The 144,179-nt window shown below is 34.1% G+C and overlaps 10 protein-coding genes, 4 long non-coding RNA genes and 2 pseudogenes across 16 annotated transcripts; 12 read left to right on the top strand and 4 right to left on the bottom strand.

The window, feature by feature from the left end:
• The first annotated feature begins 1,700 nt into the window (after window positions 1-1,700).
• LOC146908643 (uncharacterized) lies at window positions 1,701-3,049 on the top strand. The gene is made up of 3 exons (XR_015019039.1): window positions 1,701-1,810; window positions 1,909-1,988; window positions 2,640-3,049. It is a non-coding gene; the product is annotated as an uncharacterized LOC146908643 (long non-coding RNA).
• A 1,971-nt stretch (window positions 3,050-5,020) lies between these two features.
• LOC146908642 (phosphopantothenoylcysteine decarboxylase HAL3a-like) lies at window positions 5,021-6,099 on the top strand (annotated as a pseudogene). The gene is made up of 2 exons (XR_015019017.1): window positions 5,021-5,445; window positions 5,651-6,099. The product of XR_015019017.1 is annotated as a phosphopantothenoylcysteine decarboxylase HAL3a-like (transcript).
• A 769-nt stretch (window positions 6,100-6,868) lies between these two features.
• On the bottom strand, window positions 6,869-8,189 carry LOC146908641 (uncharacterized). The gene is made up of 3 exons (XM_085725629.1): window positions 7,610-8,189; window positions 7,369-7,535; window positions 6,869-7,193 (listed from the first exon to the last, which is right to left on the bottom strand). The coding sequence occupies exons 1-3, from the start codon at window positions 8,052-8,054 to the stop codon at window positions 7,026-7,028; spliced, it is 780 nt and encodes a 259-aa protein (XP_085581755.1). The 5' UTR covers window positions 8,055-8,189; the 3' UTR covers window positions 6,869-7,025.
• Window positions 8,190-9,454: 1,265 nt separating this feature from the next.
• On the bottom strand, window positions 9,455-11,626 carry LOC146908640 (uncharacterized). The gene is made up of 3 exons (XR_015018807.1): window positions 11,458-11,626; window positions 11,226-11,297; window positions 9,455-9,756 (listed from the first exon to the last, which is right to left on the bottom strand). It is a non-coding gene; the product is annotated as an uncharacterized LOC146908640 (long non-coding RNA).
• Window positions 11,627-20,709: 9,083 nt separating this feature from the next.
• Window positions 20,710-51,244, top strand: LOC146908638 (DEAD-box ATP-dependent RNA helicase 8-like). Of its 2 annotated transcripts, none has more exons than XM_085724025.1 (10): window positions 20,710-21,569; window positions 23,081-23,141; window positions 24,622-24,856; window positions 25,807-26,045; window positions 26,527-26,778; window positions 26,862-27,042; window positions 27,320-27,408; window positions 27,490-27,563; window positions 27,649-27,776; window positions 50,734-51,244. In XM_085724025.1, exons 1-9 carry the CDS (start codon window positions 21,208-21,210, stop codon window positions 27,725-27,727), a joined length of 1,572 nt encoding a protein of 523 aa, XP_085580151.1. In that variant the 5' UTR covers window positions 20,710-21,207; the 3' UTR covers window positions 27,728-27,776; window positions 50,734-51,244. The 2 variants fall into 2 exon arrangements, with proteins under 2 accessions (XP_085580151.1, XP_085580150.1); XM_085724024.1 differs by lacking the exon at window positions 50,734-51,244 and adding an exon at window positions 28,255-28,752.
• Window positions 31,142-39,926, top strand: LOC146908639 (DEAD-box ATP-dependent RNA helicase 8-like). The gene is made up of 10 exons (XM_085724022.1): window positions 31,142-31,946; window positions 32,652-32,712; window positions 34,520-34,754; window positions 36,959-37,197; window positions 37,539-37,790; window positions 37,874-38,054; window positions 38,364-38,452; window positions 38,534-38,607; window positions 38,875-39,005; window positions 39,509-39,926. Exons 1-9 carry the CDS (start codon window positions 31,582-31,584, stop codon window positions 38,951-38,953), a joined length of 1,575 nt encoding a protein of 524 aa, XP_085580148.1. The 5' UTR covers window positions 31,142-31,581; the 3' UTR covers window positions 38,954-39,005; window positions 39,509-39,926.
• LOC146908637 (DEAD-box ATP-dependent RNA helicase 8-like) lies at window positions 43,894-51,244 on the top strand. The gene is made up of 10 exons (XM_085724023.1): window positions 43,894-44,720; window positions 46,349-46,409; window positions 47,413-47,647; window positions 48,498-48,736; window positions 48,896-49,147; window positions 49,231-49,411; window positions 49,730-49,818; window positions 49,900-49,973; window positions 50,053-50,180; window positions 50,734-51,244. The coding sequence occupies exons 1-9, from the start codon at window positions 44,359-44,361 to the stop codon at window positions 50,129-50,131; spliced, it is 1,572 nt and encodes a 523-aa protein (XP_085580149.1). The 5' UTR covers window positions 43,894-44,358; the 3' UTR covers window positions 50,132-50,180; window positions 50,734-51,244.
• Window positions 51,245-52,361: 1,117 nt separating this feature from the next.
• Window positions 52,362-52,931, bottom strand: LOC146908636 (putative ripening-related protein 1; annotated as a pseudogene).
• Window positions 52,932-56,437: 3,506 nt separating this feature from the next.
• LOC146908635 (putative FBD-associated F-box protein At1g61330) lies at window positions 56,438-58,856 on the bottom strand. Its single transcript, XM_085729287.1, has 2 exons — window positions 57,355-58,856; window positions 56,438-56,635 (listed from the first exon to the last, which is right to left on the bottom strand). The coding sequence occupies exons 1-2, from the start codon at window positions 58,252-58,254 to the stop codon at window positions 56,438-56,440; spliced, it is 1,098 nt and encodes a 365-aa protein (XP_085585413.1). The 5' UTR covers window positions 58,255-58,856.
• A 5,851-nt stretch (window positions 58,857-64,707) lies between these two features.
• Window positions 64,708-69,223, top strand: LOC146908634 (transcription factor MYB17-like). The gene is made up of 3 exons (XM_085724243.1): window positions 64,708-65,551; window positions 67,398-67,527; window positions 68,329-69,223. The coding sequence occupies exons 1-3, from the start codon at window positions 65,416-65,418 to the stop codon at window positions 68,975-68,977; spliced, it is 915 nt and encodes a 304-aa protein (XP_085580369.1). The 5' UTR covers window positions 64,708-65,415; the 3' UTR covers window positions 68,978-69,223.
• Window positions 69,224-72,817: 3,594 nt separating this feature from the next.
• LOC146908633 (LIM domain-containing protein PLIM2b-like) lies at window positions 72,818-75,068 on the top strand. Its single transcript, XM_085724245.1, has 5 exons — window positions 72,818-72,994; window positions 73,483-73,579; window positions 73,738-73,769; window positions 74,026-74,115; window positions 74,533-75,068. The coding sequence occupies exons 1-5, from the start codon at window positions 72,860-72,862 to the stop codon at window positions 74,815-74,817; spliced, it is 639 nt and encodes a 212-aa protein (XP_085580371.1). The 5' UTR covers window positions 72,818-72,859; the 3' UTR covers window positions 74,818-75,068.
• Window positions 75,069-78,335: 3,267 nt separating this feature from the next.
• Window positions 78,336-82,000, top strand: LOC146908632 (uncharacterized). Its single transcript, XM_085729286.1, has 8 exons — window positions 78,336-78,424; window positions 78,569-78,648; window positions 78,766-78,879; window positions 79,634-79,707; window positions 80,010-80,086; window positions 81,474-81,557; window positions 81,641-81,733; window positions 81,845-82,000. Exons 1-8 carry the CDS (start codon window positions 78,359-78,361, stop codon window positions 81,998-82,000), a joined length of 744 nt encoding a protein of 247 aa, XP_085585412.1. The 5' UTR covers window positions 78,336-78,358.
• Window positions 82,001-88,338: 6,338 nt separating this feature from the next.
• On the top strand, window positions 88,339-90,727 carry LOC146908631 (uncharacterized). Its single transcript, XR_015017742.1, has 2 exons — window positions 88,339-88,442; window positions 90,516-90,727. It is a non-coding gene; the product is annotated as an uncharacterized LOC146908631 (long non-coding RNA).
• A 5,159-nt stretch (window positions 90,728-95,886) lies between these two features.
• Window positions 95,887-110,397, top strand: LOC146908630 (uncharacterized). The gene is made up of 2 exons (XR_015017741.1): window positions 95,887-96,025; window positions 110,186-110,397. It is a non-coding gene; the product is annotated as an uncharacterized LOC146908630 (long non-coding RNA).
• Window positions 110,398-131,818: 21,421 nt separating this feature from the next.
• On the top strand, window positions 131,819-132,151 carry LOC146908629 (uncharacterized). Its single transcript, XM_085729284.1, has one exon. The coding sequence runs from the start codon at window positions 131,819-131,821 to the stop codon at window positions 132,149-132,151; it is 333 nt and encodes a 110-aa protein (XP_085585410.1).
• Window positions 132,152-138,069: 5,918 nt separating this feature from the next.
• On the top strand, window positions 138,070-143,116 carry LOC146908628 (uncharacterized). Its single transcript, XM_085723524.1, has 11 exons — window positions 138,070-138,379; window positions 139,153-139,374; window positions 139,529-139,608; window positions 139,733-139,846; window positions 140,164-140,237; window positions 140,533-140,609; window positions 141,133-141,216; window positions 141,300-141,392; window positions 141,502-141,609; window positions 141,691-141,750; window positions 142,461-143,116. Exons 1-11 carry the CDS (start codon window positions 138,188-138,190, stop codon window positions 142,860-142,862), a joined length of 1,506 nt encoding a protein of 501 aa, XP_085579650.1. The 5' UTR covers window positions 138,070-138,187; the 3' UTR covers window positions 142,863-143,116.
• Window positions 143,117-144,179: the final 1,063 nt, after the last annotated feature.

The following is a 144,179-nucleotide window of genomic DNA, read 5'->3' as shown; positions in this document are numbered from 1 at the left end:
GGGGTGTGTGCTCGAGCTTTCCAATAGAATATCCATGTTTACATGACTATCATCATTTACCTTCCTTCACATATATGAATCTTGATATGAATCTTGATGGAAATTCAATATATGTTATGTCTCAACCCTCTTCATATTGACGATTTACACAAAATCAAGCAAGAAACCTAGTATACACTTCTTCATTATACCTCAAACCTAAATTGATGTCAGTATTATCTCCAAATAAAACATTTTTTTCATTATGCAAATGATATATCAACTTAAGGACATGAGGCCATTTATGGTGCATATCAAAAGCAAATATTCTCCAAATAGCCTCTTAAGGGAAAAGATATCGACAATCATAATACTACTTTATTATTTCATCTACGTGATTAAATATGTCATGATTTTCGCCATCCTTTGACACATGCATTGTCTCCCTAGTAGGACCTTTCTTCACATACTTAAAAAGGTACATGATGGAGTTAGACTTGTTACAATATTTCACGTTAACATGACCTCCGTGCCAAATCATAAGATGTTTACTATATGAGCCGAAAAAACAATTATCGAATTTTATACTTTGTGTTCTCAATATGTATCCCAAAATCACAACGTTTATATTTGGGTTAACCCTCTTAGTCAGTCATGTTAGTTTCTTTAAAATTCTTATGATAGTATTTTGATCACTTACCATCTTTCATGCAAGGAGATTTATGCCTATAAAAACCACACGACCCATGCATCTTGTACGAAGAAACAACACCACAAAATCGAAGGTTGTCCTGATAAGCACCATAGGCTATTTTAACTTCCTTGTAGATCTACTGGTATGCCTATTTTGCTTACTTTCGAAATAATTCGAAAGCAATACTTTGTTTGTATTAGTTAGCTGACTTGATTGTTTGAATGCTATGTTGGGCTTACGGTGCGGCACCTCACCCAAGGTCCCTCCCTCGGCCTAAAATCTACACTCTGCGCGCCTTACCTTCTGGCATCTACTTGATTTTTAAACCTGTTAGGTTCCGTATAAGTTATAAGCATTACATTTCAGATATACCGGAAAGAATCTCAAATACATTCATGTAAATGTTTATATATTAGCACAAACAAAGATCACATACTTACCTTTCTGAAAAGTAATTATAACGACCAATGTTCTGATTTTTGAGGCGCTATTAAGATATCTTTCCTTTTCAGACATTTCTATACTCAATAATAGTTGATTTTATATGTCTTTAGTTGGAAGGGAATCTTGAATTTCACAAGAAATTTCTGCACTGCTAAGTGGTTGAGCTTAGACACCCTGTTGAGAATGAGGTCTAGGCTCCCCTACAAACATAACTTACTAACATTTGCCTATAATATAAAAAATTATCCTCTGTCTCATCTTAAGTGTGGTTTAAGGTTATGCGCACTGCTTAAGAAAACATTTAATGCACTAATTTCTATGATAAAATAAGCTTCATTCACTCTAGTCTAGTACCCTTACAAAATGATAATTAATGCATTATTGGTATTTTAAAATGACCGATAACATGAGACAAACAGATATTTCAAACGTGAGAGTTTTAAACATCAGTGCATCTTAGTTAATCATAGGAATTACCTATTTTTTATTTCCTTTTACATTTCTTTGTTTAGCCTATATATGTCTTGTTTGAACAGTTGAATAAAAGTAGAGAAAAAAATAATTTCTCCATGCTCTGATCATAGTTTTGTCTCACTGTTTAGTATCCTGATCCGAAGACTCGATCCATCATTATACCAGCAGCAGTTTCCTTTACATTGAGCCTCCTGGCATCTGTTTTTGCATTTTTCCTTGGTATAAACTATAAAACAGAACTGATTTTTTTTCTTCTCTTGTTATAGTATTGTTCCTTCTTTGAATGTTAAATGAATGCTTACTCATATTGTTTGCAGCTATCAGAGAGTATATGGCGCTGTATGCTCTTCTTGAGTTTGGACTTGTGTATGTAACTTTGCGACTGTTCTATACTTTGGTGAGTTAGCATGCTGAGATTTCTTGTTATAAATCACATGCCTACTAACGGTAACAACTCCTGCCTTAGTCAATCTCCTAAATTGGTGCTAATTGCTTCTTGCAACGTTGCTTGTATCTACTATATGCATTAATCTTCCTATGCCTTTCCTTGGAGTGGAAGCATTGTGTCATTGTTTTAGACGAGAAAACATATATGGTTTGACTATGGAGATGCTAACATGTTGTCTACAATCTAATACTCACATTTACCAATTTTATTTAAGGTTAAATATGTTTTTAGTCCCTATAAAAAATTGAACAAATTTTAGTCACTCAATAAAAACAGGGTGCTTGTAGTTCCTACAGCAAGTCTAACAATGAACAGATTTATATAGGAACTAAACTTGAAATATCTATAATTTTAAATTGAGTAAAAACATATCCAACCATTTTATTTAACTCACACATATAGTGATTAGTCCCTTACTCCTTTGTATATTATGGCTCGACAACAATGATAGATTTAGTAAATCATAACCACAATAACATTATTGGCATCCTATTTGAAACAAATGCAATTAGTTCTAAATACTTCATCTTTTGAGTATTAATTTGACTGTCTTCTTTAAGTGTACCCTTGATGTGCTAATGCTTTGTGACTTTGTTGCAGTTGCATTTGGCGCCAATTTACTCCGTACCACTTTCATCAGTCTTAGGTTTTGGAATTGCTATGGGAATCAACTATATGTATATCAGGCATGCAAATCGGAGACTTCAGGTCTCTACTGATGATATCCCAGTATGAATCTCCTCTGAAAGAAAACCCAATTTCTATGTATATTTCATTTTAGTGCTTAGTTGTTAACCATGTTCAAATTGATTGAGCTTGGATTTTTTTTTTGTAGAATAGACTACTTTCATTGATGTTGTAGAAACTAGAAACAATGACCATTAGTTTATAATTTCATAGGCTAAGAAGAACCATATATTTGGGATAGTTTTACCGGAGAAGAAAGGCTCTAATGTCGGTTAATTCATCCGTTGTTAACTAAATATAGTCTACGCATGTGTTTGGTTTCATTTCTTTTTGCGGCCACCACACATCTAGTGTCCCATTTGCTGCGAAAACAAGAAGCTAATAGTAGCTTTTAAAAAAACGTCTGTCTAGCCTCATCTGCACCGCGGTTCCAAACAAGAACAGTAGCTACTAGCTAAGAATAGTTTTTTCCCCCTCATTTTTTTTTTTTTTGAAAGAAAAGAAGAGATGGGTTTCCCATTCTTGCGAACGCTTTTCATGCTATATTTTATGTTACGATATATTTTATTTGAACAACAAAGACAACACATCCATATAAATTAAACGCATTGTCTCCACTTCAAATTCTCTAAGATCAAAACATATCTCAAATAAAGGGAAGAGAAATTTTTTCTATTGCCTTAGCTATCAACCACAGATCTCTTTTCTTTCATACATACACCAAATGATAGGTGTCACAATCAACTACACACCAAAACAAATTGATTTCATCACAAATCATAAAACATCAAGTCCCTATTAAAAGGAAACTAGTTATATGTTCATAATCATAATCATGCAACATGTTTTGCGAGCCAAAGGGATAAAGGATAATAAAATTGTTTGCTTGTAGATAACGCAAAAATGAACCTTCTGGAATTTATTGCCAGCTAAACAGAAAGAAAAAAAACACAGAAATAAATTATTTGCCATAATTCCTCATCACTTGCAACCACATTGGCTTGTGTTATCTCATGTAAAGTAGCTTACACTCCAAACTACATGAAGCACAGTGACTAGTGACTGAATCTTTGAGAAATAAGAGCATTAGAAAAAATGTGTGATGTTGCCTTCAGACCATTTAAGCATCCAAGACAAGTCACCTTGATGCATTCGTACACACTTTATTTTCAAATATTCATTCAACACTTTTATGTTTTTTTATAATGCATTCAACACTTATTTTTTTCTCTATCTTTCTTCGTATCACATCATCAATTTAATACATCTATGGTATCACTCTCTTTATCTCTCTCAAGACTTATATACATCTAGGTGTGTCTGCAAAACATTTTCCATAAATAAGACATGCATGGTTATTACATCAATACTTGATACAATCAATTTATTAAAATTAACATCATTTACTATATTTATTAAATATATGTGAAATGAACAAATGTGTCATTCATTATGGTCTTGTCATGTGAAGAAAAAAAGAGAATAGAGTATGGGTAGTGTATTAGAAAAAGTAGGAGTGCTAATATGAATTGCTTGGAATTAATGAAAGGTCCAACATAAGGCTATAAAAAGCCGCTGTTTCATGGGTTCTTCTAAGAAAATTCTAAAAGCTTGCTTGAGTCTCAACTTGGTGTGTCTATGTTCTTCTGATTCTGAAGGTTAAGAGAAAGAGCTAAAAATCACAATCACAAGGTTATGATATTTTCATTCTTTTTGGTTTTTTGTTGACGAGTTTTCCAATCATGGTTAAAATCTCAAAACCGTTTCTTTTATAGAAATTTATAATATTTTCCAATCATGGTTCTTGTGGCTCAAGATTCAACTCTACTGTGTTAGTATTTATTTCTGTTTGATTCAGCTATCTTCTATAATATGAATTGATTTTCTTTTAGTCCAAACATATCACAAACAGAATTTCTTGATCATCAGAAATGACTCAATATTTGTTTGATATGTAAGAAATGATTTATGCATTGATAAATTTATGAGATGAGATTTTGATTGTGAATCCTTGAAAAGAATGAATCTTGTTCTTGATATATTTTTTTTATGTACTCCCTTTTGTATAATAAATATGTTTCCTTTGATCTTGATGCTCTAAGGTCATAGTTTATTCCATTTTATTCTCAGGACAATTATTTAATGTTCAATACTCAATAAGATAATTACAGTTTTTTATCTGAACCGTATGTATATTAAAGAACTTGTGACAGTTGATTTTGTCATATATGTTGCATTGCATTCATGTGGATACTAACAGATTTCGGGCATGATGCTACAGGCATAAGGTCTTTTGAGCTACGTATGATATAAGAACTAGGATAAAAGACATTGTTAAAATATCTTGGTGATGATGGCGAACTCAGACTCAAAAAGTGCAATTGGAAAGTCTATGACAAAATTTGGACATGTTAATGCTCAGAGGAAGCCTCGTATTCTACTTGGTTGTTGTGGAAGTGTAGCTGCTATGAAATTTGGACTTGTTTTTAATGCTTTTTCAGAATGGGCAGAAGTAAGAGCAGTTGTTACAGAAACATCTTTGCAATTTCTTGTTCATGAGAAAGCAGAATCATTGTTCACACACAGGCATGACATATATAAAGACGATTCTGAGTGGAAAAGTTGGAAAAAGATAGGTGATTCTGTGCTTCACATTGAGCTTGCTAATTGGGCTGATATCATGGTCATTGCTCCCTTATCAGCACATACTGCTGCCAAGGTAACTAACTATATACTATTTCGCAAACTTGTATGGTGCATTGATGAATTAAAGGGTTTCAGTACTATTTTAATACGCTATTGACAAATGAAAATTTGGTAGAATTCAAAATCCATTTTTGTCAATTTCATTAGACTGAAAATATTTCAAATACATTAACAATGGCCATATCTTAACTATTAAAGACATCTTGTTTGTGTTGTAGATTGCTGGAGGGTTGTGTGACAATCTGTTGACAAGTATTGTTAGAGCATGGGACTACGAGAAGCCGATGTTTGTTGCACCATCAATGGATGCTTGTATATATGTGGAGAAACCCTTTCACAGAACAGAACTTCATGAGCATTGAAGAGCTTGGTGTTACTCTTATCCCACCTGTGGAACACAGGCCAACTAATATGAGAGAAATGGCTGATCCTTCGACCATTTCTTCGACCGTCAAAAACTTTTATGTTTCAAAGCTTCTGAAAGAAAATAAAGTTGGTGAGGCTTAGGAAGAATGTTTCAAACGACTGTGAAAAACAGAAGAATATCATTGTCTTCTAGAGTGTTGCTTTGGACAGATGCATGTTCTTGATCTCATGCACACATTGGAATATGTTCATGCAGAGTTATTTGATGTGAAATTAAAAATGAGTGTTGTACTTTGTAACATGCACTTGACCTCTTTTACTAGTTCTCTCTTTTGGTTTGCTTAGGATTTTTTTTTATAACATAGGTAAAACATTGATCTAAATATATACATATAAAAATAACTTCAGTTTAATTTTAGAAATATCATTGAAACCTCCACTCCTCTCCATTCTTAGCTTTTGAAGTTTGTACTATCAAGCTTGTTCATGATAAGGTGTAGTACACTACACCCTTTCTTGTTCTTCAGTTGTTTTCGTGGTTTTATCCTTTTTTAAAGATGTCTCTAATAGTTTTGTATGATGTGACTTGAGGCTTTAGAAGCTTTTTTATGGCTTTTGAACTGATCTTTTTTAGCTAAATACGCTTCTAAAAATGCAAATTTTCTCTTTAAAAAAAAAAACCAGCCTGGCCTAATGGCGAGGTCGACCTGACCTATTCCTATGCCTAACGATATGTTCTTTTTTTAGTTATAAGTGTTTTGATTTATGCCTGCCTGCCACTTAACATCACCCTTTTTTTTCTTTCTAAACACACCACCTTTTTTCTTTGTTTTGAAAATTTGGAGTTATTTAATGTTCCAAAATTATAGTTCCTGAGGAATGGAGTGGTCTTAATAGCAACACATAAGAAATTTGTTTTAGCTTGAATACAACTTATTTTTTTCACCAAGCGTGCTCCAACAAGCATTCGACCAGTTCTCTGCATTTGAATATCTCTAAGCAAATAATATTCAGAGATTCGTCTATAATTCAGATTAGACAGTACAAACAAGTAATAATAAACCAAAATATCTCAAAATTCAGCATTTTGTCCATGCCATTAGAAAATCACAAGAGAAATGAGTCAAACATCAGCCCAAGACATTCTATCAAAATTGAATAAGAACTTAGTATAGTTGTAATCAAAATTGAATAGCAAACATTCTATCATAAAAGAATTATCTTGATTCACTTCTCAACGTGGCCCTTCGTCGTGATCGTCATTGTTGCATGGTCTTTATCTGTTTCTATATGAGCATGGGCTATTGTCTCATCGACTTCTGCTTGCTTCTTGAAATCAGTTTCCTTCATCCCGCTTATTTTAAGCTGGCCAAGTCTCTCAACTTCCACGTCAGCCTTCATAGAAAGAACAAAATAATGAGTTGGTTAAAACATTAACCTGCTAGCATGTTAAAAGAAACCTAAGAAAAGATCAGTGTATGGTTACATGAAACCAAGCAATGCATGTCCAGAACATGCCTGCCTAGAACATGAACCCATATGCAATTAAAGGATCTGACATGGATTATACCTTCAGCTTGCGAGCAAAATAATCATCCAATCTAGAACTAATCTTCTTGAGAGAATCACGTTCGAATCCAAAACGACTCAATCCAGAAAAAATCTTCTCGCGAGAAGAATAACGATCATCCGATCTAGAAATAATCTTCTTCAACTTCTCTGTCATCAAAGAAGGATCTACACCAACAAAGAAGTTAAAAAAAAAATTAAAAAATAAAAAATAAAAAAATAAAAAAAACTAGATTATCTACCTTGAACACAGGGGTAATAAGGGTGTTGTTGACGGAATTCAATCGCAGCTTCCTCAAGCACCTTCTCCACAAAGGTGGAATCTTCAAGTCGAGAAACCAATTTAAGGATCAGGCCGATATCCTTCGCAGATAGAAACCAATTACCAAAGATTTCAGCAGCGGAATCCTCATCCTCGGATTCAGATTCGGAATTATCGGATTCAGATTCGGAATTCTCATATAAGTCGAGATCTTGGGTTAGGGTTGGGTAAAGAAGTTGACAAAGCTTGACCAATTCATCAAGGCGAGCGTTAACCAAAGGTTTTGAATGGAGAAGTTTTTGTTCTTTTTTGCTGATTTTATCTCCCATAAGTTGCGATGCTTCTATGGATTTGATTAGGTCATATTTCATACGGAGTTTTTTGATGCGATTGAAGATACTGACGATAGATTGTGAAACATCCATTATCAAAGGAACACCGAATGGGTTTGGGTGGAAAATTGTACTGTCGCCGGTGAGGAATGTTCGTCGGGAGCGAGTGTGTGTGAGAGAATCCGTGATATGGAATATTTTGTTTGTGATTTTATATTTGAGACTGGCAGGTTTCGGAAAGGAGTATGGTATATATATGAACGATATCCAATTAGATATATATTTTTTTTTTTTTCCGAGTGATACACTCCTTCCGTCCCTATATTTAACCACTCATTTGATTTTATATTTGTCCCTAAATGTAAACTCTTTATCAAATTACTAAATTCATTTATTTTTCCTTCAAAAAAAAATGCATTTATTTTTTTTTCCTTAAACATTCCTCTAATTAATACTACTAACTTGTCTTGAAATATGTAAAGTCAAATTTAATACACATACAAACAAAGGACAGTTTGGTAATATTAACACACAAAATAGATACATTAATTACACTAACAACTTTTCTTAAGAAATGTGAAAAAGGAAAAAGGGGTTTAGACGGAGGGAGTATTTTTATTTTTATTTTCAACTTCTTCTTTTTGCGTGTGATGACGATGTAAGTATAACAATTTGACACGTACTACTCACACCCCAAATAATCCAAGTTTCACCCCAAAATTACCAATAAATCCTTTAATTAAAATAAAAATTTCGCATTAACCTCTTATATACATATGTAAACTGAATTTACATTAACCTAGATTGAACATAAGTAAATTGAATTTACATTAACCTAAATTGAACATACGTAAACTGAATTTACATTAACCTAGATTGAACGTAACACACTAACCTCATATATACATACGTAAACTGAATTTACATTAACCTAAACTGAACATACGTAAATTGAATTTACATTAACTTAGATTGAACATTCGTAAACTTAATTCACACCAACCTCTTATATACATACGTAAACTGAATTTACATTCACCTAAATTGAACATACGTAAATTGAATTTACATTAACCTAGATTGAACATACGTAAACTGAATTTACATTAACTTATATTGAAAATAGGTAAATTGAATTCACACTAACCTCTTATATACCTTTACATTAACCTAAATTGAACATACATAAACTGAATTTACATTAACCTAGACTGAACATACGTAAACTGAATTTACATTAACCTCTTATATACATAAACCCTAAATTGATCATACGTACACTTAATTTACACTAACCTCTCATATACATACTTAAACTGAATTAACATAACATCTCAAATTGTACATACGTAAACTGAATTTACACCAACCTCTCACTAAGTAAAATCAAATTGTGGTTAACACATGTCACGACCCAAAATTCAATATCGTGACCGGCTCACGAACTAGAGCATCCTAGTCCGGCAAGCCTATTGACGACACTTGACAAAGTATAATTTAAACAATTTTCAAATTGAATTTCACTTAAAATGATATCCACTGAAATTTCGACAGAGTATCCTTTATATTTTGAATACTTTCCAAGATATGAATCCTGTTTATATACTTGTATTATCAGCAGAATCTCAAAATGACATAACTAGATGTTTATACAACTCAAAACAAAACATTTGTCGACTACCAATAGCTGCAGATACATCGACCATTCAGTTTATACATAGAGGAGACCTACCAAAGAATGACATTGACATATCTTTAACTCTGCTACAAGCTTTCTACGCACTTGACTTAGAATCTGAAGAAAAAAAAAACAAGAAGAAGGGGTAAGTCATAAAGACTTAGTGAGGAGACAACAATCACCACCAACTAGAAGGGAAACACACATGGGCACGAGTAATTAAGTTTCTCAAAATCTAATGTTCATTTACAAACTAGTAACCGAATAAAATTCTATTAATCCAAAATCAAATAAGAATATTTCTGAGTCCAATGTCGCCGACATAAAAATATGTTGCTCTTAGCTTGTTAAACCAAAATGCAATAAAATGAGCCAAATTATTAGAGACATTTTTATAACACCTTTTAAACCGTGAGTTTATCCTTCTGGTACAACCTTACTACAAGCCATCACATATCTAACATTTAGAAGCAACATGAATATTTCTGCTTGCATTTACTTTGTATCATTGTACGTGAAAAACAATATCATGAATAAGAGTATTTCTAATCTCAATGTTGTAAAGAGGTGAAAATAAGATTACAAGCCTTTAGAAAATATATCGCCGAAAATCATAACAAAAACCTTTAAAAATATATTGTCGAAAATCTTGATAATAGTCTTTAAAGAAAATATAGAAAACTCCATTTAGTAAAAATAATCAAAATGGGTGAATCGAGAACTAGCTTCATCTCGTTGATAGCCCTCTCCTCCTAATGGTGGTCTTTTCCATAGGGGCGGCTCCATCTAATGGATAGCTCTTTTCTCTCGACTCAAAACAAAGTATAAAACATTTTCAATTAGGGAGTTAACCTCTCATTGATAGCCCTCTCCTCCTAATGGCGGCCTTTCCATTGGGGCGGCTCCATCTAACGGAGTAACTACCTAATTGAAATCACATGCTAGGTGCACCTAGGTCGTCGTCATTATAATCGTAATTTTCAAAACACCATTCTTAAAGCACAATGTTAAAACCATATTTCACAATATAACGAAACTTATTTCAAAATACGTATCATCAAAACTCAGTCGAAAATCTACTACTTATAATCATAAGTAAATCCAAATTCAAATCCAAATCAAAATCCAAATCGCGTACAAATTAATATCAAACCTTTCAAAAATGCATATTTCAAAACCACACTTCACAACATATCAAACAACTACGAAAATACATACAATCAAATTCTCCGTTTCAATTTCTCTACTTTATAAATCCCAAGTAAAATCCAAACCCAGATGTATCGCATATTAATATCGAAAATTTCCAAGAACATATATCTCAACCGTATTTCTCCATATCTCAAAACTCATGTCATAGTATATGCAATCAAACCTCTATTTTCAAATCTTTTGCTCAATAAGTCATAGATAAATCCAAATAGAGACCATAATAATATCGATGACTTTAAACATAAGTATCAATGAGAAGAAAAATGTTCAAAGGGTGTGTTTCCCTTTTTTATAAACACATTAACATAGAAAATTATCAAAATATCAATAATATTAATAGTGAAAATATGTGATAATGATCGTTATCAACTCACAGCTATGCCCAATCGACCAAATTTTCTCTTCAACTGCTCCCGTTGTAGCAAGCAAGGTATCAACTATCCAATCTGTGCATCAGTAATAATTTTAAGATTAAAATGAGTATTCTAAAACTTTTCTAACCATATGCAATCCTAAATTCCTTTAATATCTACTCTAAAATAAGTTTCTAAATCAAACTACACATGACTAGAGATGCCTTAATTGAGTTTTGGGTTGTGTATTTACCTCAAAGAGTCTTATTATTTCAAATAATGGGTACTCTTCTCCTTCCATGAAGCAATAACCTTAATCCCAAAATTCTATCCAAATCTCACTTGTACTTTGAAATAGCTTAGCTTAGATGTATAATTTTCTTTATGGGTGCTTGATTTGTGGAATAGATTTCATGATTTGATGAAAGAAGAAGTGAAGGATATAAGGAACAGGAGGATGACGAGGGAAGTATATGGAAGAGAGATGAATAAATAGAGTGTGTTTGTAGAAAGCTCCACCGTGTTCTATTTTTACTATTATTATTATTTAACTAATTTTTTATTTTATTTTATTATAATATATGTGGTTTAATGAAACGGTGTGTTTCAACCCAGGCATATCTCATACCAAAACTGTAACGCCCTGCTTTTAATATTTATTATTTAATTGATTTATTGCATTTTAGTAGAATATTTTATGATTTATTATACATATTTTGACGGAAAGTATATATATTAATAATTGATATTATGTGTTAATATTATTGCATGTATGGGAGAATTATAATTATTAGAAATAAATAAGTAAGAGGGGAGGAAGTAAATTGTGGTGAGAAGAGTAATTATAAAATAGGTTAAGAGTCAGTGGGAGTTAGAAAATCAGAACACGTACGTTTTGGAGAAAAGAGGAGAAAGAGGAGAACTCTTAAGTATGTTCTTCTAAAATTGGGTTTGACAGAAGTTGTAGGTTGTGAGTTTTAGGGATTAGGGTTAATCTTATGTTGTTGTTCATAGTTTTGTTGTTTGAGAAATTAAGTCTTTGAATTATGAATTTAATTGTTGAAAGTGCATGAATTTCCCATGAATTGCTATGTTGAATTGATGTTCAGGTCTTAGAATGGTTATAGGCAATGTTCCCTATCAAATTTGGGATTTGGGTAATTGAATTAGCTTTCGGTGTAAACATGAAAGTTATAGATAATTGAGTTAGCTTTCTAATGGCTTTGGAGTGACTAGAAAATTATTTGTAGATTTTGAGTTATGATGAAAATTGTCCAAGTGGGTCTTCAGAAAACTTTAAGAAAACTTAGCATAACTAATCCCAAGGTAGTCCAAAAACTTATGGTTGGTTTCCCAACTTCAATTTAAGTATTAGGGATTTAGTTGAGGTGTTTTTATGAGTATTTGGCTTATGTCTTATTGATCAAACTTGATTTGCTTTTGAAGAATGTTTTGGACTTTGATATGAATGTAATTGATTAATGTATATGTTGTCATTGTTGTTGATATGTTGGAATATATTATGTGAATATTGTATGATGTATAATATTATGATGTTATGCCATTCAAGTTGTTGTACGAAAGTTGTGTTGATGCATAAGTTGCTAAGGTCGTCTTTGTTGTTAACGTTGATGTTGCTGTCATCCAAGTTGCTAAGTTGTTGATCATCTAAATTGTTGGTTGTCTAGGTTGTTGGTCGTCTAAGTCGTTGGTTGTCTAAGTTGTTGCTTTAGAGTCGTGTCGTTGCATAGCATAGTCAGAGATGGGGGCTTAATGCTCGACATGTCCTTTTATGACCTTAGAGATGGGGGCTTAATGCCCGACAAGTCCTTTTATGACCTTAAAGATAGGGGCTTAATGTCCGACAGGTCCATTTATGACCTTAGAGATGGGGGCTTAATGCCCTGGTGGTACCACATGCATATTGAAGTTGTCTAAGATGTTGTTGTTTAAGATGAGGAGTTGTTGTTGAATTGTAGAGTCGTCATAACATGAAATAAAGGATGATTGCTTAAGATGTTGTTGCTGCCCTTGATGATGATGTTGCTGTTTTGACCTTAATGGATGATATTAGTTGATGTTATATATGATGAATATATATATATATATATATATATATATATATATATTGTTGATGTTTAAGATGTTGTTGGTTGCTTTATCCTTATTAAATGATGTTAAGTTGATGATGTTACATAGTCGAGTTGGTGTCGTCGATGTCTAAGTTGTTATTTTTGCTGTTGTTGTTAAATTGATTGCTATCAATGAGTTGTTAAGGAAGAGTTATGTGAAGTAATAAGTTGCTAAATGTTGTAGTTACGTTGTTAAATTCCATTGATGAATTACATGCTTATTATTTTCGATTATGTATCTCACCCATTCTGCTTGAAAATGTTGCTCTTCGTATGAGTAACTTGCAGGTAACGAAGAATAGTGCAGTTGTGAGTGATCTCCGTCGTGTCGTCTAGGATGCTCTGATACGTAACGGGATGTGGATTTGTTTGATGCATTGTTTTCCTTGTTACGTATTTCTTTTTATTATTGTTGGACTAATTTCATGAAGACTATTTTAAGATGTTAAGTTGTGGCCTTTTAGTGCCAAGGATTTTATAAGATGATGTAAAACTATTCAACTGCATATGATTATTGGATTTTTATAAAGGCTGGTTATTTTAATAAATAGTATTTTCTATTACTATAATTGTGAATAATGTTGTAAGATGAATGTGATGCTCCGTTTCTGATGAGAAACTCTGATATTCTTTATATTTATTTATATTGGAAAAACGGGGTGTTACAATTGGTATCAGAACAGGTCGGTCCGTCCGGCCAAGTAGTTGAGTCGCGTTGTGTCAGGTGACAGTTTTTGTACTGTCATTATGTTGTCCTAATTGTTGTTTGTTGTTTGTTGTGCAATCCCTAGTATGAACTGGTTGGAGTACAACCATGTTGACATTAATTGTTTTAGTAAGTCGGTGTATTTTTCTTCTGCCGAAGAAGAAAGTGGAGCGGAGATTTTGTCTACTAAGCAGCGGAAGCACTTAGAACGTGATGGAATTTTGATGTTTTCGTTGATGGCATCTTTATCTATGGAGAATCAAGCAGTGATTGATAAGCTACAAGTGGTATGCGATTTTCCAGAAGTTTTCCTGATGAGATTCCTGATGTGCCACCGGAGAGAGAAGTAGAATTTGCTAATGATCTTATTCCAGGTACGAAGTCGGTGTCTATGGCACCTTACCGTATGTCAGCTTCCGAGTTAGCTGAATTGAAGAAGCAGTTAGAAGATTTACTCGATAAGAAGTTTATACGACCGAGTGTTTCACCATGGGGAGCGCCGATGTTGCTAGTTAAGAAGAAAGATGGAAGCATGAGATTGTGCATTGACTATCATCAGTTGAATAAGGTAACGATAAAGAATAGGTATCCCCTTCCAAGAATTGATGATTTGATGGATCAGTTGGTGGGTGCACGTGTGTTTAGCAAGATTGATTTAAGGTCAGGTTACCATTAGATTAAGGTGAAAGATGAAGATATGCAGAAGATGGCTTTTAGAACACGTGATGGACATTATGAATTTACAGTGATGCCTTTCGGTGTTACCAATGCACCAGGTGTATTTATGGGGTACATGAACCGCATTTTTTTCATGCTTACTTAGATCGTTTCGTGGTTGTGTTCATCGATGATATTTTGATATACTCTAAGTCCGAAGAAGAACATGCTGAACATTTGAAGATTGTTTTACAAGTGCTAAAGGAGAAGAAGCTGTATGCTAAGTTATCAAAGTGTGAATTCTGGCTGAATGAAGTAAGTTTTCTTGGCCACATTATTTATGGTAAAGGTATTGCGGTGGATCCGTCTAAAGTTGATGCAGTGTCACAATGGGAGACTCCTAAATCGGTTACTGGGATTAGAAGCTTTTTGGGATTAGCAGGTTATTACCGCAGGTTCATAGAAGGATTTTCTAAGTTAGCACTTCCGTTAACTCAATTGACCTGTAAAGGGAAAGCTTTTGTGTGGGATGTTCAATGTGAGAATAGTTTTAATGAATTGAAGCAACGGTTGACGATGGCTCTGGTTTTGATTCTACCCAAGCCAGATGAACCTTTGTTGTGTATTGTGATGCGTCCAAGTTGGGTTTAGGCGGTGTGCTTATGCAAGATAATAAGGTGGTGGCTTATGCATCGAGACAGTTGAGGATTCATGGAAGAATTATCCTACTCATGATTTAGAGTTAGCCGCGGTAGTTTTTGTGCTTAAGATTTGGAGGCATTATTTGTACGGTTCCAGATTTGAGGTGTTTAGTGATCACAAGAGTTTGAAGTATTTGTTTGATCAGAAGGAATTGAATATGAGACAACGAAGGTGGCTTGAATTGCTAAAAGATTATGACTTTGGTTTGAATTATCATCCGGGTAAAGCTAATGTTGTTGCAGATGCCTTAAGTAGGAAGACTCTACATATGTCTACGATGATGATTAAAGAGATGGAATTGCTTGAACAGTTCAGAGACTTGGGTTTAGTTTGTGAAGTGTCGCCGTAAAGTGTGAAATTGGGAATGTTGAAGATCAACAGTGAATTTTTGAATAGTATCAAGGAGGCTTAGAAAATAGATGTAAAGTTAGTAGATTTAATGGTTGCAAGCAATCCTCCCGTAGACAGTGACTTTAAGGTTGATGATCAATGAGTGTTGAGGTTTCGAGGAAGAATGTGTATTCCTGATAATGCCGAGATGAAGAAGATGATCCTTGAGGAGGGCCATAGATGTAGATTGAGTATTCATCCAGGAGCTACGAAGATGTATCCTGATTTGAAGAAGTTGTCTTGGTGGTCTGGATTGAAACGTGACGTGGCACAGTTTGTGTATTCGTGTTTGATTTGCCAGAAGTCGAAGGTGGAGCATCAGAAACCTGCTGGGTTGATGACACCCTTAGATGTGCCAGAGTGGAAATAACATATCCAAGGAAATATCTCTTGTGAAGGTCGTTTGGGAAGGAGCAGCTGGTGAAAATTTTGACATGGGAATTGGAGAGTAAGATGCGATAGTCTTACCCAGAATTGTTTGAACACGGTACATTTACGAGGACGTAAATATTCTAAGTGGGGGAGAGTTGTAACGCCCTACTTTTAATATTTATTATTTAATTGATTTATTGCATTTTAGTAGAATATTTTATGATTTATTATACATATTTTGATGGAAAGTATATATATTAATAATTGATATTATGTGTTAATATTATTGCATGTGGGGGAGAATTATAATTATTAGAAATAAATAAGTAAGAGGGGAGGAAGTAAATTGTGGTGAGAAGAGTAATTATAAAATAGGTTAAGAGTGAGTAGGAGTTAGAAAATCAGAACACGTACGTTTTGGAGAAAAGAGGAGAAAGAGGAGAACTCAGTGGGAGAACCCTAAGAACGAAGAACGCAGCCGTTGGAATTCAGAAAAATAATCTAAGGTAAGGGTGAGATTGATATTCTCTAATCTTAAGCATGTTCTTCTAAAATTGAGTTTGACAGAAGTTGTAGGTTGTGAGTTTTAGGGATTAAGGTTAATCTTCTGTGTTGTTCATAGTTTTGTTGTTTGAGAAATTAAGTCTTTGAATTATGAATTTAATTGTTGAAAGTGCATGAATTTCCCATGAATTGCTATGTTGAATTGATGTTCAGGTCTTAGAATGGTCATAGGCAATGTTCCCTATCAAATTTGGGATTTGGGTAATTGAAAATTGGGTTTTAAGAGTGATTCTTAAGCGAAAAACGCATTGTTAAACTGATTTTTGAACTGCTGAGAAGCCCAAAATCGGCCACCGAATTGTCAAAATCGGCCACCATTTTCTGATCTAAATTTCCAGTTTTACTTCTGGAAAAATCGGCCCTCGATTTGTCAAAATCGGCCACCGATTTTCTGTTAGTCCAATCTAGGAAATATTCACATTTTTCACCCGTTTCTGTTTTGAATTAGCTTTCGGTGTAAACATTAAAGTTGTAGATAATTGAGTTAGCTTTCTAACGGCTTTGGAGTGACTAGAAAATTATTTGTAGATTTTGAGTTATGATGAAAATTGTCCAAGTAGGTCTTCAGAAAACTTTAAGAAAACTTAGCATAACTAATCCCAAGTTAGTCCAAAAACTTATGGTTGGTTTCCCAACTTCAACTTAAGTATTAGGATTTAGTTGAGGTGTTTTTATGAGTATTTGGCTTATGTCTTATTGATCAAACTTGATTTGCTTTTGAAGAATGTTTTGGACTTTGATATGAATGTAATTGATTAATGTATATGTTGTCATTGTTGTTGATATGTTGGAATATATTATGTGAATATTGTATGATGTATAATATTATGATGTTATGTCATTCAAGTTGTTGTACGAAAGTTGTGTTGATGCATAAGTTGCTAAGGTCGTCTTTGTTGCTAACGTTGATGTTGCTGTCATCCAAGTTGGTAAGTTGTTGATCATCTAAGTTGTTGGTTGTCTAGGTTGTTGGTCGTCTAAGTCGTTGGTTGTCTAAGTTGTTGCTTTAGAGTCGTGTCGTTGCATAGCATAGTCAGAGATGGGGGCTTAATGCCCGACAGGTCCTTTTATGACCTTAGAGGGGGCTTAATGCCCGACAGGTCCATTTATGACCTTAGAGATGGGGGCTTAATGCCCTGGTGGTACCACATGCATATTGAAGTTGTCTAAGATGTTGTTGTTTAAGATGAGGAGTTGTTGTTGCATTGTAGAGTCGTCATAACATGAAATAAATGATGATTGCTTAAGATGTTGTTGCTGCCCTTGATGATGATGTTGCTGTTCTGACCTTAATGGATGATATTAGTTGATGTTATATATGATGAATATATATATATATATATATATATATATATATATATATATATATATATATATTGTTGATGTTTAAGATGTTGTTGGTTGCTTTATCCTTATTAAATGATGTTAAGTTGATGATGTTGCATAGTCGAGTTGGTGTCGTCGATGTCTAAGTTGTTGTTTTTGCTGTTGTTGTTAAATTGATTGCTATCAATGAGTTGTTAAGGAAGAGTTATGTGAAGTAATAAGTTGCTAAATGGTGTAGTTACGTTGTTAAATTCCATTGATGAATTACATGCTTATTATTTTTGATTATGTATCTCACCCCTTCTGCTTGAAAATGTTGCTCTTCGTATGAGTAACTTGCAGGTAACGAAGAATAGTGCAGTTATGAGTGATCTTCGTCGTGTCGTCTAGGATGCTCTGATACGTAACGGGATGGGGATTTGTTTGATGCATTGTTTTCCTTGTTACGTATTTCTTTTTATTATTGTTGGACTAATGTCATGAAGACTATTTTAAGATGTTAAGTTGTGGCCTTTTAGTGCCAAGGATTTTATAAGATGATGTAAAACTATTCCGCTGCATATGATTATTGGATTTTTATAAAGGCTGGTTATTTTAATAAATAGTATTTTCTATTACTATAATTATGGATAATGTTGTAAGATGAATGTGATGCTCCGTTTCTGATGAGAAACTCTGATATTCTTTATATTTATTTATATTAGGAAAACGGGGTGTTACAAAAACAAACAATATACAAATAGAAATTCTTAGAAAATGAAATTGATGAAATTCACTAACCTTTATGAATAGAGTACAGATCAATGACAAAAATGTTGATTCAGATCTTGGTTGCACATCTATGGCGATTTATGGATGAAAGGGGGTGAGGGTTCAGAATGAGTTTTTAGAAATTTACATGAAGAGGGCAATATTGTAAAATTTTAAATAAATTTAGGTGTAACTAAATTTATATAGGGTGAGACTAACAAGAGTCTAGCAGAGATGTTTTTTTATGTGTTAACCTTTCGATTTTCATTGAAGGAGTCCAAATAATATGAAGTTTGGGCGAAAAGTAATTAAAGTCTAGAAAAAAATTAGTAAAAGTCGTGTTGTCATCACATCAACACAATTTTAATTATAAACCCTAGAAATGATCTTAATAAAGTACATATAAGTTGTATAGAAGTAAAAAAATTACAACTTCATGGAAAACACTAATTACATCACTAATAAATAAACAAAATTAGGTCTCAAAACATAACTCAAAAAACTACATGAGTTGAAGTTATTCTCAACTTCCCACACCTTGAGTTAATCTCCTAGCAAATTTGATAAATGCAACAAACCATTGGAATAAATGCTATTCCGAGATGCACCAAAACCATGTCACAAATTCTCTCCATTTAGCAGCATTAAGAGTGATACCTGAATAAACTATGGAACACACACCAAAACCATGCTACAAATTCTTACTCTTCTTGTTATCAATGAGACAAACCGCACACCATGAAGTAAACACATATCTTTGCCATATTCTACTCAAACTCAACAAAAAATAATACAACATATTTATTCTCTCAAATAAGAAGAAACTAATTGATGTGTTATAATTGTTCATAATCCAAGAACTTGGATGATGCAATCGAAGCAAACTATTAATCATAGTTTTTAGCATGTTACTCATGCTAATTAGCTATGTTCAATCTAATCTTATACGTCAAATATTATCTTTTTTACATTTGAAACAAATAACTGCACACTGTTGCTATCATTTCCACACTTGAGTCAGACCAAACAAAATAAATAAAAAACATGGTTTAACAGAAGAATTAGAAAGGAAAAGAAAATTGACAGAAGGTAAAAAAATAGACAAAGGAGCGATGCACTTTGTTGTTAGTATTGATTAGGAAGGTCATGCAATGTTATTAAAGTTTCAGTTTTCAACTTCTCTTTTCTCTTATTTTCCATTTTGCTCTTACTTTTCCTTCATTAACTTTAGTCATAGATTGAGATGAAAATCCTACATAAAATGCTCTGGAAATGAAATCAAACAATAGTAAAGAAACAAAGAATAAAATGTCAACATAATAGAGAACACAAACATTTTGAACCCATGTTTGACCACTGCTAAAAAAAAAAATGAAGCATATAAATTTTGAAATTTCTTTTCTATGTATGTTTTGAATTTTTGTCAAAAAAATGTATGTTTTGAATTTTTTTTAATAGATTTATTTTCTTGCTAATTTTTTTTTTACTGTTATGCCTTCGAATAACAATACTTACAATAGATGATACATTCAAAGTTATTACCATGTCATCAGAATTCGCCACAGTCGTCGTCATTTGCATGCTTTTTGTCTAGATGATTGTCGCATTTTCTTCCTCTTCAGTTTCAACTTACCCTTCTCTATTTCGAGTTCATCCTCGTTGATTGTCATTTGATTACTCTGTCTCCGAAGGAATCACCTATTGATAACTCACTGACAAAATTTATATCTATTCAATTTCATATACAAACCATGATGCATGAAAATCACCACTCAAAATAAATATGAAAACATGAAAGGACATGAATTTGAGTTTTAAAGAATGTGTGATTAGATTTGGAAAAGGGTAGATTAGTAACTATGCTAGTATATTATTATTTGTAGTTAGAGGAGATGGGGGAAGATTGAAGAATAGGAGTTTATTACATTAGAGTGTTCGAAAACACACAAATCCATTAAATCCATACAAACAAACAAGTTTTTTTTATGAACAATTGGAAATTGAGACTGAAACCTTACTCTTCTTTCGCCCTAACCCTTCAAATCAATTTTCCTCTCTTCGATTTCTTCAACAAATCGCTCCTCGATTCAAAATCAAACCCTCAAACATTTCTTGTAGCGTAGATCTGTACAAAAATCCTCACTTTTTGGTCAAATTCTCAACCCTACCCAATTTTTTTGGGTGATCTTGTAGTTGTATCATACCCTTAGAAATTTCACATTTTTCTTCCAAGATTTCGTTACTTTAGTCTTTAATCGTAACCCCATCTTGTCTTGAGAATTCATCGATTTACGGGGTTTGAGTATACTTATCGTTTCACTGATTCAGAAGAAACCCTAGGTTTGTAGTTGAGTTTTTTTAATTGTACATTCTTTTTGGGTAGAAAGATTTGAAACTTTGAATCATGAACAACAACAATAGAGGGATATATCCACCTGGGATTGGGTTAGGAGGACGTGGTAGTGGTAGTGGTGGTGGTTTGAACTCGAACCCGAACAATGCAAACAACTTGAACACCGGGTTTCAACAGAGACCACATTATCAACAACAACAACAGTATGTGCAGAGGCACATGATGCAAAATCAGCATCAGCATCAACAACACTATCAGCATCATCAACAGAATCAACAACACTATCAGCAGCAGAATCAACAGCAGCAGCAGCAACAACAGTGGCTGAGGAGGAACCAGTTGGGTGGTGGTACCGACACCAATGTCGTCGAGGAGGTTGAGAAGACTGTACAGTCTGAAACAAATGACCCTAGGTGATTGCTCTTTTTGTTTTTTTTTTTTTGACTTTTTACATTTGTGTATTTGTTTGTGTGTTTGTCTTGTAATTACGATTTGTTTGTGTTTCAATGTTGTAGTGGTTACAACATAGCGAAATTTGAACAAACAGCTATTGTTCTGCGATATGCTATTTATAGTACAAAATATTGTGAAATACCGGCTGTAGCAGCACTATAGCAGTGTTGAGTAGCGAAATTTGAACAATCCGCTATTTTCCATGATCTGCAATTGCCAATATTGCTGTGTTTTTTTTTACTGTGTTATGCAGACATATGCATGTTGATGGAAATAATGAATACAGTTTGTATGTTTGTCGTGTTGAATTTTGAATTATTGATGTTAAGGCACGGGACCTTTTCCATATTTATCAATTTCTGAGTGAGTGGTTAGTTTGCCCAAGTCTATCAGATGATATGTAATTGAATTGTACGAGAGAAGCCTATATTCTTATGAAGGATATTTGCTGTTAATGTTTGTTGATTTTGATGGCTTGAGAGTTTGAGCTCAGTTTTTTTTTCTTCTTCTTTCTTATACTGTTGAAAGTAAGGTAGACAAAATCGCAATTTGGAGCGTAGAATCTTACTCTGTCACGATCTTGCATTCCCTTGCCGTGTTTGTGAGTGGCTTGAATCAGAAATTAGTGGGAGTGGCTGGGATAGCTGCACATAGACGTGAGACCAGTAGAAATGAGCGATTCTGCAGATGGTGATTGTGTTACGCTGAGATGTGTTTCACGGGTCGGGTCTGCACCCCACTTGTTTAAAACACCATAGGCTTAAAAAAAACCTAGAATACCATGCGAAAGGCTACGACTTTCAGTTTCTAACTCACTGTTACCTACTACTTATATACTTTGCCTATTAATTTACCGTTTTGCTTTCTTCTGGTTTTTTTTTTTTTGGTAATTTTTTTTGTTGCCAACTTGAGACATATAATAATAAAAGTTTGCATCAAAAATAATAATGAAAGAAAATATAGTATATTAGTATATTACTTTTTAATTAATAAGTATACAATTTATTTGTTTATTGATTGAGTAATTGTGGTTTTTCAAAGTGGTTTTCCACTTATACTTTTTATGCATATACATGATTCTATATACATGTTTCAAAGTCAATTTATGAACCTGATAGGATCTTACGATCCGTGTTACGCTGCCCCAATTTACAATCTTGTGACCCCCACCCCGATCCTGCCCCGATTTGGTTGTAAGCAATCTATCTGCTTCCACTATGGTTTAGTTAATTTTCCTATCTTAGATTGCAATGACTCTTGATATTATTTTATTATTTCTATCCAGTGAAGAATCATATTAGAGTTTTTTTTACTTGATATAATCAAGAACTTTAGATGATTTTTTTACAATCAATTTCTAATGCTTTGCTGTTGCAAATTTAATCATTACTGCCAGATAAAGCTAATGTGTTTGTTTTTCTTAAGGAATGAATGTCTTCTAATTTTATTCTTAATTAATTTTGTTTGTTAGTTCACAAGATTGGAAGGCAAAACTAAAGCTTCCACCAGCTGATACACGCTATAGGACAGAGGTATGATTCTGAACAATTAAAAGCTATTATCCTATATATATATATATATATATATATATATATATATATATATATATATATATATATATATAGGAGGGATCCATTGACTCTAAGAGTAAGTATTAAGAGTTACTCCAAATCTTAGCCATTAATTTTGATATTAATTCATGGTTGTGATTAATAACTACAAGTCCCTACCATAAGATTTCCTACTCCTTCTTCCTAAACAACCCATAACCTATACAGAAATCTCCTGCCTCAGAAAGATCAACACCTATGAATCTTAGAAAATCATGCAATTTGGGAATACCTTATGATTTATTTAATAACTTTCTTGGATATTAAAATTCTAGATTACCTACATCAATAAGTAAAGGATCTGAGACAATAACATAACATTGATCTTCTATCGAATAAAACAAAAGATTCAATTAAATTCATATATTTCTATCGGATACAATAAAAGTTTTAGTATTCTTCTTGCAAAGTTCTCAATTGCAATAATTCACAACTGAATCAGATATATATTTTTTTAAATTAAATCCGTTTGCACTAAAGGTTCGCAATAGACTCAGATTTTCGAATAAAATGGCCTTGGTTTGCGTTTTAATTTAATTGCAAAAGTTCATAATTTGGATACGCCGTTAATTTGGATTGTTTTCACCTGTGTATTATCATGGTTTTGTTTAGGAAGAAGGAGTAGGAAACCTTATGGTAGGGACTTGTAGTTATTAATCACGACCATGAATTAATATCAAAATTAACGGCTGAGATTTGGAGTAACTCTTTATACTTACTCTTGGAGTCAATGGATCCCTCCTCTATATATATATATATATATATATATGTATGTATCTATATATATATATATATATATATATATATATATATATATATGTATATATCTACATACATATATATACATACATATATATATATATACATATATATACATACATACATATATATACATATATATATATATATATACATACATATATATATATACATACATATATATATATATATATATATATATATATATATATATATATTCCAATTTCCAAGTGATTGTTGATTTAAAATATGCATTATGTTTTGATCATATATATTGTTTGGGAATTGCGATCTTTGAGTTTGTACAGAACAGGACACCTCTTTTATGGAGTTGATTCTATGAATAGGTTTTAGTTTTCATTTTGTTGATTCATGTAATTTTTTGTACCCTATAGCCCATGCTTTCAGTTATTAGACGATTCAAACTTTAAAATTCAGAGTATAAACATGCTTGCAAAACTGAAAACTCTTCTAGTATTATAGACTTAATTTTTTTTTAACAAGTATTTTTTATCCTAAATTATGTGCTACATGTCAGATTGTGGCTATATTTTCAAATGATATTTCATAATATCCTTTTGAAAGCCTGCTAAATGTTATCATCTTGGGGTAGTCTTGACCTTATGTTAATTTTTCTTCCCAGGACGTGACAGCAACTAAGGGAAATGAGTTTGAGGATTACTTTTTGAAGCGTGAGCTGCTAATGGGAATATACGAGAAGGGGTTTGAAAGGCCTTCCCCTATCCAAGAAGAAAGTATTCCAATTGCCCTTACTGGCAGTGACATTCTTGCTAGGGCTAAAAATGGAACAGGCAAAACAGCTGCATTTAGCATTCCTGCATTGGAAAAAATTGATCAAGATAACAATATTATTCAAGGTGTGTTCCTTCTCCTTGTTTATGCGATGATATGAAGTCTAGTATAAATGATTGTGCCTTATTATGTCTCTGTTTCATTCTGGTAGCCTACTGCTTGTTGTCAGCACTCAGCTAGTTTAATAATATCATTTTGTGAATATTCAGAAAAACAAGTTTGGCTACATAGCTGTTTTCACCATTTTGACCAAAAACACTTGCATTTCGGGCTCAATTTGTTCCCGAGATTTTTCATTTTTACTATAAATTTTAGAATTTCCTTGGAACAAACTTATTTTTAGTGGATAAGTTGTTGTTTTAGACATTGGATTAATGCTGTCAATAATATCAACATGTGATGAATGCACTCTCTCCCTAATGAATTATAAGCAAAATTCTTCATATATTTTTCGAATGCAATATAAGCAAATTGCACTACTCTCTTATTTAATGTTAGCATACATCTCATTTGATTTTTGCATTTTCAATGAATCATATTATTAGTCATGAAGGGTAATTTAGGCAATGTGCTTGTTTATTATTGAAATTGCATTGATTAAATGTGATCAACTACTTTTTTTAATATGCATAATTTGGTCAAATTTCACTTATATCACGCCGGAGGGAATATAAGTTAGGTGAGGCTACTATACAGTATTTTGTGTATCCATCAATTGTTCCATGTTCTTGATATTAATTCATTATTTATTATTTATAGATAATTGCGCAACAAAATTGTGTTATGGCCTACTGAGTCTTCTATTTTTTTTTTCATAACAAATGTTCTGATAGTTTCTTGGTGCCAATTGTCAAAGTTAGTTGAAAATAGCAAAGGATGTGTTTTCTTGTATTGATGCATGCTTTAATTTTTATTTGCTTTTAGTTATTTCATGACTAGTTTGTTTTTGAGTGATTATTGATTTAGGTTCTACCAATGTTTTGATCATTGCCTTTTATTTTGTTCTGTGATGCAGTTGTTATACTCGTTCCAACACGAGAGTTGGCTCTGCAAACATCTCAAGTGTGTAAAGAGCTTGGAAAGCATTTACAAATTCAAGTTATGGTCACAACAGGTGGTACCAGCCTGAAAGATGACATTATGCGTTTATATCAACCTGTTCATCTGCTAGTTGGTACTCCCGGAAGAATATTGGATCTTGCGAAGAAGGGTGTCTGTGTTCTGAAAGATTGTTCTATGCTTGTCATGGATGAGGTAATGACTGTTCCCCTGAATTTTACTAAGGGTCTTGCTAACACGTGCGTTCAGGAATCCAAAAGTATATATTTTATATTGAGGTCCTTAACATTTTCCCCTAGGGCACATGTTAGCATTTTCCATTTACTAATCTATATAGCGTTCTGTAGAGGAGCATTATTAACTGTTCTTGATGATATTGTTTTATGGAAGAGGACTTAAGATGAGAGTAAGGAATGTTGTGTTGTCTGATATCTGGTTATGTTTCTGTTTGGTCTGATAGGATAAGGAATTTCTATCCTTGTGTAAGTTTTGTTGCTAAGTTTGCAGCAGATGCAGCAGCTCTATTTGATCTCTAATTTGTGTTGATCACATATGTCTGATCATCTTCACCTTTGTGTCCTTCACACGTGTTAATGCTATGGCACTTTTAACATCATTACTTTTAGCAGCAAATCATACATCAAACAGAGATTTTATATATCTTTCTTCCTCTCAGGCTGATAAACTTCTCTCCCCAGAGTTCCAGCCTTCAATAGAGCAGCTGATTCAATTTCTTCCCCCAACCCGTCAAATCCTAATGTTTTCAGCTACATTTCCTGTTACTGTAAAGGACTTCAAAGATAGATATCTTCGTAAGCCGTATATCATTAACCTTATGGATGAGCTTACTCTGAAGGGTATTACACAATTTTATGCATTTGTGGAGGAGAGGCAGAAAGTCCACTGCCTAAATACTCTTTTTTCTAAGGTATGTGATGTCCATGCCAAGATATTGTAGATTTTATTATTTGCAAGATTCGAATATGATAGTAATAATGGCTTCTATTTCAGCTGCAAATAAACCAATCCATCATCTTCTGCAATTCGGTGAATCGAGTTGAACTCCTTGCTAAGAAAATCACAGAACTAGGGTATTCATGTTTCTATATACATGCAAAGATGTTGCAAGACCACCGTAATAGAGTTTTCCACGACTTCCGCAATGGTGCATGCAGGAATCTCGTTTGTACTGGTATGCTAATGTTAATGGCAATTCAGTATCCTGCTATAGATGAGCAAGAGTGTATTTTTTTTTTTGTATTTACTGCGACTTTCTTAAATATGTAGCTTTTTCTTATCTTATTTCCTTCATTTGCTGGTCAGTTTTATAAGTTAATAGTAGCATAATTTATATAATTAATGTAATTCATTAATGCAATGTTGATATTTTGAGTGATAATGTGTGTTATAATAAAAGATTTATAACAGATCTGATGATTAACTTCTTGTTTTTCTCATTTGAAACACAGATCTTTTCACTCGAGGAATAGATATCCAAGCAGTGAATGTTGTTATTAATTTTGATTTTCCCAAGAACTCAGAAACATATCTGCACAGGGTATGTTTGATTTCTTCCTTCTCCCCTACCTCGATAATGATTCTCTCTATGGGTTCTCATGAATGTTCTGTTGATATGCAGGTTGGTCGATCCGGGAGGTTTGGGCACCTTGGTTTAGCAGTGAACTTGATAACCTATGAGGATCGCTTCAATCTGTAAGTATTTTTGTTGGATATGAATTTGAATTTCAGAGCTACTTTCTGTTGATTTCTGATGTGTTTGTATCTCTATGTTGTCCAGGTATAGGATTGAACAAGAACTTGGCACTGAAATAAAACAAATTCCGCCATTCATTGACCAGGCTATATACTGTCGGTGATTGGTAGTAAATACCTTGTTTGTATTCTCAACTGTGGTGAATCACAATGGTAAGTGATAGGAAGCATTTACCTTTAATATTTATGATGATAGTCAATATTGTTTGTGAGATTTTATTATCTGCAACTGTCTGCAAGTTTGTTTCTTTTAGAAACAAATTGAACATACTTTTCTGTTTCTTTTTTATAAAAAAGTTAAGAGAAGTATTTCCATTTGGCTTCCCTATTATTAAGGGGTGCATAGAGGATAAATTGCAATGACAACTGTTCATTGAAGAATCAATGGGATTAAATTAAGAAACCATATAGTCATTTAAATCTCAATCACTGGTCTTCCATTGAACCAGTATAATTCTGCACTTTATCTTCTAAATGCACCCCTCGTCTGGAAAAGTCAAATTCACTTCCATTTCTATAAGAAATAAGCCAAAGCTTAACCAACTAAATGATTTTTTTATTCCAATTTAAATATTCTTTTAACTTGCTGTTGTTTCTCTCTCGATTGATGTGTATGTTTTTTTTTTTCCAGCTTGATGTGACTGCCACAGAAGCAGGCGTGAATGCTCTGTTTGAAGATATTGTTAGACCCTTTTGTTGACTGTTTTGTCATTAATTATGCTCTGTGTGACTATGCAATATGGAAGTTAGGGTATTTATAGACCCCTTTGTCGACTGTTTTGTTGTTAATTTCCGCTTTTAAGAGCCCTGAAACATGCTTAGGACCTAAAGTTGAATAACAGGGTTTTAAATGCCAGATAGTTGTTGGTTCTTGTTTTTGTTTCCGCGGATTGCATTTGCATATGTGGTTGTTAGCGACTGTTATTACTCTAGATTTTTCCCGTTTTCGTCGGTAAGCTGTTTAGGAATATGCCTTACTATGACACTCCCCGTCCTTATTGGCTATTCCATTATGTCATTTGAGTATTTTTTTGTCATTGTGGTTCACACAATGATTTTCTTGTTCCCATGTGAATTTGCTTCTCATATTATGTTTGCATGTTAAAAGGTGGTGATGGTATATCTTCAATTTCTCTGGATAATTTATTTGGTACTGTTGTGTTCATCCGAGCTATCCACGGATGACATACGAGGTCGATCATCAATCAGTTCACATGATCAAAATGGAAAACTTAGCATCAATGGTTAACCACAATTAGGAGCTTCTTATGACCTCTTTTGTGTTAGTTTCTTTTGAATGGAAAATATATTATATATAAATAAAAATGAGAAGTACAAACGTATATGAAATTGAGTACAAGTACTCAAGTCATGGGATGACAAAATCAAAGAATCTCTTCGCGTAGTAAAACAAGAGCCAAAGGTAAAACAACACCAAAAAACCATCTAAACTCCCAACATGATGATCTCATTCATAGAAGGAACAACCGTGACTAGAATGTTTTCTTAAAAACCATTTTCAAGAGGTGAATTTAACCTTATCTACCAACCCGAGCACAAACGTCTCCTTATCCAAAAAGGCGAGCATTTTGAGATCTCCACGTGGTTCACACAATAGTTTGCCGGTTAATAAGAAACATAACCTCTCCTTTTTCCTTCACCTAAGTTTTATATAATACTAAGAAGATTCGATAAATTTGAAGGTAAAACAAACTTCCACTCCAACCACCTAAACACAAGATACCACACTTGGCCTAAAAAAAGACTTCTTACAAACTAGCTGTGCATGCTCATTAAAGAAAACAAAAGAAATACAACTAGGATCAACTATAATTCTTCTTGAAAAAAATCTTATGTCGAGTCGGAATCCTATCCTGAAGCAGCTGTCTAGAGAAGACAAAATTTTCACAATCTAGAAAAAAGTTGCACAAGTTTTAAAGGGTTAGATATGTTATTTGTCCCTACAAAATTATCTTTCACGCAATTTTAGTCCATCCTAAAACCAAAATTGTTTATTTTTTCTTATATTCTTAACTTTGAGAAGAAATTCACAAGAAAGGGGGTATTTTTTTTTGACAATAAGAAAGGGGGTATTTGAATTGTGTTGTGATCCTTTGAATTTTGTTTTATGCTTCTGAACTTTGAGAAAAGATTCAAATTTGATAATCTGAAATATATATCAAAATGAATTTAATACTTGAAGATATTGAATAAACGTACTTGCTAATGAACTATTATTATATTTGATGACGCACTTTCCCTCAATCCTAACTTCCACATGACCCACCACTCCATTGTTGAGCCCAATAGTGATCCCTTCACTAAAGTTGTCATTGCGTATTCCTATAGACTTGTCGATTAGAGTGTTGAATTAATCAATTATGTATTAAATTTGGGGTTTGAACCGTGACCCTTGCATGTAAAATTTGATGTTCTTGCCATTAACCAAGTTATGCTCATGAGAACTAGTAAATAAGATGTTAACTAAGTAAAATAATTGATTGAGTGTTTTAAAAAAATGTATAATTGAGTTTAAGGAACCCAAACGTGTGCTACTTGTGCCAGAGTAAGTGTTGGTAACTTTTATTTGTTATGGCGACTTCAATGTAAATAAAGATTATAGGGTTAAAATGGAATATTGAAAGAAGAAGTTCATGCTCTGATTCTTTCTTTTATTTAAACATAACCGTTACATTGCAAGGGATATATAATTGTTTACTTACATCACTTCTTATCTAATCGTCGAGTTGTTAATCTTACTAAATTTAACCGTCCTTCTCTTAGATTGCTTAAATTAAATTGTAGCATTACCTTTCTATGCTGCAAATTATGGCGAAGTTGAGTGGAGCTCTTGTCAAAGATCCACATTTACATCTTAATAAGTTTTTAAATATGTGGCAGGCAACTTCATAACTTATGGAATCATTTGATGTTGCGTTCAAGTTGAGGTTTTTCCCGTACTGACTCGAGGATCAAGTCTAAGTTGTTTAAGTTCTATATAGAAAAATTCTATTGTTATATGAAATACTTTGACTAAAATTTTGTTTATCAAATATTTTACTCCTATTAAGAATTCAAGCATAAGGAATGAAATTACCTTATCTAGGCAAAGCAGGAAAAAAAGCCACTATTTGAAGCACAAAAGAGATTGAAATAGCTGATAAGGTGAAGTCATCATCATGATATTCACGTGTGCGATTAAATGGAGACTTTTTACATATGTTTCTTCATATGCATCAGACATAAATCAAATCCCTAATCAAATGGTTAAGGGGCCTCTAAACAAGGTGCACTTGAGCATGTGACAATAACTCATTTTTGTAGATAATTAATGTACAACGTATACCCTAGTCAAGGTCTCAGGTTTGGTTTCCCCAAGTGTCAATTTTGATGGTTAAGTCCATACAAAACTACACTCTGACTTTAAATTGGGTCGGAGACCCATTTTTAATTTTTTTTTTTAAAAAGATGGCACCCCATTTAGAGGAAGAATTGTTTGATAAACTTTGAGCGCCTTCACCCTACCGACCTTGACGCTTGAGGTCTAAAACACTGAGACTGAAACTTAGAGCGCCTTCACCCTAACCCTTCAAATCAATTTTCCTTTTTTCGATTCCTTCAACAAATCGCTTTTCGATTCAAACCTAATCATCAAAATCAAACCCTCAAACATCTCTTGTAGCGCAAAAATCCTCAAATTTTTGTCAAATTCTCAACCCTACCAATTTCTTTTGGGTGATCTTGTAGTTGTATCATACCCTTAGAAATTTCACATTTTTCTTCCAAGATTTCGTTACTTTAGTCTTTAATCGTAACCCCATCTTGTCTTGAGAATTCATCGATTTACGGGGTTTGAGTATACTTATCGTTTCAGTGATTCAGAAGAAACCCTAAGTTTGTAGCTGAGTTTAGTTAATTGTACATTCTTTTTGGGTAGAAAGATTTGAAACTTTGAATCATGAACAATAACAACAATAGAGGGAGATATCCACCTGGGATTGGGTTAGGAGGACAAGGTAGTGGTAGTGGTGGTGGTTTGAACTCGAACCCGAACAATGCGAACAACTTGAACACCGGGTTTCAACAGAGACCACATTATCAACAACAACAACAGTATGTGCAGAGGCACATGATGCAAAATCAGAATCAGCATCAGCAACACTATCAGCATCATCAACAGAATCAACAACAGTATCAGCAGCAGAGTCAACAGCAGCAGCAGCAACAACAGTGGCTGAGGAGGAACCAGTTGGGTGGTGGTACTGACACCAACGTTGTCGAGGAGGTTGAGAAGACTGTACAGTCTGAAACAAATGACCCTAGGTGATTGCTCTTTTTGTTTCTTGACTTTTTACATTTGTATATTTGTTTGTGTGTGTTGTCTTGTAATTACGATTTGTCTTGTGTTTCAATGGTGTTAAATAGCGGCTACAACGACACTATAGCGCTATTGCATAGCGCAATTTGAACAAACTGCTATTGTTCCACGATATGCTATTTAGTACAAAATATTGTGAAATAGCGGCTGTAGCAGCACTATAGCAGTGTTGCGTGGCGTAATTTGAACAAATCACTATTTTCCATGATCTGCAATTGACAATATTACTATGTTTGTGACTTTGTGTTACTAATATGCATTTTCAAATAATGAATACATTTTTGTATGTTTGTGGTGTTGAATTTTTGATATTAGGGCATGAGATCTTTTTTGATGTTTATCTATTTGTGCATGAGTGGTTGTTTGCCCAAGTCTATCAGATGATATGTAACTGTTCGAGAGAAGCCTATATTCTTATGAAGGATTTTTGCCGTTAATGTTTATTGATATGGTTCTCGTGTAATTTTGATAGCTTGCGTATATGAGCTCAGTTTTTTTTTTTTTAATTTCTTTTACTGTTGAAAGCAATTTATCTGCTTCCACTGTGGTTTAGTTAATTTTCTTATCTTAGAGTGCAGTGAATCTTGATTTTATTTGCTTTTTTCTATCTGTTGAAAGCAATCTATCTTATTCTCAATTAATTTTGTTAGTTCACAAGATTGGAAGGCAAGACTAAAGATTCCAGCTGCTGATACACGCTATAGGACAGAGGTATGATTCTGAACAATTAAAAGCTATTATCCTTTATATATATATAATCCAAGTGAGGTAGACGAAATTGCGATCTGGAGCATCGAATCTTACGCTTTCACGATCTTGCAACCTCTTGCCGTGTTTGTGAGTGGCTTGAATTAGAAATTAGATGGAGCGGCTGGGATCGCCGCGTGCATAGTCGTTAGACTGGTAGAAATGAGTTCTGCAGATGCAGATTGTGTTACACAGAGATGTGATGCAGATTGTGTTACACAGAGATGTGTTTCACAGGTCCGCTTTCCTTTTTTCAAAACGACACTGGCTTAAAAATACCATGAAATGCTGCGACCTTCAGTTTCGAACCCATTGTTACCCACTACTTACACGCTTTGCCTATTAATTTACCGTTTTGCTTTCTTTTTATTTTTGGTGTTTTTTTGGGTTGTCATACTTAATACATATAATGATAAAAGTTTGCATTAATAATAATAATAATAATAATAATAATAATAATAATAATAATAATAATTATGATTATGATGATGATGATAATGATAATAACGAAAGAAAATATAGTATGCTATATTTTTTTTTAATAAGTATAAAATTTATTTGTTTATTGATTAAGTAATTGTGGTGTTTCGAAGTGTTTTTCCACTTATATATATTTTGTAGGCATATGCATGATTTTATATACATGTTTCAAAGTGAATTATGAATCTGAGAGGATCTTACGACCCTTGTTACGATGCCCTGATTTTCGATCTTGTGACCCCACCCCACCCTGGTCCTGCATCTCGAGTTTGACTACCTTGATTCCAAGTGATTGTTTATTTAAAATATACATTATGTTTTGATCATATATTCTTTGGGGATTGCGATCTTCGAGTTTGTACAGAACAGGACACATCTGTTGTAGCCTTGTAGGAGTTGATTCTGCGCATAGGTTTTAGCTTTCACTTTGTTGATTCTTGTCATCTTTTGTACCCTATAGCACGTGCTTTCAGTTATTAGACGATTAAGACTCTAAAATTTAGAGTAGAAACATGCTTGTAAAACTGAAAACTCTTCTCGAGTATTAATCATTTATTACACCTCTAGAAATCTAGGAAATAATATTTTTTATTATTATAGAATTGTTTATTGATTAAGTAATTGTGGTGTTTCGAAGTGTTTTTCCACTTATATATATTTTGTAGGCATATGCATGATTTTATATACATGTTTCAAAGTGAATTATGAATCTGAGAGGATCTTACGACCCTTGTTACGATGCCCTGATTTTCGATCTTGTGACCCCACCCCACCCTGGTCCTGCATCTCGAGTTTGACTACCTTGATTCCAAGTAATTGTTTATTTAAAATATACATTATGTTTTGATCATATATTCTTTGGGGATTGCGATCTTCGAGTTTGTACAGAACAGGACACATCTGTTGTAGCCTTGTAGGAGTTGATTCTGCGCATAGGTTTTAGCTTTCACTTTGTTGATTCTTGTCATCTTTTGTACCCTATAGCACGTGCTTTCAGTTATTAGACGATTAAGACTCTAAAATTTAGAGTAGAAACATGCTTGTAAAACTGAAAACTCTTCTCGAGTATTAATCATTTATTACACCTCTAGAAATCTAGGAAATAATATTTTTTATTATTATAGAATTAATTTTTTTTATCCTAAATTAAGTGCTAGATGTCAGATTGTGGCTATATTTTCAAATGATATTTCATAATATCGTTTTGAAGGCCGGGTAAATGTTATATCATCTTGGGGTTAGTCATTTAAACATTGTGTAGTCTTGACCTTTTGTTAATTTTTCTACCCAGGACGTGACAGCAACTAAGGGAAATGAGTTTGAGGATTACTTTTTGAAGCGTGAGCTGCTAATGGGAATATATGAGAAGGGGTTTGAAAGGCCTTCCCCTATCCAAGAAGAAAGCATTCCAATTGCCCTTACTGGCAGTGACATTCTTGCTAGGGCTAAAAATGGAACAGGCAAAACAGCTGCATTTAGCATTCCTGCATTGGAAAAAATTGATCAAGATAAAAATATTATTCAAGGTGTGCTTCCTTCTCTTTGCTTACTTGAGGATCTGAAGTTATAAATGTTTATGCCTTATTATGTCTCAGTTTCATTCTGGTAGCCTACTGCTTATTGTCAGCACTCATCTGTGTTTTATTAAATTTGAAAAATAAAAATAAAATGGAATTTGTTAAAGGGTAGGTCCAGCTAGTTTAATAATTTCATTTTGTATTCAGATAAACAAGTTTGGCTACATATCTGTTTTCACCATTTTGACCAAAAACTTACGTTTTGGGAGCAATTTGTTCCTGAGATTTTTCATTTTTAATATAAATTTTAGAGTTACCTTGGAACAAAATTGTTTTTAGTAGATACGTTGTTGTTGTTGTTGTTTTAGACATTGGATCATTGCTGTCAAGAATATCAACATGTGAAGAATGTACACTCTAATGAATTATAAGCACAATTTACTTCATATGTTTTTGGAATGCAATATAAGCAAATTGAAAAGTTCTCTTATTTAATGTTAGCATCTCTAAAATACCCCTCATATAATTTAATTTTTGTATTTTCAATGAATCAAATTATTAGTCATGAAGGGTAATTTAGGCAATGTGCTTATTTTTTTCTTTGAGATTGCATTGATTAAATGTGATCAACTACTTTTCTTAATATGCATCTTTTGGTCAAATTTCACTTATATTTCATGCCGGAGGGATTATAAGTTAGGTGAGGCTACAATACAGTCTTTTGTGTGTCCATTAATTGTTTTTTGTTCTTAATATTAATTGTTAATTTACTATTTATAGATAATTACATGACAAAATTGTGTTTTGGCCGACTGAGTATTCTATTTTTTTTTCATAACAAATGTGCTGAAAGTTTCTTGGTGCCAATTGTCGAAGTTAATTGAAAATAGCAGACATGGTAGACAGAATCGCGATCCAACCCGTAGGATCGTACGAGTTTGCGATCTCGCAACCCCCCACCGTGCCGGAACGCCGCCGGAATCGTAATCTGATGGGAGTGGCCGGAATCGCCGCGAAAACGCGTGGAAGCGGTGGAATCGAGTGTTTCGGCCGATTCTGAGCGGCTGTGCGCCTTCCTCAAAATTCCCGGTTCGCGACCTGGTTACTTAAAAAACAAAAAAAAAAAAAACATTTTCTTTAATATTCTGTATTGCTGACTTTTTGTAACGTTTTTGCTCAATAATTATTTTAATTAATTGCCGAAAACTTTCCCAATACACCCACTAATCTCATTAATTGTCAAGTTTTTTTTTTTACTAAATTAATTGCCATTTTATTAATATGTCGTTTTGCTTCTTTTTTCTTGGTTGTTTTGGGTTTTCTTTTTCTATGCTTCAAAGTTCTATGTTGTTTTGGTTTCTACTCTTGTACAAGTTATTTTTTTTCACTAATTAATAATTGTTCATGTGATTTAAAAAATTAATAAGTATATAATAATAATTTTTTGACAATACAATTTATTTGTTTATTGATTTAAAAAAAAAGTAATTGTGGTATTTTGAAGTGTTTTTCCACTTATATAATTTATTTTTAATTTTTATGTGTTATGAATTTGTGAATCTATATTATTTTGATTGTGATTTGAGTTTTTTTACACTTAATTATGTTGTTTTATATGCATATATATACAAATATACATGAATTTGTAAGATTGGTAGGATTAGGAATGACATCATTAGAGAGAGAGTGGGGGTAGCACCTATAGTAGAAAAGTTGGTAGAAAATAGGCTTAGATGGTTTGGACATGTAGAGAGAAGACCCGTAGACGCCGTGGTAAGAAGAGTAGATCAAATGGAGGAGAGTCAGGTTAAAAGAGGTAGAGGAAGACCTAAGAAAACTATTAGAGAAACCATTAGAAAAGATTTAGAGGTCAATGAGTTGGATCCAAATATGGTCTTTGATAGAACATTATGGCGGCATTTGATCCATGTAGCCGACCCCACTTAGTGGGATAAGGCGTTGTTGTTGTTGTGGTAGGATCTTACGATCCGTGTTACGATCCTCCGATTCACGATCTTGTAACCCTTCCCCGATCCTGCATAGGATCTCGATTTTGTCTACCTTGATAGCAGAGGATGTGTTTGTTGTATTGATGCATGCGTTTATTTTTAATTGCTTTTAGTTATTTCATGTCTAGTTTGTTTATGAATGAGTATTGATTTTGGTTCTACCAATGTTTTATTCATTGCCTGTTGTTTTGTTCTGTGATGCAGTTGTTATACTGGTTCCAACACGAGAATTGGCTCTGCAAACATCTCAAGTGTGTAAAGAGCTTGGAAAGCATTTACAAATTCAAGTTATGGTCACAACAGGTGGTACCAGCCTGAAAGATGACATTATGCGTTTATATCAACCTGTTCATCTGCTTGTTGGTACTCCAGGAAGAATATTGGATCTTGCAAAGAAGGGTGTCTGTGTTCTGAAAGATTGTTCTATGCTTGTCATGGATGAGGTAATGACAGTTTACCTGAAATTTACATTGGGTCTTGCTAACATGTACCCTAATGAATCCATAAGTAGAAATTTTGCATTGAAAAAAAAAACTATTTTTAAACTTTTACAAAATTGAATGCATGACTTTTGTCGCATTTCTATCCTTGAGTAAGTTGTGTTATCAAGTTTGAAGCAGATGCAACAACTCTGTTGCATCTCTGATTTGTGTTGTAAACATATATCTGAACATGTTCACCTGTGCTCTTCACACATGTTCATTCTATGGCACTTTAAACATCCTTGCTTTTAGTAGTGAGTTATACATCAAACAGAAGTTTTATATATCTTTCTCTCTCTCAGGCTGATAAACTTCTCTCCCCAGAGTTCAAGCCTTCAATAGAGCAGCTGATTCAATTTCTTCCTTCAAACCGTCAAATCCTATTGTTTTCAGCTACATTTCCTGTTACTGTAAAGGACTTCAACGATAGATATCTTCGTAAGCCGTATATCATTAACCTTATGGATGAGCTTACCCTGAAGGGTATTACACAATATTATGCATTCGTGGAGGAGAGGCAGAAAGTCCACTGCCTAAATACTCTTTTTTCTAAGGTATCTGATGTCCATGCCAAGATACTGTAGATTTTCTTATTTGCAAGATTCGAATATGATAGTAATAATGGCTTCTATTTCAGCTGCAAATAAACCAATCGATTATCTTCTGCAATTCGGTGAATCGAGTTGAACTCCTTGCTAAGAAAATCACAGAACTAGGGTATTCATGTTTCTATATTCATGCAAAGATGTTGCAAGACCACCGTAATAGAGTTTTCCATGACTTCCGCAATGGTGCATGCAGGAATCTCGTTTGTACTGGTATGTTAGTGTTAAGTGTTAATGGCAATTCAGTATCCTGCTATAGATGAGCAATCATGTTTTTTGTATTTACTATGACTTTCTTAAATTGGTAGCTTTTTTTTTTATCTTATTTCCTTTATTTTCTGAGATTATATCCATTCATTTGTTGGAAATCAGTTTTATAAGTTAATAGTAGCATATATTATATTTATAGGATTAATGTAGTTCATTGATGCAATGATGATATTTTGAATGATTATGTCTGTTATAATACAAGATATATAACAGTGATGGTCAACTTATTGCTTTTCTTATTTTGAAACACAGATCTTTTCACTCGAGGAATAGATATCCAAGCAGTGAATGTTGTTATTAATTTTGATTTTCCCAAGAACTCAGAAACATATCTGCACAGGGTATGTTTGATTTCTTCCTTCTCCCCTACCTTGATAATTATTCTCTGCATGGGTTCTCATTGATATTCTGTTGATATGCAGGTTGGTCGATCCGGAAGGTTTGGGCACCTTGGTTTAGCAGTGAACTTGGTAACCTATGAGGATCGCTTCAATCTGTAAGTATTTTTGTTAGGGATCTGGCTCCTCTAAAGTGAGCAACTCACTTTAGAGTGTAAAGTGGACAGTATAAACCTTTAATAAAAAATTCAAAGTAGATATTGTACGGACATAATGACAAATCACGAGTTTGTTATAATAACGACCCTTGATTTTCCCACTTTACACTTTACTCGCTTTATAGGATCCTAACCCTTTCGTTATATATGAATTTCAGAGCTACTTTCTGTTGATTTCTGATGTGTTTGTATCTCTATGTTGTCCAGGTATAGGATTGAACAAGAACTTGGCACTGAAATAAAACAAATTCCGCCATTCATTGACCAGGCTATATATTGTCGGTGATTGGTGGCAAATACCTTGTTTGTGTATTCTCAAAGTGTGGTGAATAACAATGGTAAGTGTTCGGAAGCCTTTTCCTTTAATATTTATGATGATGGTCAATCTTGTTTGTTTCATTTAGAAACAAATTGACTCTACTTTTCTTGGTTTTTTTTTAATATAAAAAGAGAAGTATTTCCATTTGGCTTCTCTATTATGAAGGGCTGCATAGAGGATAAATTGCAATGACAACTGTTCATTGAAGAATCAATGGGTTAAATTAACAAACCATATAGTCATTTTAATCTCAATCATTGATTTTCCAATGAACCAGTATAATTCTGCCCTTTACCTTCTAAATGCACCCCTCATTTAGAAAAGTCAAATTAATTTCCATTTCTATAAGAAATAAGCCAATGTTTAACCAACTGAATGATTTTTTAATTCTAATTTAAATATTCTTTTTACTTGTAGTTGTGCACCATATATTTATTCTTTTACTGCTTTGTAGACTAGAATTCATTTATGTAGTAGCTGTTGTTTCTCTTGCCGATTGATGTGTATGCATCTTTTTTTCAGCTTGATGTAACTGCCACTCAAACAGGCGGGAATGCTTTGCATGAGTATGCAATAAGGATGTTAGGGTATTGTTAGACCCTTTTGTTGACTGTTATGTTAATTATCCTCTGCGTGAGGATGCAACAAGGAAGTTAGGTTATTGTTAGACCCTTTTGTTGACTGTTTTGTTGTTAATTTCTGCTTTTAAGAGCCCTGAAACATGATTAGGACCTAAAATTGAGTAACGGGGTTTTAATTGCCAGATAGATGTTGGGTCTTGTTTTAGTTTCCGTGGATTGCATTCGCAAATGTGGTTGTTAGCAACTGTTATTACTCTAGATCTTCCCGTTTTTTTTGGTAATCTGTTTAGGAATATGCCTTACTATGACACTCTCCTTCCTTATTGGCTATTCCATTATGACATTTGAGTCTTTTGTTTTGTCTTTGTGGTTCACACAGATTTTCTTGTTCCCTTGGGAATTTGCTTCTCGTTATTATGTTTGCATGTTAAATGGTGATGATGGTATATCTTCAATTTCTTTGGATAATTTATTTGATACTGTTGCGTACATCCGAGCCATCCACGGATGACATTCGAGGTCATCTATCAGTTCACATGACAAAAGTGAAAAACTTGGCATCAACTAGGCAAAAATGCAACTCCAGTAGCTAATGTTCCAACCATACATAAGCTCATAATGTGGTATGAATTAGTTAGGTACTTGGTATGTACTCCATCTAACAACATTTTGTTTAAGGCTCTTCAATAAAATTATGTGATGACGTGGAAAAACAAATTAACATCTCCTATACATTATGTGACAGTGTTAGTAAAATACTTCCTACAATTACTTGATTTTGAGATTTTTTTTCCCTTTACATATATAGCCAACATCAATATAAAAAAGCACACTATCGTTGACATCAAGAGTTACTGAGTCTGAGAAATATAGGAGTATGTTTTTTTTTTTTTTTTCTTCTCATGGAGACTGCAACTTTGCATTTATTACGTCTTGATATTATTGTTAATTTTTTTTTTTTATCATTTTTTGTTTTTGTTTGATTCTTTAGGATTTAGGTCATCTATGTATAGATTAGTGGCCAGGGCCAAAGATCATGCTAGTGATCAATCATTATTTATAAGACCAAGATGGTGATTATGTTTTATAGGGAAGTAAGTCATTTTGAAACGGAGGGAGTAGTAGCAAAGATCAAATTTCGGACCTCCATAATACTTCTGATGGTGACATGGTGCTATTTAAGATCAAGAAACACATTTGTATCTCTAACAAGTTAGTACCTTGTATTTGAGGCACCTCTCGTGGTTGAACCATCCGGTTGGAAGTGCAACTACTGGAGTGTCATTAAAATGATACTGATTATCACATTCGGAAGGGTCACCTCCATCTCCACCTTTTATCCTCTTTGTCGTTCTTCTAATGTTTTATGTTTTGGAGGATACTTTAGTTAATCTACATAGAGAACTCCTCTCTGTAAGGTAATTTAGTTGGCTTTGAAATAACAAGCAAAAGAAAAAGATATATAGAAGTTGTTAGATTTTGGGTCAAAGTTATGTGTTCTAGGCTCTGCTGATTGCTGAATTTAGTCTAAATGACAAGCACAAAACACTATAGGATCCCTTTTGAGGTCAAAGAACAAGTTCTACACTACCATATATGACAACTACAAATTCTTTTAGTAGATTCTTTTTAAAGATTTTTAACTATTGACAAGAGATAGGGATTTGTTAAAGGGTCATGTTAAGGAAACTAAAAAAGGAAAATTCAAAGTAAAAATAACACTTTTTAAGTTTTTGATGAGTTGACAACACAAGTTCCGAGACAAAGACTTTCTACATTTGAATCCTTAACCAGTGCCCCGAGGGCACTAGTTAACATTTCCCTTTGTTAAAATGGATGCTGTGAGGTTTCAGTTGAATTGGTATGCAACTAACAGATTAATTATTTTCATTATCAATGTTTGAGAATCATGTTGAATTTGTTGACACAAAATGAGTTTTATACAATGTCTCTTAAGTTTTGATGATACCAAGGTATTAAAAGAACAATTTGATATGCTAATGTATGTTCAAGTGCTGAGAACCAAAACTAAAATTCAATGTATCAAATCAAGTTTTGGTTATGGAAGAACATATACAAGAGCAATTGGAATTTAATGAGAAGTTGAAGTTTCAGACTAGACTCTGAAGAACACTAGACTTTGATGAAGTATAGCTTATGGAGGATAAGACGTTGAAGTCTTGCACTCTGAAGAAAAGTCCTACACTCTAAAGACGTACCTTCTGAACGACATCAGACTTTGAAGGTCAGAAGCCTCTGAAGACTGAAGACTCTGAATGACACGTCACAATTGTCGTCTTCTGAAGATGTCACTATTAGACTCAGATAGTACACTTTGTCTTCTGACCACTTGCAGAAATAATCAAAGAACTTCAAAGACAATTGGAATGAACGAAAAATTTCTTTTGAAGCAAAGGGATTTCAAACGTCTTTTCAACGACATTAACCAAATCAAGAAACATTTCAACATCTATGATCAAGCTTCTCAAAAACTAAAATATGTGTTGACATCTTTCCAACGTCTCTTATATCTTCCTCTGTACAAGGAGCTGAAGACCTTAATAATTAAAAACATGACCATATACATTTTGATAGTGTCATTACTTTGTCAAAATCAAAGCGCATTTGAACTTCGAATTTCTTACAAACTTATCGTCTTAGAAATTCTTAAGTCTTAGAGTCTATATTTTGTAATTGTTTATACCTCTGGTTGTATATCAAGTGTAAAACCAAACAATCTCTTATTTGATTAAGATAGAGTGTGAGCAGTCTCTTTTAGTTGTGATTGTGCATTAGAAGTCTTTTGTTTGTGTGCTTGAGCATTGAAAGTCTTTTTATTGTGTGATGGAACGTTTGTAATCTTTAATGTTTGTAGTGAAAATCTCTTACTTTAAATTTATGATGACTTGTGTCAAATAACTTAAGTAGTCACTAACTTTGTGTGAGATGTATTTTTTTGTGTTAATTAATTTTCAATTCAATTTAAAATAATATTTTTATTACAATTTAACATGTACATTTTTTTTGTTGAACAACAAATTTAATATGTATGTTGATCCCTCGTGCTTGGCACACATATCATACTAGTAAGGCTAATGTTGTTTAATTAAACTTCCTAAAAAATTGTTTAATTAAACGTTTGTATTGGATTAGGATTGTAAGGGATTTTAAAAGACTTTTAAATTATGAAAAAGTCTTGTGGTATTCAATCAAGACTCTTTGCAATTTAAAAAAAGTCTTATGGTATTCAATCAAGATTCTTTGTCATTTTAAAAAAGTCTTGAGGTATTCAATCAAGACTTTTCATCACTTAAAAAAAGTCTCATGGTATTCAAAATCATTCAAATTTCAAAGGATTGTTTAATAAATTAGATTTTGATGGATTTCGTGGGATTTTCTAGTGAAATTTTAACAAGAAAAAGTCTTTCATGAAGACATAAGATTTCTTGGGATTGTTTTTCTTTAAAAGTTTACTATCTCTTTCTTATCCCTTCTTCCTTCTCTCTTCTCCCCTCGCTCTCTCCTCTCTTTTCTCTGTCCTCTCTCTCTCCCTTCTCTCTTCGTCTCTCTCTCTCTCTCTCTTCTCCCTTTTCTCTCTCTCTCTCTCTCTCTCTCTCCTCTCTTTTCTCCCTTCTCTCTCTCTCTCTCTCTCTCTCTCTCTCTCCCTCCCTTCTCTCTTCATCTCTCTCTCTCTCTCTCTCTCTCTCTCTCTCTCTCTCTTCTCCCTCTCTCTCCGTTTTCTTTTCTCCCTTCTCTCCCTCCTCTCTTCCCCCATCTCTCTGTCTCTCATAAAAATAAAATAAAAAATAAGAGTATGTATTTAAAATATTATGATAGAGAGTGTGTTTTAATCATTCTCCTTTCTTTTCTCCCTTGTCTCCCTCCTCTCTTCCCCCCTCTCTCTATCTCTCATAAAATAAAATAAAAAAATAAGAGTATGTATTGAAAATATTATGATAGAGAATGTGTTTTAATCATTTCTTTTCAATGAGTCCTTAAAATTCATAAAATCTTTTGAAATCTTGTAAATCCATAAAATCCTTTAAAATCTTATGATTTAAATCCATCGAAATCCAAATTGAAAATCCTGATTGTCTTTTAAAATCATGAAAGTCGTTAAAATCCTACAAAATCTTTTAAAATCTTTGAGACTTTTTTAAGCAAAAATTGTCCTTTAAAATCCTAATCCAATACACCCCCTTAAACTTGAGATTTCACAATTGTAACTTGTATGTAAATTTTATTGAAAAGTTTTTATTCTATTTTAATCTCAAGATCTCGTAGTATTATTATTATTTAACCGATATTGAAAAATAGGCAGCCTTCGAAACGCACAAATCCACAAACTTTTACGAACAATTCGAAATGAAACAACATTGAAACTGGAACCTTACTCTTTTTTGGCCCTAACCCTTCAAATCAATTTTCCTCTCTTCGATTTCTTCAACATATTGCTTTTCGATTTCAAACCTAATCATCAAAATCAAACCCTCATACATCTCTTGTAGCGTAGATCTGTACAAAAATCCTCACCTTTCGGTCAAATTCTCAACCCTACCCAATTTTCACACTTTGGGTGATTATCATACTTTTAGAAATTTCACATTTTTCTATGCACTTTTCGTTAGTTTAGTCTCTAATTGTAACCCCATTTTGAGAATTTATAGTTTTACGGGATTTGGGTATAGTTATCGTTTCACTGATTCAGAAGAAACCTTAGGTTTGTAGCTGAGTTTAGTTTATTGTATATTATTTTTGGGTTGAAATTTGTTGGATTTGAAACTTCGAATCATGAACAACAACAATAGAGGGATATATCCACCTGGGATTGGGTTAGGACGAGGTGGTAGTGGTGGTGGTGGTGGTTTGACCTCGAACTCGAACATTGCGAACAACGGATTTCAACAGAGACCACATCATCAATACCAACAACAACAACAGTATGTGCAGAGGCACATGATGCAAAATCAGAATCAGCATCAGCAACACTATCAGCATCATCAACAGAATCAACAACACTATCAGCAGCAGAATCAGCAGCAGCAGCAGCAACAACAACAGTGGCTGAGGAGGAACCAGTTGGGTGGTGGTACTGACACCAACGTTGTCGAGGAGGTTGAGAAGACTGTACAGTCTGAAGCAAATGACTCTAGGTGGATGCTCTTTGGTCTTTTGACTTTTTACATTTGTCTATTTGTTTGTGTGTTTGTCTTGTAACTACGGTTTGTCTGTGTTTCAATGTTGTTAAATAGTGGTGCTATAGCACTATTGCATAGCGGAATTTGAACAAACTGCCATTGGTCCACGATATAGTACATAATATTGTGAAACAGTGGCTATTTGCGCTACTACATAGTGGAATTTAAACAAACTGCTATTTTTCCATGATACACTATTTAGTACAAAATATTGTGGGATAGTGGCTATAGTGGTGCTATAGCATTGTTGCGTAGCGGAATTTGAACAAACCGCTATTTCCGTGATCTGCAATTGCTAATATTGCTGTGTTTGTGACTGTCATGCAGACAAATGCATTTTGATGGGAATAATGAATACAGTTTGTATGTTTGTCGTGTTGAATTTTGAATTTTTGATGTTAGGGCACGAGACCTTTTCCATATTTATCAGATGATATGTAATTGTATGAGAGATGTCTATATTCTTATGGAGGATATTTGCTGTTAATGTTTGTTGATTTTGATAGCCTGAGAGTTTGAGCTCAGTTTTTTTTCTTCATTCTTATACTGTTGAAAGTAAGGTAGACAAAATCGCGATCTGGAGCGTAGAATCTTACTCTATCACGATCTTGCAATCCTTTGCCATGTTTGTGAGTGGCTTGAATCAGAAATTAGGGAGAGTGGCTGGGATCGCCGCGCATAGACGTGAGACCGGTAGAAACGAGTGATTCTGCATATGCTGATTGTGTTACGCTGAGATGTGTTTCACGGGTGGGGTCCGTGCCCCGCTTTTTTAAAACACCATAGGCTTAAAAAACCCTAGAATACCATGCGAAAGGCTGCGACTTTCAGTTTCTAACTCACTGTTACCTACTACATATATACTTTGCCTATTAATTTACCGTTTTGCTTTCTTGTATTTTTTGGTGATTTTTTTGTTGCCAACTTGATACATATTATATTAAAAGTTTGCATTAAAAATTAAAATTAAAAATAATAATGAAAGAAAATTTAGTATGCTGTATTATTTTTTAATTAATAAGTATACAATTTATTTGTTTATTGATTGAGTAATTGTGGGTTTTCAAAGTGTTTTTCCACATACATATTTTTTATGCATATATATGATTCTATATACATGTTTCTAAGTGAATCTATGAATCTGATAGGATCTTACGATCCGTGTTATGCTGCCCTGATTTACGATCTTGTGACCCTTCCCCAATCCTGCATAGGATTTGGTTGAAAGCAGTCTATCTGCTTCCACTGTGGTTTAGTTAATTTTCCTATCATAGATTGCAGTGACTCTTGATTTTATTTGCTTATTTCTATCCAGTGAAGAATCAGATTAGAGTTTTTTTTTTTTTTTTTACTTCATATAATCAAGAACTTTGGATGATTTTTTTACAATCAATTTCTAATGCCTTGCTGTTGCAAATTTCGTATGGTATGGATTGATGTTTGTTCTATCATGAGTTTGTGACAGGTTTGAAAATAGCATGCAAAATTCAATCATTACTGCCTGATAAAGCTAATCCGTTTGTTTTTCCTAAGGAATTAATGAATGTCTTCTAATTTTATTCTCAATTAATTTTGCTTGATAGTTCACAAGATTGGAAGGCAAGGCTAAAGCTTCCACCTGCTGATACACGCTATAGAACAGAGGTATGATTCTGAACAATTAAAAGCTATTATCCTATATATACTCCAATTTCCCAATGATTGTTTATTTAAGATATGCATTATGTTTGATCATATATTTTGAGCCCGTTTGTTATAGTTTTTTTAACAAAAAAATCACTTTTTTAAAAAAAAATAATCATTTTTGAGAGTTTTGCATCTGTTTGTTACAACTTTTTAAAAAAAATAAGAATCTAAAAAAATTCTAAAAACAGCTTCTCAAAAAATAGATTTTTTTTTAGAGGAGAGAGAAAATATGGTTCAAAACAAAAAATAGATTTTTTTTAGAGGAGAGAGAAAATATGGTTCAAAAGATTGAACTAATTTTGTAACAAAAAATCTCTTTTATATAGTTGTATTGTATCCAAACAAACTAAATTATTTGTTAAAAAAAAGTGATTTTTATTATGGAAAACAAACACAAAATAGATTCTAATTTTTCATAAAAACTCTATAAAATAATCTCTGAATTATTTTATGTCAAAATGAATTTTATTTTAATCCGTAACAAACGGGCCCTTTGTTTGGAATTGCGATCTTTGAGTTTGTACAGAACATGACCACATCTTTTGTAGGAGTTGATTCTCTGAATAGGGTTTAGTTTTCATCTTGTTGATTCATTTAATTTTTTGTACCCTATAGCCCATGCTTTCAGTCATTAGACAATTAAGACTTTAAACATGCTTGTAAAACTGAAAACTCTTCTAGTATTAATCATTTATTACTCCTCTAGAAATCTAGGAAATAATCTCATATACTACTCAGTCTCACTCTTCAAATATTATTATTATAGACTTAATTTTTTATCCTAATTTTTTTTTTTGAACAAGAATTTTTTATCCTAAATTAAGTGCTAGATGTCAGATTGTAGCTATATTTTCAAGTGATATTTCATAATATCCTTTTGAAGGCCTGCTAAATGTTATCATCTTGGGGTAGTCATTTAAACATTGTGTAGTTTTGACCTTATGTTATTTTTTCTTCCCAGGATGTGACAGCAACTAAGGGAAATGAGTTTGAGGATTACTTTTTGAAGCGTGAGCTACTAATGGGAATATATGAGAAGGGGTTTGAAAGGCCTTCCCCTATCCAAGAAGAAAGCATTCCAATTGCCCTTACTGGCAGTGACATTCTTGCTAGGGCTAAAAATGGAACAGGCAAAACAGCTGCATTTAGCATTCCTGCATTGGAAAAAATTGATCAAGATAACAATATTATTCAAGGTGCGCTTCCTTCATTTTGTTTACGCGAGGATCTGAAGTCTAGTATAAATGATTATCCTTATTATGTCTCTGTTTCATTATGGTAGCCTACTGCTTGTTGTCAGCACTCAGTTAGAGGAGTGTCCGAGGATCTGAAGTCTAGTATAAATGATTATCCCCTTCCTTCACTTATTATGTCTTCCTTCACTTTCGTTTCGGGACACGCCTAATCCGAGTTGTGTCCGTGCTTCATAGCATGTGATGAAGGCACTCTCCCCAATGAATTATAAGCAAAACTCTTGATATATTTTTTGAATGCAATATAAGCAAATTGCACTACTCTCTTATTTAATGTTAGCATACATCTCATTTGATTTTTGTATTTTCAATGAATCATATTATTAGTCATGAATGGTAATTTAGGAAATGTGCTTGCTTATTATTGAAATGGCATTGATTAAATGTGATCAACTACTTTTCTTAATATGCATAATTTGGTCGAATTTCACTTATATTTCACGCCGGAGGGAGTATAAGTTAGGTGAGGCTACTATACAGTCTTGTGTATCCATCAATTGTTCCATGTTCTTGATATTAATGCATAATTTATTATTTATAGAATTACTCAACAAAATTGTGTTATGGCCTACTGAGTCTTCTATTTTGTTTCATAACAAATGTTCTGACAGTTTCTTGGTGCCAATTGTCAAAGTTAATTGAAAATAGCAAAGGATGTTTTTTGTTGTATTGATGCTAGCTTTCATTTTTAATTGCTTTTAGTTATTTCATGACCAGTTTGTTTTTGAGTGATTATAGATTTAGGTTCTACCAACGTTTTAATCATTGCCTTTTGTTTTGTTGTGTGATGCAGTTGTTATACTGGTTCCAACACGAGAATTGGCTCTGCAAACATCTCAAGTGTGTAAAGAGCTTGGAAAACATTTACAAATTCAAGTTATGGTCACAACAGGTGGTACCAGCCTGAAAGATGACATTATGCGTTTATATCAACCTGTTCATCTGCTAGTTGGTACTCCCGGAAGAATATTGGATCTTGCAAAGAAGGGTGTCTGTGTTCTGAAAGATTGTTCTATGCTTGTCATGGATGAGGTAATGACAGTTTCCTGAAATTTACGAAGGATCTTGCTAACATGTGCGTTAAAAAATCCACAAGTATATATTTTGCGTTGAAAAAAACAATTTTTGAACTCTTAAAGAATTGAATGCACAGCAATTGAGACAAGTTCTATATTTCTTTCTCTCTCTCAGGCTGATAAACTTCTCTCCCCAGAGTTCCAGCCTTCAATAGAGCAGCTGATTCAATTTCTTCCCCCAACCCGTCAAATCCTAATGTTTTCAGCTACATTTCCTGTTACTGTAAAGGACTTCAAAGATAGATATCTTCGTAAGCCGTATATCATTAACCTTATGGATGAGCTTACCCTGAAGGGTATTACACAATTTTATGCATTTGTGGAGGAGAGGCAGAAAGTCCACTGCCTAAATACTCTTTTTTCTAAGGTATATGATGTCCATGCCAAGATACTGTAGATTTTATTATTTGCAAGATTCGAATATGATAGTAATAATGGCTTCTGTTTCAGCTGCAAATAAACCAATCCATCATCTTCTGCAATTCGGTGAATCGAGTTGAACTCCTTGCTAAGAAAATCACTGAACTAGGGTATTCATGTTTCTATATTCATGCAAAGATGTTGCAAGACCACCGTAATAGAGTTTTCCACGACTTCCGCAATGGTGCATGCAGGAATCTCGTTTGTACTGGTATGCTAATGTTAATGGCAATTCAGTATCCTGCTATAGATGAGCAAGGGTGTTTTTTTTTTTTTTTTTTTTTTTTTTTTTGTATTTACTGCGACTTTCTTAAATATGTAGCATTTTCTTATCTTATTTCCTTTTATTTCTGATATTATATCCATTTATTTGTTGGAAATCAGTTTTAAAGTTAATAGTAGCATAATTTATATGATTAATGTAATTCGTTAATGCAATGGTGATATTTTGAGTGATAATGTGTGTTATAATAAAAGATTTATAACAGATCTGATGGTTAACTTCTTGTTTTTATAATTTGAAACACAGATCTTTTCACTCGAGGAATAGATATCCAAGCAGTGAATGTTGTTATTAATTTTGATTTTCCCAAGAACTCAGAAACATATCTGCACAGGGTATGTTTGATTTCTTCCTTCTCCCCTACCTCGATAATGATTCTCTGTATGGGTTCTCATGAATGTTCTGTTGATATGCAGGTTGGTCGATCCGGGAGGTTTGGGCACCTTGGTTTAGCAGTGAACTTGATAACCTATGAGGATCGCTTCAATCTGTAAGTATTTTTGTTTGATATGAATTTCAGAGCTACTTTCTGTTGATTTCTGATGTGTTTGTATCTCTATGTTGTCCAGGTATAGGATTGAACAAGAACTTGGCACTGAAATAAAACAAATTCCGCCATTCATTGACCAGGCTATATACTGTCGGTGATTGGTGGTAAATACCTTGTTTGTATTCTCAACTGTGGTGAATCACGATGGTAAGTGATACGAAGCAATTACCTTTATTTATGATGATAGTCAATCTTGTTTGTGAGATTTTATGATCTAAGAGTGAAAATAATTATTTTATTTTTATTTGTAACTGTCTGCAAGTTTGTTTCTTTTAGATACAAATTGGCTCTACTTTTCTCCGTTTCTTTTGTATAAAAAGATAAGTAAGAGAAGTATTTCCATTTGGCTTCTCTATTTTGATGGGGTGCATAGAGGATAAAGTGCAATGATAACCGTTCGTTGAAGAATCAATTGGATTAAATTTACAAACCATATAGTCATTTAAATCTCAATCGTTGATTTTCCAATGAACCAGTATAATTCTGCACTTTAAATTCTAAACATACCCCGTCTGGAAAAATCAAATTCACTTCCATTTCTTTAAGAAATAAAGCCCAAGCTTAACCAACTAAATGATTTTTTGATTCTGATTTTTTATTTATTTTTTAATTTGTGCAATTGATATTTGTAGGCTAGAATTCATTTATGTAGTTTCAGTTGTTTCTCTCTCCGATTGATGTGTATGTATCTTTTTTCCAGCTTGATGTGACTGCACCGCAAGCAGGTGTGAATGCTCTGTGAGGATGCAATAAGGAAGTTAGGGTATTGTTAGACCCTTTTGTGACTGTTTTGTTGTTAATTATGCTCTTTGTGAGTATGCAATAAGGAAGTTAGCGAATTGTTAGACCCTTTTGTCGACTGTTTTGTTGTTAATTTCCTCTTTTAAGAGCCCTGGAACATGATTAGGACTTAAAGTTGAATATCGGGGTTTTAAATGCCAGATAGATGTTGGGTCTTGTTTTGGTTTCCGTGGATTGCATTTGCATATGTGGTTGTTAGTGACTGTTATTAGTTTAGATTTTCCCGTTTTCTTTGGTAAACTGTTTAGGAATGCCTTACTATGATACTCCCCTTCCTTTTTGGCTATTCCATTATAACATTTGAGTCTTATGTTGTCATTGTGGTTCACACAATGATTTTCTTGTTCCCGTGTGAATTTGCTTCTCATATTATGTTTGCATGTTAAATGGTGATGATGGTATATCTTCAATTTCTTTGGTAATTTTTTTGATACTATTGTGTTCATTGGAGCCATCCATGGATGACATTCAAGGTCATCAATCAATTCACATGACAAAATTGAAAAACTTAGCATCAATGGTATACCACAATTAGGAGCTTTTATAACCCCTTTTGAGTTGATAAAAAGTTTTTTAGTCAATCAATTATATTTCACTATTTGCTGCTACTATGTAAAGATGCATTTAAAATCAGAAATATGAACTGCTTGATGGTATGATTGAATATCTATGTATTATACTGTGAGTGTGCCATTAAACTATCGTAATGCATTCTATCACTAAGGATTGAGTTTAATTCATACGTTTAATTCACTGAGTCAATCCCAAGGTATAAGGGGGTAGAACTAGATATTTGTAGGAAGTAGGAAACCATTGCAAAATTACAATTGGGAAACCAAAAAATTATATCTTGAATCAAAATACTTTATCTTGAGACGGACGGAGTATATACATCATATGCAAACAGCTTGTGTGTAGATCCTTTTTTGCCTTGGTGTCTTTTAGAGATTTAGTGATGATTCTTGTTGATCACATAATTTTTTTTTTATAATTCTTAGGAATCTTATCTGTTGAAAGTGATAATCAATTATTTGCTTTTTCTTCTTCCTAACGGTTTGCTGAAGAGTTGTGAAGTTGATTGATTATTTCCAAGGATTCATCATACAAAAATTCAACTCCAGTAGCGAATGTTCCAACTTCCAACCAATACATAAGTTTATAATGTGGTGTGACTTAGTCTGGTACTTGGTTTGTACTCAATCTAACAACATTTTGTGTTAGGCTCTTCAATAAAATTATGTGATGGCGTAGAAAAACAAATTAACATCTCCTATGCATTATGCGACAGTGTAGATAAAGCTTCTTGTTCTGCCAACTGTGTTTAGTAACGTAGCACTTGTAGTTTTGATATCAAGGTAAATATTTAAGTTTAGGATTTGAGTTTATAAATAAAAGTATGTACGAGATTTTCTTAATTTATAACAGAATGGTAACTACAAGTATATCATACACATATGATGAGAAATAAAAGTACAGAATGTCGCTTAATTAAATCAGACACAGACATGGATTTCAACTCATACTATATCAAGCATCTGACCATGTAATGTCAAGGCCACCCCATTGATGTTGAGGCACACCTAAAGCTTCCCATACAGCCTTTGAAGCATCGACAATGTTGTTTGGACAAGGAGGTTGGTAATCATGTTCTTCATCACATCCCTTTGTGGAGTCACACTCATCAACAACCATGGGCACCACACTTTTCCCATTCGCACTAATTGTAATGTTTTTGAGGCACCTACTCTCGTGGTTGAACCATCCGGTTGAAAGTGCAACAACCGGAGTGTCATCAGAATGATATTGATTATCACATTCTGAAGGGCCACCTTCATCACCACCATTTTGAAAACTATTAAGAGTGAGATATGACTTGGTGTAAGTAGACACTGTTGGAGAACATTCTTAAGTTGTGTATATTTTTCCTTGTACACAACAATCAGAATCGTTCTCTTGATTACATTGTCCTGGAGGAGCATTTTTTCCTTCAATTCTACCGCTTGGGCGGCAACTCTGAGCTTCCGAGTATACAGAACTTGTTAAAACAAGAGTAATAATGAACAAAAGAAAAGAAGCTTTGGGGCAAAATCTCTTCATCTTGTGTATCAAACTTTATGTTTCTCCTCTTTGTTCTTCTTAATGTTTTATGTTTTGGGGGAGATTTTAGTTGGTATATATAGAGAACTCCTCTCTGTAAAGTAATTTGGCTGCCATTGTAATAAGGCTTAAATATGGAAATGGTCCCTGCAAATATCTGACGTTTTGGTTTTAGTCCCTGTAAAAATATTTTTTTGGTTTTAGTCCCTGCAAATATAGAATATTTGGTTTTGGTCCTTGGTATTTTGTTTTAATCCTTGTAAAATCATTTTATATTGAAATTGGTCCCTATAACATTCATTTTAGTCCTCATTTTGAGGGACTAAAATCAAATATTCTACATATTACAAGGACCAAATCCAATAAGAATCAATTTTACAAGGACAAAAACAAAATACCAAGGACCAAAACCAAATTTTTTATATTTGCAGGGACTAAAACCAAACTTGTATATATGCATTGTGTCATAAAAAACTTGTATATGCATGGAGTGGGATATTATAGTTCTGCTTTGTGTCTTACATCCAGAAAAAACAAAAATACAAAGGCGTTGTCTCCATCAGAAAACAAATAAAATATTAATCAAGAAACATAGCTACTTAAACTTGTACATATAATTTTCTTTCAAAAAAAAAAAAAAACTTGTACATATAATTAATATTTTTAAAATTAATTCAAAGAAAGCTGATGACTTTTATTTTGGTCGGTAGTATTTGAACTACATGCTTTCTTCGACTGTAAAAAATAATAATTAAGGATTTAAAAATGTACAATTAGTATTACTTATTTGCACTAAACATGCAAGGTAGGACTCATTGCCTTGACCCTAAAACAAACATTTTCTTTTCTTATCTTGTTATTATTTCATAGACAAACGATTTGCTTTATCAAAATAAGGAGTTATCTTACTCTAAATATATCCATTAAAAATCTTAATCTACATGCATCAATAACCGGAAAAGAGGAGAAAAAGAGAATTGCATAGCTACAATGAGTGCATCAATAAATATACAAATACACCATCTATAAGTGAGTATTAAGCCACTACTTTTGTGTCATCATTGCACCCCCAAAAAAGGCAGCGAGTTATCAAAAGTATAGTCAATGAGAATACACAATCAAGTTTAACATTAATTATTTGTAATACTAAAGAGACCATGAAAAAAATACATACTAATAAACCAACACATCCTTAAACCCAACAAATACTAAGAAATACATACTAATTATTTGTAGCTGTCTAGAGCCAAAATTTTGAATGAGTTGGATTGATGAAAGCCTTCTCAACATAATTTTCATGTAACTTTACTATGACCCTTGTCGATGCTCTCCAAGAACAAAAAAGTTTTTCATATTTTGGTGCATCTTCTATTTTGAACTTGAGTCGACCATTAATCTTTGGTGGAATCAAAATCAACCTCTCCAAGATTGTTGCTCTTTGCAAAATTTGCTTTACTAATTGAAGTTCAGCTGACATATATTCAAAATTTCTCATTACTACAACTTTGAGTTTAGTAAATCTGTGATTGCAGTTGTCAATGTGATGTTTATGATACAATTGCCAATATATTGCAAGGTCAAATTGGTAATCATTTAACTGCACATATAATTTAAAGTCAGGCTCAAGACAACATAAATAGCATGAATTAATTGAGAGATTAAAAGTATGTGTCTATCTTATAATATTCTATATTTTTTTATTTAGTTTTCAACCTCTATTTGTAAATTAGGGATTTACTTGAATGTTTTGTTTTTTTTGAGGCTTGGATGTCAAAGGATATTTTTGATGACAAAAGACAATTTTTTTGGATTGCTTGAGATCTAATATAAATAAATCATAGATCGAAAAAGATACATATACTTTTAAATTTAGATTCGATGGTGACGTTTAGTATGGGAACAAACTCTTTTTTTCCCATGATGGGAAAGTATCCTTTACAGCCATAGATTTAATAGTATTTTAATTGGATGGTTGAGATGGAAGAAGTGGTAATTGTTGCAACTTGTTTTGGTCATTGTGTAAGAATAATTCCGACCCCACCAATTAATTAAATAATAATTTAGTATTTGTTTGTTTTTTTTTATGGATTAATTAAATAATAATTTTGTTTGTCTTCACGCTTGACCTTGTATTTTCCAGAAGTTCTTATCGCCATTCAAGCTTCTGCATTCCATTCTTCCTTGCGAAAAAAAAGCTTCTTCATTCTTATAATCCTATCGTTTCCTTCGTCTTCATTCTTCAAGCTTCATTTAACAAAAAAAATGAATTCATCAAGCAACACCAATTATAATCCCAACTCGATTTGGAGATCTGTCAAAACCGATTCGGATTCGTGTTGTAAATCGAAGTTAGGATGTTGTGGTTGTGAGTCCGTCGACGGATAAACACTTACCGGTGACAGATCTGATGGATTTTGCTTGATTCAACAACAACAAAATTTAGATTGTTGGAGTTTATCGTTGGATTTGTCGAGGGAGAAAATTGTCAACGGAGAAGATGAACTGAGGTTGAAGATGAACTGGGGAATGAAGGTAGAAAGAATTAAAAATAAAAAATCAACAAAGAAGATGATATAATGTAAGCTGTTGGATTTTCCCTTTTTGATTCGTCCAACAAGATGAACTGAAGGTGGAAAGAGTTTAGGGCTGTACATTAGTAATTGGGGGAGGCAAACTAGAAAAAAGGATTAAAAAACTAATTTCATTTTTATTTTATTTTATTCTTCAACTGGCTGGAACCGCCACCTGTCCTGGGAAATGGCACTTTCCCATGGTGGGAAAAAGTGTCCATTCCCAGACTAAACGTCACCTAGGGGTGTTCGCGGTGCGGTTTGGATCGGTTTTGAGGCAAAATGTCAACCGATCCAAAATAAAAATCACATGCGGTTCGGTTCGGTTTGGATGAGTATTCTAAAAAAATCCGAACCGAACCGATCCAAATATATGCGGTTTAATTTGGATCGGTTTTTGGATGTCCAAAATGCAAAATATATTTTTTTATTTACTCTTTTTTGAAGAATATAATTTTTTATTAATATTAATATTACACAAACACTGTAAAATAATAGGTTTGATGCAAAATATATTAAAAAAATAAAATTATAGTATGAAAATTATCGATTATTTTTGAAACATATGAAGTAATAATAATATAGATTAAATTTGTGCAATGTATAAGATTAAAATTTAACAAACAACATAATAATGCAATCTATAATACTAATAAAAGAATAAATAAGTATTAATATTTATTTTTGCGGTTCGGTTCGGTTTGGATCGGTTTTGAAAAAGTGATCCGAAATCCGATCCGATCTTAGCGGTTTTTACAAACAACATCCAAACGCATCCAAATATATTCGGTTTTTTGCGGTTTTCGGTTTTTTTGGATCGGTTTGCGGTTTTATTTTGGATCGGTTTGGATTTGAACACCCCTAACGTCACCTAGATGATTCATATCAATCATGATTAATTAATAGTTTTTTACGGGAATTAATGGTTACTGTTAACTAGTTATTTGAGAATGAATTAGTTGTACTTACATCAATGAACAATTTTTCTAAGGATGGACAATTTTTGGCAAACATTGTGATATCATATGGATTGCAAGACATCCCTCCTTTCATAAACAATTGAAGCTCAATCAAATTCGCAAAGCAATATTGGGCTTCTTGATATATCCCATCACGAATCCTTGCCGCCACACTCTGAAATTATAAGGTTTGATAGTTAGGACATTGATTTAGAGAAATGATATTTGTAAAACTATTTTCGTCTTCTTACTTACGTTATGCTCTTACTTTTGGGACAACTCTCTCTCTTATATTTAAGTTATGTTCTTATTTTATCTCTATATTACTTAAATTTTCATGTTAATACATACTCTATCCGGTCATATTTATAAGAAAATACTCTCTCCGGTTATATTAAGAAATTGAACATAATTGCTAGAGAAAATAAATACTCCCTCCGGTCACTATTATAAGAAACATTTGACTTTTTTGATTCATTGCATAAATGATGTATTTAGTCTATATTCTATACCAAGTACATTAATTACTCAATGAATCTAAAAAGTCAACTTTTTTTATAAATAGGACCGGAGGGAGCATTGCTTTTTCAGATTCATTGAATAACTGATATATCTGCATTATAATATTGTCCAGGTACATAAGTTATTTAATGAATCAGAAAACATAATAGTTGCTTATAAATGTGACCAAAGGAAATATATTTCTTTGTATATCTTTGGTTGTTTTGTTTGTTGTCCCAAAAATAGTTGTTTAAATAACATACCTCTTAATAATAAAGGCATCATTTGGCAATAATAATAAATGTATATAGACATATAACAAGTTATAATTTGTATGGAATTAAATAAATCAGTAAAGAATAAAATGTAAATCAAAGTAGATTAAGAATATACCTCAATAAGTAGAGGTGTAGTGGTGAGAACGGAGACATGCGAGAGATCTTTGACTAGAGCTTCCAAATGATCAAACTTCATGTAGTTTTGGGAAGGTATAAAGTAAAAGAAAGCTTCATACAATTGCATCCCTTGAATAATTCGAACTATTGAAAATTTTCCATGATAAAAAATTGAATGAAGAGTTGGTGAATCAATTTCAATCTCTTTCAAATCTCGACAGCCTACAATTTTTAATTTTTTGAAATATTTATTTTCTCTAGCAATTATGTTCAATTTCTTAATTGTAGAGCAATTAATCAAATCAATAGCATTAAGCATTTTACAATGCTTAATCAATACATCAAACATATCTTTAGTCATGTGGAGGTTACATAGACTTAACGTTTGCAGAAATTGCAAGCCATTGGGAACGTCTGGACACTGGATCGCACATTTAACCAATTTCAGTGTTTTCAACTTGGATAGTGCATTAAAAACATTAAAATCAACTGTGAAACCAGGTTGGTAAAAATGCAACTCAAGATCTTCTAGATCCTTGTGAGTGCATATTTGTAACCATTTCCTTACCAAAGCTTCAATCCCAACAGGATCGATATGTAACATAAATGATTTAATTTTTGCACCTTCGTGCGAATTGAATAAACGATCAATGGTTGCAGCTTGATATCGTTGAGTGTATCGAAAATAGAAGTCCTTACCAAACAAGAATTGACGATTATGACGCCATGATCTTTTGTAACTAGGAGACATAGTTGATGCAATCCTTATTGCATCTTTGATTGGTAAAAAAGTGAAAATGTGTTGAATGATATCCTCTGAAAGATTACAAGGTGAATCGGTTTTGGTTTTCTTTTCTTTGGGAAATTGCTTTTGGTTTTGGTTTCGATAATTGGCCATTGGTAAAGAGACTAGTGAACACAATGGAGAAAGGAATATGAACAGGGTTGGATTTCATGTGTGTACCTCTGGACTGAAAATGTTGTAATCGAACAAGGTATCAATGGAATTTATAGACTGAAATTCGTAATACAAACAAAAAAATTAAATTGAATTAATGACAAAATGTGTTTGTTATGACTACTTTACAAGTTTTCCATAAAGAAACATTTTCCCGACACTAAATTAGTAAGGACTTAATGCATACACACATAATTGAAAATATTTTTTACATCATCGATCAATCGTTGTCGTTTGATCATTAACAAGACTAATTAGTATCTAACCGGTCGAGTCTAGTCAAAAGAGAAATATCTTAGACCGAATTCTCCCAATATGGTACAATAATTTGATTTTTTCCTTCATATTATGCGTAAATTCATTTTTTTAATATATATGTAATTATTATTTTTAGCGTAAATTCATTTTTTTAATATATATGTAATTATTATTTTTAGACCGAATTCTCCCAATATGGTACAATAAATTACTTTCTTCTCAACTTCAAAAGAGAAATTCAACGAATCGGTACAATAACTCCAAAAGTTATTTTTCTAAAAAAAAAAAAACTCCAAAAGTTAATTAATAAGTATTTTTTTTTTTTGAAGTTAATTACTTTCTTGTCAAAAAGTTTTTTTTTTTAAATTAACTTATATATGATAACAATAATTATCATACTAGATACATTTTTTAGGTTTACCATATTATCAGTACGAAGTTTCCATTGTCATTTAGCAGTGGCTAATCTTCTTCGAGGAACTTATGAGGCACATAATGTGGGTTCTTGATGACAGAACATCATATGATACTTTAGGCTATGTTTTTAGTCATTTTCTTTACATTTCAAGATAAATTAAAGGTCATCTAGAGGAGTTGTTAATGGTTTGAGGGACATATTTTTTTTATTTTCATTCGAGTCATTGTAATTTAGTTTCTTCTCTAATCATGCATCTTCATAGGAGTTTTGAGTCCTTTTATTGACAAAGAAAGACACCACATGGAGGATCAAGAGATTTAAAGAATGAAGGTCAATGATACTTAGAAGGTTTTTGAAGGCAAAACAAGTTGGCAAAATTCATCCCAAGTTCCAACACATTTCAAGACGGAAGAACACTCAAAAAGGACGAAAAACCGCATAATTCACCCCCATGGCGCACCTGTGCTATTCAGAGCGCCGGGGCCAGCCAAATGCGCCTTTGCTGCGGGGAGAATACACTATTTGCTTGTTTTTCAAGCTGGGTCAGAGGAAAAAGCCAAAAAATCATAACTTAACCTATAAGCAAAGATGCCTATAAAAAGTGAGCCTTGCACACACTTTTTCAATCATAAAGTTGGTGGTACAATGCAAGGGTTAAGCAACCAGAGCTTCAAGGCAGAGTTTTCTCCTCCTCTTGTGTTCTAGAGTATATATTTTTTCTTCTTTTGTAATGATATTTGTTACTATTAGTAACTAACCTCTTTTGATTAGGGTGCCAAAACGAACCTCTATTTATTTGCTGAATTCAATTAATAAAAGTTTCTATTCAGTTTATGATCATAGTCTTATATAATTGATATTAAGTTCCGAACATTATGATGTTCTTCAACTAGCCGTTGACCTTATCTCTAGGTTTGAGCGTATAAGACCGACTATCTTGCCTTCACATGAACAAGAACGATAGAAATTTCTTATCTCCATTAATTTAATTATTGAATTTAAGTATGATATTAGGGTTATGATTCATCTTTAGTGGAAGTCAAAGTATAGCCCTTGTGTAGGCGCAAATACTAAAACGTTACACCAATTCATCACAGGGTCATATTAGAACTGTCGTTTATCAAAGCTAGATCATAACTAATAATAACTAGAGTTAATTCCAACAAAGAAGATAGATGGAATTAAAGGAAACCCTAGTCACCGCTAATCATCTGAATCAACAAAACCTAATCTCGCATTGTGCAAGACAATTAAAAACTTGCAACCAATATTCTCTTTACTACTTTTTATTCAAATAAATTACATTAATTGTTGAGTTAAACGACAATCTATGCGGAGACGATAACTTACTACTTTATAACTTGATATGGTTTGGTACACTTGCCAATTTGTCCATCAGTTCTCCCCTCCTAACCGATTATGCTACATACATAGCATTAGTGCTCCATTCAAGTTCATATACGATAAAAGATGGTTATATAAACCAAACAATTTGACTCAATGGTTAATAAGCTCAACCAAATGACGATTTGTCTAGGAAAACCTATGTTCGATTCCCGTGTTGAACAATTTTTTTTTACACTTGACTTAACTCTCGATCGAACTTCAGATTACCAAGACCCCTTTCCCTAGAACGAGGGGGTTAAAACAAAAAAAGTTAGATAATTTTTCAGCCGCATAAAATTATCAAGTTTCATTTTTCGTCCCTATTAAAAAATTGTATATTCTCGTCACTACAAAATTATCATGCAATTAGATTTATTCCCTATGCAAACTTACTGAAACAAAACATTTTTAATCATCCTTCTAATTTAAAAGGTTAAATATGTTATTTGTCCCTACAAAATTATCCTACACATAAATTTTAGTCCACCCTAAAACCAAATTTGTTTAAACTTTCTTATATTCGTAACTTTGAAAAGAGATTCACAAGAAAGACGGTGTTTGAATTTTGACACTTGAAAAAATTTGTTTGCTTCTTATCTTTAAGAAGAAATTCATATTTGCTAATATGAAATAAGTATCGAAATGAATTTAATACTTAAAATATTGAATGATTGTATTGCTTATGAACTATCATTATATTATATCAAGAGAAATACATGCCACAAGCCAAGTTTTACCAATGTAATAAACCAAATGTTGTGACTCATGAGGAGTACATGCAACAAGCCAAGTGTCAAAAGGAATACATTTAGCAAGCCAAGTGTTACTCATGCAATAAATGACTTATGATAAATACATCCAACAAGTCAAGTGTCAAGAGGAATACATGCATCAAGTCAAGTGTTACCAATGCAATAAACCAAGTGTTACGACTCATGATGAATACATCCAACAAGTCAAATCTCAAGAGGAATACATGCAGCAAGTCAAGTATTACCAATGCAATAAACCAAGTGTCATGACTCATGAATACATGCAACAAGCCAAGTGTTATCTATGCAATAAACCAAGTGTCGGGACTCATGAGAGATACATGTAACAAGCCAAGTGTCAAGAGGAATACATGCAGCAAGCCAGCATCACCCATGCAATAAGCCAAGTGTCATGACTCATGAGGAATACATATAACAAGCCAAGTGTCAAGAGGAATACATGCAACAATTCAAGTGTTACCATGCAATAAAACAAGTGTCGTGATTCACGAGGAATACATACAACAAGCCAAGTGTCAAGAGGAATCCATGCAACAAGCCAAGGGTTACCCATGCAATAAACCAAGTGTCATGACCCACGAGAAATACATACAACAAGCCAAGTTTCAAGAGGAATGAATGCAACAAGCTAAGTTTTACCCATGCAACAAATCAAGTGTCAAGATGAATACATGCAACAATCAAGTGTTACTCATGCAATAACTCAAATGTCATGAGGAATGCATGCAACAATCCAATTTTTATCCATGCAATAAAAAAACTATCAATAATATTACATACAAGAAGTCAAGTGTTATTCATACAATAAAGCATATCTCTTTCTTCTTCCCTCATGAATCCCACCCCTTTTCTTTTTCATTAACTCACTAAAACCTCCACTCTATTTCATCACATTTTTTTCTTCTGAAAATGACATCTCTCTTCTTCTCTCATTAGTCACAACCCTCTCTATTTCTCATGGATCCTTTCTGCCCTCTCCTTTTGTGCTCGATCTCCGCAAATCCCGTGATATTTAGAACATGCATCTCTATTGCAGCTACTTCAATCAACGAATTCTTCTATAACTCTGTCAACACCTGGATTCACACCACCAATGGGCACACCTCCACGATCCCTTGCTCGGATGTCAAACCTTCTATTGTTGACAATTGCAGCTTGTATTAAGGTCAATAACATATGGCATGAAATCAACCTCCTCATTCTCCTTCCTTCCCATACAGTACTACTCTGTGTGTGTGTGTGAGTATTATATCTCTTGATTATTAAATAATGGGTGTAAAAAAAATTGCTAGAAGTTTTGGAATGATTATAGATGTGTATGGTTTCTTTTAAAGAGTTAATGATTTGATTATGTATTCATTAATTTTTTTTTTTACCACAATTTCTAACAATATTATATTTTGCATTTAACTTACCCGTGCGAAGCACCGGAGCGCGGTCTAGTTATTATTATAAATTGGAAGATAGTCATGCAAACGCTATTCCTCAATCCTAATACCTAATTTGTCTATTTTGCCCTTCATTTTTGCTGACCTTATTCCAATTTTACCTCCACACTTTGCCATGTTTTCTCAATTTTGCCTTCCCATCTCTTGACCTTCATTTTTACCGTAACACATTTATTCAAAATTCCGTTACATATTGATTGGTACATGGCTACTTCATACCTATATAAATATGAAACTATGATAGTGCATAATTTGCTCTTGCTAAAAAAAAAATTCATATTTTTGACCCAAAATCACCCCTCTAACTCGTTTTTCTATTTCCCTTTTATTGAAATAAGTGATTTTCACATCTATTTCGTTTTATTTTGTGATTTCGTCGTCTACGTGTGACGTTGGTTGTTCGTCGTCTTTGTGCGACGTTGTTTGTTTTTCTTGTTTCTCTCAGATATTTGATCGCTTCAGATTGTCAGATCAGCTTCGATCCAGTGCAGATCCAATTAATGACTTTGGCGTCATCCACGTTCCAGATCCGGAAACATGGTTATTCCGGAGATTTAAATATGGTCCTATGTGTAGGCATTTGTACTTTGTCGTTTTATGCTATTAACATGATGTTGTGAGCCTGTTAACATATTCATCCTTTTTGTTTTTAGCGAATTTGCATTATATCATGAACTCTTTCAATTTGAAATGAATGAATATCTTTTATTTTGTCAAAAAAAAAAATTCATATTGTCTTGCTGCAAGTAAATCTTGGTATGTATCCATACTATGCTCAATTCGCTCTTTCAAATTAGTAATTAAAAGTATTTGGATTCCTTAAAAAAAAAAAAGTATTTTGATCAAATTTGTAGTTTCATTTGTCTTTCGCACGATTTTTTACAACCTTCATTATGCTCATATTTGTTGTAATTTTGTTTTTAGCTCTCTTGGTCCCTATTGCTTTTTCAGACAATGACACATATATGTATTTTGTATAGTATTTCTTTTCATTTCATCTTCGTGATGACGGGAAGAGTAAATACTTTTCTCTACTCAATTTGATTTTGGATTCTAAATACGATGTTGTCCATGTGGTGAATGAGTATTATATGTAACCAATTTGAATTTTTTTAATGTTTGAAAGTATCATTCAGTTCGTCAAATTTATTGTTGAGATCATCTAACTCTTATGTTAATAAATAATTCTATTTATATATTTTTATTTTTAGGGTTTTTCTATCATGTGCAAATTTGCACGTGATAAGAAGTTTAAAGTAGTAACTTTGACTTGGTACTTGTATTTTTTATATTAAATATGTGACTTTTAATAAATAATTGTTGGTTTTCAATGAAAAGTTACTACTTTTAGTTGCCATAACATGTGCAATATTGCACATGTTAGACAAACCCTTATTTTTAAATCGTGAAGCAATACTTGAAATAGTTTGAGGTTAGAGCAATTAGTGTCTATTTCGAAGAAATCGTGTGATCTGAAATTTTGTTGAAGATTGAAGTAAAATATGAAATGAAGTTTAAAAGTTCGAGAATAGATAGATTTTTTGGGAAGATCAATTAATTTTAAACACTATTCATAATCTAAAAATTTATATTCGCAGCCCAATAAGAAGAAGTTCACGATATATATCAAACACTATACTAGGAGAATTTGAATCCATTTTATTTTCTCTAATGACTTGCACAATCCTTTTTCAATGCCAATGTACCAATTTTGTCTCAAGTATTCATTTGTTGCGCGTATTAGAATCATCTCATTCAGAATGTATAAAAATACATCAACGTCTGTGCGTCGCGCGGGTCACACTCCAGTATTTTCTATTCTAACAAAGTGTAAATGAAACCCAAGTCTTTACCTATGGATGCAGAGATGTTGAATGATCAATCCGCTGTTAAAAGTCTCACATCAGATAAAAATTGATTTTTAAGTGGCGAGAAGGTCCTTATTTTACAAACTAATTTTGTAAAAGTTGAGATAATCTTGATCTAAATTATATGATGGTATTAAAGTCTATTTAAGATCCGTTAGTCACCCACTATTTTGGGTCACGGTTATCAGCATACGGAGGTCATGCTCTAGATATTTAGATTGTCATTTACTTTGAGAATGTGTGCTGAGAATTTAACATTGGATGAAATATACTTTGAAAATGTTTATTTATGTAAGTGGTGGACAGTCTTCACCACCGGAGCCATTGCACATGTGCTAACAAAAAGATGAACTAAGCTAGTGTAAAAGTAGAACACTCAAGTATTCATTTCCTGGTGTGTGTGACTGTGTTGGTACCCTATGCAAACCCTAATAATTGCACTCTCCATAAATGCTAATGTCCTTCTCTTTTAACTGTCTGTGTTGGTTTTCAATCCTACGCTGACTTTTCTGCAAGAGAATCCAACATAAATGCATTCCATAGTTGTTCTGTCTCTGCCATTAATGCTATCACTATCATCTTGACTGCAATATTTTCTCTCTCATCCTAGTTCTGTGCAAAATGAAAACCAAAAAAATCTCTTTCACTGTTTCAGCAAGTTCTTAATTTGTCTCAATGATGATGCAACTTCTCCAATGCTACAGAACATGCATTTATTGCTAATAAATCCAGCTTGAAACTCGCTGATGCTGCATGCCCCCATCCAGTAATAATGCCACCTCAGATCAACTTTTTCAACATCCATGTTCTTCCCTATTTATTACTATCTCACAACACTCTTGAGTCTAGTTCAAGTGTTGAAAACATGCTTTAATTTCTGCATTTTTGGTTGTCACCTTTTCTTTATTAATGTGTACTAGCTGTTCTTGAGAAGTGAAGAGAGAAAGAAAATGGGAAGGACACCTTGTTGTGATAAGAAGGGTTTGAAGAAAGGACCTTGGACTGCTGAAGAGGATGAAATTCTTGCTAACTATATTAAGAAAAATGGTGGTCATGGAAGCTGGCGTTCTCTTCCCAAGATCACAGGTTTCATTTCATCCCCTTTATATATGTCTTTCTTTTTTGCTTGTATTTGACTTGCTAAGTGCATTTTAAGGTTGTTTGTGAGTGCATGTTTTTTAAAATAGTTAGCCAAAGATGTAGTTTTGTAAAATCATGGTGACCGGCTACATGTGATTCTAACAAACTCAATGTGATAATAAACATGCACTGAGTTTGGCGAAATCACGGTGTCACCATGATTTTGTGAAGTTCTAGAGTACAAATTTTGTCAAACTTATAGTTGTGATTATGCCAAATTCAAAGTCAATCCTAAAGAATTAATATTATGGATTTGGAGCATATAAAGTTTTTTTTAAAGAAAATGTCTACTGCTGCAATTTGAACCAACATTTAGATTTTTTTTATGTCTTCACTGCAAATTAAAATATTCTATATGCTCTTGAATAAACTTTTTTTCAAGGTGAAAAAGATATTTCATAGAGAACTTTCTTAACTTTCTTTGGAATCAGCTACAATCCTTGTTGGTAATTTTTATGTCTCTCAATAATGGTGGGCATATTTTAAGCACTGAGCTATTATGAAGTTTAGAACAAAAGTGGGGTCATGGTGTGAAGGGGAAGAAAGTTCCTATCTTTGGTTTTATATGCGTCAATGGTAGTTGCTGCATTTTTGTGACACTAACACATCACTTGCCAATTTAAGGACTCTTGAACATGTGAAGGGATGCTATCACTCTTAACTCCTTGTCTCCCACTCTATTTTTTTTTTCTTGAGTTCTTAAAAGTTAAAAAAACAGGAATATGTCAAAAGCAAAATAATTTGAATAGCAGACATATTTAATGCCATGCTTGGAACATTATAATTACTCTAAATTTTATTTATTTTTAATCATTTTATTAGTCCTAATCCTAAGTATCCATCAACTTTGTCAACAATTAATTTATGCTAAAAAACCTCGCTAACTACCTTAAATGAAGTCTCCCTTCTCAACCACATTTTTTCTTTTCTTTCCTTTCTACGAGCTTGAAACATAACGTAAGAAATCCGAGTCGGGTTTCGCTCAAGGAAAATGCTACTTCTCAAGAAAAATAGCTTCAAGAATTTTTCAAGACACAGTTGACAAATTTTAATTGGATGATTTATTTGTTCACTTCCTATTTTTCAGCCACACCTCCTTGAATTGTGGCAAATAGTGCATTGTGATTGACTACTCTTTATTCTTGAAGAATTCTTGATGTTATTTTTCTAGAGATATAACATTGCTCTTCGCTCAAATAACAAAATGTTGGTATATTAATTGCTACACTACATTTATTAGGAAAAGAAAAATATGCTTTGATTTTTATTGCTCTCTTGTTTTGTTTTAATCTTCCAATATATTCCTAACCAAAACTCTTGTTTTCAATTTTCATGATCAGCTAGCCACGTGCCAAACAATGATTCAATTTCTTTGGACACTTTTTCTGCTATGTTCTATAATTAATTAATAACCATTGTCAAAGAAGCAAAATAACAACAATAAATGATGCTCCCTCCGTCCCATATTACTTGACCTATTTAGAATATTTCCATTATTCATGTAACATGTTTTGACTCTATTTTTCTACTAATATATAAAAACAAAATATAGTATATAAGATGTTGTTAGATTCGTCTCGATTAATATTTTCAAAATATCAAATTTTCGTAATTTTTTCTACTAGATTATTAAAGAAATTTAAGTTTAAAATTGTGCATTAGCATACGTGACAGAGTCAACTAGGTCAAGTAACATGGGACGGAGGGATTATTATATTCTTTTTGTCAGCCAGACATTAATTAAAGACTTCATGTTTATACAGATTAGTATTATTATATATTTTACTTTCAGGTCTTCTTCGCTGTGGTAAGAGTTGTAGGCTTAGGTGGACCAACTATCTCAGACCTGACATTAAACGTGGACCCTTTACTCCTGAGGAAGAAAAATTAGTCATTCAGCTTCATGCTATCCTTGGAAATAGGTAAACAGTTCAGTATTTAATTAAGGTGCTTGTTTTCAATTCATACAGTTTCTTTGGAAGGGAAGTTTTAGCTCTTCAGTTTTGTCTCATCCTTCACAAATCTATGATATTTAAATTCCTCTTCATGTACGTAAAATCATCAAAATATATTTAAATATGCTTTTTTTAGCAAAATTTAAATATACTTCACAGTTTTCATGAGATCCACTGTTGTTGTGAAACTTTTAGATCTCTATAGAATATATCATAGTACTTTATCATAAAACATAATTTTGAATAGAGGTCACATTTGTCACAAACTTTGATATTGTAGAAAATTGTGTTTAAATGCTGAGGATTGGCCCAAGCATAAGGCGACCCAAGCCTTCGCTTTAGACTTTTTAAACAAATCATATTGTCTAAAACGAATTAGACACGCAAAGAAAAATATTGTTTAGTATAACATGAAATTAACTAAGTTTTTAAGTAGCACACTTCGCAAAGCGCTCTACTTTTAAGCTCAGAGACCTAAGTTCAAACCCTAAATTGTGTAACATAAATTTTAAATAAGTCCTAGGCCTACAAATGTGTTGAGCCGGTCTGGTAAATGCGGATATGTCCTCGACCGCAGTTGCAGCGACATCAAAGTATTTGATGTCGTGACCAAGATGGCATTTGGACTTTTTTTTCCTCAAAAATCCATGATCATTAAATCTAGATAATTGGATGCATTCTTTGAACCTTAATCAGTTCAAACTTTTATTTTGAGTTCATTAACTAATAGCTTACAACAATATTTCAACAAATTTAACAATATTTCAGGTGGGCTGCAATTGCATCTCAGTTACCCGGAAGAACAGACAATGAGATAAAGAACTTTTGGAACACGCATTTGAAGAAACGTCTCAAAAGCCTGGGAATTGATCCAAAAACACATGAGCCGGTAGCCTCATTAACTAGTTACTCAAATAACAAGTCACACGCATCGGTTTCAACACGTCACATGGCTCAATGGGAGAGTGCAAGGCTTGAAGCAGAAGCAAGACTCTCAATTGAGTCATCACACTTCAACACCAATCCTAATTCCTTTGCAAAAACTGATTCTTCTTCTGATTACTTTCTCCGAATATGGAACTCTGAAGTTGGAGATGCATTTCGCAAGGTTCAAAAACCAGATACTGATTATAATAACATAATTACTAGTTGCTGTCAGAGTCCTATTTCAGCAGGATCATTATCTTCCAACAAATGCGACTCCATTTCTGCTGTTACTGCAAGCAATAGTATTGTGAAAGAAGAGTTGGATTGGAGGAACTACAAGTTTTGTGCTGAAGATATGATTCTTGAATCTGATTCATCAAGCTCCAATGACTTGCAAGATTCATCAGACACTGCTTTGCAGCTCTTGTTTGATTTTCCTATGAACAATGACATGAGTTTCTTAGGAAACTCTTTTGCTTCTCCTTTTTAGACATTTGTCACTACTAGTTGGACTTGGAGGTGGAAAAAAATGAAATATTTTCTAATTCTTTCATCATTGAATTTTGTGATGGAATTAGGGAAATATTTTGGTTTTTCCACTCTATATTTCTCTTGCTAATTTTCTTTTTCTGGTTGTGTGTATATCTATGATATTTGTTGTTTTCTGTTTGGTGTTTTGTAGTATTTCTATTAATGCAATTCAAGAGGTATGAATATGAGATGACTTTTTGGTAGGTTAGCATTTGGTGACATTGATGATTTTTAATTGCAACCTTAGCCTTAATTAGGAATGAGCTGTGCCATTTGTACACAACATTTTGACATCAAACTTTTACACTGAATTAGATGTTTAACACAGTTCAAATGTGTAGTTAATTCTGTTTTGACAGTTAATAAATATAACAAAATGTCGCAACTCGTTAATCATAAACTAATTAAACTCGTGATTAAAATAAAGCCAAAATCGAACACTGCATTTATGCCAGTGATCTACAAGAGGCATTCACAAACTCTGCTTATTCTTTGGACAATTTTCTTGTGTTGTTTGCACAGAAAACATGTTGAGGTCAAAGAAATATATAGACAAAATTTGCTGCAACTACAAATTTATTTTGGAAAAAGCAAAACTATCAAAAACATCCAATGGTCTTTTTTGGAGTGGTTCCAGTTGCACGGTATTTTGCAGCCATTTCCTGTACCTTAAGAACCTCTTCACCTCGTTTGGCTTCAATCATTGCCCTCTTCTCCACTGCTTCCTTGTGAACTAATGCTATCTTCTTTCTCATTTTGACCCCCGGATGTTTTTGGGTGTTCCACTTTTTTTACATTACCAAATTTGTCAGCATTAGCCATGCAAGAGTTTTGAACCGTTGATCACAAAATTACCAAGCTATTTATGGATTTCTATATGCCAACGGCCCAATATGTAAATTATAAACTTGAAACATACACATTCAAACAAGGGGTTCCACTTTGGTGATTTAAGTTTGATGTCAAAACCCTATGTTAACACATTTTTTATTCTTTTTTTTTTCTACCCTATTGTAGCTAAGCATTTTTCAATTTTTTTTTTTTTTGCTTTTACTCTATGATAGTTAAGTTTTGTTAGTCAATTTTGACATTTGATGATCACCAAAGACCTGAGATCTTGATTCTATTAATGTGAGTGTCATGAAGACGTCGAAGGAAGTTCAAAGTGATTCAGGAACTCGATCGAAGAATTTTAGGAGTTATGCACTTCGACCATTGCCACTTTTGTTATCAACTTTTTCTTGATTAGTTGATGTGGTCACCACTTGTATTTTTTTTTCCTTCTAATTTTCATTAATCACTTAATTACGTTGTATTTTTTTCTTCATTGTATTGTTCATACTTAGTTGGAAATATTAACTCACACTTCCAACTTACCGAGGCAAGGTAGTTAGATATAGTTGACTTTATATATGCGTTGAAAATTGAGATACTTGATTCTTATAAAGAATACTACTCTCTCCGGTCCTATTTATAGATATATTGAATATGTATGTATCTAGTCAAGAACCTAAACCAAATACATAAATTATTTAATGTATCTAAAAAGTAAATTGTCTCTTGTAAATAGGACCGGAGGGAGTACATCATAAAAATATTTATTTATGTTAAAATGGATTAAAGTGTATTGCATATTTAATTATTAAGAGAGTTTGTTGTAATTTAGACATCTCATATGGGATGTGAGTATAATTTACTCTAGGCTTTAACTTCTTAAAGTAAAGAAGGGGAATGTATATTTTTACATAAACGAAAATGAAAGTGTAATTCAAACATCTATAAGAAGGAAGTTTAATTCATGCATGTTATATTTCACATGACTTTGGAGCCAAGAAGTCCAAATACATGGTAGGATGCATATACGATCCAGATAGCTACAAAGCTTTTTTTGGTGGTGGCCGGGGTTTGAACCCCGGACCTTGCATATATTATGCATTGTCCCAACCAACTGAGCTTAGCTCACGAGGACATATAGCTACAAAGCTTGTTAAGAGTGATTGACATGCCTAATTACTTATTAATACATAAATTTATCTTTAGTCAATTTATGATTATCACTATTCACAAAAATGTTATTCTTGATCATAACAAGTATGTTGCCTAGAAAAATCGTACAAGTAGTTATAACTTTTTGTTTGTTCAAGTTTTTAACATTTTTAATTACCACATCCTAACATGAAGCTTCTGGTTATAGTTTTGCAATGACCGTGATTCCAAACACATCGCTAGTTTCATATCTTTCACCCACATATATCAAAATATATTCTTACTATTATGATTGTGTCACAAAAAACATATAATCATGTGTCTGTAGTTACTATTTATTATGATGCAACAAAGATGTATGGAAATGTTGGATGTGTCTTTTTTTTATAAAGTAGTTTAGTAACTAAATTCATACACACTGAAATGAAAAATTCAAGGTTCAGACTTTGACCCACCGATATTTTGATAGTTTAAAGCATTAGTACTTCATGGATTTGGAGCCAATTATATAGAGTTATGTCATTGTAGCCTTCTTGAAAATTGATTGAGCAATTTTTTAATAAACCAACGTATTAGTAATTGATAAAAAAATATACCTAATTATTAGTGCAAAGTAAGAAACTAACTCAATTATATCAATTTATTTCTCATCATGTCTATTCATATTATTTTTCATGATAATTTTGTTTTGAATAGAATGGAATCATTTTTTTATTGTGTTAAATGATTTATTGTCCCTATTAATATAACGAATTTCATTTTTAATCTGCCTAAAAAATTTCAAATAGTTTTGGTTCCCTAAATGTTTCTTGCCACAACTTGGTCCCTGTTTTTAGTAAACTCATGTGTATTTTTCCAAATTTTGAGTTATTTTTTGCAGTCGTGTTTAGTATTATATTTTTTTGAAGGAAGTCGTGTTTAGTATTATAGAAATCTCTATTGAAAAAGTTGAATTTTTTTAGCAAGAAATTAAATAAAAAATTATAAATTTTTAACACTTAAAAATTTATATTTAATTCATATTTTGTTATGTGAAGAGTAAGTGTAAGTTGCCTTAAAAATATGAACAAAAAGTCGTGACAGAAAATATTTAAGGGGCTAAAACTTGTTGAAATTTTTGTAAAAGGATGAAAAACAAAATTTGAGATTTTTTGAGAAGGAAAGTTGAAATATATTTATATAGAACAAAAATTTATTTCACTTTTTTATTTCATTATGTATTTATTGATATTATTATTGTTGTTCCTTTCAAAAAAAAGTATTATTGATGTTATTATTATTACTACTGATAATATTTTGTTATTATTTTTACCAAACTAAATCGTCAAACTACTTAAGAATTATTTTTTTGAGAGATTAAGAATTATTGTATAGCATAAATAACAGATATAGATATTGTATTAAACTTTAAAAATTAAAAAGTAATATATAAGACACCCATTGTATTTGACAAATTTAGGAGCCATACATGAATAGCAAAATAAAAAGTTGGAGTGATTTTTGTTATACACACAATTATTTCCAACTGTTTGAAAAGGTCAGAGATCAACCTGTTTTCACTCTAAACAACTAGATTGTATCCACAAATTACAACATATTATTTTTACACCATTTCCTTAATTTTGTGAGGTCTCTGATCACTAGTCGATAATTTACCACAGCAATCAAATCCGCTATAATCTGATGTAAATTACTTTGCTTAGAAATATCAAAGACCTTTATTCAATCCCATATTTATCATCATGAGGTGCACGTAATGAGTCTCGTTTTCTATTATCTTCAGATCAAGTGTTAAAAGGAAGAAGAAAAAAAAAGCAAAAAAGAAGGCTTGATAAATAATTTAAGAAACAACAAAATGTCATTCACAGGAACTCTTGATAAATGCAAGGCTTGTGACAAGACTGTTTATGTGGTTGATTTGTTAACTCTTGAAGGTATACCTTACCATAAAAGTTGCTTAAAATGCACTCACTGCAAGGGAAATCTTACGGTATGCTTCAATGACATGCTTCTTTATAATTTTATATTTTCCGATTCTTGAGTCATTATGATTGAATTTGGCATCAATAGTTTGTACTTGTTTAAACATGCAATTATTTAGCGAATTATATGCGCATTTGATATAAAGTGAAATATGGTTATGACTATTTTATTTTGGATAAACCGGATATCCTTTATACACAAGTTTGGTAGGGCCATAGTATGGACAACAAAGTTTCTTTCTCAAGAGTTTTAACTTTGCTGCGTTCTTAAGGTTTGATTTGCACATAGGGTTATGAATATATGTATTGGCATCTAGCGCATAATTGAATTTCATGCGCGACTCATATATGATTCATTAAGAGTCCTAGTGCCATAATTTAATTTTTGTAATGAAATTATTATGCAAAACTAAAACTTTGATATGATTTGATTCAAAGAAGAAAAAAAGTATAGTCTAAACTTGTGTCTAAGTTGGGTTTCATATATGTTGGTCAGATGAGTACTTACTCGTCAATGGATGGTGTCCTCTATTGCAAGCCCCATTTTGAACAACTTTTCAAGGAATCTGGAAATTTCAGCAAGAACTTTCAAGGTAATTAACATTTAAGATAAAACATCTCTTGTTATCGATTCTTTGTTTTCTACTTTTATTCGGTCACAATCTTGTTGAGCACAAATTTACATGCACTTGCACTTTGTATTGATTTGGCTAACATATGATATGTTATTTTCCTGGCTTAATTCTGGCAGCAAAGTCTTCTGAGAAGATAAATGAGTTGATGGTATGTTCACTATCCAACCTAAACAAAGTGTTACTATTTTGAACATGGTTTTAAATTGCTGTCGCGATTAAACAGCAAATTTTTATATTATCGGAAAATGCAGTTGATGCAGCCAAAATCGCAGATGCGGTGTTGTTGTGGAAACCTTAAAATACTTTATATTGCGGCCAAAATTAAAAATCATGATTTTCGTTGTCCTTAAGTATTCTTGTCTACTTTTTCTAACATATAATGTTGTATTGTTCTTCCTTTACAGAACAGGACACCCAGTAGACTCTCCTCTATGTTCAGTGGAACTCTAGACAAATGTGCAGTTTGCACAAAAACTGTTTATCCTTTGGAAAAGGTCTGTAATATCACAAAACTCAATTTTATTGTAAGATGATTTAAGATTTAAATTCTATAACTGACTCCTCTAAAGTAGAAACTTACTTTAGAAAGCAAAGTAAGTAATCTCAACCATTCATAAGGAAATCAATCGAAATCCATTTAAATTTCAACTAATATAAGAGACTCGATTGAAAATAGTGTTAGGGAGCGATTAGAAATCCATTCACTATCAACGCTCTTTATTTTTTGTGGTCAAGTAGCCTAGTTGCTGGAACTCACACATTTTAAATGTGGAGAAGTGGGGTGTTAGGGGTTCGAACCCCCTGCCCCTGCATAAATTACGCAATGTCCCTATCAACTGAGCTAAGCTCACGGGGCCGCTATCAACGCTCTTTATAACTGTGTATATAAAACTTTTTGCTTTGTGAAATAGATGTCATTGGAAGGGGAATGTTACCACAAGACTTGCTTTAGGTGTGCTCATGGAGGTTGCCACCTTACACATTCTTCCTATGCTGCACTAGATGGTGTCCTCTATTGCAAGCATCATTTTCAACAGCTTTTCATGGAGAAAGGAAACTACAATCATGTGCTTCAAGCTGCTGCAAACAAAAAGAATTCCACTCCACCACCTGAACCAGCTGATGAGGATGAGGCATCAAAACCAGAAGAAACTGAGGAACAGGCAGAAGAAAAGTCTGAGGCAGCAGAAACATGAATTGCTTCTTCCACCTCCTTTTGATTGAATTTCAGTATCTAACATTTTTTAACAAATTAGTTTTAATTATAAGCTAATTTGAGAGTTTAATTTATGTATTCAGAAAAAGAGTTGTTCAATATATACAATATATTAATTATGTTATTTCATTTTTTTGGAGGTTATTCTCGTGGAGTCATTCCACTACCATGTAATAGTAACATGTATAGTAAAGTGAGATAATTTAATATTGTCCATGGATTTATGTGTCATTGAATTTCTACTTATTCAGTTAGCATATAAAAAATTAAAATTGCAATTAAGGAGTGATATTATATTGACAATAAAATTCTTGTATGCTTGAAGAACGCTCAAAGTAATGATTGAAGACCGCCCTAAGATTGGGACACCACATCTCCATTTAAATATTAAAGTTTTGAGTGAATATGTGTTGTCAAGATCTACTAGATCAAATTTCTTAGTTAATAATTAAATTTAACAAATTAAAGCTAAACCGGTTCTAATTTGAATTTTAAATAAAATATAATTTAATTTTAAGATCAGTTTTAACAAATTAAATCTAAAGTTCTTGTAAAAAAAAAAACAAATTAAATCTAAAGTAATCCTAATTCAAATTATGAATCAAATATAACCCAATCATTAAATCAATGTAAACTAATCCTCTTTTTAATAAAGGGAAAAATAACAATGAAGGCTAAGAAACAAAACGAGAAAAAGTTCTTTCTACTAGGGATGTCAATGGGTACCCATGGGTACGGATAGCATGATACCTGTCCCCGCTCTTTTGGATAAATATGATACCCGTGCCCGCCCCGTACCCTCGTGGGTACCCACTATGCGGGTACCCGTGGGTATTGAGGTATCCATGGGTACCCATGGATTTTTGAATTTAATTTTTTTGTGCAAATAATAACTTTTTTTAATTACCAAAAATCTTTAACTTTTAAACATACATACATAATCCATTCCAAATTTCATAAATCATACATAATCTATAGAAAATTCATGATTTTTACATAATTCAGGATATGTTTTATGATGTGATAACAGTGAACTTAATAAGATGAATTAAAAAAATTAAAAATTAAAATAGATTATTAATGAGGAATCTTAGGTGAGCGGTAAAATTTCCTTCAATAAGGTAACAACTTTAAGTAATAAGATAAGATAAAATAAGATATATAAGGATATTTTTGTCATTTAATTAATTTATCATCGGGTATGGGTACCCGTGGGTATGGATACAATCAAATTTGTGTCCGTATCCATATAATAATGGGTAGTCAAATACCCGTTTATTATACCCGTGGATACCCGTTTAGCTATCCGCCCCGTGCCCGTGATGGATTTTACCCACGGGTATCCGTGGGCATGGGTATTTTTGTCATCCCTACTCTTTACAATCATTAGCCATTAGAAGTTGGAAAAAGAAGGGAGGATTAGACAATTTTTAAAAATCAAAGAGTTCATTATGACCAAGATTACCTAGATTATCAGCGCAACAATTAGAGTTAGAGTTATATAGACCAAAATACATAAATTATTGGCTAAAACGCACTTTTTACCCCATAAGTTTCAAAATGTTGCAATTTTGGCTCCCTATTAAAAAAAATAGCATTTTTGGGCCACTTCGTCCAAAAATTGCTGAGAAAAGGCCACGTGTCCCAAAAATGGGGCCATAATTGCAACTTTTTCTAAAGATAAGGGGTCAAAAAGCATATTTCCCTTATGTTAGAGGGTGAAAAGAGCATATTTCCCTAAACACGGGGTCACTTTTGCCATTTTTTTTAATAGGGGGCCAAAATTGCAACATTTTTAAACTTAAGGGGCAAAAAGTACAGTTTAGCCTAAATTATTCAATAAATCTAAAAAGCAATTGTTTCTAATAATAAAGATCGGAGGGAGTATTGAAAAGGGATAATTTTGTATATAAGACTCGTTTGAATTGACTTATTTTTTAGCTTATAAAAAATGGATTAAGCAAATAAATAGGTTTTTATGTGAATTCATAAGTTGTCATTGACAAAAATTGTATCTTCATAAGCTGTTTTTTCATAAACTACCTTGACAAGCAAAAAACTTATTTATTTGTATAAGCTCAAATTGACAAGCAAAAAACTTATTTATTTGTATAAGCTCAAAATTAAGTAAGTCCAAACATGCCCATAATTGGAGGAGGAGAGGGTAATGTTGATTTTTTATTTATTTTTTTACAGAAAGGTAAAAAGTTCTAGGGTTTTGGTTATTAGCAGTCTAGCTTGACGCCCACGTTTCTGAATTATTACTAATTTTTTTTTTTTTTTTACAAATGAATTATTACTAACTTGTGCACACTAAAACTAAAGCAAATTAGGGTTTTCGCATCATCACTCTTTTCTGCCTCCGTTTGTTTCTTCCGGCTTTCATAGCGGTCATAACAATGGTCATGGAGGTCGAAAAGAAAATTGATGATGATGAACTAGAAGCAGTGGACATTGAGGTAGAATAACAAAGCAGTTATGAAGATGATGAATTAGAAAGCGATGATCATGACTCGTTTTCCTCAGGTTCCGAATTCCATGATGCTTCCCCATTAGAGGTTCCATTCTTCATAACCCTCTCTCTCTTTAACGACATTACCATGCATATTGATTATTTGTATATGCTTTCATTTGTAGACATCACATGTGTGTGAGTTTCACATGTTGTAGCTGTTTTCGTGTGTATGTGGTCTTCAACTGTGAAATATATTTTACTGATTTGCAATGTTACATTGAATACTTTAAAGATACTGGTTTGGTTTTTCAGTTGTGAGATGATTTGTTTGGTTTTGTGTTCTGTGCAATGTGTTTTTCGGTTCTAGTTTTAAGCTAAGCAAGTTGTTGTTGCAGGATTTGGAAGGAAGAATGAATATTGCCATGTCTAACAGTGTTGCAACAGAAATTCGTGGATGTGTGAAAGAGATGGCCATTGGTAAAACTAAAACTACTGACAAAGCCGACCGAGCCACTGTTGAGAACGTAAACAATAATTATTTCATCGCATTTAGTACCTAAATTTTGCTTATGTCTTTGCACTAGGGCATTGGTTAAGAAATCAATGAATAGACATTTTTTTATTGGAAATCACAACATCTAGTATATATTAGTACTTTCAAAAGCTACACTCGTCAATAGAAATTTTCTATTTTGTACTTAAGGTTACCTTGTTTGCCTTAATTCATTCTCAATAATTCTTGTGCAACTAACGCTAAAATTCCCCTAGGCAATTTATCCCAGAACGCGCATGGAAATATATGAACAAACGTTGGTTTCAAAATTCCAATGGATGCATTTTAACTAGAAAAGAAGTATGTCCTACACCAGAAGCTTTTACTTGCATGTTTCAGTTTTGTTTTTGTGATTTTGTAATTAAGGTTTTATTATGGGGACTGGATGTGGATATTTGATTCTATTTGTTATGCATATTTATTTTTACTTACGTTAAGGTTTCCTTGTTTATCTTATTCATTTTGCCCCTAATGATAAAATTCCGATAGGTAATTGATCTCAGAAAGCGCAAGATGCTGAACGAAGAAGATGTGTTTCAAATTCAATATATGAATGGATGCATTTCAACTGGAAAAGAAGTATGTCGTACACCAGAAGCTTTTATTTACATGTTTCAGATTTTTTTTTTTTGTGATTAAGGCTTTATGATGGGAAGTTAATGTGAATAATTGAGTCTATTTGTTATTATACTTATGTTGTTACTCTTTTTTGTTCTCTAACAGGCAAATGTTTATCATGCTACAAAAACCGATGGTCAAGAACTTGCAGTTAAAATATACAAAACATCTGTTCTGGCATTTAAGTGAGTACGACGAGTATTAGATCGTTCTAACTTCTGTCTGAAATATTAAGAAAGAATTACACAGGCTGCAATAATATTTTATTTATGAACTGACTTTTATGATCTGATTGATATCAGGGATAGAGCTAGATATGTAAAAGGAGATCGCCGGTTTGAAAACGAATACTGTGGGTCTAATCCTAGAAAGATGGTAAAAACATGGGCAGAAAAGGAAAGGAGTAATCTTTCAAGGTTTGCATTTGCTCTTTTTTCATTCCTTTTGTTAAGAGTCCCACATCGGATAGGTGATAGCCTGACAATGTGTTTATAAGTGGGGGCAATCCTCACCCCACAAGCCGGTTTTGTGGGGTTGTGTTAGGCCCGACCACCATTTTTAAGACCTTTTTCTCTCTTCTCTTCTGTTGGTCTTCTCTTCTGTTGGATATGTGCTTTTCTCTTCTGTTGGATATGTGCTTAACTGAAAAATGTTGAAGATAATACTGGTGTAAAATGTGATATAAGAAATTACACTGTAAAAAAAAAATATGAAAAAAAGAATTGAAGAAAGGAGAAAATCACTCAAATCATCCACTATTTATTTTCCAACTGTATTATATTATTCTGGTGTTAAGTGGCCTCACAAGCCGGTTTTGTGGGGTTGTGTTAGGCCCGACCACCATTTTTAAGACCTTTTTCTCTCTTCTCTTCTGTTGGATATGTGCTTAACTGAAAAATGTTGAAGATAATACTGGTGTAAAATGTGATATAAGAAATTACACTGTAAAAAAAATTATGAAAAAAAGAATTGAAGAAAGGAGAAAATCACTCAAATCATCCACTATTTATTTTCCAACTGTATTATATTATTCTGGTGTTAAGTGGCCTCCTTTATGTATGATCCCTGTGCACTTAGTTTGTTCTTTCATATTTTTCCAATATAAAAAGAGTTTGATTACTTTTTTGTCTAAGTTGTTCTTTCTTTCTCCCTGTGTATATTGGAGTGGAGGCTAAAGGCAGAAGGAATTAGGTGCCCTAAACCATATCTTCTGAAGCAACATATCCTTGTTTTGGAATTTATTGGTATTGCTTTTATCCTGGATTTTGATACAACCTGATTGTCTGATTATAGCCAAACTGCTCTTAATTGTGGTTGTTATATTGAATACCAGTGTATATATGCCTACATTTGATGAAAAAAGAAAGAAAAATGAAAAGTAAAGTAGTGCATGGTTCAATAATGATCAAATGCATTATCAGTCCTACAAAATTCCAATTTCTTGCTGTAGCATATCATCTTGTTCTTGTCATACATACTGTAGTTTAGACAGAAGAAATGGAAGTATGAATTTAACTAAAGTTCTCTGGTTATTTGAGTTATGCAGGAAAAGATGGTCGTGCTGCTCCACGTCTCAAAGACGCAGATTTATCTTTAGACAGGCTACGGGAAGGCTATGTTGAGGTGTGTCATGCAATAGTCTAGTAAAGTTAGCATGTTTTAGAATGTTTTTGGGATGCTTTAATGCATGGTTCTTGTTTTGGTCCTCAGAACTCAGAAGCCTTTTGTTGGAAATCCCGCCTCGAATGTGAGGGGGTGGGTTGGTAATTCCACCTTAAAATTGCGATGCGATCTGCCCCAAGTTGCCTTATGTTGGCTTGTCTTTGAGGGGGTGGATTTAGTCCCACATCGGTTAGATTGGAAGCTAGATCAGAGTTTATAAAGAGGAGGCACTCCTCACCTTACAAGCCGGTTTTGTAAGGATGAGTTAGGCCTCAAATTTCAACACCTTTTATCTAGAATGGTTACTAAAAGCCAGAGTTGTCCAAAAGCGGCTATAGTAGCACTATAGCACTCCCGTGTAGACGAATTTCAAAAGATTCAAAAGATAGCACTCCCGTGTAGAGACGAATTTCAAAAGATTCAAAAGATAGCACTCCCGTGTAGACGAATTTCAAAAGATTCAAAAGATTGATTGTGCTTTGATTGTGCTCTTTAGTACGTAGTACGATAAGGATGAGTTAGGCCCCAAATTTCAACACCTTTTATCTAGAATGGTTACTAAAAGCCAGAGTTGTCCAAAAGCGGCTATAGTAGCACTATAGCACTCCCGTGTAGACGAATTTCAAAAGATTCAAAAGATAGCACTCCCGTGTAGACGAATTTCAAAAGATTCAAAAGATTGATTGTGCTCTTTAGGCCCCAAATTTCAACACCTTTTATCTAGAATGGTTACTAAAAGCCAGAGTTGTCCAAAAGCGGCTATAGTAGCACTATAGCACTCCCGTGTAGACGAATTTCAAAAGATTCAAAAGATAGCACTCCCGTGTAGACGAATTTCAAAAGATTCAAAAGATTGATTATGCTCTTTAGGCCCCAAATTTCAACACCTTTTATCTAGAATGGTTACTAAAAGCCAGAGTTGTCCAAAAGCGGCTATAGTAGCACTATAGCACTCCCGTGTAGACGAATTTCAAAAGATTCAAAAGATAGCACTCCCGTGTAGACGAATTTCGAAAGATTCAAAAGATTGATTGTGCTCTTTAGTACGTAGTACGATAAATTCTGCTACGCTACAATATTTGAACAAACAAACTGTTTTTCTTTGCCTACCTTCCGCAATTGACAACACTGCTAAATGTTTTTCTTTGCCTACCTTCCGTAATTGACAACACTGCTAAAAGTTCACCTGTGTGATTAAATCAGTTTAGAAGTCTACACTAGTCATTTAAGGATTCTCCATGGAAACACTTCTCACACACTTCTTATACCTTTCTAAATTCTAAAGGTGCTAAAGTTTAATCTGTTATGCCAATTTTTGAGGCTGACACTATGAGCATTTGTGTTTCAGATAATTGTTGCTATGCGGACATTATATCAGAAGTGCAGACTGGTGCATGGTGACCTCAGTGAATATAATATACTTTATTATGAGGTGAATACTTCTTTGGGTGTTTATATTTTAGTGACTAAATGTCTCTCTGTAAATTGTTTACTTATGTATTCTTTACTTACCAGGGTCACTTATATATTATCGATGTTTCTCAAGCGGTTGGCCTTGACCATCCTCTTGCTCTTGAGTTTCTGATTGAAGACTGTATTCACGTATCCGTAAGTTCTCTAGGCACTATCTGTAAATCACATATCTCTTGTCCTCTTCTTCATGTGTTGTGGAGCTAATAAGAAAAAAAATGTGATTTTAAGTACTTGTTTTACTTGCAGGATTTCTTTAAAAAGCATGGTGTAGGTGTCATGACAATAGTAGAACTGTTCGTTTTTATTTTTGATGCATTGATTGCCGACGATGCTGTGGATAGTTATTTGGAAAAGGTATTTGTCGTTAGTTTTTCATTGATTACATTCTCTGAACAACTATAATCATATGCTCTTATCGTCTTCAACATTTCCCAGGTGCAACAAAAAAATTTGGCCAGAGGAGATGTATCTATAGAAGATGAGAATGCAGACCGTCTATTTGCAAAGGTAACTTGCCATATAAAGTTAATATTTGTATGAATGTAAGAATATGAATCAGAACGCAAGCAAATGAAGAAAAAACCGAAGTGAGAAATTTAGGGAGTATAGTCTTTAGATATTTGTATTTAAGCAAAAAGGTGTAAGCTATGGAGATCAAGTCCCTTCGGATACTAGAACTCTTGCCATACAGGAAACACTACAATACTGGAAACGCAACTATTTAGACACTTAAGTTTTTTATAACTAAAAATAAGAGTCTAAGCGATGTTGTGATAATTGAGATTTTACCTAGGATCTGGAGGGGACAATTTTATGAGAAACTGATCTGGATATCAAAACAAGCCAATGTCCATACCTTTCTGCCTTCTTCGATATGATGATCACACATGAGAGACCCGTGTGAAAGTGAAACGCAGTTACGCAGCACAGAGTGGGGGGATCTCGACTTGTGAAATTGTGCAATCCCACAATTAAGAATGTGATTTTAATAACATTGACTCGTCGAGTATATAAGCATGACTATTCTAACAATTCTATTTACAACTGATTCTAAATCTAAGTATTCCCATTTAAATATGCTGTCAGTGCAGTAGTTTGTTATTAATTTATATATATGATAAAAATGTAAAATTCATACTTTAATTAACCCGCCAATATCGTGTTTTCTTTCTAAAACATTATGAGCTTGGTTTTAATATAAAAAATTAAATGCATTTTGAAGAACTAAAAGCAATAGTCATGTTGGTCTATTTTCTCTTTAGCACATTGATTTTTTCTCTCTATTATGACATGTTTATTTTCTTGAACTCTTGTTACAGGAATACATCGCAAATAAACTTGTCGATGTTAAGACAATGAACGGCAAAGACATTTTAGATTTGTATTATCAGACTATTCCTGGACTTTTAGTTGCCGCTGCTTCAGAACCAAATAATCTATTAGGTGATGCTGAGTCGTCTCAATCCATTGAGGACGATGGTAATGAAAGTGATTCTGAAGAGATTTTATATTCTGAAAGTGGTTTGGATACTCAAGAGAAGAAAGATGCTAGAAAAAAAAGCTAGGAAAGAAAATAAAAAGAAGGTGAAAGAAGAGAATAAAGAAAAAAGGAAAAAGAAAAAACTGAGGAAAAGAGAGAAAAAATTGTCTAAAGCCCCCAAGACCAGATAGACAGTAATTATTTGTCATGGTGCTATATGAGTGTAGGTTTTGGATTTTACTCCCTCCGTTTCAAAATGAGTGTCGCCTTAGCCAAAAAAATTTGTTTCAAAATGAATGTCGCTTTCAGTTTCCAATACAATAATAACTTTTTCTTTTCAATTGTACCCTCCAATTAATACTATGCACACTACTTTCAAAGTATTACTTTTAAAACTAACCAATAGTTAATAAGGATAATTTGGTAAAATAACCATTCTCTTTCTTTTAATCATTGCATTTCTTAATATGTGTGTAAACACCTAAAACGACATTCATTTTAAAACGGAGGGAGTATAATACAGCCAAAGATTTTCAAAAGTAGTAATTTTGTTTTCTAAGCATATATTAGGAGAGGTTAGAATTAATTTTATAAATCTTTCAATTTTGGTGTTTTCAATTTTTATATGGATGTTGAGTTTAATCCGATGCAGACATGGCTATGCAGACATCGTCTGTTTGATCAATGTGTTGTTGATTTTATGAATCTTTCAATTACAAATCAGCTTTAAATAAGCTTTCTGAAGAATGATAAGTGTCACACATTTTCCAAATATTAAGAAATGACATAGTGAACAATTGTACGAATTAGGTAATTCCCGGAAGATAAATTGTACGAATGAATTACAGTGTTCCAGAGCAGATGTAGAATCTTCGGGTAGAAGATTTAGTATATGGCAATGGCAACTAGAACTTGGATATTTTTGTGGATTTTCTCCCTCCTGTCATGACTAAAAAACGATTACATGTTGTGCCCCCTCCTCACCTCTGTCATGGTTCGGCCAAGAGGGTCTGGAATAGACCTGTTACAGGTAATTTGGACGTGTCATCGGATTATGAGCTGCTATGCAATTTCAATGAAAATGAGTTGGACAGGGATTGGTTTAAAATCTGGAAATTGAACAAGTCGGAGCAAGTTAGAAGCTTCCTCTAGATGGCTAAACATGATTGTATTCTCACTAATTATAAGAAGAGTAAGATGATGATTAGTGAACCTTGGTGCAATTATTGTCAAAATGAAATTGAAGACGCTCTTCATGTCCTTGTAGATTGTCCTTTGGCGAAAGCACTGTGGTGTAAGTTGCTTAATCCTACAAGAAGTGATAATTTCTTTGATTGAAATTTTCATGATTGGATTAATTGGAACCTCTGTCATGAGCATGGCAGAATAAATGATGTTGCTAATTGGCCAAGCATTTGGGCTGTTACCTGTCATTCTCTCTGGAAGTGGCAAAATCAGGAGGTGTAAAACTCTACTTCCTTCGTTCCCAACAACTGTGGCGTGGGCTCAATATTATGAGCATGCACGAACCAGCAATGTTGTCATGAGTTGTTATTAATAATTAATTTGATGAGCAACCAACTGGGAGGCATTGTTGGCTGGGGGGTTGATTCAAAGGGACGATTATTTGTTTTGGATTGGAAGATTAAGGTTTGTCATTCACTCATTCTTATCGTGAGGCGAATTTTTGTGCGGACGCGCTTGCTAAAATGGGTTGGGATCATGAGCATGTTTTGAATTTTGATTATTTATGAGTAATGTCTTACTCGAATTAGTCCTTTATTGCTAGCTCATGTTTTAGGGTGGTTATGATGATTGTTATTTGTTTTCTTTTGTGGGCTTCGGTCTTCTTGTATTTCGACTAAAAATAATTCACAAATAGAGCACAATAGGCAAAATTGACTTTTCTGTTATGGTTCGTACATGAAGTAACAATCCCTAAACTAACACACATAATTGCAAGGTACGGTAAGGTGTGCAATCAAACAATATTGACATTGTTTGTTGAACTAAGAGAAAGTCTTTATTTTTGCCTCGTGAGAGTAGTTGATTGTTTTCCGTATGTCTCTAGCACTTTGTTCACCGATTTAATTCCACCTTGAAAGCTCCAAATCAACCTAAAATCGATATCATCATCATATTGCTGAATACAAACATGATCAAAGAGCTTTTTCCCACATACTCTATCTCCATTTTCAACCTTCTCAAATCCCACTGTTAACATCATAAGTGATTAATGAGTGTGTCTTTAAATCAGAATAAAGTGGAGTAAAATTAATCAAAAACAATTATCATTTTTGGTGCATTTTTATCACTTAATTGATTGCAAAAAAATTAAGAAATATAATTATTTTTTCTTCTTAAAAAAAAGAAATATAAATATTTTTCAAACATTTTTTAATAAAAAGGGGGGAGGATGCTGATTTTAAGAGAAAAGGTATTAAGAAAAAATAATACTCCAAATAAAATATTGAAAATGGTAGTTGTGTATATCTATTACAATACATATAGGGGATGTAGCTTCCCTCAAAAAAAAATATAGGGGATGTAGCTTTTTGGTTTGAATTTTTTTCTACTATTTTTAGCCTTTATTTAAATTATTTTGTCATTTTTATAATATTATTTAATTTATCAATTAAAAAGGTTAGTTAAGGAACAATCCACAACAATAGAATGATTATTAGTCACACTTTACTTACATTTTGGTCGAACTCTAGATTATCATCACCACTTCCTCTGGGAATTGGAGACTAGAAAGAAAAAAAAATATGAAGAATAATTCATAGCAATAAGAACAATATTGGAACCGATAAAAATCTTATTTGGACCTTATACACAATATTGGGTTTGTTTGTAAATAATATAGGGTTAATTATGTTTTAGGTCCCTATAAATAGACATGTTTTCAACATTAGTCCCTACTTAAATTTTATTAAATTTTTGGTCCCCAACGTTTTTTTCCGTTAGCAAAATAGGTCCTCGCTGTTAATTGTTGCTGATTGAGCAAACGGTGAAGCACACATGGATGCCACATCTAACTTTTTTTGTTGGGTTAAATATGTTTAGTCCCTATAAAATTAAGGCATTTTAAGTTTAGTCCTTACTTAATTTTAATAGTTGTTTTAGTCCTTACAATAATACTATGCACTCAGTATTAGTCCCTGCTCAATTCAAATTTGTTTAATTTATGCTTAAACTCTTACGTTTTTTAACAATTTTTTGTAGACGTGTTAAGAACATTACTAAAAGTTGCTCCGCAAAAAATTATCGCAAAATTTGATTTATATGTCCAAATTTTATTACTTTTATCTTTAACTTTTATCGTTTTCAAAAATTCATGTTTAAATTTCATGTTAAAAAAATTCTAAATTTTAGTAATTGAACCTTTCATAGTGTTCTAAACTTGTCTCAAAAAAATAATTCAAAAATTTAAGAGTTTAAGGATAATTAAACAAACTTTGTTTTAGCAGGGACTAAAATTAGAAGTAATTTTTTTTTTGTAGGGACTAAAAAACCTACTAAAACTAGTTATGATAGTGTTTTCATCATGAAAAGATATTTTTGACTAGTAATTATTCCAAAAAAAACTATCAATTCGGCAACAAAACCACTCATGCCCGACAATTCAAGAGAAGTCATCGATAAGATAGTGAAAATCGTGAATATTTTTGGCATTGGGATAGCCATTCCGCCCATTTCGTCAAGATAAAGAAGACGTAGTCTATCATAACTAGTTCCTGCCTAGAAAAAAAGGGCAGTGCCAATAAATCCATGAGATATTATTTGTAAAACGGCCCCGTTGAGATCCTAGAATTATGAAACCCATATGAGATATCGAAGAATAAACTATTCTTTTTTTTAAAAATACGTTGACCAAAAGATGTTGAAGCGGCATAGATTATTTGAATTGAACCTAATATCATTAACCATAGGAAAAATATTGAATGAGCGTGGGAAAATAATTCCATATTAATTCAAACCAAAACTCATATGCTCCCATTTCATGCAAAACTAGTGGCAGTATACAAGATGCCTACAGATCAACCAAAGAGTAATGCTTAATTCAATTCTACAAAACCAGATTGTATTGTGAGGGATGCCTCCTACTTATAATACCTTTTCAAGTTATAGTTTAGTCCTTACTTAATTTTAATAGGTTTTTTAGTCCATACAAAAAAAAATACTTCTAATTTTAGTCCCTGCTAAAACAAAGTTTGTTTAATTATCCTTAAACTCTTAAATTTTTGAACGATTTTTTTGAGACAAGTTCAGAACACTATGAAAGGTTCAATTACTACAATTAATCTTTTTTAACATGAAACAAATTAAATATGAATTTTTGAAAATGATAAAAGTTAAAGATAAAAGTAATAAAATCAGGACATATAAATCAAATTTTGCGATAATTTTTTTGCGGAGGAACTTTTAGTAATGTTCTTAACACGTCTACAAAAAATTGTTAAAAAAATTAAGAGTTTAAGCATAAATTAAACAAATTTGAATTGAGCAGGGACTAATACTGAGTGCATAGTATTTTTGTAAGGACTAAAACAACTATTAAAATTAAGTAAGAACTAAACTTAAAATGCCTCAATTTTATAGGGACTAAAAACATATTTAACCCAACAAAAAAAAGTCAGATGTGGCATCCATGTGTGCTTCACCGTTTGCTCAATCAGCAACAATTAACAGCGAGGACCTATTTGGGGACCAAAAATTTAATAAAATTTAAGTAGGGACTAATGTTGGAAGCGCGCCTATTTATAGGTGTAACAACCAGATTTTCGCTTGATTTATTTTAATTATTTATTTGTGTTTGTTATATGTGCTCTTATGTGATTAATTGCCTCTGTGTGTATTTTTGGTTGGGATTCGTAGAATTCGGTGTTAGAAGGGTATTTTAGTCATTTTGGGCTTAGGGGTATTTTGGTCATTTTGAGGGCAGGGGTAAATTTGTAATTTTTGCCGAAGGTTATTTTTAGTGCTTAGTGAGGGTTTTATTTTACTAAGTGTTGGAAGAGTGGGGTAATTATTTAGATTACCGTTAAGTGACCGTTAGCGTTGTATTTTACCGTTAAGTGAGTAGTAACATTTTGGGTTAGAATAGAAATGGGTTAGGCTCATTAAAACATTGTGAGTTGAGCCCAATTGAGTAGAGATTATATAAACACTAGTTGGTAGTGAAATTGGGGTCTTACAAACATTTCATTTCATTTCATTTCACAATTAGAGAGAGTTAGAGAGAAAAGCTCAAGAGTAGAAAAAAGGTTTTGAAGAGAAGGAACTAGAGAGAGCTAGGAGAGGCTAGAGAATCAAGGGTTGGAGCTAAAGTGAGGCACTAGCTAGTGATTGTGGAGAATTAAGGTAAGAGGGTTAGGCTTCACTCATAATTTCATAACTTTTCTCTTTTACCCATTTTCATGAAATTGATGAATTGGTTTTAATTGATGTAAATTCGTGCATAATTGTTGTTGTTATGTTTGAGAACATGATTAGTATGATAATTGTGTTGATGTTGTTGAATTTGTATGTCAAAATGGGTATGTATGAACATAGTATGTTTTTGTATGAAATTGATGAATTGTGAAGTTGTGGTTGTTGAAGTATGAATGGATTCATGCTCAATTGTTGTTGTTGATGATTTGAATCATGTTGTTGATGGTTTGATACATTGGGTATCATTAATTGTGAATTGGTGATGAGAATTGTTATGTTGTTGTTGAAAATAGTTGTTGTGAAAATTGGTTTTGATTAGAGAAGAAAACTTGTTGTTTTGAGAAAATGAATTTTCAAAGGTTTGTATAACTTATTCAAATGCTATGAAACGTGTTAGTTTGATGTGTTGGAGCCTCGGGTTATGCCTCGGATCACTTTTGACATTGAAGGGTTTTAAACGTCCGATTTTGGGGTGAAAACGGCATAAACCCGCGGCCGAAACGCGCGAAAACGCACGTTGCGAAGCGCTGCGCCTGAGCTAGGGCGCTAGGCGCCCACACTCAGAGAGCCAGCGCCCAGCGCTGCACTCCTGGCGCCAGGCGCCCTGCACAGGGCAACGTACCCGTTGTTCCATGTTCGGGCGGTCGGGGGCAGTCGTGTAGGGGTCCGTAGCGACCGTTTGAAGGTGTTCTTTTACTGTTTTCACTTACTTTTCAACTGGAACATATTTGACTTTATTGAATGTTCGAATTTTCAAATGGTTTGAAACTTGGATTTGTGTCGTTTCGGTTTTTGGAAAAGTGTTGAAAAGTGACCTTTTGTGAGCATAAGGGATTGCAAGCTTAGTCTACAAGTCATATAGGCTTAGGCAAGGCTTGTAGAGTCGGTGCAACGTCTTAATCATGTTTAACTTGACTTTTGGGTGGAATTGTGGAATACGTGAACTTGGGATTTTCTTAAACGAACATAGGCTAATTTTTGAACTAAGGCTTGATTGCTTATGATTGACCTAGGCTCTTGTTCATATGATTTTAAAAAGTAGTTGTGATTGGTTCCATCAAGTCTTAGCTTGTTTTGCTTGAAAATGAGAGTTTTTGTGAAAAATGATTAAGTGAGACGAACTTTGAGTTTTTATTGAATTTGTCGTGTTTGGCCGATGAATTGCTTATGTAATCTCTATTACACGCATATGTGACATGTGAGAATACATGGCATAGGCAATTGAGCTTGTTTACTTGGTTTTGACTCAAATGTTCAATTAACTTAATGTTGTGATTTTGAGAGACGGACTTAACTAAAGATGACTTGAGAATTAAGTGATGGTGAATCCTTTATGGATAGTTATTATACGTTATGTAAAGATGATTGGTGGTGTATTTATGTGACAACTACATGTTGTGGAATTTTTGAATATTGTTGGTGATTGTATATATGATATGTGGTGGTGAATTGTTAATGATTGCATATATACAAGTATTGGTGATGGTGAGGTGATTATTGTTTGTGTGAACATATGCATTTGTAGTTGAGTCATATGTTCATGCATTCATGACTGATGGTGGTGGATTTTATATCCAATTGAGGTGATTACGATGTTTTTGTTGCATCGGAGGTGACGACCTTGAGGTGTTTTGGTACCACATGCATCTAGATGAGTCTAGAGACATTGCATAAAGTGTTGGTGAATTGAATTGCATTAAGATGTGTTTGATGGTTGATTATTGCTAATTGTACTTGCGGATTGAATTGTTAACTGTTTATTGACAAGGTGAGGTTGTGATATGTGTATGATACACTTGTGGATATGAACTTGATATAATGATATTGAATGATCTTGGATTGCTTATATGTTGTGAATATTGAGGAACTATGTATGAATTGTCATTCTTTATCCTTGATCATATCTTTCATTTTCAAAATTCTTATTATCTTATATGGATTATGATGATGTAATGCTAACCCTCAGTGGTATACCACCTACCTCTCCGTATGGACGGGTAGATGGAGTGCAGGATGCTTAGTCTGTTTTGCTTGATGATGCCGCGGAGTGGAGTTCCTCTTTATTTTGCAAGTGTCTAGATTAGGGCTCTGATCTAGGATAGTTCTTGCATGTTGTTTTATTGACTATGTATTTTGGAGTTGAGATATTGTTGTATTTGAGATATGGAGGATATATTTTTATTATATTGTGATGGGGAGTTGTTTATGGATTATATGTATATGTTCCGCTGCTATGTGATGTGACATGATCTTTATGCATGTATGTATTGTGGTTTATTCGAAGACGTAGCATCTATTTCTAGAATATGTTTATATATTCGCGTGTTTTACCGCTTATTAGAAATAGGGTGTTACAAGTTGGTATCAGAGCCGTGGTCAGTCTTGTCCAGACTAGTAGACTAGTGTTTGTTGATTTACCCTGTTAGTATGCGAATGGTAATGAGTTACCTTCGGTACTTGTTCTTGTGTTGTTGTGCTGTTGTTCTTATCTGTTGGTTGGTTTTGTGTAGAAGTGAGATGGCTGGTGGTAGAGATGATGCGGCGATTGCTTAGGCTTTGGCTTCGATGGCTCAGGTGTTGGCTCAGGCTAATGAGCAGGCGGCAGTTGGTCATCGTGATCCTGGTGAGGCAGAGGAGCGGAGGTTGGATCGTTTCTTGCGAAACAGTCCGCCGACGTTCAAGGGTAGATATGACCCAGATGGAGCTCAGAGTTCGGTGCAAGCCATGGAGAGGATCTTCCGTGCTATGGTGACTAGTGAGGACCAGAAGGTCAGGTTAGCTACTCATATGCTTGCAGATGAGGCTGAGTATTGGTGGACCAATGCTAAGGGAAGGCTTGAGGCTGGTGGAGCTGTGACTTAGGCTAGGTTCAAGACTGAGTTTTTGAGGAAGTACTTTCCCGAGGATTTGAGGACTAAGAAGGAAGTGGAGTTCTTGAACTTGAAGCAAGAGAACCGTTCAGTGGCTGAGTATGCGGTAAAGTTTGAAGAGCTTTCGAGGTTTTGCCCGTACATCAATGCGGAGGATGCTATGGTCTCTAAGTGTGTAAAGTTTGAGAGTGGCTTGAGGCCCGACATCTATCAGTACATGTGTATTCAAGAGATCCGTGATTTTGATACTTTGGTGCATAAGTGTCGCATGTTTGATGATGCTGGAAGGGCTAAGGTTAATCACTACAAGGCTCAGAATGAGAAGAAAGGAAAGGGACATGGAATTTGGAACTCGTATAACAAAGACAAAGGCAAGAAGAGAGAATCTGGTGGAGGCTCTAAGGTGAATGTTGCTGAGGTGAGGTGCTACAAGTGTGGCACATTGGGTCATTTTGCTAACGATTGCAAGAGTGGTGAGAAGTGCTACAAGTGTGGAGAAGCAGGTCACAAGGCTGCTGAGTGCAAGAAGCAGATCACTTGCTACAATTGTGGTGAGAATGGGCATATCAATACTAAGTGTACCAAGCCGAAGAAGGCGGCGAGGAAGGTGTTTGCATTGAATGCGGAAAAGGTGGAGCATCCTGATAATCTCATCCGAGGTATGTGTTTTATCAATAGTACTCCTTTGATTGCAATTATTGATACTGGTGCTACTCATTCTTTTATCGCAGCGAGTTATGTTGAGCGTTTGGGTTTGGTTGTGACTCCGTTGTCTCGAGGGATGGTTATCGATACCCCGACTAGTGGTTCAGTGACTACTTCTTTAGTGTGTGCTAAGTGTCATGTTAGTTTTGGTAATGTTGACTTTGAGTTGGATCTTGTGTGTCTTCCGTTGAAGCATATGGACGTACTTTTTGGTATGGATTGGATGTTGACTTTTGGTGTTAACATTAATTGTTTAACCAAGAGTATAACGTTTTCTAAACCGGTAGCTGAAGAAGGCGGAAGGTTCTTAACCGCGGAGCAAGTGAAGAAGTCTTTGGATGGCAAAGCTTGTGTGTTCATGATGTTTGCTTCCTTGAAAGAGAGCAGTGAGAAAGGAGTTGGTGATTTGCCGGTAGTGCAAGAATTTCCAGAAGTTTTTCCGGGCGACATTACCGAGTTACCACCGGAGAGAGAGGTTGAGTTTGCAATTGATTTGGTGCCTGGAACGAGTCCTATTTCGATTACGCCTTATCGGATGTCTGCATCAGAATTGGGTGAGTTGAAGAAACAGTTGGAAGAGTTGCTTGAGAAACAGTTTATCAGGCCGAGTGTTTCTCCGTGGGGAGCTCCTGTGTTGTTGGTAAAGAAGAAAGATGGAAGCATGAGGTTGTGTGTGGATTATCGGCAGTTGAACAAGGTAACAATCAAGAATCGGTATCCGCTTCCGAGGATTGATGATTTGATGGATCAGTTGGTTGGTGCGGAAGTGTTTAGCAAGATTGATTTGAGATCAGGATATCATCATATTAGAGTGAAGGCGGAAGATATATCCAAAACTGCGTTCAGAACGAGGTATGGACACTATGAGTATTCTGTGATGCCATTTGGAATGTCTAATGCGCCAAGTGTCTTCATGGAATACATGGATAGGATATTTCATCCTTTTCTGGACCGTTTTGTGGTGGTGTTTATAGATGATATTTTGGTGTATTCGAAGTCTGAAGAAGAGCATGCCGAGCATTTGAGGATTGTGTTGGGAGTCTTGAAGGAGAATAAGTTGTTTGCTAAGTTTTCGAAGTGTGAGTTTTGGTTGCAGGAAGTGAGTTTCCTTGGTCATGTGATTTCTAAAGGTGGTATCGCCGTGGATCCGTCAAAGATTGATGCAGTGTTGCAGTGGGAATCACCTAAGTCCATTTTTGAGGTTAGAAGCTTTCTTGGATTGGCAGGTTACTATCGGAGGTTCATTGAGGGATTCTCTAAGTTGGTGTTGCCATTGACGCAGTTGACTCGAAAAGGACAAGCTTATGTTTGGGATGCTAAGTGTGAGAAGAGTTTCCAAGAGTTGAAGAAGAGGTTGACTTCAGCTCCAGTGTTGATTTTGCCGAATCCGAAGGAATCTTTTGTTGTGTATTGTGATGCTTCTAAGATGGGTATTGGTGGTGTGCTTATGCAGAATCGTCAGGTTGTGGCTTATGCTTCGAGGCAGTTGAAAGTGCATGAGAAGAATTATCCGACTCATGACTTGGAATTAGCGGCTGTTGTGTATGTGTTGAAGATTTGGAGGCATTATCGGTATGGTGCTAAGTTTGAAGTGTTCAGTGACCATAAGAGTTTGAAGTATTTGTTTTACCAGAAGGAGTTGAACATGAAGCAGAGGAGATGGTTGGAGTATCTTAAGGATTTTGACTTCCAGTTGAGCTATCATCCTGGAAAGGCCAATGTTGTTGTTGATGCTTTGAGTAGGAAGTCGTTGCATATGTCTGCTTTGATGGTGAAAGAGTTGGAGTTGATTGAGCAATTTCGAGACTTGAGTTTGGTTAGTGAGTTAACGCCGGATGGTGTGAGGTTGGGAATGTTGAAGCTGACAAGTAATATTCTGGAGGAGATCAAGAATGGTCAGAAGGAAGATTTGGAACTTGTAGATCGAGTGGTGCTGGTTAATCAAGGCAAAGGTGGAGACTTTAGATTGGATGAGAACGGTGTTTTGATGTTTCGTGATCGTGTTTGTGTGCCAAGTGTTCTTGAGCTTAAGAGACAGGTTTTGGAAGAAGGTCATAGAAGTAGTCTGAGTATTCATCCAAGAGCGACTAAGATGTACAAAGATTTGAAGAGGTTGTTTTGGTGGCCTGGAATGAAGAAAGAGATTGCAGAGTTTGTGTATGCTTGTTTGGTTGTCAGAAGTCTAAGATTGAACATCAGAAACCGTCGGGTTTGATGCAACCGTTGTTTGTGCCAGAGTGGAAGTGGGATAGTATATCAATGGACTTTGTTGGAGCGTTGCCGAAGACTGTTAAGGGTTTTGATTATATTTGGGTGATTGTTGATCGGTTGACGAAGTCGGCACATTTTGTTCCTATCAAGACCGGTATGTCTGTGGCAAAGTTGGCCGAAGTCTACATTGAGCAGATTGTTAGATTGCATGGTATTCCTTCTAGTATTGTGTCGGATCGGGATCCGATGTTTACTTCTAAGTTTTGGGAGAGTTTGCAAAATGCTTTGGGAACTAAGTTGAGGTTGAGTTCTGCTTATCATCCCTAGACTGATGGTCAGACGGAGAGGACTATTCAGAGTTTGGAAGATTTGTTGAGGGCTTGTGTTTTAGAACAAGGTGTCAGTTGGGTTGAATGTTTACCGTTGATCGAGTTTACTTACAACAACAGTTTTCATTCTAGTATCGGGATGGCACCGTTTGAGGCTTTGTATGGTCGAAGGTGTAGGACGCCGTTGTGTTGGTATGAGTCAGGTGAAGGTGCCTTGTTAGGACCGGAAGTGGTGCAAGAAACTACGGAAAAGGTTAAGATGATTCAAGAGAAGATGAAAGCGTCTCAGAGTAGACAGAAGAGTTATCATGACAAGAGGAGGAAGGACATTGAGTTTCAGGTTGATGATCATGTGTTTCTGAAAGTGAATCCTGTAACCGGTGTTGGTCGTGCTTTGAAGTGTCGGAAGTTAACTCCTCGTTTTGTTGGACCGTTTGAGATTGTTGAGAAGGTTGGGGTTGTAGCGTATCGGATTGCGTTACCGCCATCTTTGTCGAATCTTCATGATGTGTTTCATGTGTCTCAGTTGCGGAAGTATGTGTATGATGCGTCTCATGTGATTCAAGTGGATGATTTGGAAGTAAGGGATAATTTGACCGTTGAGACTTGGCCAGTTAGGATTGAGGATCGTGAAGTGAAGCGTTTGCGTGGCAAGGAGATCGTTTTGGTTAAAGTGATTTGGGTTAGACCAACCGGTGAGAGTGCCACTTGGGAATCATAGAGTAGGATGAAGGTTTCGTATCCGGAGTTGTTTCCTTCAGGTAATTTTCGAGGGCGAAAATTCTTTTTAGGGGGAGAGTTGTAACAACCCGATTTTCGCTTGATTTATTTTAATTATTTATTTGTGTTTGTTATATGTGCTCTTATGTGATTAATTGCCTCTGTGTGTATTTTTGGTTGGGATTCGTAGAATTCGGTGTTAGAAGGGTATTTTAGTCATTTTGGGCTTAGGGGTATTTTGGTCATTTTGAGGGCAGGGGTAAATTTGTAATTTTTGCCGAAGGTTATTTTTAGTGCTTAGTGAGGGTTTTATTTTACTAAGTGTTGGAAGAGTGGGGTAATTATTTAGATTACCGTTAAGTGACCGTCAGCGTTGTATTTTACCGTTAAGTGAGTAGTAACATTTTGGGTTAGAATAGAAATGGGTTAGGCCCATTAAAACATTGTGAGTTGAGCCCAATTGAGTAGAGATTATATAAACACTAGTTGGTAGTGAAATTGGGGTCTTACAAACATTTCATTTCATTTCATTTCACAATTAGAGAGAGTTAGAGAGAAAAGCTCAAGAGGAGAAAAAGGGTTTTGAAGAGAAGGAACTAGAGAGAGCTAGGAGAGGCTAGAGAATCAAGGGTTGGAGCTAAAGTGAGGCACTAGCTAGTGATTGTGGAGAATTAAGGTAAGAGGGTTAGGCTTCACTCATAATTTCATAACTTTTCTCTTTTACCCATTTTCATGAAATTGATGAATTGGTTTTAATTGATGTAAATTCGTGCATAATTGTTGTTGTTATGTTTGAGAACATGATTAGTATGATAATTGTGTTGATGTTGTTGAATTTGTATGTCAAAATGGGTATGTATGAACATAGTATGTTTTTGTATGAAATTGATGAATTGTGAAGTTGTGGTTGTTGAAGTATGAATGGATTCATGCTCAATTGTTGTTGTTGATGATTTGAATCATGTTCTTGACGGTTTGATACATTGGGTATCATTAATTGAGAATTGGTGATGAGAATTGTTATGTTGTTGTTGAAAATAGTTGTTGTGAAAATTGGTTTTGATTAGAGAAGAAAATTTGTTGTTTTGAGAAAATGAATTTTCAAAGGTTTGTATAACTTATTCAAATGCTACGAAACGTGTGAGTTTGATGTGTTGGAGCCTCGGGTTATGCCTCGGAACACTTTTGACATTGAAGGGTTTTAAACGTCCGATTTTGGGGTGAAAACGGCATAAACCCGCGGCCGAAACGCGCAAAAACGCACGTTGCGGAGCGCTGCGCCTGAGCTAGGGCGCTAGTCGCCCACACTCAGAGAGCCAGCGCCCAGCGCTACACTCCTGGCGCCATGCGCCCTGCACAGGGCAACGTACCCGTTGTTCCGTGTTCGGGGGGTCGGGGGCAGTCGTGTAGGGGTCCGTAGCGACCGTTTGAAGGTGTTCTTGTACTGTTTTCACTTACTTTTCAACTGGAACATATTTGACTTTATTGAATGTGAAGGTGAGAAAAACACAAGAAGGGGGGTTGAATTGTGTTTTGAAAAATTCTTCGTTTCTCTAAATAACTGAATACACTGATCAGAAGCTAAGTGAGACAGCTTCTGAAGTGATGATCAGAATCTAAATGCAGCGGAATAAAACAGAGAGAGAGAAGAAGAACGACACAAAGCAATTATACTGGTTCCTTCCACAATCCGGAAGTAGTCCAGTCCCCCTTGCACTTCCAAGGAGATTTCACTATGAGTAATATCTGATTACAAATGCTCAAGCACACAAGCAAGAGACTTCCAATGCTCAAGCACACAAGCAAGAGACTTCCAATGCTCAAGCACACAAGCAAGAGACTTCCTTTGCTCAAGAACACAATCAAGAGACTTCCTGCTCAAGCACAACTGCAAGAGACTTCCTAACTAAACAAAATTACACAGAAAATTGTTTAAGGTTGAACACTTGATATACAATCAGAGGTGCTCACAATACAAATCAGATACAGACTCAATGGACTTAAGAATTTCTAAGATATGACTTTGAGACACAGAAATTCTAAGTGAATGCAGAACAATTTCAGCAGAGGTTTGGTACTTGTGAAAATCTTGTGAGTCTTTCGTTCAGCGTTCTTGCATTACCAATTCTCTAGGTCTTCACTCCTTTATATAGAGGTGTGAAAGAGACGTTGTGAAATTGCCAGCACACCAAAGAGTCGTTGTTGAAGCTTGATCTTTCACCAATGATCTTTTGCCTGATTTGGTTGTTGTCCTATGAAGAACAAATTTGAAATCCATTCCTTATCCAAAGGAACATCTATGCAGGCGAGACCGTATTCTGGAGCTGTTTTCTTGTCTTGAAGTGCAGACACAAAACAGAGTAGTGGAGAACGTGGTTGTACAATTCGTACAAAGTACAATGTCAACGCTTTCGTCCAAATTGCAAACACGCACCTTCAAACACCTTTGAAATGACCGTTGCAAGCTCCACTAATCCTTTGTTTGTGTTTTCGAATCCAATAGACAGCTTTTGCATTGATGATTCTTCAATTCTTGATTCTTTGCAAATCCAGTTGATATTCAGCTTCTGGTGAAATGGCTTCTGATGAGGCAGCTTCTGATGATGCAGCTTCTGATGATGCAGCTTCTGATGATGTGACTTCTGGACCTCTTGTCTTCAGGAGCACTATTCTTCAGGAGCGCTATTTCTTCAGGAGCAGCTTGACTTCAGGAGCGCTTTTTCTTCAGGAGCAAGTTGCCTTCAGGAGCGTCCAAGCTTCGAATTTTTGTTGTTTCCATAGCTCTTTATTTGCTCATTCAGAACCAATGATGATGTAACTTTATAATTATGGTCCTGTACACTTGAACAAATATTAGCTAATCCAATTTACAATTTTTAATACCTTGTTATCATCAAAACTCTTTAAGGTTTATTGTTAAACACATTTTGTTCCAACAATCTCCCCCTTTTTGATGATGACAAACAAAAGTATTTAAAATTGATCAATTGTTGTTAATCTAATTAACAAGTTGACTTTGGGGTTCTGAGGTTTGTAAGCTCAGAATCTGAGGTTTGTAAGCTCAAACTCCCCCTGAGTCTGATAGTCTTTAAGGTGAGGTTTGTAAGCTCCCCCTAAGTTCTATCCAGGTTAATTAAATTCATTTTGCGCGCAATAATTATTATCAGAGCTTAAAAGCAAAATTGAATCATTGAAAGAATTTACTTATAGATAAGAAGAATGGTTCAATTAACTTTACTTGAATTTTGATACTCCTTCGTTCATTCATAGCTTATACCAATAAGGTAAAAAGATAGAAGTTTTTCAAAAATTTCAAATGCCATTAATGGGGCTCAGAGCCTTTAAATACTTGTCACATATACTCCCCCTTTTGTCATTATCAAAAAAAAAATTAAAATAAATCTAAGCACAAAAGACAAAAAGATATGAGAAAAACTCAAACGTGAGAGAGTATACTAAGCAATGAACTAAATAAATCAGAGCAAAAATCATGTATATTCAATTGTCAGAAGCAGCTAAACAGTCAGAATCAGTAAGCATTCAGAAGCAAAGAGAATTAAAACAGAATGGTTTCAGAAGCAAGGACTAGGAATTCAAAACAAACAACAAACAAAAAGAAAAACACAAGGGTGTGCAACTAAGTGTTGGTTTGATGTTGTTTCTTCATCTCCTCCATTTCTTCAATCTTCTTCTGCAACAGTTCTTCAAGCTGTTGTTGCCTCTGGAGAAGAGCCTGTTCCCTTTCCTTAGCTTCTTGCTGCTGCTGTGCCATCTGTTTCTTCAGAAGCTTACACAACCTTGCTTCTCTGGTCAAGTAATCCGTTTCTAAGAAGAAAGGCTGGTTTGCCAGGAGCAGTGTAGAACTTCTTACTCTGAGACTCTGATTCAGATGCTCCATTAACTTCCTGACAGAAGCTTCCTTGCTTCTGATGCACTTAGCCCTTAAGCTTTCAATTAGCTCAGTTGCCCGGTTCTGAAGTGATGCCCAGGAGTCTTCATATGCACTTGTGAGATCAATTGTCCTTCGTTGATCCACAAGATTAAGCAATTTACTAAGGATTGTCAGAAGCTCAGAATTGATATATCCAGATTCCAGGATGTTTGTGGGTGGATGTTCAAGGATTTCAAGATCAGAATCACTGATTTCTAAGTCTTGAATAGGGTTAGGAACTGGAATGGTAAGGTGTGTTTGTGTGTTAGAAGATGAGGGCTGGTCAGAATCAATGTGTGTGGTGGAGGTTGAGGCTTGAACATTGACTAGGGAGATGTCAACATCCATGGGAGTTGGTTCAGGAGAGTGTTCAGGTAAAGGTTGAAATTCAGTTTCAGATGGTGGTTGTTGTGGTGAAGTTGATGTTTGAGTGTTGAGTTGGGGGTCAGTGATGGCTATTGGTGATTGTGGGGGTGTTGTGGGTTTTTGTGGTTCAGGTGTTTGTTGATGAGGGTTTTCTGAAACAACATTTTCAGAAGCAGCTGCTTCTGGAGTTGCTTCAGAGGCTTTTTCTGAGGCTTTGTCTATGGGTAACTCACCTGAGTAGTGGAGAGCAAGATTGTCTAAGACAGAAGTGTCTTCTATTGGTTCAGGTGCTAATGGTGAAGAGGGTGAAGTGGGGATGGAGGTGACTGGAATCTGGATTACCTGATCTGCAGGGCCAGCTTCAGAAGTGATAGTACTAGGTGCTTTCAGAACCGCTTCTGAAGCTTTAACAGCCACTTCCTTGACTTCTTCAGACTTCTTCTTGAAAAATTCATCACAATTCTCCAGACCTGAAGCCTTGAGCCTTTGATCCCTCTCCAAATTGTATTGAGCTTCTTTCCTTTTTAATTCAGCTAGCATCTGAACAGCTTGCCCATCAGCTTCTTTCTCCATATCAGAAGTTACTTCAACCAATGGAGTGAAGGTTAGTTCAGATGCCTTCTTCTTGTGCTCATTTGCCTTTATCCCATCAAGAGCTTTATTCAGATGCTCTTCTGTGATGACTGACTCTGATCTGTCCTTGCTTCTTTTTATGGGAATAGAAGCAGCCCTAATTCTCTTCTTCTCCTGTAACTCTGATAACTTAAAAGCAGCAAATTCCTTAGCCATTCTGGCCTTGGCAGGAGTCAGCTCAACCATAGAGCTTTTTATATCAACAGGTGCCTTTTTCTTCTTCAGCTTGGGCTCAACTTCCTCCTTTTCTATTTCATCCAAAGCTTCATCCAGTTTTTCCTTGTGATAAACTGTTTCAGCTTTCCCCCTCTTTCTTTTGACATCCTTCTTTTGCTTGCCCTTATCAGTAATTGCTTCTGATGCAGTGGCACTCTTTACCTTCTTTACTTTAGCAGGAACAGCTTCCTCCTGAGTGCTTGCATCTTCTTCCAGGACATACTCAGCTACTGATTGAACTAGGAAATCAGAGTCACTTTCCTTAACGATGGGAGGAAAGTCCCTGATTATCTCAGTTTCAGCAGTTGTCATCTCTAACCACTTTTCATCTTTAGGGGCTTCTTTGATGAACTTCATAGAGCATAAGCTCCTGCTACTGATAGTCCTTTCAGCAGTAGAGACTTCGAAACATCTATCAGAAGCACTCCTTGTCCTTTTTAAGAACTCCAGCACCCTTCCTTGATAAAAGATTTCAGACAGTAATCTTCCATAGGGTACTTGTTTTCTTCCTCTGATAGTGCTTTCATTTATGGCCCAGCAGAGATGATCCATTACATATCTTGGGAAGTTTATCTTTTCCAAAATAGCCATGAAGTAGATTGCTAGCTTCTGTTGATTGTTGGGTTGGTCAGATCCTCCTGCTCTTTGAAAGAAGCAATCATTACTGAATTTCACCAACATCCTGTTGTGAATCTCCATTTCAGAAGGCTTTGCATCCTTCTTCCCACCCAAAAGAGTGTTGTAGTAACCTTGTAGCAGGACATCTTCCTTCCTGACTATTTCTTGGAATCTTCCTTCTGCATGCCTTCTACAAGCTTTAGCTATAACTTCCTCAGTGATGGTTATAGGAATGCCCATCACTTCAGACCTTATTTCTAAGCTGTCAAATGATGTAGGATTCATATCCATGACCATTTTCCCTTTCTTTGACCCAGCTTGTTTGCTTACAACTTTTGCAGGCTTTTCATTGTACACTTCAGCTTTTAACCAAAAGTCCTTGACCAAATTCACATATGTTGGCCCATTTAGCATTCTGAAATACTCAGACAGCTCCTGTGTTTCTATTAAGCCTTCCATGTTTACTTCGTACTTCTTGAGTGAAGTAAAATCCACTGGTGACTCTATTTGGACTATCAAGGATTCCCATGGAATATCCATAGTCTTTTCTTTGTAGATGGACCCAGATTCTGATACGCTTTGCTTGTTTGAAGTAGATTCTGAAACTTTTGAGCTTGATGATGCCATTTGATGATTGACGAAGATTTGAAGAAGATGAAGATTTTAGGGTTCTAAGGTTGAGAGAATGCGCTTACTTCGCAAACGGTTTGAGAGCAAATGTGTTTGTTGTGAGTGAGTAGTGTGTGAATTGACAAAGTGTTAAAAGTAAAACGATTGCAATTCAAAAGAGACAAACAAACATAACATTAATGACAAAATTGGGGGCGCGTGAAAAGTACTTTCAAAGCTTTTAAATCATCATTGCCCTTTTTAGTTATACACCAACACATACAGGCCACGTAAGAAGTTCACAGAGTAACTACCAAGTTAGTGGGCCAGAAGTTACTTTAACAAGTAACTCCCAACGTTTCCACTTATTCAACTATTCAGAAGCAACAAATCCAGCTTCTGGACTTCAGATGCTGATGTCATCATCAGAAGCGAGTTTTCCTCAGAACCTCAATAAAGAGCTTCTGATGGACTACTGCTTCTGAACTAACTTCAGAACCTAAAATCCTATTCAGGAGCAAGCAAACATTTAATCAGACACGAAGTGCATGTTCAAATTTTTCTTTATAAAATCAAATCTTTCAACAGTTAAAGGCTTAGTAAATATATCAGCCCATTGATTTTCAGTATCAATGAATTGTATATCTAAAATTCCTTTTTGAACATAATCTCTGATAAAATGGTGTTTGATTTCAATGTGCTTAGCTCTTGAATGCAAAATTGGATTTTTAGACAAACAAATAGCAGCAGTATTATCACAATAAATGGGAATACTGTTAGCAGTTATCTGATAATCTTCCAACTGATGTTTCATCCAAAGTAGTTGTGTACAACAACTTGCAGCTGAAATGTATTCTGCTTCTGCTGTAGACATAGCAATAGTTGTTTGTCTTTTGCTAGCCCAGGATATAAGATTATCACCCAGAAATTGACAATTGCCACTGGTTGATTTTCTTTCAATCCTATCACCAGCATAATCAGCATCACAGAATCCAATTAGCTTATAATCTAAGGATTTCCTATAAAGGAGTCCAAGATTAGTTGTTCCCTTCAAATACCTGAAGATTCTCTTGACAGCAGTCATATGAGATTCTCTAGGATCTGATTGGAATCTTGCACACAAGCATACACTGAATAAAATATCTGGCCTAGATGCAGTGAGGTATAACAAAGAACCAATCATACCTCTATACAGCTTCTGATCTACTTTAGCTCCTTCATCTTCTTTGCTCAGGTTGCACGTAGGATGCATTGGAGTGTTCATCACTTTACAATCTTCAAGTTTGAACTTCTTCAGAAGCTCCTTTGTGTACTTTGATTGATGAACATAGACTCCATCTTTGCATTGATTGATTTGAATGCCAAGGAAGAACTTCAGCTCTCCCATCATGCTCATTTCAAATTCATCCTGCATTAACTCAGAAAATTCCTTGCAAAGAGATGCATTAGTAGAACCAAATATTATATCATCAACATATATTTGCACAACAAGAATATCTTTCCCAAGGGTCCTTCTGAAGAGTGTAGTGTCAACCTGTCCTCTCTTAAAATCATTTTTGATTAAGAAATTACTTAGTCTATCATACCAAGCTCTGGGAGCTTGTTTCAAGCCATATAGTGATTTCTTCAGTTTAAAAACATGGTCAGGATATTTAATATCCTCAAATCCAGGAGGTTGCTTAACATACACTTCTTCTTCTATGACACCATTGAGAAATGCACTCTTGACATCCATCTGATATAATATTATGCCATGATTAACTGCATAGGAAAGAAGTAACCTGATTGCTTCCAATCTTGCAACTGGAGCAAACGTTTCAGTGTAATCAATGCCTTCTTGTTGACTATACCCTTGTGCAACAAGTCTGGCTTTGTTTCTTGTTACTTCACCTTGCTCATTCAGCTTGTTTCTGAATACCCATTTTGTTCCAATAATGTTCTTGTGCTGAGGTTTGGGTACCAGATCCCACACATCATTTCTTTGAAATTGATTCAACTCTTCTTGCATAGCTAGGATCCATCCATCATCTGAAAGTGCTTCATCAACTGTTGTAGGTTCAATCATTGAGATTAGTCCAATCATTGACTCTTCTTGTCTGAAATGTGATCTTGTTCTTCTTGGACTATCTTTGTTTCCAATGATTAGCTCCTCAGGATGTGAAGACTTGTGTTTGAATGTGTTTCTGGGAGGATCTTCTTGATGTGAGCCATCTTGTGCTTCATCAGAAGCAGTTTCATCTTGCGCTTCTGATGTGGGTTCAGCTTCTGGACTATCTTCAGACTCAGCTATCTGATCAGGTTCTGGAGTAGCTTCAGGAACCTGTATCTCTGCAAAACTTTCACCCTGCTTTGAAGTTTTATCTTCAAGCTCCTTGTCATCAAATTTAACGTGCATAGATTCTTCAACACAGAGTGTTTCTGAATTATACACTCTGTATGCCTTTGACCTTTCAGAGTAACCTAAAAAGATTCCTCTTTGGGCCTTGGCATCAAATTTCTTTAGGTAGAGCTTGTTGTTCAGAATGTAACAAGTACATCCAAATTGATGAAAGTAAGAGATACTGGGTTTTCTTCCTTTAAAGAGTTCATATGCTGTTTTCTCCAAAATAGGTCTAATATAGATCCTGTTTTGAACATAGCATGCTGTATTCACTGCTTCTGCCCAAAAATGTTTTGGTAAATGGTTTTCATGAATCATGGTTCTGGCCATTTCTTGTAAAGTTCTATTCTTTCTCTCTACAACTCCATTTTGTTGTGGTGTTCTAGGAGAAGAGAATTCATGGAAAATTCCATGTTTTTCACAAAAAGCTTCAAATGGCTCATTTTCAAATTCTCCACCATGATCACTTCTGACTTTCAAAATTTTTGATTCTTTTTCAGATTGAATTTGAGTGCAGAAGCTACTGAATACCTCACACGCAACATCTTTACTCTTTATGAATTTCACCCAAGTCCATCTGCTGTAATCATCAACAATGACTAATCCATATCTACTTCCATATAAGGATGCAGTACTCACTGGTCCAAATAAATCAATATGGAGTAATTCTAAAGGTCTTGAGGTTGAGACAATGTCTTTGGTTTTAAAAGATGATTTCACAATTTTCCCTCTCTGACATGCACCACAAAGTGCATCTGAATGATAGTCAATGTCTGGTAGCCCTTTCACAAGTTGTAACTTACTAAGCTTAGAGATTAACCTCCAGTTAGCATGTCCCAACCTTCTGTGCCACATCCATTTCTTGTCATTCACTGATAGTAGGCAGATCACCTTCTGATCAGCCAGTTCAGAAAAATTGATTTTATAGACATTGTCAACTCTCTTTCCCTTGAACACAATGGATTTGTCTTTCTTGTTGATTACTGTACAGTTGGGTTTTTCAAAAAGCACATCATAACCATTATCACAAAATTGACTTATGCTCAAAAGGTTATGTTCAAGACCATCTACCAACCATACATTATTAATTGAGGTAGAGGAATTACCAATAGTTCCTGTACCTATGATCCTGCCTGACTGGTTGCCTCCAAATTTCACATTTCCTCCCTCTTTCATTGTTAGGCTGAGGAACATGGACTTGTCTCCTGTCATGTGTCTTGAGCAACCGCTGTCTAGGTACCATGATCTTTGCTTTGGCACTGCTCTTAGACATACCTGCATTATTGACATTTTTAGATTTAGGTACCCATTGTTCTATGGGTCCTGGAAGGTTAGTACTTAAGGCTTTACTCTTCACTTCTTGTACCTTGTGCTGTGAGTTGGGTTGCTTCTGATTAGCCATCACCTTAGGTTTTGGTACTTCAGAAGCAGTAACTGTCTTCTTCTGAAACTTAGACTTCAGAACCCCAGATTTTGGTTTCACCAGACTCTGAGGAATAGGTTCTGATCTTTTCAGGATCCTAACCTTTGAAGTTTTGGAATCAGATTTGATCATAGCCTTTGACTTAGAGTTCTTTGGCTTTGAAGTAATCTTAGCCTTAGAACTAGAAGCTTCAGGTTCTGATTGAACAACAGTTTCCAACTCAGCCCCTTCTGGTACAAAGAATGTTTTCAGACCTTCCTTGATGCATTCACAACAAGACTTTAGATTGGTTTTCTCCAGTTTCACTTCTGGAAAGCCAATTCCTCTGCCATTGTTCTTGTAAATGCTATAAATCATAGAAGCCACTCTGCTTCTGTCAATGCCAGATATAATGAAGTCTTCAAGAGCAATTTCATGATTACTTAAAGGTTTTTCATTACACTTTTCTTGTAGCTTCTGACATAAGAACCTGAGCTGGTCTTCATATGTTTTACACATGAAGTCAAAGCCCCTAAGTCCCTGTTCAGAAGCTTTCAGATCCAATAGAGTTGATTTTTGCTGTTGTACCAAATCAGCATATTTTTCTTTTAAATCCTTCAACTCATTGGTTCGTACTTCAAAATGTGTAAGAAGTTCTTTAAGTGACTCAACAAGTTCATCTCTGGGAATTTTGGAATATACCTCATTTTCATCTTCTGAGTCTGAATCTGATCCAGCTTCTGAAGTTGCTGTTGCTACCAACCCAACAGCTACCTTTGCATCTTCATCAGCTTCCTCTTTATCAGATCCAGATTCACTACCCAAATCATCCCAGGTTGCCATTAAACTCTGCTTAATCTGCTTCTTGAGTTTGCTTGGTTTGAAGGTAGACCTTTTTGACTTGTCCTTTGACTTTTCTCTTTGAAGATCAGGGCATTTAGCAATGAAGTGACCTGGCTTCTTACAGTTGAAGCATCCCTTCTGATCTTCTTTCCTTGAGCTTCTGGAGTTACCCCTTCTGGAGAGAAACTTTCTGTTCTTCTTGGCCAGATATTGAAGTCTGTTTGAGAGCATGGCCATTTCAGCAGCATCTGGTTCAGAGTCTGAACTTGACTGTTCTTCCTCTTCAGATTCAACCACTTTGAGAGCTTTTGATGACTTGCCTTTGGATGGAAGAGCTATTGATTTACTCTTCTTAGTAGACTCATGTTCATTAAGACTTAACTCATGAACTTTGAGAGAACTAACAAGATCTTCGACACTTAAAGTGTTTAAATCTTTAGCTTCCTCAATGGCAGTCACTTTTGGTCTCCATCTGGCAGGTAAGCTTCTGAGTATCTTGCTTACATGATCAGAAGCAACATAGCTCTTCTTTAGAATCTGTAGACCAGAAACTAAGGTTTGAAACCTTGAGTACATCTCCTCAATAGTTTCATCATCCTTCATTTTGAATAACTCATACTGATGTACAAGCAGGAGAGCCTTTGCTTCTTTGACCTTCTTGCTCCCTTCATAATTTGAACAGAGAGAAGCAAACATAGCTTTAGCAGTGGATTTGTCACTCATCTTCATGTATTCTGCTTTGGGTATGGCAGTGACAAGAGCTCCTCTGATAATATGATGCTTCTTGTAAAGTTTCCTCAGTTCTGGAGTATGTTTCTTTCTATCCACAGCAGCTCCTTCTTCATCAAGGACTAAACCACCAACGCCGTCTTCCAGAATATCCCACAATTCTTCATCTAGGCTCATGATGTAACTGTAAAAATTGGTCTTCCACCAAGAGAACTCTTCAGCATCTCCATTGAACTTTGGAACTTTTCCAACACTGGTTTTCTTACTATCACTATAATCATGTGAGACATTTTTATAGCTAGTATCACCATCAGGAGGAGGAGTAGTCATGTTTTTCTCAGATCTTTGACTGTTGCACGGTTAAGTGATACACAACAGACCAAGGCTCTAGATACCAATTGAAGGTGAGAAAAACACAAGAAGGGGGGTTGAATTGTGTTTTGAAAAATTCTTCGTTTCTCTAAATAACTGAATACACTGATCAGAAGCTAAGTGAGACAGCTTCTGAAGTGATGATCAGAATCTAAATGCAGCGGAATAAAACAGAGAGAGAGAAGAAGAACGACACAAAGCAATTATACTGGTTCCTTCCACAATCCGGAAGTAGTCCAGTCCCCCTTGCACTTCCAAGGAGATTTCACTATGAGTAATATCTGATTACAAATGCTCAAGCACACAAGCAAGAGACTTCCAATGCTCAAGCACACAAGCAAGAGACTTCCAATGCTCAAGCACACAAGCAAGAGACTTCCTTTGCTCAAGAACACAATCAAGAGACTTCCTGCTCAAGCACAACTGCAAGAGACTTCCTAACTAAACAAAATTACACAGAAAATTGTTTAAGGTTGAACACTTGATATACAATCAGAGGTGCTCACAATACAAATCAGATACAGACTCAATGGACTTAAGAATTTCTAAGATATGACTTTGAGACACAGAAATTCTAAGTGAATGCAGAACAATTTCAGCAGAGGTTTGGTACTTGTGAAAATCTTGTGAGTCTTTCGTTCAGCGTTCTTGCATTACCAATTCTCTAGGTCTTCACTCCTTTATATAGAGGTGTGAAAGAGACGTTGTGAAATTGCCAGCACACCAAAGAGTCGTTGTTGAAGCTTGATCTTTCACCAATGATCTTTTGCCTGATTTGGTTGTTGTCCTATGAAGAACAAATTTGAAATCCATTCCTTATCCAAAGGAACATCTATGCAGGCGAGACCGTATTCTGGAGCTGTTTTCTTGTCTTGAAGTGCAGACACAAAACAGAGTAGTGGAGAACGTGGTTGTACAATTCGTACAAAGTACAATGTCAACGCTTTCGTCCAAATTGCAAACACGCACCTTCAAACACCTTTGAAATGACCGTTGCAAGCTCCACTAATCCTTTGTTTGTGTTTTCGAATCCAATAGACAGCTTTTGCATTGATGATTCTTCAATTCTTGATTCTTTGCAAATCCAGTTGATATTCAGCTTCTGGTGAAATGGCTTCTGATGAGGCAGCTTCTGATGATGCAGCTTCTGATGATGCAGCTTCTGATGATGTGACTTCTGGACCTCTTGTCTTCAGGAGCACTATTCTTCAGGAGCGCTATTTCTTCAGGAGCAGCTTGACTTCAGGAGCGCTTTTTCTTCAGGAGCAAGTTGCCTTCAGGAGCGTCCAAGCTTCGAATTTTTGTTGTTTCCATAGCTCTTTATTTGCTCATTCAGAACCAATGATGATGTAACTTTATAATTATGGTCCTGTACACTTGAACAAATATTAGCTAATCCAATTTACAATTTTTAATACCTTGTTATCATCAAAACTCTTTAAGGTTTATTGTTAAACACATTTTGTTCCAACAGAATGTTCGAATTTTCAAATGGTTTGAAACTTGGACTTGTGTCGTTTCGGTTTTTGGAAAAGTGTTGAAAAGTGACCTTTTGTGAGCATAAGGGATTGCAAGCTTAGTCTACAAGTCATATAGGCTTAGGCAAGGCTTGTAGAGTCGGTGCAACGTCTTAATCATGTTTAACTTGATTTTTGGGTGGAATTGTGGAATACGTGAACTTGGGATTTTCTTAAACGAACATAGGCTAATTTTTGAACTAAGGCTTGATTGCTTATGATTGGCCTAGGCTCTTGTTCATATGATTTTAAAAAGTAGTTGTGATTGGTTCCATCAAGTCTTAGCTTGTTTTGCTTGAAAATGAGAGTTTTTGTGAAAAATGATTAAGTGAGACGAACTTTGAGTTTTTATTGAATTTGTCGTGTTTGGCCGATGAATTGCTTATGTAATCTCTATTACACGCATATGTGACATGTGAGAATACATGGCATAGGCAATTGAGCTTGTTTACTTGGTTTTGACTCAAATGTTCAATTAACTTAATGTTGTGATTTTGAGAGACGAACTTAACTAAAGATGACTTTTGAGAATTAAGTGATGGTGAATCCTTTATGGAGAGTTATTATACGTTATGTAAAGATGATTGGTGGTGTATTTATGTGACAACTACATGTTGTGGAATTTTTGAATATTGTTGGTGATTGTATATATGATATGTGGTGGTGAATTGTTAATGATTGCATATATACAAGTATTGGTGATGGTGAGGTGATTATTGTTTGTATGAACATATGCATTTGTAGTTGAGTCATATGTTCATGCATTCATGACTGATGGTGGTGGATTTTATATCCAATTGAGGTGATTACGATGTTTTTGTTGCATCGGAGGTGACGACCTTGAGGTGTTTTGGTACCACATGCATCTAGATGAGTCTAGAGACATTGCATAAACTGTTGGTGAATTGAATTGCATTAAGATGTGTTTGATGGTTGATTATTGCTAATTGTACTTGCGGATTGAATTGTTAACTGTTTATTGACAAGGTGAGGTTGTGATATGTGTATGATACACTTGTGGATATGAACTTGATATAATGATATTGAATGATCTTGGATTGCTTATATGTTGTGAATATTGAGGAACTATGTATGAATTGTCATTCTTTATCCTTGATCATATCTTTCATTTTCAAAGTTCTTATTATCTTATATGGATTATGATGATGTAATGCTAACCCTCAGTGGTTTACCACCTACCTCTCCGTATGGATGGGTAGATGGAGTGCAGGATGCTTAGTCTGTTTTGCTTGATGATGCCGATGAGTGGAGTTCCTCTTTATTTTGCAAGTGTCTAGATTAGGGCTCTGATCTAGGATAGTTCTTGCATGTTGTTTTATTGACTATGTATTTTGGAGTTGAGATATTGTTGTATTTGAGATATGGAGGATATATTTTTATTATATTGTGATGGGGAGTTGTTTATGGATTATATGTATATGTTCCGCTGCTATGTGATGTGACATGATCTTTATGCATGTATGTATTGTGGTTTATTCGAAGACGTAGCATCTATTTCTAGAATATGTTTATATATTCGCGCGTTTTACCGCTTATTAGAAATAGGGTGTTACAATAGGGACCCAAAACATAATTAACCCAATAATATATATATATGGGTTTTGATAGAAGACACCTTTTATGAAGGTGTCTTTTAGCAAAATTATAACTAAAAAGTGGAAATCACACCTTAAGGTGTGGATTGCTAAAAGACATCTTCATGGGTGACTTCTAGCAAAACCATATATATACACACATATATATGGGGCTGCTAACTTACACTCACCCAAAAAAAACTAAGGTGCAAGTTAGCAAGCTACATCCACTAGTTCTTTACCAAAAACCCACTATTATCCTTTTAAAATATGTTTTAAGTAAAGGACAAACTTGTAAATTTGCTTGTATTTTATTTCTTAAACAAACAAAATATTGCTACCTCACTGTACGTGCTTTTTTTTTTTTTTAAAGATGTTTTGTTTGTACATGTTCTAAAGCCATGACTATTAACAAAAACAAAAAAACGTTACCCACTAATTACTGAAGGCTCTTTTCTTTCAAACTAGTGGGTAATAACGTTTTTCACTTGTGTCTTAATTAACAAAATATTCCAAAAAAAAAAATGTTACTTAATAATTATCAACTAGAGTTTTTGTTTTGGACATTAATCATAAACTACTTTTTTTCTAGTTAATGCACGGATGGTTTGTTTATCCATGCAAATGTCTACTGGAAAAAGAAAAAGAAAAAAAAAAGGTTATCGGAATCCTTAAAAACAAAGTAATTCGAAGTCCTTGAAAATCTGCCGAAAAAATAGGAGAATATATATTTCCTTAAGCTAGTGACAAAAGTGTCTTTCTATTTAAAATCAATTAGAATATAATCAAAAGGGTGTTTTAGTAAAGAACTAGTGGGTGTAGCTTGCTAACTTTAGGGGTGGACAAAAAACCGACATCCGACCCAAACTGATTCTAACCGAAGGAAACAAACCGAAACGGACGGTTTTGAGTGGATGTTCGGGTCTGCGGGTCAATGTTTACGGTCTCCATTGGATCCGTATGGTCGAAATCGGATATGTTATTTTGATCCATTCAAAACTGAAACCAAGTTTCCAATGTTGTTCGTATTAGTACATTAATTTAATTGATTAAATACATTTATGAGATTACTATTTTGAACTTTAACTATTATCTTATTGTAAAACATTATTAGTACAAGTTATTTTCCTGTTAGATATCACAAGTTCTTTTTGTTTAAATACGTAATTTTAATCTATATAGTCATAAGTCATTTACGATCTTGTTTTATTATACAGTATCAAAGTTGAGTAAGCAGCTAAAGCCATTGTTCTTCTTCTTCTTCTTCAAAGGCTCATTTTCTTTTTGGATCTTCTTTTTTCCTGAGTTTACGAACTATCATAAAGGCACAGTTCAAGCACAAACCCTTCATATACTTGCAACAATCTAACACACATACACTTAACAAAGCCATGTTTGATTCATCTTAGCTAAATCTCTAGAAATCGGTTCTTCTTTCTTCTAGGGTTCTAGATCTGATATTTTGATTTTGGGTTTTCCTTTATGCAGTTTTTTTTATCGTTGTGCTTTTCTTCTTGTACGCAATAAACTGAGTCAAACCACCCGTCGAACCCGAAAACCGTTCAACCCGCCAACCGCTTTAACCGTGAGCACCAATGGTCGAAAATGGGTGACAGTATTGCAACCGTGGGTATCGGCGGATTCTGGTTTTCCGGCCGATTCCGACCGAAACCGACCGGTTGTCCACCCCTAGCTAACTTGCACCTTAGTGTTTTTAGGTGATGTAAGTTAGCAGCCCCCGTATATATATATATATGGGGATTTAGTGAAACATTTTATCGTCCTCTACCAATAAAATCGTATTTTCTTAATGTTTCTATCTAATCGTATTTTTTTATTTCTGAAAAGGTGTTTGTTTTAATTTGAAGTTTTTTTTTTTTTGTGTGGTGGCCGGGATTTGAACCTCGGACCTTGCATATGCATTGTCCTTACTTGTTGAGTTAAACTCACGAGGACTTTTTTCTTTTCTCTGCACATTGTATATTCACTAAAAAGATTGTTATTTGATTGATGTGTTATTTAGACTTTAATTTGATCCATGGACCAATCCATTTTATCTTTTATATACATAAGCATTGCAATAATGAGATAGAGCCTAACAATAAATAAGAGCTTATGTTAAACTACAACAATCACTAGCAAAGGTGATGTATGGCATGAATTTTACTTCATAAACATTGAGGACTTTTACATTTATCAGTAAGTGCTTCTTGATATGGCATGTGGAATTCAAATTGTCATCATTTGTGATATAAACCGGTTATGTTCCAAAGTTTAGTATCAAATATACCATTTGAATTTTTGTCTTTCATTTGATGCTAAAGCAAACAAGAATAATGGATAGGTTAGCCTTACGTATAGTCTTAGTGTGCTAGAATTATGGATCAATTCTTTTGTCTTTATGCAGATGATAAATTTTGAGAGATCAAACACTCATTGAAATACCTTTCAAAAAAAAAAAAAACACTCATTGAAATAGATTAATGAGAATCAAAATTCACTATTTATGGAAAATATCACGCATAAAACCTACAAATAGTTGTTTAATTAAATAAGATTATAAAAAACGTAAACATGCATGATCTTCAATTTGACAAGCCCACTCAATTTTGTCACTATAAATTAGAGTCTTGATGAATTCTTAAACTTAATTAGAATTAAGAGACTGAGTTGAGAATATGCATGCATGCATCACAAAATTTGGTGTGTCGGCCCCTTAATTTTCTAATTATGTTTGTTTTAAGAATTAAATCATCAAGAGTCTATTTTTTTTATTTAGGAAAATTCTATGGTGAAGTCATGAGAATGACTTTTCTGGTGAAGTTAACACTATAGCATCAAAATTGTAGTGAGTAACACCCCACTATTTGTACAGTGGCATCAAAAGTTCAGTCCCCATAGTATCATCAATTCATCAGATTAACAAGACTACACTTGATCTAATTCTATCCTACCATGTTTTAAGTGTAACACCCCACAAAGTGTAACACTTAAGAATATCACATAATATTATCAACTCTGTATTGCATGTTAAAGATGCCAACGAAAAAGAGTACTTGTAAGCCGAAGATGTTGCAAGCATTACTAGATGAATTACTATTGATCATTAATCAGTAATCAACAATTTAAAAATGAATCAGACATTAAGATCAAAATTAACTTTTTCAAAAAAGTCAGTTTCCTGACTGCACCATAGAAGCTCCCTTTTTTTAAGGAATCAAGAGTCTCATTTATAATCACAAATTACTGGGTTGGTTTCTTGTCAAAATGGAGATCATGCATGTTTATGTTTTTTATAGAGAAGTTAAAACTAAATTAGAAACAAGACAAAATAGATAAACTATTAAAGTCGTCGTTAGAGAAAACATTAGCAACTTGGTTAGGTTCCGTATATATGTGACTCCAACGAATAATCATTACATCAAGAACAAGAAGATGCTAAATAATTTTGGAGAACAATACTAATTTATGTCATAAACATATGTTCAAACATAATTTTTCAATAAATGATTCAATTATTGTGGGATGGAGGAGTACGAAATATTATTATTGCAGAAAGAACAAATGCAGTCATGATTCCGATCAAAAAACCTGCAGTGATCTGCGCCATTGTTTGATCATAAGCTTCATGAGGAGGTGCGCTACTGGCGCGAAGAGGATGTTCTGGCGGAAGTTCAAGCAAAATTTCATTCTCTTGAGATTGTCGTTCTGCAACACATATTTTATTATGGACAACAATAATTGCCAAAACACATACACTAGAGAAAAGAGGTCCACGGAGGCCTTCATTGTACCCCACCGCCATCGCTAGAGCACTTACAGTAGCTGTTGTAGAAGATGGCATCCCTCCACTTCGAAATAGTTGCGTAATATCCCATCGTTTCTCTTTATGATAAATCCTTAAAAGCTTGATTAATTGTGAAATTACAAAGGCAATGAAGGCAGCATTTAGTGGGTAATTGGGAGAATTTGATAGCTCTTTATCAATGAAGGGTTTATCAGAGGATTTATCCATTATGTAATTGAAAAGACGAGAAATGATAGCAACAGTCACTTTTAAAAAATGTTTTGGCAAAAGTAAAAGCCCTATAAATACTATCAAAGTAAAAGTCATATTCGTTGCCATTACTATTTTATTCATAACAAAAAAACTGATGAGAAAAAAAATAGCAAAAAGTATAAATAAAGTTCATGAGAATGAAAGTCGTATAGGTTGGCTTTACTATTCTTTTCTTACAAGTTGGCTCATAAAAATAAAAGGCATGTCTATAATCTTAACAACAAAGAACTTGTTATAAAACAAGTAAATAGAGAGAATAATAGAGATAAGAAGAGGAAGAGAGAATAAAGAGAAATATTATTATTCTCTGGTGTGTCTTAAAATGTTACAAAGGAGCTCTATTTATAGGGAAATAGAATAACTTATGGACTAAGCCCAACAATCTAGTAGTATAGCCCATTAACCAATTTGCTATTTGGACATCCACTATTAATATTTATAACACTCCCCCTTGGATGTCCATCGAGGATATGCCTCATTAAAACCTTACTAAAATAAAACCCAATGGGAAAAAATTCTAGTGAAGGAAAAAGAGTACAATATACTTTTGAGTGTGAACTGCCTCGTTAAAAACCTTACCAGGAAAACTCAATGGGATAAAACCATGGTGAAGGGAAAAAGAGTGCAGAACACATTTATTTCTCCCCTTCATGAAGACAAATATCTCTTAGACGGCGAAGACCAATTCTTGATACAAGTTTCTCAAATACTTTACTTGGGAGTGACTTTGTAAAAACATCTGCAAGATTATCACACGAACGAATTTGTTGAATGTTGACATCACCATTCTTCTGAAGATCATGAGTGAAAAAGAATTTTGGAGAAAAGTACTTTCAAAGCTTTTAAATCATCATTGCCCTTTTTAGTTATACACCAACACATACAGGCCACGTAAGAAGTTCTCAGAGTAACTACCAAGTTAGTGGGCCAGAAGTTACTTTAACAAGTAACTCCCAACGTTTCCACTTATTCAACTATTCAGAAGCAACAAATCCAGCTTCTGGACTTCAGATGCTGATGTCATCATCAGAAGCGAGTTTTCCTCAGAACCTCAATAAAGAGCTTCTGATGGACTACTGCTTCTGAACTAACTTCAGAACCTAAAATCCTATTCAGGAGCAAGCAAACATTTAATCAGACACGAAGTGCATGTTCAAATTTTTCTTTATAAAATCAAATCTTTCAACAGTTAAAGGCTTAGTAAATATATCAGCCCATTGATTTTCAGTATCAATGAATTGTATATCTAAAATTCCTTTTTGAACATAATCTCTGATAAAATGGTGTTTGATTTCAATGTGCTTAGCTCTTGAATGCAAAATTGGATTTTTAGACAAACAAATAGCAGCAGTATTATCACAATAAATGGGAATACTGTTAGCAGTTATCTGATAATCTTCCAACTGATGTTTCATCCAAAGTAGTTGTGTACAACAACTTGCAGCTGAAATGTATTCTGCTTCTGCTGTAGACATAGCAATAGTTGTTTGTCTTTTGCTAGCCCAGGATATAAGATTATCACCCAGAAATTGACAATTGCCACTGGTTGATTTTCTTTCAATCCTATCACCAGCATAATCAGCATCACAGAATCCAATTAGCTTATAATCTAAGGATTTCCTATAAAGGAGTCCAAGATTAGTTGTTCCCTTCAAATACCTGAAGATTCTCTTGACAGCAGTCATATGAGATTCTCTAGGATCTGATTGGAATCTTGCACACAAGCATACACTGAATAAAATATCTGGCCTAGATGCAGTGAGGTATAACAAAGAACCAATCATACCTCTATACAGCTTCTGATCTACTTTAGCTCCTTCATCTTCTTTGCTCAGGTTGCACGTAGGATGCATTGGAGTGTTCATCACTTTACAATCTTCAAGTTTGAACTTCTTCAGAAGCTCCTTTGTGTACTTTGATTGATGAACATAGACTCCATCTTTGCATTGATTGATTTGAATGCCAAGGAAGAACTTCAGCTCTCCCATCATGCTCATTTCAAATTCATCCTGCATTAACTCAGAAAATTCCTTGCAAAGAGATGCATTAGTAGAACCAAATATTATATCATCAACATATATTTGCACAACAAGAATATCTTTCCCAAGGGTCCTTCTGAAGAGTGTAGTGTCAACCTGTCCTCTCTTAAAATCATTTTTGATTAAGAAATTACTTAGTCTATCATACCAAGCTCTGGGAGCTTGTTTCAAGCCATATAGTGATTTCTTCAGTTTAAAAACATGGTCAGGATATTTAATATCCTCAAATCCAGGAGGTTGCTTAACATACACTTCTTCTTCTATGACACCATTGAGAAATGCACTCTTGACATCCATCTGATATAATATTATGCCATGATTAACTGCATAGGAAAGAAGTAACCTGATTGCTTCCAATCTTGCAACTGGAGCAAACGTTTCAGTGTAATCAATGCCTTCTTGTTGACTATACCCTTGTGCAACAAGTCTGGCTTTGTTTCTTGTTACTTCACCTTGCTCATTCAGCTTGTTTCTGAATACCCATTTTGTTCCAATAATGTTCTTGTGCTGAGGTTTGGGTACCAGATCCCACACATCATTTCTTTGAAATTGATTCAACTCTTCTTGCATAGCTAGGATCCATCCATCATCTGAAAGTGCTTCATCAACTGTTGTAGGTTCAATCATTGAGATTAGTCCAATCATTGACTCTTCTTGTCTGAAATGTGATCTTGTTCTTCTTGGACTATCTTTGTTTCCAATGATTAGCTCCTCAGGATGTGAAGACTTGTGTTTGAATGTGTTTCTGGGAGGATCTTCTTGATGTGAGCCATCTTGTGCTTCATCAGAAGCAGTTTCATCTTGCGCTTCTGATGTGGGTTCAGCTTCTGGACTATCTTCAGACTCAGCTATCTGATCAGGTTCTGGAGTAGCTTCAGGAACCTGTATCTCTGCAAAACTTTCACCCTGCTTTGAAGTTTTATCTTCAAGCTCCTTGTCATCAAATTTAACGTGCATAGATTCTTCAACACAGAGTGTTTCTGAATTATACACTCTGTATGCCTTTGACCTTTCAGAGTAACCTAAAAAGATTCCTCTTTGGGCCTTGGCATCAAATTTCTTTAGGTAGAGCTTGTTGTTCAGAATGTAACAAGTACATCCAAATTGATGAAAGTAAGAGATACTGGGTTTTCTTCCTTTAAAGAGTTCATATGCTGTTTTCTCCAAAATAGGTCTAATATAGATCCTGTTTTGAACATAGCATGCTGTATTCACTGCTTCTGCCCAAAAATGTTTTGGTAAATGGTTTTCATGAATCATGGTTCTGGCCATTTCTTGTAAAGTTCTATTCTTTCTCTCTACAACTCCATTTTGTTGTGGTGTTCTAGGAGAAGAGAATTCATGGAAAATTCCATGTTTTTCACAAAAAGCTTCAAATGGCTCATTTTCAAATTCTCCACCATGATCACTTCTGACTTTCAAAATTTTTGATTCTTTTTCAGATTGAATTTGAGTGCAGAAGCTACTGAATACCTCACACGCAACATCTTTACTCTTTATGAATTTCACCCAAGTCCATCTGCTGTAATCATCAACAATGACTAATCCATATCTACTTCCATATAAGGATGCAGTACTCACTGGTCCAAATAAATCAATATGGAGTAATTCTAAAGGTCTTGAGGTTGAGACAATGTCTTTGGTTTTAAAAGATGATTTCACAATTTTCCCTCTCTGACATGCACCACAAAGTGCATCTGAATGATAGTCAATGTCTGGTAGCCCTTTCACAAGTTGTAACTTACTAAGCTTAGAGATTAACCTCCAGTTAGCATGTCCCAACCTTCTGTGCCACATCCATTTCTTGTCATTCACTGATAGTAGGCAGATCACCTTCTGATCAGCCAGTTCAGAAAAATTGATTTTATAGACATTGTCAACTCTCTTTCCCTTGAACACAATGGATTTGTCTTTCTTGTTGATTACTGTACAGTTGGGTTTTTCAAAAAGCACATCATAACCATTATCACAAAATTGACTTATGCTCAAAAGGTTATGTTCAAGACCATCTACCAACCATACATTATTAATTGAGGTAGAGGAATTACCAATAGTTCCTGTACCTATGATCCTGCCTGACTGGTTGCCTCCAAATTTCACATTTCCTCCCTCTTTCATTGTTAGGCTGAGGAACATGGACTTGTCTCCTGTCATGTGTCTTGAGCAACCGCTGTCTAGGTACCATGATCTTTGCTTTGGCACTGCTCTTAGACATACCTGCATTATTGACATTTTTAGATTTAGGTACCCATTGTTCTATGGGTCCTGGAAGGTTAGTACTTAAGGCTTTACTCTTCACTTCTTGTACCTTGTGCTGTGAGTTGGGTTGCTTCTGATTAGCCATCACCTTAGGTTTTGGTACTTCAGAAGCAGTAACTGTCTTCTTCTGAAACTTAGACTTCAGAACCCCAGATTTTGGTTTCACCAGACTCTGAGGAATAGGTTCTGATCTTTTCAGGATCCTAACCTTTGAAGTTTTGGAATCAGATTTGATCATAGCCTTTGACTTAGAGTTCTTTGGCTTTGAAGTAATCTTAGCCTTAGAACTAGAAGCTTCAGGTTCTGATTGAACAACAGTTTCCAACTCAGCCCCTTCTGGTACAAAGAATGTTTTCAGACCTTCCTTGATGCATTCACAACAAGACTTTAGATTGGTTTTCTCCAGTTTCACTTCTGGAAAGCCAATTCCTCTGCCATTGTTCTTGTAAATGCTATAAATCATAGAAGCCACTCTGCTTCTGTCAATGCCAGATATAATGAAGTCTTCAAGAGCAATTTCATGATTACTTAAAGGTTTTTCATTACACTTTTCTTGTAGCTTCTGACATAAGAACCTGAGCTGGTCTTCATATGTTTTACACATGAAGTCAAAGCCCCTAAGTCCCTGTTCAGAAGCTTTCAGATCCAATAGAGTTGATTTTTGCTGTTGTACCAAATCAGCATATTTTTCTTTTAAATCCTTCAACTCATTGGTTCTTACTTCAAAATGTGTAAGAAGTTCTTTAAGTGACTCAACAAGTTCATCTCTGGGAATTTTGGAATATACCTCATTTTCATCTTCTGAGTCTGAATCTGATCCAGCTTCTGAAGTTGCTGTTGCTACCAACCCAACAGCTACCTTTGCATCTTCATCAGCTTCCTCTTTATCAGATCCAGATTCACTACCCAAATCATCCCAGGTTGCCATTAAACTCTGCTTAATCTGCTTCTTGAGTTTGCTTGGTTTGAAGGTAGACCTTTTTGACTTGTCCTTTGACTTTTCTCTTTGAAGATCAGGGCATTCAGCAATGAAGTGACCTGGCTTCTTACAGTTGAAGCATCCCTTCTGATCTTCTTTCCTTGAGCTTCTGGAGTTACCCCTTCTGGAGAGAAACTTTCTGTTCTTCTTGGCCAGATATTGAAGTCTGTTTGAGAGCATGGCCATTTCAGCAGCATCTGGTTCAGAGTCTGAACTTGACTGTTCTTCCTCTTCAGATTCAACCACTTTGAGAGCTTTTGATGACTTGCCTTTGGATGGAAGAGCTATTGATTTACTCTTCTTAGTAGACTCATGTTCATTAAGACTTAACTCATGAACTTTGAGAGAACTAACAAGATCTTCGACACTTAAAGTGTTTAAATCTTTAGCTTCCTCAATGGCAGTCACTTTTGGTCTCCATCTGGCAGGTAAGCTTCTGAGTATCTTGCTTACATGATCAGAAGCAACATAGCTCTTCTTTAGAATCTGTAGACCAGAAACTAAGGTTTGAAACCTTGAGTACATCTCCTCAATAGTTTCATCATCCTTCATTTTGAATAACTCATACTGATGTACAAGCAGGAGAGCCTTTGCTTCTTTGACCTTCTTGCTCCCTTCATAATTTGAACAGAGAGAAGCAAACATAGCTTTAGCAGTGGATTTGTCACTCATCTTCATGTATTCTGCTTTGGGTATGGCAGTGACAAGAGCTCCTCTGATAATATGATGCTTCTTGTAAAGTTTCCTCAGTTCTGGAGTATGTTTCTTTCTATCCACAGCAGCTCCTTCTTCATCAAGGACTAAACCACCAACGCCGTCTTCCAGAATATCCCACAATTCTTCATCTAGGCTCATGATGTAACTGTAAAAATTGGTCTTCCACCAAGAGAACTCTTCAGCATCTCCATTGAACTTTGGAACTTTTCCAACACTGGTTTTCTTACTATCACTATAATCATGTGAGACATTTTTATAGCTAGTATCACCATCAGGAGGAGGAGTAGTCATGTTTTTCTCAGATCTTTGACTGTTGCACGGTTAAGTGATACACAACAGACCAAGGCTCTAGATACCAATTGAAGGTGAGAAAAACACAAGAAGGGGGGTTGAATTGTGTTTTGAAAAATTCTTCGTTTCTCTAAATAACTGAATACACTGATCAGAAGCTAAGTGAGACAGCTTCTGAAGTGATGATCAGAATCTAAATGCAGCGGAATAAAACAGAGAGAGAGAAGAAGAACGACACAAAGCAATTATACTGGTTCCTTCCACAATCCGGAAGTAGTCCAGTCCCCCTTGCACTTCCAAGGAGATTTCACTATGAGTAATATCTGATTACAAATGCTCAAGCACACAAGCAAGAGACTTCCAATGCTCAAGCACACAAGCAAGAGACTTCCAATGCTCAAGCACACAAGCAAGAGACTTCCTTTGCTCAAGAACACAATCAAGAGACTTCCTGCTCAAGCACAACTGCAAGAGACTTCCTAACTAAACAAAATTACACAGAAAATTGTTTAAGGTTGAACACTTGATATACAATCAGAGGTGCTCACAATACAAATCAGATACAGACTCAATGGACTTAAGAATTTCTAAGATATGACTTTGAGACACAGAAATTCTAAGTGAATGCAGAACAATTTCAGCAGAGGTTTGGTACTTGTGAAAATCTTGTGAGTCTTTCGTTCAGCGTTCTTGCATTACCAATTCTCTAGGTCTTCACTCCTTTATATAGAGGTGTGAAAGAGACGTTGTGAAATTGCCAGCACACCAAAGAGTCGTTGTTGAAGCTTGATCTTTCACCAATGATCTTTTGCCTGATTTGGTTGTTGTCCTATGAAGAACAAATTTGAAATCCATTCCTTATCCAAAGGAACATCTATGCAGGCGAGACCGTATTCTGGAGCTGTTTTCTTGTCTTGAAGTGCAGACACAAAACAGAGTAGTGGAGAACGTGGTTGTACAATTCGTACAAAGTACAATGTCAACGCTTTCGTCCAAATTGCAAACACGCACCTTCAAACACCTTTGAAATGACCGTTGCAAGCTCCACTAATCCTTTGTTTGTGTTTTCGAATCCAATAGACAGCTTTTGCATTGATGATTCTTCAATTCTTGATTCTTTGCAAATCCAGTTGATATTCAGCTTCTGGTGAAATGGCTTCTGATGAGGCAGCTTCTGATGATGCAGCTTCTGATGATGTGACTTCTGGACCTCTTGTCTTCAGGAGCACTATTCTTCAGGAGCGCTATTTCTTCAGGAGCAGCTTGACTTCAGGAGCGCTTTTTCTTCAGGAGCAAGTTGCCTTCAGGAGCGTCCAAGCTTCGAATTTTTGTTGTTTCCATAGCTCTTTATTTGCTCATTCAGAACCAATGATGATGTAACTTTATAATTATGGTCCTGTACACTTGAACAAATATTAGCTAATCCAATTTACAATTTTTAATACCTTGTTATCATCAAAACTCTTTAAGGTTTATTGTTAAACACATTTTGTTCCAACAGAATGTTCGAATTTTCAAATGGTTTGAAACTTGGACTTGTGTCGTTTCGGTTTTTGGAAAAGTGTTGAAAAGTGACCTTTTGTGAGCATAAGGGATTGCAAGCTTAGTCTACAAGTCATATAGGCTTAGGCAAGGCTTGTAGAGTCGGTGCAACGTCTTAATCATGTTTAACTTGATTTTTGGGTGGAATTGTGGAATACGTGAACTTGGGATTTTCTTAAACGAACATAGGCTAATTTTTGAACTAAGGCTTGATTGCTTATGATTGGCCTAGGCTCTTGTTCATATGATTTTAAAAAGTAGTTGTGATTGGTTCCATCAAGTCTTAGCTTGTTTTGCTTGAAAATGAGAGTTTTTGTGAAAAATGATTAAGTGAGACGAACTTTGAGTTTTTATTGAATTTGTCGTGTTTGGCCGATGAATTGCTTATGTAATCTCTATTACACGCATATGTGACATGTGAGAATACATGGCATAGGCAATTGAGCTTGTTTACTTGGTTTTGACTCAAATGTTCAATTAACTTAATGTTGTGATTTTGAGAGACGAACTTAACTAAAGATGACTTTTGAGAATTAAGTGATGGTGAATCCTTTATGGAGAGTTATTATACGTTATGTAAAGATGATTGGTGGTGTATTTATGTGACAACTACATGTTGTGGAATTTTTGAATATTGTTGGTGATTGTATATATGATATGTGGTGGTGAATTGTTAATGATTGCATATATACAAGTATTGGTGATGGTGAGGTGATTATTGTTTGTATGAACATATGCATTTGTAGTTGAGTCATATGTTCATGCATTCATGACTGATGGTGGTGGATTTTATATCCAATTGAGGTGATTACGATGTTTTTGTTGCATCGGAGGTGACGACCTTGAGGTGTTTTGGTACCACATGCATCTAGATGAGTCTAGAGACATTGCATAAACTGTTGGTGAATTGAATTGCATTAAGATGTGTTTGATGGTTGATTATTGCTAATTGTACTTGCGGATTGAATTGTTAACTGTTTATTGACAAGGTGAGGTTGTGATATGTGTATGATACACTTGTGGATATGAACTTGATATAATGATATTGAATGATCTTGGATTGCTTATATGTTGTGAATATTGAGGAACTATGTATGAATTGTCATTCTTTATCCTTGATCATATCTTTCATTTTCAAAGTTCTTATTATCTTATATGGATTATGATGATGTAATGCTAACCCTCAGTGGTTTACCACCTACCTCTCCGTATGGATGGGTAGATGGAGTGCAGGATGCTTAGTCTGTTTTGCTTGATGATGCCGATGAGTGGAGTTCCTCTTTATTTTGCAAGTGTCTAGATTAGGGCTCTGATCTAGGATAGTTCTTGCATGTTGTTTTATTGACTATGTATTTTGGAGTTGAGATATTGTTGTATTTGAGATATGGAGGATATATTTTTATTATATTGTGATGGGGAGTTGTTTATGGATTATATGTATATGTTCCGCTGCTATGTGATGTGACATGATCTTTATGCATGTATGTATTGTGGTTTATTCGAAGACGTAGCATCTATTTCTAGAATATGTTTATATATTCGCGCGTTTTACCGCTTATTAGAAATAGGGTGTTACAATAGGGACCCAAAACATAATTAACCCAATAATATATATATATGGGTTTTGATAGAAGACACCTTTTATGAAGGTGTCTTTTAGCAAAATTATAACTAAAAAGTGGAAATCACACCTTAAGGTGTGGATTGCTAAAAGACATCTTCATGGGTGACTTCTAGCAAAACCATATATATACACACATATATATGGGGCTGCTAACTTACACTCACCCAAAAAAAACTAAGGTGCAAGTTAGCAAGCTACATCCACTAGTTCTTTACCAAAAACCCACTATTATCCTTTTAAAATATGTTTTAAGTAAAGGACAAACTTGTAAATTTGCTTGTATTTTATTTCTTAAACAAACAAAATATTGCTACCTCACTGTACGTGCTTTTTTTTTTTTTTAAAGATGTTTTGTTTGTACATGTTCTAAAGCCATGACTATTAACAAAAACAAAAAAACGTTACCCACTAATTACTGAAGGCTCTTTTCTTTCAAACTAGTGGGTAATAACGTTTTTCACTTGTGTCTTAATTAACAAAATATTCCAAAAAAAAAAATGTTACTTAATAATTATCAACTAGAGTTTTTGTTTTGGACATTAATCATAAACTACTTTTTTTCTAGTTAATGCACGGATGGTTTGTTTATCCATGCAAATGTCTACTGGAAAAAGAAAAAGAAAAAAAAAAAGGTTATCGGAATCCTTAAAAACAAAGTAATTCGAAGTCCTTGAAAATCTGCCGAAAAAATAGGAGAATATATATTTCCTTAAGCTAGTGACAAAAGTGTCTTTCTATTTAAAATCAATTAGAATATAATCAAAAGGGTGTTTTAGTAAAGAACTAGTGGGTGTAGCTTGCTAACTTTAGGGGTGGACAAAAAACCGACATCCGACCCAAACTGATTCTAACCGAAGGAAACAAACCGAAACGGACGGTTTTGAGTGGATGTTCGGGTCTGCGGGTCAATGTTTACGGTCTCCATTGGATCCGTATGGTCGAAATCGGATATGTTATTTTGATCCATTCAAAACTGAAACCAAGTTTCCAATGTTGTTCGTATTAGTACATTAATTTAATTGATTAAATACATTTATGAGATTACTATTTTGAACTTTAACTATTATCTTATTGTAAAACATTATTAGTACAAGTTATTTTCCTGTTAGATATCACAAGTTCTTTTTGTTTAAATACGTAATTTTAATCTATATAGTCATAAGTCATTTACGATCTTGTTTTATTATACAGTATCAAAGTTGAGTAAGCAGCTAAAGCCATTGTTCTTCTTCTTCTTCTTCAAAGGCTCATTTTCTTTTTGGATCTTCTTTTTTCCTGAGTTTACGAACTATCATAAAGGCACAGTTCAAGCACAAACCCTTCATATACTTGCAACAATCTAACACACATACACTTAACAAAGCCATGTTTGATTCATCTTAGCTAAATCTCTAGAAATCGGTTCTTCTTTCTTCTAGGGTTCTAGATCTGATATTTTGATTTTGGGTTTTCCTTTATGCAGTTTTTTTTATCGTTGTGCTTTTCTTCTTGTACGCAATAAACTGAGTCAAACCACCCGTCGAACCCGAAAACCGTTCAACCCGCCAACCGCTTTAACCGTGAGCACCAATGGTCGAAAATGGGTGACAGTATTGCAACCGTGGGTATCGGCGGATTCTGGTTTTCCGGCCGATTCCGACCGAAACCGACCGGTTGTCCACCCCTAGCTAACTTGCACCTTAGTGTTTTTAGGTGATGTAAGTTAGCAGCCCCCGTATATATATATATGGGGATTTAGTGAAACATTTTATCGTCCTCTACCAATAAAATCGTATTTTCTTAATGTTTCTATCTAATCGTATTTTTTTATTTCTGAAAAGGTGTTTGTTTTAATTTGAAGTTTTTTTTTTTTTGTGTGGTGGCCGGGATTTGAACCTCGGACCTTGCATATGCATTGTCCTTACTTGTTGAGTTAAACTCACGAGGACTTTTTTCTTTTCTCTGCACATTGTATATTCACTAAAAAGATTGTTATTTGATTGATGTGTTATTTAGACTTTAATTTGATCCATGGACCAATCCATTTTATCTTTTATATACATAAGCATTGCAATAATGAGATAGAGCCTAACAATAAATAAGAGCTTATGTTAAACTACAACAATCACTAGCAAAGGTGATGTATGGCATGAATTTTACTTCATAAACATTGAGGACTTTTACATTTATCAGTAAGTGCTTCTTGATATGGCATGTGGAATTCAAATTGTCATCATTTGTGATATAAACCGGTTATGTTCCAAAGTTTAGTATCAAATATACCATTTGAATTTTTGTCTTTCATTTGATGCTAAAGCAAACAAGAATAATGGATAGGTTAGCCTTACGTATAGTCTTAGTGTGCTAGAATTATGGATCAATTCTTTTGTCTTTATGCAGATGATAAATTTTGAGAGATCAAACACTCATTGAAATACCTTTCAAAAAAAAAAAAAACACTCATTGAAATAGATTAATGAGAATCAAAATTCACTATTTATGGAAAATATCACGCATAAAACCTACAAATAGTTGTTTAATTAAATAAGATTATAAAAAACGTAAACATGCATGATCTTCAATTTGACAAGCCCACTCAATTTTGTCACTATAAATTAGAGTCTTGATGAATTCTTAAACTTAATTAGAATTAAGAGACTGAGTTGAGAATATGCATGCATGCATCACAAAATTTGGTGTGTCGGCCCCTTAATTTTCTAATTATGTTTGTTTTAAGAATTAAATCATCAAGAGTCTATTTTTTTTATTTAGGAAAATTCTATGGTGAAGTCATGAGAATGACTTTTCTGGTGAAGTTAACACTATAGCATCAAAATTGTAGTGAGTAACACCCCACTATTTGTACAGTGGCATCAAAAGTTCAGTCCCCATAGTATCATCAATTCATCAGATTAACAAGACTACACTTGATCTAATTCTATCCTACCATGTTTTAAGTGTAACACCCCACAAAGTGTAACACTTAAGAATATCACATAATATTATCAACTCTGTATTGCATGTTAAAGATGCCAACGAAAAAGAGTACTTGTAAGCCGAAGATGTTGCAAGCATTACTAGATGAATTACTATTGATCATTAATCAGTAATCAACAATTTAAAAATGAATCAGACATTAAGATCAAAATTAACTTTTTCAAAAAAGTCAGTTTCCTGACTGCACCATAGAAGCTCCCTTTTTTTAAGGAATCAAGAGTCTCATTTATAATCACAAATTACTGGGTTGGTTTCTTGTCAAAATGGAGATCATGCATGTTTATGTTTTTTATAGAGAAGTTAAAACTAAATTAGAAACAAGACAAAATAGATAAACTATTAAAGTCGTCGTTAGAGAAAACATTAGCAACTTGGTTAGGTTCCGTATATATGTGACTCCAACGAATAATCATTACATCAAGAACAAGAAGATGCTAAATAATTTTGGAGAACAATACTAATTTATGTCATAAACATATGTTCAAACATAATTTTTCAATAAATGATTCAATTATTGTGGGATGGAGGAGTACGAAATATTATTATTGCAGAAAGAACAAATGCAGTCATGATTCCGATCAAAAAACCTGCAGTGATCTGCGCCATTGTTTGATCATAAGCTTCATGAGGAGGTGCGCTACTGGCGCGAAGAGGATGTTCTGGCGGAAGTTCAAGCAAAATTTCATTCTCTTGAGATTGTCGTTCTGCAACACATATTTTATTATGGACAACAATAATTGCCAAAACACATACACTAGAGAAAAGAGGTCCACGGAGGCCTTCATTGTACCCCACCGCCATCGCTAGAGCACTTACAGTAGCTGTTGTAGAAGATGGCATCCCTCCACTTCGAAATAGTTGCGTAATATCCCATCGTTTCTCTTTATGATAAATCCTTAAAAGCTTGATTAATTGTGAAATTACAAAGGCAATGAAGGCAGCATTTAGTGGGTAATTGGGAGAATTTGATAGCTCTTTATCAATGAAGGGTTTATCAGAGGATTTATCCATTATGTAATTGAAAAGACGAGAAATGATAGCAACAGTCACTTTTAAAAAATGTTTTGGCAAAAGTAAAAGCCCTATAAATACTATCAAAGTAAAAGTCATATTCGTTGCCATTACTATTTTATTCATAACAAAAAAACTGATGAGAAAAAAAATAGCAAAAAGTATAAATAAAGTTCATGAGAATGAAAGTCGTATAGGTTGGCTTTACTATTCTTTTCTTACAAGTTGGCTCATAAAAATAAAAGGCATGTCTATAATCTTAACAACAAAGAACTTGTTATAAAACAAGTAAATAGAGAGAATAATAGAGATAAGAAGAGGAAGAGAGAATAAAGAGAAATATTATTATTCTCTGGTGTGTCTTAAAATGTTACAAAGGAGCTCTATTTATAGGGAAATAGAATAACTTATGGACTAAGCCCAACAATCTAGTAGTATAGCCCATTAACCAATTTGCTATTTGGACATCCACTATTAATATTTATAACACTCCCCCTTGGATGTCCATCGAGGATATGCCTCATTAAAACCTTACTAAAATAAAACCCAATGGGAAAAAATTCTAGTGAAGGAAAAAGAGTACAATATACTTTTGAGTGTGAACTGCCTCGTTAAAAACCTTACCAGGAAAACTCAATGGGATAAAACCATGGTGAAGGGAAAAAGAGTGCAGAACACATTTATTTCTCCCCTTCATGAAGACAAATATCTCTTAGACGGCGAAGACCAATTCTTGATACAAGTTTCTCAAATACTTTACTTGGGAGTGACTTTGTAAAAACATCTGCAAGATTATCACACGAACGAATTTGTTGAATGTTGACATCACCATTCTTCTGAAGATCATGAGTGAAAAAGAATTTTGGAGAAATATGTTTTGTTCGGTCTCCTTTAATGTATCATTCTTTCAACTGAGAAATGCATGCTGTATTATCTTCATAAATGATTGTTGCGTCCATTCTTCCAGAAGATAAACCACAATTATTTTGTATATGTTGAATCAATGACCTTAATCAAACACATTCTCTACTTGCCTCGTGGAGTGCTAAAAGTTTTGCATGATTTGATGATGTTGCTATTATGGTCTGCTTTATAGATCTCCATGAAATGGTTGTATCTCCACTTCTAAACAAGTAATTTGTTTATGATCTACCATGATGAGGATCTGACAAATAACCTCGAAGATAACGAAGTACATGTTTGACACCGTCCCAATGTCTTCGTGTAGGAGAAGAACTATATCTTGATAATAAATTGACATAAATGATATATCAGGACGTGTATAATTAGCAAGATACATCAATGCTCTTATTGCACTGAGATATGGTACTTCAGGACCAAGTAGTTCTTCGCCCTTCTTCTTGAGGTCTGAAAGGATCTTTCTCCACATTTAGGGATCTAACAACCATTGGAGTAGACAATGGATGAGTCCAATGGATGAGATTTGTCCATGTAGAAACGCTTTAAAACTTTTGCTATGTAAGCTTCTTGTTGAACAAGAATAACACCTTTTACGTGCTCAATTTGTAATCCAAGACAAAACTTTGTCTTTCCTAAGTCTTTCATCTTGAACTCTTTCTTTAAGCAATCTATGGCTTGTGGAAGCTCTTCAGGAGTTCAGATAATGTTTATGTCATCAACATAGACAGCAATTATAGCAAATTCTTTATATATATTTTCATAAAAATACATGGACAAATGGAGTCATTTTTATATCCTTCCCTCAACAAATATTCACTGAGGCGATTATACCACATGCGTCCTGATTGTTTTAGCCCATAGAGAGACTTATATAATTTTATGGAGTAGTCTTCCTGAGATCCTGAACTATTTGCTTCAGGCAATTTAAATCCTTCAGGGAGTTTCATGTAAATGTCACTATCAAGTGAGCCATACAAGTAGGCTGTAACAACATCCAACATGTGCAAATTGAGCCCTTCATGAGCTATAAGGCTAATTAAGTATCTAAAAGTAGTTGCATCAACTACAGGTGAGTATGTCTTATCAAAATCAATTCCAGGTCTTTGGAAAAACCCTTGAGCAACAAGTCTTGCTTTGTATCTTGCAACTTCACCATTCTCATTGCGTTTTCGCACACACACCCATTTATATCCAACTAGCTTCAGGCCTTTAGGTGTTCAGACAACATGTCCAATACTTTTCTCTTACTAAGAGAGTTTAATTCTGCTTCAATTGCATCTTTCCATTTTGGCCAATTTTCTCTTTGTCTACATTCTTTAATAGACCTTGGTTCTTGATCCTCGTTATCATTTATCACATTTAGCGCTATGTTATATGCAAAAATATCATCAACGTTGATTTTATATCGGTTCCATTGGATTCCATTTGTGACATAATTTATTGAGATCTCTTTATTTTCATGAATTTCAGGTACCTGATCAGTTTCTTCTGGAACTGAAATATCAATTATGTCAGGAGACTCTTTTAGAGTTTCTATATCCTCTTTTGGGCAATCTTTCTTTTTAGCTCCTTTTCTTGCTCGAGGATTTTTATCTTTGGAACTGACTGGTCTACCACGCTTCAAGCGTGGTTCAGACTCATTTGCAAATTTAGATTGTCCAACAGGGACATCCATTTTTATTGGAGCATTAGCAGCTGGTATATATGATTTAGTCACACTTTTTGGATCAGTGAATGCATTTGGTAATTGATTCGCTAAACTTTGCAAATGAATTATCTTTTGAACTTCCAGATCACATTGTTTAGTTCGAAGATCAAGATGAGATAATGAAGATTCATTCCAACTGATCTTTTTTTTCAGCTGCATTTTCTCTCCCCCTAATATTGGGAAATTTGATTCATCAAAATGACAATCAGCAAATCGAGCTGTAAATAAATCTCCTGTTGTTGGTTCGAGATACTTTATAATAGATGGAGATTCATATCCAACATATATTCCCAACCTTCGTTGAGGACCCATCTTAGTGCGTTGTGGTGGAGGAATTGGAACATACACAGCACATCCAAAAATTCTTAGATGGGAAATATTAGGTTCTTGACCAAAAACTAATTTCAAAGGGGAAGAGTCATGATAACTTGTTGGCCTGATGCGAATCAATGTTGCAGCATGCAAAATTGCAAAAAATTCTTAGATGGGAAATATTAGGTTCTTGACCAAAAACTAATTTCAAAGGGGAAGAGTCATGATAACTTGTTGGCCTGATGCGAATCAATGTTGCAGCATGCAAAATTGCAAAAAATTCTTAGATGGGAAATATTAGGTTCTTGACCAAAAACTAATTTCAAAGGGGAAGAGTCATGATAACTTGTTGGCCTGATGCGAATCAATGTTGCAGCATGCAAAATTGCATGTCCCCAAGTGGAAATTGGGAGTTTGCTTCTCATGAGAAGTGGTCTTGAAATTAACTTTATACGCTTGATAAATGATTCTGTAAGTCCATTTTGTGTATGAACATGTGCTACAGGATGTTCAACATCAATTCCAATGGACATGCAATACTCATTAAAAGCTTGAGATGAAAACTCAGAGGCATTATCAAGGCGTATTTTCTTTACAGGATAATCAGGGAAGTGAGCTCTTATTCGTATTAGTTGAGCTAGCAATCTCGCAAACGCCTGGTTGCGAGTTGATAATAAACAAACATGTGACCATCTAGTTGATGCATCTATATAGTTGAATGAATTATATTTTTATCAACATCTATATTTTTATTTATTTTATCTCATTTATCTCATATTTGTTTTTCATTATATTTTTGTGAAGTTTGTGAGGTGAAACATGTCTGAAGATGCACAAGATCCGGTTAAACTTGAAGTCCGTTATGTAGATGTGAAAAAGAGGGCTTGGTTCACTGTAAACCCCACCGACAAGTTGGACGAGTTGAAGGCAAAGCTTGACGACTTCTTTATCCATATTGGTTCAAATCATAGAACACGTGATGTGATAGTAAATGTGCCAGGCCTGGACTTGGGGGAGGATAAGGAAGAGGACTTCTGGAAGACCGTGTATTATCCACGACTTCTCAAAGATGATAGCGACGTTGATTTCATGTTTAGGGTAATGGTTGAGAAAGATACTTTGTATCTTTTTGTCCGATCCGTTGAAGTGTAATCGTTATTTAAGTGTAATAGTGTAATGTTTGACCGTTTATGTGAGACTATGTAATTTTATAAATTTATGGACAAATTTGTGTAATTTGGATCGTTTACGTGTCATTAAGTGTGTTTAAATGATTACGGGCCATTACCGGCGAATTTGTGTAACTTGGACCGTTTGGATCGTTATGTGTGATTATGTGATTGTGAAAAAAACAATGTTTTGGTGTAATTTTGATCGATTGTGTCGTATTATCCAATAATATTGTTAAACTGACGTAATTAGGTTCAATTACGAGCATATAGGGTTTGGACCCAAACTGCATTCAATGCACATCAGTACAACATTTAATGCTGTTCTGATATATCAGTAGTGCGTGAGTTAACTCGCGCAAGTGTAATACATTGCGTGAGTTAACACACGTAGTGCTTTAATACATACATGACTATGCGTGAGTTAACATGCGCATAGTTTTACTCTTGCGCATCTTAAGTCACGCAACGTTACTTAACTAACGCATAGTATTACACTTGCGTTAGTTAACATGCGCAAGGGCAAAATTGGCATGGCTGCAGGGTGCGAGCAAAACGTGCTGGGTGGATAGCAAAATTCAAATATAATAGCTTATGGACTAAGCCCAACAATCTAGTAGTATAGCCCATTAACCAATTTGCTATTTGGACATCCACTATTAATATTTATAACAGAACTCGTATTGTTTAATACTGTTCATCTCCATTTTTTATTTTTTCTATTTTACTATCTTTTTATTGTCCAGCGCAAATTGGCATATGGCAAAAACCTAAAAATGTGGAATTCAAAAAAAAAAAAAAAAAATAAACATAGTATTTCAATAGGTTTTTCTCTAAAAAGTCAAAAAGTCTACTAACTTACAAATCACTTTTTAATTTAAATTTATTATACTTTTTTTTTTGGATTCATCCCATTTATTATACTTTTTGTTTTAAATGTGTTCAACTATAAAGGAATTCTAATGTTCTTTTTATATTTGATTTCTCACTACACAGTTTAATACATTCAGAGGTTGCCCTAATATGAGATTGTTCTTAAAATTCTAAAATGGGATCTTTATAAGGAGGTAATGGCAACTTCTACAACATAAAAAGATAAGTTTAGTTCCTATGTATTATATAATTTCTTTAATTTTTTTGTTTTCCCCTTCTTTTTTATCAAGGTTTTCCCCTTCTTATGATACATGCAAGATAGATAAGTTATTTTCAGTTTATTTTAAATGTGTTGAACTAGCAGTTAATTCTAAAGTTCTTTTTACATTTGACTTCTGACTGCATAGGTATAACACGTTCATACTTACCGGGTGTGTTTGGGATCACGGCAAAACCACCTTTTGCGCGTTACGAGGCATTTTCCACCGTGATTCCAAGAAGCTCCAAAAGGTAGCTTCTCCTCAAACGTGGTTTTTTGCCGCTGAATTGATTTTCCCACCGCTTGCACAAACACACACTAAGATTGTTATGATAATGCCTAAAGGGGTTCTTGCTGACGAGGTAATGATAGTTCATACAACATAAATAGATAAGTTTATGGTGGATTCTATCCATCTCTATGGACATCTATAGTAGTGTGGTTGAAATAATTACATAGTCTCAAAGAACAAATTTCATTAACTTTTTATTAATTAGCATCTTAATGTTAATTACTACCATTAACTCAAAAAAAACATATTGAATTTGAAAACTCCACAGTTAAAATTGGATTTTTTCATTTAAAAATTAAATTTTTTAATTTGAATTTCAAATTTGATGTTCTATTTTCAATCCAAATTGATATATATTGTTTGTTGAAAAAGTTAAAAGAATCGTGTTATTAAGAAATTTTGATTTCATTCTAAATGTTTAATAATCATTCACGAAAATTTTGTAAACAAAATCATAAAGTGATATTTTAAAGTTTCATCAAAATATTTAATTTGTTTACGGAAAAAAAAACTGAAAAGAATATGTTATTTCAAAATCATTAATGTCACTTTTAAAGAAGGTAATTAAAAAAAGTGAAAGAATATATTATTTTACACGTGATGGGTAATGATTCTTCCACTTGATTGTGCATCAAATGTATTGTCTTGATAAGGTTGTTATAAATGAACTAAGAATTGTGTTATTAAAATGTTGGGAAATGTTAATTTCGTTTTAAATGAATAAAAATCATTAATAATGATTTTAATGTGGAGGTAAGAACATTGATGGAGTGTAATTGTTGGTCATAGTTTGATATTCTATCTACTTATTTTTAAAAAAAAAAATTTGATATTCTACCACTATACATGAAACAAGAGCAAAAATCGCCCATGTATTATGTTTTACTAGACCATCGACCCGTGCTCCGCACGGGTCCTACCGACTAAAATATGTACGAATAAGTTATATCATAATAATAAAAAAAAATATGAAATATTCACATGATAAAAATGTATTTCATTAATCATATCATCTTGACATTAATATAGTTTGAAAACTGTACATTTTACATTAGTTATCATACATTACGAAATACTATAAAAACGACATTTGAAGTGACATTAGTATTTTCACATTCATCATTGGTTATCATCAACTTTTTTTTTTTTACGTATTCAACCCATCTCTTAAAGTAACTCTTGTTAATAGTCATTACAAATAAAACAAACAAAAATTGACTCCTTTTAAACTTGATTCAAGCCTTACACCAATTCCATATTAAGTTTGTGCTTGTGTGGCAAGGGTTTGTAATTCCCCTCATTAAATCCTACCATGACATTCTCTAGCTTATATGTTCCTCCTTCTTCAACCATTCCTTGAATCGTTGGCACCAGGAACTTATGAACAGTGGCATGGATCCGTCCTCGCTAAACAAAAAATAACATGTCATTAACATAAACCATAGTATATGTTATCGTAGTGGCAACTTGAAAAAAGGATCATTTATTTATACAATCGATTTATATAATATACCTTCTCATCAACCAATATCATGTTCATGAAGATGATATCGTCTGGATTTTCCTTATCACGGATCATGCATATATGGGCCACACAGACAATCAACTTCAAATCCTTCTTCCACCTGTCACAGCTGAAATGGGGGTGAAAATGTTTGTCATATTAGCAACTGGAAGAAAGAGTTATATTTGCTTAAATTTGCTTAAAGTCGAGAATGATTGTATTAGCACAACTAAGTGGTATTTAAATAGGTAATTGACAATTCTCTTCGTTAGTTTCAAATGTGATTAATCATAGTCTTCTATTGGATATAATTACTATTCAAAAGTTTTTAATTGCCATTAACTATGTTCTTGATTGCCATTAACACTACGTCATAATTACTATTCAAAATCGAATCAACCTTGATACGTGTTATTTTTTGAAATAAGTACGTCATAATTGCTTTTAATAGGTAGTAATTGGTAGGGTGGTTAGTGCATAATGCATAAAAGCAATTAAAAGTAATTCCTATACGAAAATATGCGACTTTCAAGTTTTTAATTGTCATTAACGACGTTTTCAAGCCATTAACTACGTTCTTAATTGCCTTTAACAGTATGTAATAATTACTATTCAAAATCAAATCAACCTTGATACGTGTTAATTTTTGAAATAAGTACGTAGTTAATTGCTTTTAATAGGTAGTAATTGGTAGAGTGATTGGTGCATAATGCATAAAAGCAATTAAAAGTAATTCCTATACAAAAATATGCGACTTAAAAGTTTTTAATTGTCATTAACGACGTTTTCAAGCCATTAACTACGTTCTTAATTGCCATTAACAGTACATAAAAATTAATATTCAAAATCGAATCAACCTTAATACGTGTTAATATTTGAAATAAGTAGGTCATAATTGCTTTTGATAGGTAGTAATTGGTAGAGTGATTAGTGCATACTTTAGTGGTAAAATTCGAGGGAAATTTCACATTGAAACGCATATCTTCCTATCACTCTATATCGGATAGCACTTTATAGTGTAAAAAATGCATGCGTGAAACATTGAAATGTCAGTAGAATAATGTGATAGGAATTAGTGTATGCGTGAAACAGTAAAAAATGTATGCGTGAAACATTTTCAATTGCCACTTTCTAAGGGATGTTTATGTTATTTCTGATTAGCAATTAGTGTAGGGGAATTAGTTATTTCTGATTAGCAATTAGTGTAGGGGAATGTTGACCGACTTGATTAGGCTTTAATACGTATTCAATTGCATTAACGAAGTGAGAGAACTTTTTTCAAGTTTGAATAAACGGATGTGATCAAGTGCTTGAACGGATGAGATTACTCGAGCAATTAGTACATATTTAGGAGGGAAAAAAGCTAGGGAATTAGGGCAAAGTAGGGAGGATTAGGGCAAACATGATAGCCAAGCAAATCTAGCTTTTATAATAATAAAGGATAAACTAAGGTTATTTTTTTGTGATTTTTTTTTTTGTTGCTTTCATTTCATATATTAATTTCATTTTTTTTTGGGGACTTTGTGAAAGCTATTGGCTTCTCAAACGAGATTTCATAGCGATATATTACAATCGGTTGTGTTTCAAACGTACGAGAGTTCTCTTATTTAGGGCCCGTTTGTTACGGATTAAAATAAAAGTGATTTTGATATAAAATAATTTAGAGATTATATTTTAGAGATTTTGTGAAAAATCAGAATCTATCTTGTGTTTGCTTACCGTAACAAAAATCACTTTTTTTAACGAAATAATCTAGTTTGTTTGGATACAACTACATAAAAGAGATTTTTTGTTACAAAATTAGTTTAATCTTTTAAAACATATTTTCTCTCTCCTCTAAAAAAAATCTATTTTTTAAGAAGTTGCTCTTAACAGCTTCTCATTTGAAGCTGTTTTTAGATTTTTTTTAGATTCTGATTTTTATTAAAATCTGTAACAAACGGATGCAAAACTCTTAAAATGATTATTTGTTTAAAAAAAGTGATTTTTTTTCTTAAAAAAGCTATAACAAACGGACTCTTAGTGTTCTTTCTTTTTTTATTGTTTTCTTTTTGTTTTTGAGTTAGTATCCGTTGACACCTGGTGTCTACGGATTCGTTGACACCAAATCATGTCCATTCATTTGTATTGATCTAAAGGTTCATATTATTTAATGAAAAACTTCAGATAGACCCCTTCTCTCTAATCTTCCTTGCGCATCAATTATTACCTTTTTTTAGGGAATTAATTATTACTTTTATTGGCGAGACTCATTAAAAAACATGTATTTTTTAGTGTTTTCTTTGATTTTAGTCCTGCATTCCCACCGGGAAAAATTGCAGTCTCAAATCAAACCTCTTTTGTTGGTCACTTTTTTCTTTAAAGGTTGGTGGTCACTTAAATTGTTAGAAAAATTCACCGCAGAAATATAATTAAGTGAAATATATCATATCCCTTAGCATTTAAATTTCGATCTGACATGATATTATTGAAATGTAGAATTTGCCAAAAACTTGAAATGGAGAAGATGCCCTGATTAGAATATGAAATGACGATAGATCATTAGATATAGATATCCATTGTAATTTTCATTTGTAATAGAGGGGAAAATAAAAAATCTGGACAATAATAAAGATAACCAAAACGGAGAGAGAAGAATTAGCATTTAAATAAATGAAAATAAACGGACTTTAAAAATTCAGGTAAGTAAAGATCATGTGAGATTTTCAAGTAAATGAATATGAGTCTTTTGATCAATACAAATGTATGAACATGATTTGGTGTTAACGAATCCGTTGACACCTGAATCCTAACTCTTAGAGAAAAATTATTATTAATACTAATATTGCATTAAATTATAATATAAATGATATATTTGGTTATAAATATAAATATAGAAAGTTATTGAAATCAAAATGCTTGAGGATTCTGACTTCTCATTACAAATGACTATTTGCCCTAAAAACTATTAGAGGGTAGCATTTTATGCTAGCTTGGTACCCAAGTATCTCACTCCTAAGTCCTAATTCTGTTTAGCCTGAACAACGCGAAGCAGCCCCAAACCCTATATACATCGCCGCAGTATTTCGTCTTTGCTCGATCCACCACAACAATGGACAACAAAGAAGATGATTACGAGATTGATGATGAGTTGGAGTGGTTGGATTATGAATATGAATCGATAAATGGTTCCCACCGCCCTAATGCTCATGGTGGCCACCATGCTTCTCATTCTTCCACCCTCCAACCTCTCTCCAATCGTAACCAGAGGTTCTCTCATCACATTCGTGCTTCTCCATTGGAGGTTCCATTCTTCAAAAACCTTTTTTTTTTTTTTATATATTATTATTTCTCTTCACTTTGTGACATTTTAAGTGTCCGGCATGGCGTCGGTGTCCAGCACTCTTATGGCACTCTACGACACGTGTTGGAAATCTCGAACCAGTGTCCTAAAATAATTTGTTTTTTATTTGCTTCGAAACTCTTTGTATCTGACACTTGTATGACACTTCGTTCGCCGCTTGTCGGATAAACAAATACAAGTGTCCCCTAAAAATTTGTTTTCTTTGTTTCGACACACCTTGCTCTCCTTGGACACATCTCAAACACGTTAAGAAGTGTTGAAGCTATGTTGATCAATGCGAGGTTAAATACTTTAAATGTGATTACAACAACATTGTAAGCTTTTTGTCAGTAAGCGGAAAAATGAATGTTAAATGTTATTGTATTGTATGTTGTTTGTTAATGAATTCATATTTTATTTAAATATATAATAAATAAATTAATATGTATAACGGTGTACGTGTCCTATGATTTTTACACTAGCGTGTCAAGTGTCCATGTCAGAGTCCGTGCTTCATGGCTTAATTGTCTTAGAAACAAACCAACTTGAGTCTTGAGCTTTGAACACATGTGATCGTTGTAGCTGTTTTCGTGTGTATGGTCTTGAAATGTGACTTATATTTTATTGACTCACGACAAATGTGTCTTTCAATCATTTAAATGGATTGGTTTGATTTCTCACCTGTGGAATCATTTGTGTTCTAGTTTTAGCTAAGTCAATTATTGTTGTTGTAGGAGTGGGAAGGAAGAATGAATATTGGCATGTCTAACACTGTTACCACAGAAATTCGTGGAAGTGTGACACAGATGTCTATTGGTAAAACTAAAACCACTGGGAAAGCCGACCGAGCCACTGTTGAGAAGGCAATTGATCTCAGAACACGCATGGCTATATATAAGATGATGAACCAAAATCTGTTTCAGCATATTAATGGATGCATTTCAACTGGAAAAGAAGTATGTCATACATACATACACCTGAAGCTTTTATTTACACGTTTCAGTTTTCTTGTGATTATGGTTTTATAACAGTGACTTGATGCGTGTGGATAATTGATTCTATTTATTTTTTATCATTTCTGATTGTTACTCTCTTTTTATTTTCTAACAGGCAAATGTTTATCATGCTACCAAATCCGATGGTACAGAATATGCAATTAAAATACACAAAACATCTGTTCTCGGATTTAAGTAAGTATACCATGACTAGTATTAGATTGTTCTAACTTCTCTCATTGCATACTATCTTGAACGCGCACAGGCTACTATTATCTTTTATTTTATGAACTCACTTTTATGATCTGATTGATATCAGGGATAGAAATAAATATGTGAAAGGAGATCGCCGGTTTGAACGTGCATACTCTAGTCATAATCCCATAGAAATGGGAAAAACATGGGCAGAAAAGGAACTGAAGAATCTTTATAGGTTTGCATTTGCTATTTTTTCTTTTCTGTTGGATATGTACTATGACAAAAAAAAATGTTAAGATAATACTGTTGTAAAATGTAATATACTAAATAAATTACACTATCAATCAAAATAGTATGAAAAGAAGAGTTGAAGAAAGGAGGAAATCACATAAGTCATCAACTTATTTTTTCCCAACTGTATTATATTTTTCTGTCATTAAATGGGCTCCAATATGTACGCTCCCGAGTGCTTAGTTAGTTCATTCATATTTTTCCAATATACAAAGAGTTCTATTACTTTTTTTTCCTATGCTGTTCTATATTGGAGTGCAGGCTAGATGCAAAAGGAATTAGGTGCCCTGTTCCACATCATCAAAAGCTACATATAGTGGTTATGGATTTTATTGGTACTGCTTTTATCTTGCATTTTGATACAATCTGATTGTCCAATTGTAATCAATTGCTCTCAATTGTGTTTTTTATATTGAATACCAGTGATGTATGTCTTTATTTGATTAAAAAAAAGATGGAAAGTTAAGTAAAGAATGCATGGTTCAATATTGACCAAATGAATTATTAGTACTATAAATTTCCAATTTCTTGATGTAGCATATCATCTTATTCTGGTAATACATACTGCAGATTAGACAGATGAATTCAAGTATGTGTTTAACATAAGTTCTCCGGTTTTGATTCATGCAGGAAAGGATGGTTGGGCCGCTCCACGTCTCAAAGACGCAAATTTATCTTTAGACAAGTTACAGGAAGGCTATGTTGAGGTGTGCCATACAATAGTATAGTAAATTTAGCATGGTTTGGAAGCACAGGAAGGCTATGTTGAAATTAGGTTTCTTTGACAGTGTGTTGTTGGGATGCTTTAGTATATGGTTCCTGTTTTAACTTCTGAAGCCTTTTATCTAGAATGGTTACTAAAAGCTAAAGTTGTCAAATAGCGGCTATAGAGGTCCTTGAGGGCTACCGCGAAGCGGATTTTCAATAAATTTATATTGATCCCCAATGCCCTATTTAATACAGTGTGTTGTTTTACAGCTGATATAGTTGCGTTGTAACACTGTAACGTAGTGGAATTTGAATAAACCGCTATGTTATGCTGCCCTGGATTGACAACACCACTAAAAGCTCACATGTGTGATTAAAGCTATATAGAAGTCTACACTATCTTCTAAACCGCTATCATTTAAGAATTCTTTATTAAGCACCTCTCACACATTTCTTATACATTTATAAATTCTAAAGGTTTTAAGGTTTATTCTTTTATGACATTACGAGCATGTATTTCAGATGATTGTTGCAATGCGGACATTATATCAGAAGTGCAGACTGGTGCATGGTGACCTCAGTGAATATAATATACTTTATTATGAGGTGAATACTTCTTTGGGTGTTTATATTTTAGTGACTAAATGTCTCTCTGTAAATTTTTCACTAATGTATTCTTTACTTACCAGGGTCACTTGTATATTATTGATGTTTCTCGAGCGGTTGACCTTGACCATCCTTACACTCATTGTTTACTGCTTGAAGACTGTAAACACGTATCCGTAAGTTCTCCTAGTAACTAGCTGTAAATTACACACCTCTTGTCTTCTTCTTCATGTGTTGCGGGGTTATAAGGACCAAAGTGTGATTAAGGACTTGTTTTACTTGCAGGATTTCTTTAAGAAACACGGTGTAGGTGTCATGACAAAAGTAGAACTGTTTAAGTTTATTGTTAATGCGTCCATTGCTGATGATGCTGTAGATAGTTATTTGGAAGAGGTATTTGTCATTAGTTTGTCAATGTTTACTTACATTCTCTGAACAACTTCTAACATTGTTTTTGTCCTAAACAATTTCCAGGTGCAACAAAACATTTTGGCCGGAGTAGATGTATCCGAAGAGGATGAGAATTCAAACTGGGTATTTGCGCTAATTACTTGCCTAATTAAATTACCTTTTGTTTGAATTTGAGAAAGTGCAATGCAAGAAAACAAAGAAAAAAATATACGGATTATAATGTTGAGATGTTTGTATTGTTGTGGCAAAGATTTATACTGCTAGAAAGCTTTTGGAAGGTAAACTAGATACTTGATAAAATTCTCTAAGCAGAAAGGTCTAACAAACTATGGAGAGCAAGTCCCTTAGGATACAGGAACTAGAACAGTTGCCATACAGGAAACACAACAATTGAGATTTAAGACCCTAAAGTGCATAAATTATATGCAATGTCGTGAAAATTGAGATTCTACCTAGGATCGAGAGGGAACTATTTTGTGAAATACTGACCCGGATATCAAAAGAAACCAATGTTTGTGGCTTTCTGCCTTCTTCGATCCCATGATCACACTAGGAAGACCGCGATCCCACCTGCTGGCAATCCCATGTGTAACAAATTTACGCAGCACACAGTGGGGGTTTTGACTCGTGAAATTGTGCAATCCCATGAACAAGATTGCGATTTTAATTACATTGACTCGTTCAGTATAAGCATCGCAACTATTCTAACCTTTATATTTACAATTAATACTAAATCTTTTAGTATTCCCATTTAAATATGCTATTTACTATTTAGCACGTTGACTTTTTTCTCTCCATTCTGACATGTTTATTATCTTGAACTCTTGTTACAGTCAGACATTGCAAATACTCTAGTCAATGTTAAGAATGTTGAGGAGGCTGTACAACGTATAACTAGCGCCATAGACAAGCAACAGCAGAATTCAAATATTATTATAGAAGATGCAGATGTCATCTCTGATGATGAGTCTAACCTCTTAGAAGGTGAAGCTGCCGGTGAGGACGAAGATAACGAAAGTGATTCCAAAGATATTTCATCTTCTGAAGGTTATCCTGAAGAGATTTCATCTTTTGAAAGTGATCCAAGCACTCCTATTGAGAAGAAGGATGCTAGGAGAAAAGCTAGGAAAGAAAATAAAAAGAAGGTGAAAAAGGAGAGAAGAGAAAAAAGAAAGAGAAAAAAGGACAAAAAAAATCTCCAAGGATGTAAAGAAAAGAAAGATAAAATTGACTGAAGCCCTCAAGAGTTCAGACCAGATAGACAGTAGTAACTTTTAATGGCTGTGTGAGTGTAGGTTTTGAATTTTCAGATAAAAGTTATAATGCAGCCGAAGATATGGAATTTTTTTATACTAATTTTGTTTTCTAAGCATATTTAAGGTGATGTTAGGATTAATTTTATGAATCTTTCAATTTTGTTGTGTTATTCAATTTTTATGTGGATGTTGAGTTTCTTCTACTAATGCAAATTGCAAAATGGTTATGCAGACTTTTTATCAATGTGGAAAAAACTATATTTTTTAAAAAAGTTCTATTTTTTCGGGGAGAAAAAAAATACTTTTAAAAGTTTAATTAGATCTTGCAATATGATAAACATCATTGTGATAATAAAAAGATTGTGGCAGGGCCGATTAGAGAAATTTCTTTTAGGATATGGCCAATCAGAGAAAAAATTTAAGTTCTTCAATTTTAGAACTCAAAACAAGTGATTGAACTCAAGTGGTTTTTGAGCTTCGCCAAAGAACGAATTGTATGAGAGAATCCAAGTTCACTAGGGCTTCGTTCCCCTATGAGTCAAGGGTTAACACATACACAAGAAACTTAGAAATCAATCTTTCACTAAACTTGCTGTAGTGTACCACCCATTAATATCAGATTATGACTGAATGCAAACATAAGCAAAGTTATTCACAAAGATCCTTCCTCTATTTTCAACCATCTCAAATCCTATGCACTTTCTCCCACCAACATCCTCATAACCAAATTCACTAAGCATCGGCACTTCTTTATACTGCTAGAAGCTTTTAGATTGTAAACTAGATAAAATACTCTAAGCATTTAAGTATAACAAACTATGGAGATCAAATCATTTAGGATACAGAAACTAGAACACTTATCATACATGAAACACAACAATTAAGAGTTAAAAGACACTAAAGTACTTATATTATATGCAATGCCGTTAAAATTTTCTGTCTAGGATCAAGAAGGGGTTGACAGGTTGTAACTAGAGGATCGTAACACCAATGGAAAAAATTATACTTGCAGATGAACACTTGATTAGTTTCATATTGAGCAGGACTAGTCATTTGTACCACATTTTCGACTTCAAGATCTTCATGTCATACACTGAGTGATGGAGGTTTTGGTATCCATTTGGCTTCCTTCTAAGTTAGAAGTTAGAGCATTTTTCTTCGCTTCCCAATCAGCTAGCAACCATTTGTTTCGACGTCCTTGCTCTTCCTTCCTTGTGAGTGTGATACCACACTTCTGTGGATTGTATTGTAACATCCTTTGAATCTGAAATATTTTTTCATTTTGGCCATCTTCCG

The sequence above is a fragment of the Medicago sativa genome, chromosome 7 (assembly GCF_051527215.1).
Source record: "Medicago sativa cultivar Bolivia chromosome 7, Bolivia_mono, whole genome shotgun sequence".
In the NCBI taxonomy this organism is placed as follows: domain Eukaryota; kingdom Viridiplantae; phylum Streptophyta; class Magnoliopsida; order Fabales; family Fabaceae; genus Medicago; species Medicago sativa.
The sequence above is the reverse complement of the archived record's forward strand: the minus strand, read 5'-3'. Positions and strand labels throughout refer to the sequence as shown.

Coding starts and splice junctions, on each gene's coding strand:
- LOC146908635 (XM_085729287.1), bottom strand. CDS start 58,254: ATGGCCAATTATCGAAACCAAAACCAAAAGCAATTTCCCAAAGAAAAG. Junction 56,636..57,354: donor CTACACCTCTACTTATTGAG/GTATATTCTTAA, acceptor TTATAATTTCAG/AGTGTGGCGGCAAGGATTCG.
- LOC146908641 (XM_085725629.1), bottom strand. CDS start 8,054: ATGGATGTTTCACAATCTATCGTCAGTATCTTCAATCGCATCAAAAAA. Junction 7,536..7,609: donor TTATTACCCCTGTGTTCAAG/GTAGATAATCTA, acceptor TTGTTGGTGTAG/ATCCTTCTTTGATGACAGAG. Junction 7,194..7,368: donor ATTTTGCTCGCAAGCTGAAG/GTATAATCCATG, acceptor CTTTCTATGAAG/GCTGACGTGGAAGTTGAGAG.
- LOC146908638 (XM_085724025.1), top strand. CDS start 21,208: ATGAACAACAACAATAGAGGGATATATCCACCTGGGATTGGGTTAGGA. Junction 27,043..27,319: donor CAGGAATCTCGTTTGTACTG/GTATGCTAATGT, acceptor TTTGAAACACAG/ATCTTTTCACTCGAGGAATA. Junction 27,564..27,648: donor TATGAGGATCGCTTCAATCT/GTAAGTATTTTT, acceptor TATGTTGTCCAG/GTATAGGATTGAACAAGAAC.
- LOC146908639 (XM_085724022.1), top strand. CDS start 31,582: ATGAACAATAACAACAATAGAGGGAGATATCCACCTGGGATTGGGTTA. Junction 32,713..34,519: donor ATACACGCTATAGGACAGAG/GTATGATTCTGA, acceptor TTTTCTACCCAG/GACGTGACAGCAACTAAGGG. Junction 37,198..37,538: donor CTATGCTTGTCATGGATGAG/GTAATGACAGTT, acceptor TCTCTCTCTCAG/GCTGATAAACTTCTCTCCCC.
- LOC146908637 (XM_085724023.1), top strand. CDS start 44,359: ATGAACAACAACAATAGAGGGATATATCCACCTGGGATTGGGTTAGGA. Junction 49,412..49,729: donor CAGGAATCTCGTTTGTACTG/GTATGCTAATGT, acceptor TTTGAAACACAG/ATCTTTTCACTCGAGGAATA. Junction 49,974..50,052: donor TATGAGGATCGCTTCAATCT/GTAAGTATTTTT, acceptor TATGTTGTCCAG/GTATAGGATTGAACAAGAAC.
- LOC146908632 (XM_085729286.1), top strand. CDS start 78,359: ATGCTGAACGAAGAAGATGTGTTTCAAATTCAATATATGAATGGATGC. Junction 78,880..79,633: donor GAAAGGAGTAATCTTTCAAG/GTTTGCATTTGC, acceptor ATTGGAGTGGAG/GCTAAAGGCAGAAGGAATTA. Junction 81,734..81,844: donor AAGACTGTATTCACGTATCC/GTAAGTTCTCTA, acceptor TTTTACTTGCAG/GATTTCTTTAAAAAGCATGG.
- LOC146908634 (XM_085724243.1), top strand. CDS start 65,416: ATGGGAAGGACACCTTGTTGTGATAAGAAGGGTTTGAAGAAAGGACCT. Junction 65,552..67,397: donor TTCTCTTCCCAAGATCACAG/GTTTCATTTCAT, acceptor TTTTACTTTCAG/GTCTTCTTCGCTGTGGTAAG. Junction 67,528..68,328: donor CATGCTATCCTTGGAAATAG/GTAAACAGTTCA, acceptor ACAATATTTCAG/GTGGGCTGCAATTGCATCTC.
- LOC146908628 (XM_085723524.1), top strand. CDS start 138,188: ATGGACAACAAAGAAGATGATTACGAGATTGATGATGAGTTGGAGTGG. Junction 140,238..140,532: donor AGTGGTTATGGATTTTATTG/GTACTGCTTTTA, acceptor TGATTCATGCAG/GAAAGGATGGTTGGGCCGCT. Junction 141,217..141,299: donor ATAATATACTTTATTATGAG/GTGAATACTTCT, acceptor TTTACTTACCAG/GGTCACTTGTATATTATTGA.
- LOC146908629 (XM_085729284.1), top strand. CDS start 131,819: ATGTCTGAAGATGCACAAGATCCGGTTAAACTTGAAGTCCGTTATGTA.
- LOC146908633 (XM_085724245.1), top strand. CDS start 72,860: ATGTCATTCACAGGAACTCTTGATAAATGCAAGGCTTGTGACAAGACT. Junction 72,995..73,482: donor ACTGCAAGGGAAATCTTACG/GTATGCTTCAAT, acceptor TATGTTGGTCAG/ATGAGTACTTACTCGTCAAT. Junction 73,580..73,737: donor TTTCAGCAAGAACTTTCAAG/GTAATTAACATT, acceptor TAATTCTGGCAG/CAAAGTCTTCTGAGAAGATA.